The 144,179-nt window shown below is 43.7% G+C and overlaps 1 protein-coding gene and 1 long non-coding RNA gene across 2 annotated transcripts; one reads left to right on the top strand and one right to left on the bottom strand.

Moving 5' to 3' along the window:
- Positions 1-28,109: 28,109 nt before the first annotated feature.
- LOC110491170 (neurotensin receptor type 1-like) lies at positions 28,110-66,540 on the top strand. The gene is made up of 4 exons (XM_036947667.2): positions 28,110-28,966; positions 50,413-50,614; positions 60,624-60,705; positions 66,092-66,540. The coding sequence occupies exons 1-4, from the start codon at positions 28,274-28,276 to the stop codon at positions 66,339-66,341; spliced, it is 1,227 nt and encodes a 408-aa protein (XP_036803562.1). The 5' UTR covers positions 28,110-28,273; the 3' UTR covers positions 66,342-66,540.
- A 29,544-nt stretch (positions 66,541-96,084) lies between these two features.
- LOC149976979 (uncharacterized) lies at positions 96,085-101,276 on the bottom strand. Its single transcript, XR_016487525.1, has 2 exons — positions 100,456-101,276; positions 96,085-97,184 (listed from the first exon to the last, which is right to left on the bottom strand). It is a non-coding gene; the product is annotated as an uncharacterized LOC149976979 (long non-coding RNA).
- Positions 101,277-144,179: the final 42,903 nt, after the last annotated feature.

The following is a 144,179-nucleotide window of genomic DNA, read 5'->3' as shown; positions in this document are numbered from 1 at the left end:
AGGTATGGTGACTAATGTAATGAGGTGTGTACTGGTAGGTATGGTGACTATGTAATGAGGTGTGTACTGGTAGGTATGGTGACTATGTAATGAGGTGTGTTCTGGTAGGTATGGTGACTATGTAATGAGGTGTGTTCTGGTAGGTATGGTGACTATGTAATGAGGTGTGTACTGGTAGGTATGGTGACTATGTAATGAGGCGCGTACTGGTAGGTATGGTGACTATGTAATGAGGTGTGTTCTGGTAGGTATGGTGACTATGTAATGAGGTGTGTTCTGGTAGGTATGGTGACTATGTAGTGAGGTGTATTCTGGTGGCAGAGAAGTCAGGCGCAGGAGAGTGAAAACTGGTTTACAACGGTGTCGTTTAATATCCATAAACCACCGTCAACAGAACAATACATGACATGGGTCAAACAAAACCCGGGAATCACCAGCATAAGCACTTACAAGAAACAATTATGGACAAGGACATGGGGGGGAATAGAGGGTTAAATACACAACATGAAATTGATGGAATTGGAACCAGGTGTGATGGAAGACAAGACAAAACCAAAGGAAAATGAAAAGTGGATCGGCGATGGCTAGAAGGTCGGCGATGGCTAGAAGGTCGACGATGTCGACCGCCGAACGTCACCCGAACAAGGAGAGGGACCAACTTCCGAACGTCACCCGAACAAGGAGAGGGACCAACTTCCGAACGTCACCCGAACAAGGAGAGGGACCAACTTCCGAACGTCGCCCGAACAAGGAGAGGGACCAACTTCCGAACGCCGCCCGAACAAGGAGAGGGACCAACTTCCGAACGTCACCCGAACAAGGAGAGGGACCAACCGCCAAACGCCGCCCGAACAAGGAGAGGGACCAACTTCCGAACACCGCCCGAACAAGGAGAGGGACCAACTTCCGAACGTCACCCGAACAAGGAGAGGGACCAACTTCCGAACGCCGCCCGAACAAGGAGAGGGACCAACTTCCGAACGTCACCCGAACAAGGAGAGGGACCAACTTCCGAACGCCGCCCGAACAAGGAGAGGGACCAACTTCCGAACGCCGCCCGAACAAGGAGAGGGACCAACCGCCAAACGCCGCCCGAACAAGGAGAGGGACCAACTTCCGAACGCCGCCCGAACAAGGAGAGGGACCAACTTCCGAACGTCACCCGAACAAGGAGAGGGACCAACTTCCGAACGCCGCCCGAACAAGGAGAGGGACCAACTTCCGAACGCCGCCCGAACAAGGAGAGGGACCAACTTCCGAACGCCGCCCGAACAAGGAGAGGGACCAACTTCCGAACGTCACCCGAACAAGGAGAGGGACCAACTTCCGAACGTCACCCGAACAAGGAGAGGGACCAACTTCCGAACGCCGCCCGAACAAGGAGAGGGACCAACTTCCGAACGCCGCCCGAACAAGGAGAGGGACCAACCGCCAAACGCCGCCCGAACAAGGAGAGGGACCAACTTCCCAACGCCGCCCGAACAAGGAGAGGGACCAACTTCCGAACGCCGCCCGAACAAGGAGAGGGACCAACTTCCGAACGCCGCCCGAACAAGGAGAGGGACCAACTTCCGAACGCCGCCCGAACAAGGAGAGGGACCAACTTCCGAACGTCGCCCGAACAAGGAGAGGGACCAACTTCCGAACGCCGCCCGAACAAGGAGAGGGACCAACTTCCGAACGCCGCCCGAACAAGGAGAGGGACCAACTTCCGAACGCCGCCCGAACAAGGAGAGGGACCAACTTCCGAACGCCGCCCGAACAAGGAGAGGGACCAACTTCCGAACGTCGCCCGAACAAGGAGAGGGACCAACTTCCGAACGCCGCCCGAACAAGGAGAGGGACCAACTTCCGAACGCCGCCCGAACAAGTAGAGGGACCAACTTCCGAACGTCGCCCGAACAAGGAGAGGGACCAACTTCCGAACGTCACCCGAACAAGGAGAGGGACCAACTTCCGAACGCCGCCCGAACAAGGAGAGGGACCAACTTCCGAACGCCGCCCGAACAAGGAGAGGGACCAACTTCCGAACGCCGCCCGAACAAGGAGAGGGACCAACTTCGAAGGGAGTCGTGACAGACTAGTAGAAAAAAATACTATCTTCAACCTGAAAGGGTTCTTCAGCTTTAAACCCTTTGAAGAACCCTTTTTTGGTTGCAGGCAGAACCATTTTGGGTTTAATGTAGAACGCTTTCTACAGAGGGTTCTACATGGAACCCAAAAGGGTTCTACCTAGAACCAAAAATGGTTCTACCTGGAACCGAATAGGTTTATCCTGTGGGAACAGCCGAATAACCCTTTTGGGACCCTTTTTTCCATTATGCTGATGATGACTGAAAGATAATATTATAGCCTATAGTCTTAGTAGTAATGCCATGACTTTGCAGGGCAAATTAGCGACAATTTATGTGATTCTATGGCTTCTATGCAGGCTGACTACTAAAGTTTTTGTCACTTGCTAGCTCACTAGCTAGTGACCACAGCAGAGTCATATCAGACTGGAATGAAAGCAAACTGTCTACCTCGTTATACAATGACTGCTACATAACTGTCCTGGCTAGGCAGCTAAAATAGCAGGGTTAAATTGGCTGCAATTTGTGTCACCCTTTGTTTCTACTCTTGGGCTGATCATGGATTCATGCATTAGTTGGCTCACATGTCTGCTGCCTATGTGTTGAACATACAGTATGTATTCAAACAAACTAGTCTCCAGTTGTTTTTTCCCATGGTGTAAGCTCAGAGTCCAGCTACCTAGTCGCACGTGACCTTACTTGCTACAAAGTTTAAAAAGAATAATACAAAGAAACACCAACTGCGCAAACCGAAATTGGGTAAACAATCTTGTGGACAATTAGATCCAAAGATGAAGGCAGAGACTATTTAATTTAATTGTATAACGCCGAACGCCGCCCGAACAAGGAGAGGGACCAACAAAAAAGAATAACAATAAAAACGGAGACTAAAATGCATTAATAAATGTTATTTTTATTATTAACTTTTTTCTTTGTTCTTTTTTTCATGGGGGGGGTGACACTGGGAGGTGTCTCGGATGGTTGAGGGGCAGCTATGGGGAACTGTGGGGGGGATCTTGGAGGGTTCGCATTCCAGTTTTATTTATTATTATTTTTATTTTGTTGGGGGGCCTTGTCGGAGATCATTCGACGTGTCCTTGAGCAGGGCATTGACCCTGGATGCTTCTGTGTGTCGCTCTGAATGGGAATCTGTTGGATGACCGGTGTGGTGTAGTTGTTGAGCGGCTTCACTGCAAGTATATTGTCTGTTTTGGATATTCAATAAAAAATGTTTTATAAAGTACGGAAAAGCAAAGATGGCCCCAGTTTCAGTCCCCCTCGGGTTCTCTGGCAGTCTATTCCAGAGGCAGGGGATATAGTAACTAAAAGCTGCCTCTCCATGCCGCTTGGTCCTAGGCTTTGGGATAGTTAAAAGGCCAGTACCAGAGGACCTGAGGGACCTACTGGGTACAGAACTTAAAAGCATGTCTGTGCAGTGACTTTAAAACTGGTGTAATGTGTGCTCTCCATCTGGTCTTGGTCAGTACCCATGCTGCAGCATTCTGTATTTTTTGCAGTTGACCAATGGCTTTCTTGGGTTGACCAGACAGGAGAGCATTACAGTAGTCAAGCCTGCTTTTAATAAAAGTATGAATGAGTCTCTTGGTATCAGCCTGAGATAGAAACGGTCACACATTGACACTGTTCCGCAGTTGTTAAAAAGCTATTTTGGTCACATTCCTAACGTGTGATTCGAAGTTGAGTTCAGAATCTTAAATGACGCCTTGGTTTCTTACCTGGTGTTTTATCTGTATTGTCTGTGAATTAAAATGTGCTGCCAGATTCTCTCTCTGTACTTTGGCTCCGATAAGCTGGAGGAAGTTGTGAGCCATCCAAGTTTTTTAATTACTTATACAGTCTAATCATTTCTCTGTGGAGCTAAAATCCTCTGATGACACAGAAATGTAAAGTTCCATATTTTCTGCATACAGTAGCAGTGAAAATCAATGTTTTGCTTTCTGATAACGCTGCCAAGAGGTAACATATATAAACTGATATATATAAAAGAGTCGAATCAGTTTCCCTGTCAGGCCAAGAGTCAGTCTCCCTGTCAGGCCAAGAGTCAGTCTCCCTGTCAGGCCAAGAGTCAGTCTCCCTGTCAGGCCAAGAGTCAGTCTCCCTGTCAGGCCAAGAGTCAGTCTCCCTGTCAGGCCAAGAGTCAGTCTCCCTGTCAGGCCAAGAGTCAGTTTCCCTGTCTGGCCAAGAGTCAGTCTCCCTGTCAGGCCAAGAGTCAGTTTCCCTGTCTGGCCAAGAGTCAGTCTCCCTGTCAGGCCAAGAGTCAGTTTCCCTGTCTGGCCAAGAGTCAGTCTCCCTGTCAGGCCAAGAGTCAGTCTCCCTGTCAGGCCAAGAGTCAGTTTCCCTGTCTGGCCAAGAGTCAGTCTCCCTGTCAGGCCAAGAGTCAGTTTCCCTGTCTGGCCAAGAGTCAGTCTCCCTGTCAGGCCAAGAGTCAGTCTCCCTGTCAGGCCAAGAGTCAGTTTCCCTGTCAGGCCAAGAGTCAGTTTCCCTGTCAGGGAAATGTAATGTCCTTGTAACAGTCCATTGATTGATGTGTCATTAGTACTAGGCCGAAACAGGAACCTAAACATAGAAACACAAAACATAGACTGCCCACCCCAACTCACGCCCTGACCATACTAAATAAAGACAAAAAACGAAGGAAAATAAAGGTCAGAACGTGACATGTGTCTCTAAATAATAAATTACGGTGTTACCAGACGACTCCCTGTCATCTGACAGCCCTCCAAAGATATCTGGCGGTCTCTGCTCAGACCTCTCAATCATCCAATCAACTGGACCTCTTAGCCATCCCAGTGTGTTTATTCAGTTGACCTGTAGACAATCAGCCCAATGGAAGGGGATCATACTGTACAATCACAGACTACTATTTCACACATTCTCTATCACACAGACTACTGTCTCACACATTCTCCATCACACAGACTACTGTCTCACACGTCCTCCATCACACAGACTACTCTCTCACACGTCCTCCATCACACAGATCACTGTCTCACACATTCTCCATCACACAGACTTCTGTCTCACACATCCTCCATCTTGCTTCTTTCAAGATGGTGCAGACAGATGATGGTCGCCTTGCTTCAAGTCCTTAGGAAACTATGCAGTATTTAGTTTTTTAGCTGGGAAGAACTATTGGATATAAGAGCGATGTCCACTTACCAACATTACGACCGAAACGGATCCTCTGTTTGGACCACCACCCAGGACAATGGACCTAATCCCAGAAGCCGACCCAGTCGCAGAAGGCAAAGACGGAGCGGCCTCCTGGTCAGGCTCCGTAGACGTGCACATCGCCCACCACTCCCAAGTATACTACTCGCCAATGTCAAGTCTCTTGACAACAAAGTAGATGAAATTCGAACAAGGGTTGCCTTCCGGCGAGACATCAGAGATTGTAACATTCTCTGTTTCACGGAAACATGGCTCTCTTGGGATATGTTGTCGGAATAGGTCCAGCCACCAGGCTTCTCCATGCAACGCGCAGACAGAAAAACTCCTCTCTGGGAAGAGGAAGGGCGGGGGTGTATGCTTCATGATTAATGACTCATGGTAATCATAAGAACATAGAGAAACTCAAGTCCTTCTGCTCACCCGACCTAAAATTCCTTACAATCAAATGCCGGCCATTTTATCTCCCAAGAGAATTCTTGTCAGTTATCGTCACAGCTGTGTACATTGTAGATATTCCCTTCGCGAGGCAAACAAACAAGTGAAATGCCGGTACAGGGACAAAGTGGAGTCGCAATTAAATGTCTCAGACACAAGATGTATGTGGCAGGGTCTACAGGAAATCACGGGCTACAAAAAGAAAACCAGCCATGTCACAGACACCGAAGTCACGCTTCCAGACAAACTAAACACCTTTTTGCCTGCTTTGAAGATAATACAGTGCCACCGTCACAGCCCACTAACAAGGACTGCGCCCCCACCCTCTCCTTCTCTGTGGATGACGTGAGTAAAACATTTAAACGTGTTAACACTCGCAAGGCTGCTGGCCCAGACGGCTTCCCTAGCCGCGTCCTCAGAGCATGCACAGACCAGCTGGCTAGTGTGTTTACGGACAAATTCAATCGCTCCCTGTCCCAATATGCTGTCCACACATGCTTCAAGATGGCCACTATTGTTCCTCTACCCAAGAAGGCAAAGATAACTGAACTAAATGACTACCACCCCGCAGCACTCACTTCTGTCATCATGAAGTGATTTGAGAGTCAAAGATCATATCACCTCCACCTTGCAGGCCACCCTAGACCCACTTCAGTTTGCTTACCGCCGCAACAGGTCCACAGACGATGCAATCGCCATCACACTGCAAACTGCCCTGTCGCATCTGGACAAAAATAATACATATGTAAGAATGCTGTTCATTGACTACAGCTCAGCATTCAACACCATAGTACCCTCCAAGCTCATCATCAAGCTGGAGGCCCTGGGTCTCAACACCGCCCTGTGTAATTAGGTCCTGGACTTACTGACGGGCCGCCCCCAGGTGGTGAAGGTAGCAAACAACATCTTAACTTCGCTGACCCTCAACACTGTGGCACCACAAGGGTGAGTGCTCAGCCCCCTCCTGTACTCCCTGTTCACCCACTACTGCATGGCCATGCACGCCTCTAACTCAATCATCAAGTTTGCAGACGACACAACAGTAGTGAGCTTGATTACCAACAACGACGACGAGAAATCCTACAGGGAGGAGGTGATGGCACTCTGAGTGTGGTGTCAGGAAAACAACCTCTCACTCAACATCAACAAAACAAAGGAGATGATCGTGGACTTCAGGAAACAGCAGAGGGTGCACCCTCCTATCCACATTGAAGGGACAGCAGTGGAGAAGGTGGAAAGTTTTTAAATTCCTCGGCGTACACATCACGGACAATCTGAAATGGTCCACACACACAGACGGTGCGGTGAAGGCGGTGCAAAAGCAGCTCTTCAACTTCAGGAGGCACAAACTTTTAAAGATGCACAACTGCCTGGTACGACATTCTCACCAATGATAAGATGACATAAACTCTACAGTGGAAAGTCTACACATCAGCGTTATCGTATTCACATGGAATTGTTGTTCAATTTAAATGTTTGAATATGAAATTATTTGTGATGGGATGAAATGTGATTTTAGCTTCTAAAATGTGAGATGTGGGTTTTCATAAGATATTGCTACTCACTCAGTGGCCCGCCCACGTGAAGAGACAGAGGTTGTAAACTATGAAACACACCCCTTTTCTCCCTTCCTATATAAAGCCTTGATGACAACATAACTTCCTGTTCTGATGATGTGAGGATGACGGTCCAATATCAGAATGGTTCAGATTATAGAACGAAGCCAACATCAGCGTGAGCTTTGGTTGTGAATGGTATGAACTTTGAACTCGTATTTACTTCAGAAGTGATACCTCCTAGCCATTGAGTTAGCAACCGCAGCTGCAAACGCAGGTTAGGAAGGAACAGACAGAGTATCCCGTCTATCACACAACGATGGTACTACAACTTATCCAATTGACAACCAGAGACATTCTTCAAAGGACTCGGTTTGGCAACACGGTCTTCCATCTACCACCAACCTACTGAAGCGCAGCTCAGAGTAAATATTTATTGCGTTTTCCTTTTCCAAATGGGCGGTAATTTAGAATGCATAAGATACTGTATTTCCGATAGCACAGCTTCGCCCCTTTTCCTCAGTCTTCCCGCTCTTTCACTCAACCCAGCCCCTTTTCCTTTGTGTAACAAGCTGTCATATCTGTTCCGCCCGCTAGGGACGTTTTCCTTTATGACATAATTTGTAATCAAGTTATGATTAATTGTGTGTATGTGTGATTAGTTAGGTATTTAGTAAATAAATAATTAAAACCAATTTTGTATTGCTGATTCAACTTGTTTGCCAGGGTTCGTGCAGATAAAATAATTTACAACTTTCAGATGAGACTGAATTGCTATGGATGTAAAATATTACTAGGTCTTTAAAAGTTTATTTGGAAGATAACATCTCTATAAATATTATTTTGTGGTGCCCGACTCTCTAGTTAATTACATTTACATGATTAGCTCAATCAGGTGATATTAATTACGGAGAAATTATTTGATAGAATAGCAGGTCATATCATTTAATCCGGCATAGCCAAAGACACGACAACACCTACAGCACCCGATGTCACAGGAAGGCCAAAAAGATCATCAAGGACAACAACCACCCGAGCCACTGCCTGTTCACCCCGCTATCATCCAAAAGGCGAAGTCAGTACAGGTGCGTCAAAGCTGGGACCGAGAGACTGAAAAACAGCTTCTATCTCAAGGCCATCAGACTGTAATCACTAACTCAGAGAGGCTGCTACACTGAGACAAAATCACTGGCCACTTTAATAAATGGTTCACCAGTAACTTTAAACAATGCCACTTTAATAATGTCTACATATCTTACATTACTCATATCACATGTATATACTGTTTTTTATACCATCTACTGCATCTTGCCTATGCCACTCGACCACCGCGCATCCATGTATTTATGTGTACATATTCTCATTCACCCCTTTAGATTTGTGTGTATTATTAGGTAGTTGTTGGGAAATTGTTAGATAACTTGTTAGATATTACTGCACTGTCAGAACTAGAAGCACAAGCATGTCACTACACTCGCATTAACATCGGCTAACCATGTGTACGTGACCAAGAAAAATGTATTTTACTACTGTTTCACACATCCTCTATCACACAGACACTATGTGCTGTTATCAGCCGTAGGGATAGAAGACAGCAGGCTAGAGCTTCTACCTGTTCTCACTCAGCTCAGTGAAAGTGGGGATGAGTGGCGGTCTCCAAATTCCTCAGACCCACGAGCACCTCTCTCTGTTCTGATGCCTTTATGGAATTAACACATCAAGCCTTGAACACTCTTTGGTCTGTAGGGATGTCTTTAGGAATCAAGTCAGCTAGCAACTCCTCAGAGGGTAACTTCTGCTTATGTCTGGGTCGATTGATTAAGACTTGGCACTTCTACGTAAACACATAAAACTTGACTCCATGATTACAGCCCAAACCTTCTCATTTCAGGAGATGAAAAACTGGTTCAATTTCTCTCTTTCTTGTCTCTCGTGTCTCTGCCTCCACCTCTTCCTCCTTCAGCAGCGTTGAGGGCACGCTCTTCCCATAGGCACCTGATGATAGATAAGCTGTGTTAATGAGTATGCAGCAGACGGGTGACAATTTGTCGAGTGTTACAGCGGAGCTCCCATCCACCACCTGCACACGACCCACAAGTCACATGGTGACAAAGGCACGGCATTAACCAATCCCAACGCAGTGCAAAAGAAATGAAGCATAAATGTTATTAACACGCTGTCAGGAAACGAGAGAGAGAGAGAGAGAGGGAGACAGAGAGAGAGAGAGAGAGAGAGAGAGGGAGACAGAGAGAGAGAGAGAGAGAGAGAGAGAGGGAGACAGAGACACAGAGAGAGAGAGAGAGAGAGAGAGAGAGAGAGAGAGAGATAGACACACAGGTAAATCATGTGGTGCTACACGGTAACATGTCCACAGGTGGTAGAGGACAGGGATATCATTCACCAGAAACGTTAGAGGAACCAGGGATCCCCCCCCTACATTAACGAAACATTAAATCAGGTCTAATGTAGCTTCTGCTGGGAACACAGGAGCTGGGGTTATTTTATATCATTCGCTGTGATGCCGTTATATTATAATTTCATGCCTATATAAAATAACAACAGCGTCACAGCTCACGCTGCATTAATAGAGACGCTGATGTATGTTTCTATCTTATTTTTTATTGTTGTTGTTGCATTGTTGAGAAAGAACCTGCCAGTAAGCATTCGTTGGGCGCTGTATAGCAGGTGTATCCCATACATACGACTAATAAAACGTGAAACTTGTATGTCAGAGCATGACCAGGGCGAGATTCACCAGTAACGTTTGCGGAAGGAGTGGGAGGGTGAAGGGGTTGTTTTCCTACACTGCCGAACATTAACTCAGTCTGATGTGGCATAGCTTCTTCTGGGGTGGATCTTATGCTTCTATAGAATGATAATGGAGTCACGTCTCAAGCTCTATTAATAACATGAGGAATATATTCATATTTAAACGTCTGAGCTTGACAAGAGAGAGACGCATGAGTGTCAATCTGTAGAGAAAAGTAAAGGGTTCAATACCAGATGAATTATGATGTCAGATATCAGACACTGACCATCTACTAACCATCTACTAACCATCTACTAACCATCTACTGACCATTTATTAACCACTTACTGAAGATCGACTGACCATCGACTGACCACCTACTGAAAATCTACTGACCATCTACTACAAGATCTACTGACCGCCTACTGAAGATCTACTGACCATCTACTGAAGATCTACTGACCACCTACTGACCATCTACTGACCATCTACTGCAAGATCTACTGACCATCTAATGAAGATCTACTGACCATCTACTGAAGATCTACTGACCATCTACTACAAGATCTACTGACCAACTACTGAGGATCTACTGACCATCTAATGAAGATCTACTGACCATCTAATGAAGATCTACTGACCTTCTACTGAAGATCTACTGACCATCTACTACAATATCTACTGACCATCTACTACAAGATCTACTGACCATCTACTACAAGATCTACTGACCATCTACTGACCATCTACTGAAGATCTACTGAAGATCTACTGACCATCTACTGACCACCTACTGAAGATCTACTGACCATCTACTACATCTACCATCTACTGATCTACTGACCATCTACTGAAGATCTACTGACCATCTACTGACCATCTACTAAAAGATCTACTGACCATCTACTACAATATCTACTGACCATCTACTGACCATCTACGGAAGATCTACTGACCATCTACTGAAGATCTACTGACCATCTACTGACCATCTACTACAAGATCTACTGACCATCTACTGAAGGGCCTTGGTCAGGGAGGTGACCAAGAGCCATATGGTCACTCTGACAGAGCTCCAGAGTTCCGCTGTGGAGATGGGAGAACCTTCCAGAAGGACAACCATATCTGCAGCACTCCACCAATCAGGCCTTTATGGTAGAGGTGGCAAGACTGATGCCACTCCTCAGTAAGAGGCACATGACAGCCTGCTTGGAATTTGCCAAAAGGCACCTAAAAGATTCTCAGACCATGAGAAACAAGATTTTCTGTTCAGATTAAACCAAGATTCAACGCTTTGGCCTGAATGCCAAGAGTTATGTCAAGAGGAAGCCTGGCACCATCCCTATGTTGAAGCATGGTGGTGGCACCATCCCTACGTTAAAGCATGGTGGTGGCAGAATCATGCTGTGGGGATGTTTTTCAGCAGCAGGGACTGGGAGACTAGTCAGGGTCAAGGGAAAGATGAACGGAGCAAAGTACAGAGAGATCCTTGATAAAACCCTGCTCCAGAGCGCTCAGGACCTCAGACTGGGGCGAAGGTTCACATTCCAACAGGAAAGCAACCCTAAGCACACAGCCAAGACAACGGAGGAGTGGCTTTGGGACTCTAAATGTCCTTGAGTGGCCCAGCCAGAGCCTGCACTTGAACCCGATCGAACATCTCTGGAGAGACCAGAAAATAGCTGTGCAGCAACGCTCCCCATCCATCCTGACAGAGCTTGAGAGGATCTGTAGTGAAGAATGGGAGAAACTTCCCAAATATAGGTGTGCCAAGCTTGTAGCGTCATACCCAAGAAGACTCGAGGCTGTAATCTCTGCCAAAGGTGCTTCATCAAAGTACTGAGTAAAAGGTCTGAATACTTATGTAAATGTAATTTTTTCAGTTTTTTATTTGTAATACATTTGCAAACATTTCGAAAAACCTGTTTTTGCTTTGTCATTATGGGCTATTGTGTATAGATTCATGAGGGGAAAAAACAATTTCATACGTTTTAGAATAAGACTAACGTAACAAAATGTGGAAAAAGTCAAGGTGTCTGAATACTTTCCGAATGCACCGTACAGTCATTGAAAAACATTGAAAAACTCCAAACCTTCATTGACCTTGATGCTGAGCACTGAGGTCCTGTCAAGAGTCTTCTCCAGCATGTACACCGACCTCTGACCCTGACAGACGAGCTCTGTGCATCCTTAAACTAGTTTCTCACATAAGAGGCCTTACTGGATCAATAACTCTTACATACAGTACCTTAGAGAATCCACAATACCGCCTATTTGAAATATGAAAGACCTCATTCCAACTCACCCCACGGCTAAGGAAAATCAATAAGAAAATGGAAGGATAGGGTTTGTGTAGACAACGTTCCTTTGAAATATCATTTGTGGGAACTGGGAAGGCTTTCTCCAAAGAATCAGTTGGTTTCCTTCTGCACTAGATACTTATTGAGACTCCAGGATGGTCGAACTGGCCCGGCTCCAGGATAACATACCCGAGGGGGAATTTTAAATCCATCCGCAAGGTTGCTGAGGGGAGGACGACTCATAATAATGTCTGGAATGGAGCAAATTGGAATGGCCATTCCACTAATACCGCTCCAGACGTTACCATCATCCCATCCTCCCTAATTAAGGTGCTACCAGCCTCCTGTGCACGTTCTTGAGAGCAGAGAAGGGATTTTTGGCACATTGCTGTAGATTGGTCCTTCTACTGATGGTTTGAACTTTGATACGCCATCCCATCTGGTTTGGGCTTAGTCCCATTATCATTTGTTTTTCAACGGGACACAACTCCAGGCTGTTTAAGGGCTATTTGAAAGAGAAAGAGAGTGAACTGCATCAGATGACCTGGCCTCCACAATCACCCGACCTCAACCCAATTGAGATGGTTTGGGACGAATTGGACTGCAGGTGAAGCTGTTTGAGATAATGCCAAAAGTGTACAAAGCTGTCATCAAGGAAAAGGGTGGCTACTTTGAATAATATAAACTATATTTTGATTTGTTAAAAACACTTTTTTGGTTACTACATTATTCCATCTGTTATTTCATAGTTTTGATGTTTTCACTATTATTCTACAATGTAGAAAATAGTACAAATAAAGAAAAGCCCTTGAAGGAATAGCTGTGTTCAAACGTTTTACTGGTACTAAACATGGACCCTACTGGTCCGATCACAGACTCACACAGAGACAGACACAGTGTTGAAATGGACCCTACTGGTCCGATCACAGACTCACACAGAGACAGACCCAGTGTTGAAATGGACCCTACTGGTCCGATCACAGACTCACACAGAGACAGACCCAGTGTTAAAATGGACCCTACTGGTCCGATCACAGACTCACACAGAGACAGACACAGTGTTGAAATGGACCCTACTGGTCCGATCACAGACTCACACAGAGACAGACCCAGTGTTGAAATGGACCCTACTGGTCCGATCACAGACTCACACAGAGACAGACCCAGTGTTGAAATGGACCCTACTGGTCCGATCACAGACTCACACAGAGACAGACCCACTGTTGAAATGGACCCTACTAGTCCGATCACAGACTCACACAGAGACAGACACAGTGTTAAAATGGACCCTACTGGTCCGATCACAGACTCACACAGAGACAGACCCAGTGTTGAAATGGACCCTACTGGTCCGATCACAGACTCACACAGAGACAGACCCAGTGTTAAAATGGACCCTACTGGTCCGATCACAGACTCACACAGAGACAGACCCAGTGTTAAAATGGACCTTACTGGTCCGATCACAGACTCACACAGAGACAGACCCAGTGTTAAAATGGACCTTACTGGTCCGATCACAGACTCACACAGAGACAGACCCAGTGTTAAAATGGACCCTACTGGTCCGATCACAGACTCACACAGAGACAGACACAGTGTTGAAATGGACCCTACTAGTCCGATCACAGACTCACACAGAGACAGACACAGTGTTAAAAAGGACCCTACTGGTCCGATCACAGACTCACACAGAGACAGACCCAGTGTTGAAATGGACCCTACTGGTCCGATCACAGACTCACAAAGAGACAGACCCAGTGTTAAAATGGACCCTACTGGTCCGATCACAGACTCACACAGAGACAGACCCAGTGTTAAAATGGACCTTACTGGTCCGATCACAGACTCACACAGAGACAGACCCAGTGTTAAAATGGACCCGACTGGTCCGATCACAGACTCACACAGAGACAGACCCAGTGTTGAAATGGACCCTACTGGTCCGATCACAGACTCACACAGAGACAGACCCAGTGTTAAAATGGACCCTACTGGTCCGATCACAGACTCACACAGAGACAGACGCAGTGTTGAAATGGACCCTACTGGTCCGATCACAGACTCACACAGAGACAGACAGTGTTGAAATGGACCCTACTGGTCCGATCACAGACTCACACAGAGACAGACCCAGTGTTAAAATGGACCCTACTGGTCCGATCACAGACTCACACAGAGACAGACCCAGTGTTAAAATGGACCCGACAGGTCCGATCACAGACTCACACAGAGACAGACCCAGTGTTGAAATGGACCCTACTGGTCCGATCACAGACTCACACAGAGACAGACCCAGTGTTGAAATGGACCCTACTGGTCCGATCACAGACTCACACAGAGACAGACCCAGTGTTGAAATGGACCCGACTGGTCCGATCACAGACTCACACAGAGACAGACCCAGTGTTGAAATGGACCCTACTGGTCCGATCACAGACTCACACAGAGACAGACAGTGTTGAAATGGACCCTACTGGTCCGATCACAGACTCACACAGAGACAGACGCAGTGTTGAAATGGACCCTACTGGTCCGATCACAGACTCACACAGAGACAGACCCAGTGTTGAAATGGACCCTACTGGTCCGATCACAGACTCACACAGAGACAGACCCAGTGTTAAAATGGACCCTACTGGTCCGATCACAGACTCACACAGAGACAGACACAGTGTTGAAATGGACCCTACTGGTCCGATCACAGACTCACACAGAGACAGACACAGTGTTGAAATGGACCCGACTGGTCCGATCACAGACTCACAGAGACAGACACAGTGTTGAAATGGACCCGACTGGTCCGATCACAGACTCACACAGAGACAGACCCAGTGTTGAAATGGACCCTACTGGTCCGATCACAGACTCACACAGAGACAGACACAGTGTTGAAATGGACCCTACTGGTCCGATCACAGACTCACACAGAGACAGACACAGTGTTGAAATGGACCCGACTGGTCCGATCACAGACTCACACAGAGACAGACCCAGTGTTGAAATGGACCCTACTGGTCCGATCACAGACTCACACAGAGACAGACACAGTGTTGAAATGGACCCGACTGGTCCGATCACAGACTCACACAGAGACAGACACAGTGTTGAAATGGACCCGACTGGTCCGATCACAGACTCACACAGAGACAGACCCAGTGTTGAAATGGACCCTACTGGTCCGATCACAGACTCACACAGAGACAGACACAGTGTTGAAATGGACCCTACTGGTCCGATCACAGACTCACACAGAGACAGACCCAGTGTTGAAATGGACCCTACTGGTCCGATCACAGACTCACACAGAGACAGACCCAGTGTTGAAATGGACCCTACTGGTCCAATCACAGACTCACACAGAGACAGACCCAGTGTTAAAATGGACCCTACTGGTCCGATCACAGACTCACACAGAGACAGACACAGTGTTGAAATGGACCCTACTGGTCCGATCACAGACTCACACAGAGACAGACACAGTGTTGAAATGGACCCGACTGGTCCGATCACAGACTCACACAGAGACAGACACAGTGTTGAAATGGACCCGACTGGTCCGATCACAGACTCACACAGAGACAGACCCAGTGTTGAAATGGACCCTACTGGTCCGATCACAGACTCACACAGAGACAGACACAGTGTTGAAATGGACCCTACTGGTCCGATCACAGACTCACACAGAGACAGACCCAGTGTTGAAATGGACCCTACTGGTCCAATCACAGACTCACACAGAGACAGACCCACTGTTGATCACAGACTCACACAGAGACAGACGTAATGAGGGGAATTTACAATCTGCCCTAATTTGACTTCCACCTTTTTCCCAGTTTTTTTCTTCTCAAATTGCGGCTCCAAGTAGAAAACTCTTCTCGTTCTTGGACAATTGTGACGTAGATGAGTCTCTATTTAATGGAGAGAAGTGAGAGGTTGGACATGGTTCATGGTGCTTGTCTGTAGTTACCAGTGGTGTTGATGAGGATGATGATGATGACAATGATGGTTCATGGTGCTTGTCTGTCGTTACCAGTGGTGATGATGATGATGATGATGATGATGGTTCATGGTGCTTGTCTGTCGTTACCAGTGGTGATGATGATGATGATGATGATGGTTCATGGTGCTTGTCTGTCGTTACCAGTGGTGATGATGATGATGATGATGGTTCATGGTGCTTGTCTGTCGTTACCAGTGGTGTTGATGATGATGATGATGGTTCATGGTGCTTGTCTGTCGTTACCAGTGGTGATGATGATGATGATGATGGTTCATGGTGCTTGTCTGTCGTTACCAGTGGTGATGATGATGATGATGATGATGATGGTTCATGGTGCTTGTCTGTCGTTACCAGTGGTGATGATGATGATGATGATGATGGTTCATGGTGCTTGTCTGTCGTTACCAGTGGTGTTGATGATGATGATGATGATGGTTCATGGTGCTTGTCTGTCGTTACCAGTGGTGATGATGATGATGATGATGATGATGGTTCATGGTGCTTGTCTGTCGTTACCAGTGGTGATGATGATGATGATGATGATGATGGTTCATGGTGCTTGTCTGTCATTACCAGTGGTGATGATGATGATGATGATGGTTCATGGTGCTTGTCTGTCGTTACCAGTGGTGTTGATGATGATGATGATGATGATGGTTCATGTTGCTTGTCTGTCGTTACCAGTGGTGATGATGATGATGATGATGATGGTTCATGTTGCTTGTCTGTCGGTACCAGTGGTGATGATGATGATGATGGTTCATGGTGCTTGTCTGTCGTTACCAGTGATGATGATGATGATGATGATGGTTCATGGTGCTTGTCTGTCGTTACCAGTGGTGTTGATGATGATGATGATGATGATTCATGGTGCTTGTCTGTCGTTACCAGTGGTGATGATGATGATGATGGTTCATGGTGCTTGTCTGTCGTTACCAGTGGTGATGATGATGATGATGATTCATGGTGCTTGTCTGTCGTTACCAGTGGTGATGATGATGATGATGATGGTTCATGGTGCTTGTCTGTCGTTTCCAGTGGTGATGATGATGATGATGATGGTGCTTGTCTGTCGTTTCCAGTGGTGATGATGATGATGATGATGGTTCATGGTGCTTGTCTGTCGTTACCAGTGGTGGTGATGATGATGATGGTTCATGGTGCTTGTCTGTCGTTACCAGTGATGATGATGATGATGATGATGATGGTTCATGGTGCTTGTCTGTCGTTACCAGTGGTGATGATGATGATGGTTCATGGTGCTTGTCTGTCGTTACCAGTGGTGATGATGATGATGGTTCTTGTCTGTCGTTACCAGTGGTGATGATGATGATGATGGTTCCTCTTTAAATGAGAGGATTCAGCTATATCAGCCACACCTGTTGCTGACAGATACAGTTGATGTCCGAAATTTACATGCACTTAGGTTGGAGTCATTAAAACGTGTTTTTCAACCACTCCACAAATTTCTTGTTAACAAACTATAGTTTTGGCAAGTCAGTTAGGACATCTACTTTGTGCATGACACAAGTCATTTTTCCAACAATTGTTTACCGACAGATTATTTCACTTATAACTCGCTGTATCACAATTCCAATGGGTCAGAAGTTTACATACACTAAGTTGACTGTGCCGTTAAACAGCCTGGAAAATTTCAGAAAATTATGTCATGGCTTTAGAAGCTTCTGATAGGCTAAGACATCATTTGAGTCAATTGGAGGCGTACCTGTCAATGTATTTCAAGGCCTACCGTCGAACTCAGTGCCTCTTTGCTTGACATCATGGGAAAATCTAAAGAAATCAGCCAAGACCTCAGATTTTTTTTTTTACCTCCACAAGTCTGGTTCATTCTTGGGAGCAATTTCCAAATGCCTGAAGGTACCACGTTTATCTGTACAAACAATAGTACACAAGTATAAACACCATGGGACCACGTAGCCATCATACCACTCAGGAAGGAGACGCGTTCTGTTTCCTAGAGATGAACATACTTTTATGCGAAAAGTGCAAATCAATCCCAGAACAGCAAAGGACCTTGTGAAGATGCTGGAGGGAACAGTTACAAAAGTATCTATATCCACAGTAAAACGAGTGCTGTATCGACATATCCTGAAAGGGCGCTCAGCAAGGAAGAAGCCACTGCTCCAAAACCGCCATAAAAAAGCCGGACTACGGTTTGCAACTGCACATGGGGACAAAGATCAGCACAAGAGCTGTTCGTCGGGAGCTTCATGGAATGGGTTTCCATGGCCAAGCAGCAGCACACAAGCATAAGATCACCATTCGCAATGCGAAGCGTCGGCTGGAGTGGTATAAAGTTTGCCGCCATTGGACTCTGGAGCAGTGGAAACGCGTTCTCTGGAGTGATGAACCACGACAGAACATAGGACAATCACCCACAAAACCCAACACCAAACAGGCTACCTAAATATGGTTCCCAATCAGAGACAATGACGAACACCTGCCTCTGATTGAGAACCATATCAGGCCAAACATAGAACTAGACAAACTAGACATGTAACATAGAATGCCCACCCAGCTCACACCCTGACCAACCAAAACATAGAAACATACAAAGCAAACTATGGTCAGGGTGTGACAGTACCCCCCCCCCCCCCCCAAGGTGCGGACTCAGGCCGCAAAACCTGAACCTATAGGGGAGGGTCTGGGTGGGCATCTGTCCGCGGTGGCGGCTCTGGTGCTGGACGTGGCCCCCACTTCACAGTAGTCTTAATCCCCCACCTTGTCCGCTTCCGTGGCCTCCTCACCATGGCAACTCTTCTCACTGGACAGAGGGGCGGCAGCTCGGGACAGAGGGGCGGCAGCTCGGGACAGAGGGGCGGCTGCTCGGGACAGAGGGGCGGCTGCTCGGGACAGAGGGGCGGCTGCTCGGGACAGAGGGGCGGCTGCTCGGGACAGAGGGGCGGCTGCTCGGGACAGAGGGGCGGCTGCTCGGGACAGAGGGGCGGCTGCTCGGGACAGAGGGGCGGCTGCTCCTGGCTGACTGGCGGCACTGGCGGACCCTGGCTTACTGGCAGCCCCTGGCTGACTGGCGGCCCCTGGCTGACTGGCGGCACTGGCGGCCCCTGGCTGACTGGCGGCTCCTGGCAGACTGGCGGCACTGGCGGCGCTGGGCAGACGGGCGGCACTGGCGGCGCCGGGCAGACGGGCGGCTCAGGCGGCGCCGGGCAGACGGGCGGCTCAGGCGGGCCGGGCGGGAGACAGGCGGGAGGCTCCAGCATCAGCGCAGGACAGGCGGGAGACTCCAACAGCGCTGGAGAGGAGGGAGCCCCTGTAAGGATGGGCCGGAGAGACAGCCTGGTACGGGGGGCTGCCACCGGAGGGCTGGTGCGTGGAGGTGGTGACGGATAGACCGGGCCGTGCAGGCGCACTGGAGCTCTTGAGCACCGAGCCTGCCCAACCTTACCCGGTTGAATGGTCCTGGTCGCCCTGCCAGTGCGGCGAGGTGGAATAGCCCGCACTGGGCTATGCAGGCGAACCGGGGACACCGTGCGCAAGGTTGGTGCCATGTAAGCCGGCCCAAGGAGACGCACTGGAGACCAGATGCGTAGAGCCGGCTTCATGGCACTTGGCTCGATGCCCACTCTAGCGCGGCCGATACGCGGAGCTGGAATGTGCCGCACCGGGCTAAGCACCCACACTGGAGACACCGTGCGCTTCACAGCATAACACGGTGCCTGCCCGGTCTCTCTCGCCCCCCGGTAACCACAGGAAGTTGGCTCAGGTCTCCTACCTGGCGTAGCCATACTCCCTGTGAGCCCCCCCCCCAATAAATTTTTGGGGCTGACTCTCAGGCTTCCATCCACGACGCCGCGCTGCCTCCTCATACCAGCGCCTCTCCGCTTTCGCCGCCTCCAGTTCTTCTTTGGGGCGGCGATATTCTCCTGGCTGAGCCCAGGGTCCTTTACCATCCAATTCGTCCTCCCATGTCCATTTTTCCAAGTAGTGCAGCCTCTCCCACTGCTGCTGCTGCTGCTCCTGTTGCTGCTGCCTCTGTTGCTTCTCCTGCTGCTGCTTTTGCCGTTGCCCGTTACCATGCCGCTTGGTCCTGTTGTGGTGGGTGATTCTGTCACAGTTTTCTGTAAGTGAAAGAGAGTCAGACCAAAATGCAGCGTGTAAACACGATCAAATACAAAAACAATAAACCTAACTTGTAAACCGAAACAGCCTAATACTGGTGCAACGTAACACAGCGACAGAACAAGGACAATCACCCACAAAACCCAACACCAAACAGGCTACCTAAATATGGTTCCCAATCAGAGACAATGACGAACACCTGCCTCTGATTGAGAACCATATCAGGCCAAACATAGAACTAGACAAACTAGACATGTAACATAGAATGCCCACCCAGCTCACACCCTGACCAACCAAAACATAGAAACATACAAAGCAAACTATGGTCAGGGTGTGACAGCTACAGCATACATTGTAGACGATTCAGTGCTTCCTACTTTGTTTGGGGAAGGCCCTTTCCTGTTTCAGCATGATAACGCCCCGGTCCACACAGCAATGGTTTATCGTGGAAGAACTTGACTGGCCTGCACAAAGCCTATCAAAGCCCACAAATCCATCGAACACCTTTGGGATGAATTGGAACGCCGACTGCGAGCCAGGCCTAATCGCCCTACATCAGTGCCCGACCTCACTAACGCTCTTGTGGCTGAATGGAAGCAATTCCCTGCAGCAATGTTCCAGCATCTAGTGGAAAGCCTTCCCAGAAGAGTGGAGGCTGATATCGCAGCAAAGGGGGGGGGGGGGGGGGGATCAACTCCATATTAATGTGGAGCTTTCTGCTAAGCAAAAGTACAGATCAGCACCATCAAGAATCATTAGTGAGAGACTTGAGAATACACAAAACAAATGTGTACCCTGAGAAACAGAAATGCACCATCACTGCACCCCTTTTTTTGAGAGTGTTGAGATGATTGTACTTTTTTTTAAATATAAGAAAAATGTTGGGTACAAACTTTTACCGTTATACTGGATTATACGCACATGTACCCTAAACGGTGACATCATATGTACCTCTGAAGTGTAGTTGCATATTTACGTAAACCAGGTAACAATACTGTGGATGGAATAGCTGCAGGTGCTGTGGATATGCAGAGTTGAATTGGAAAGGCATTGCACTAAGGAGAGGCCACAAGGGAATGCTGATAACCTATAGACACAAGATTATATAAATACAGAAACTCACATCAGCAATGACCGACGACATCAGCAATGACCGAAATGATCTCTGAAATATCTTTTTTTTTTTTACATGTACCATTCATGTTAAAATTGTAGCTGTTGTTGTCTGATAATCATTGCCTGTACTGTAAGCTGAACGCACCATTATCATAACAAAAGCAAACTGTCTTATTAAAATGTCCTGTCTCACGGAAATGGTCTCCAGAAAATGTTATTCTCGATCACAGAGAACAACAACAAAAAAGACAGCGGGCAGGGTTGAATTTAAAAGTCATTGAGAAGTCAATCAGAACAGACTTCCATATTCATTCGGAGTTATATTTTAAATGTCACATTTTGCAAAACAGGTACAACAGGAAATAGGAATGTTTATCTTTAGTCACCATAAACAAAATCTTCTGCAACCATTGTTCCTATAAAACTGTTTTTTTCCCCTCCTCTCTTTCCATCCTATTGAAAATCAGTGAAGAATAATAAAAACACAAAGACAATAGACTAAGTGTTAGGGGCTATTAGTGTAAAGATCCTTGACCTTCCAGAGCCGACTAAACAAGACTGGTCAAGACTGGTCAAGCTCTGTTTATATTCTGACTTTTCAATACTGAGCCTCTACTTCGTATCATTAAAGATATTCTCACTGACATGTCCACACTGGGAAACAGACTCTACTTCGTATCATTAAAGATATTCTCACTGACATGTCCACACTGGGAAACAGCCTCTACTTCGTATCATTAAAGATATTCTCACTGACATGTCCACACTGGGAAACAGCCTCTACTTCGTATCATTAAAGATATTCTCACTGACATGTCCACACTGGGAAACAGCCTCTACTTCGTATCATTAAAGATATTCTCACTGACATGTCCACACTGGGAAACAGCCTCTACTTCGTATCATTAAAGATATTCTCACTGACATGTACACACTGGGAAACAGCCTCTACTTCGTATCATTAAAGATATCCTCACTGACATGTCCACACTGGGAAACAGACTCTACTTCGTATCATTAAAGGTATCCTCACTGACATGTCCACACTGGGAAACAGCCTCTACTTCGTATCATTAAAGATATTCTCACTGACATGTCCACACTGGGAAACAGCCTCTACTTCGTATCATTAAAGATATTCTCACTGACATGTCCACACTGGGAAACAGCCTCTACTTCGTATCATTAAAGATATTCTCACTGACATGTACACACTGGGAAACAGCCTCTACTTCGTATCATTAAAGGTATCCTCACTGACATGTCCACACTGGGAAACAGCCTCTACTTCGTATCATTAAAGGTATCCTCACTGACATGTCCACACTGGGAAACAGCCTCTACTTCGTATCATTAAAGATATTCTAACTGACATGTCCACACTGGGAAACAGACTCTACTTCGTATCATTAAAGATATCCTCACTGACATGTCCACACTGGGAAACAGCCTCTACTTCGTATCATTAAAGATATCCTCACTGACATGTCCACACTGGGAAACAGCCTCTACTTCGTATCATTAAAGGTATCCTCACTGACATGTACACACTGGGAAACAGCCTCTACTTCGTATCATTAAAGATATCCTCACTGACATGTCCACACTGGGAAACAGCCTCTACTTCGTATCATTAAAGGTATCCTCACTGACATGTACACACTGGGAAACAGCCTCTACTTCGTATCATTAAAGGTATCCTCACTGACATGTACACACTGGGAAACAGCCTCTATTTATTATCATTAAAGATATTCTCACTGACATGTCCACACTGGGAAACAGCCTCTACTTCGTATCATTAAAGATATTCTCACTGACATGTCCACACTGGGAAACAGCCTCTACTTCGTATCATTAAAGGTATCCTCACTGACATGTCCACACTGGGAAACAGCCTCTACTTCGTATCATTAAAGGTATCCTCACTGACATGTCCACACTGGGAAACAGACTCTACTTCGTATCATTAAAGGTATCCTCACTGACATGTCCACACTGGGAAACAGCCTCTACTTGGTATCATTAAAGATATTCTCACTGACATGTCCACACTGGGAAACAGCCTCTACTTGGTATCATTAAAGATATTCTCACTGACATGTCCACACTGGGAAACAGCCTCTACTTGGTATCATTAAAGATATTCTCACTGACATGTCCACACTGGGAAACAGACTCTACTTCGTATCATTAAAGGTATCCTCACTGACATGTCCACACTGGGAAACAGCCTCTACTTGGTATCATTAAAGATATTCTCACTGACATGTCCACACTGGGAAACAGCCTCTACTTGGTATCATTAAAGATATTCTCACTGACATGTCCACACTGGGAAACAGCCTCTACTTCGTATCATTAAAGATATTCTCACTGACATGTCCACACTGGGAAACAGCCTCTACTTGGTATCATTAAAGATATTCTCACTGACATGTCCACACTGGGAAACAGCCTGTTTTACACAGCGATAGCAGTCCCTACTGAACGATCTTTGGTAACACATAATCATACTTCAACATTTATTGGCCAAGTTCCCTGAGGAAGTCTTCGCCACTCCAAGCAATGTGATTCTGCGATCCATTATCTTTCAGGAGCTGGAAGAAAGGTTATTTAATATATCGCTTTGTAAAAAAATAAAAATATAAATACACATAAATTAAAACACAGTCCATGTTATTTTGAGGTATCATGTAATACTTGTTAGCTTATCATGCCTTTTTTTTAAACTACAGAGAACAAAGTATTTTTAATGATATGATTATAAACGGATTATAAACTGATTATAAACTGATTATAAACTGATTATAAACTATGAAACATTACAGTTGGAGGAATCGTGCGTCTGGTTTCTCTCAACGTGTCTTCTTGCACATTTCCATTTGTGATACTGTTCTGCTGGAGTCCACACCTCCTCATGCAGGTTACAAAAGGTGTTCCCACGCCTTATCATCCACACTTCACCCTCTTTTTTTTCCCCCCCAGACAAACCCTCCCCCACTCCTGAGTCTAAGATTCTAAGATATAGAGTGAATTTCTGTGGCTAGGCAGGTGGTGTTAACGTCCCAGCCGGAGTCCATAGCCGTTGGCACTCCTCCACACATCTCCCGGTCTTCTCATCAGTGGGGAGTAAACATTCATCCACCTTGCCTCAGTCCACCGTTAATTATCCTACGTGTCTAAAACATACTTGCAGCTTATAATAATAATTAACATAATAATAACATAATTGCAGCTTATGAAAACCTTTCTAGTGGATGGTAGTACAAGCTGAGGTTCAATCTTGTTGTTTTCCAGTGACATTTATTTTTACCCTTATTTAACTAGGCAAGTCAGTTAAGAACAAAATCTTCTTTTCAATGACGGCCTAGGAACAGTGGGTTAACGACAGATTTGTACCTTGTCAGGTCGGGGGTTTGAACTTGCAACCTTCCAGTTACTAGTCCAACGCTCTAACCACTAGGCTACCCTGCCGCTCCGGCATAAAAAATACAAACCATCAACATTACATCGACATGAACAGAGAGAAATAACAAAATGTGTCTCTATCAACCCAAGTTAAGGTTCACTGTATGTTTCACTGTTCCTCTCTACGTATTGGTCTTGAGAGGGCCCTTACGTGTACTCATTATTGTTCATATGTTGGCATACCACATCAAATTGTGAAGGTAAAATGTGTTGCAGTGTTTTATGAGTTGTGTTCTGACGCATCACACGTATGTATACTTACACTACCACACAATGACGTGTACCACAATCTGACGTCTCTTTCTCAAACACAAAAGCGTTAAGCCAGGAGGAGCTGCTAGGTAGAGCTCTGAGAGGCTCTTATAGGTGTGTTGTGTGACGACTGGGACAGGCCTGCAGACAGAGTGGAGCAGCCCTCCAGCATGGCCAGGCCATTTGATTAGCCTGGTCTGAGGACGGACGGACAGACAGACAGACAGACAGTTCTGAGGTGATTAACTGTGTGTAACGTCCTGAGGTGATTAACTGTGTGTAACGAACGTCCTGAGGTGATTAACTGTGTGTAACGTCCTGAGGTGATTAACTGTGTGTAACGTCCTGAGGTGATTAACTGTGTGTGTAACGTCCTGAGGTGATTAACTGTGTGTAACGTCCTGAGGTGATTAACTGTGTGTGTAACGTCCTGAGGTGATTAACTGTGTGTGTAACGTCCTGAGGTGATTAACTGTGTGTAACGTCCTGAGGTGATTAACTGTGTGTGTAACGTCCTGAGGTGATTAACTGTGTGTAACGAACGTCCTGAGGTGATTAACTGTGTGTAACGTCCTGAGGTGATTAACTGTGTGTGTAACGTCCTGAGGTGATTAACTGTGTGTGTAACGTCCTGAGGTGATTACTTTGTGTAACGAACGTCCTGAGGTGATTAACTGTGTGTGTAACGTCCTGAGGTGATTAACTGTGTGTAACGTCCTGAGGTGATTAACTTTGTGTAACGTCCTGAGGTGATTAACTGTGTGTAACGAACGTCCTGAGGTGATTAACTGTGTGTAACGTCCTGAGGTGATTAACTGTGTGTAACGAACGTCCTGAGGTGATTAACTGTGTGTAACGTCCTGAGGTGATTAACTGTGTGTAACGTCCTGAGGTGATTAACTGTGTGTAACGAACATCCTGAGGTGATTACCTGTGTGTAATGTCCTGAGGTGATTAACTGTGTGTGTAACGTCCTGAGGTGATTAACTGTGTGTGTAACGTCCTGAGGTGATTACTTTGTGTAACGAACGTCCTGAGGTGATTAACTGTGTGTGTAACGTCCTGAGGTGATTAACTGTGTGTAACGTCCTGAGGTGATTAACTTTGTGTAACGTCCTGAGGTGATTAACTGTGTGTAACGAACGTCCTGAGGTGATTAACTGTGTGTAACGTCCTGAGGTGATTAACTGTGTGTAACGAACGTCCTGAGGTGATTAACTGTGTGTAACGTCCTGAGGTGATTAACTGTGTGTAACGTCCTGAGGTGATTAACTGTGTGTAACGAACATCCTGAGGTGATTACCTGTGTGTAATGTCCTGAGGTGATTAACTGTGTGTAACGTCCTGAGGTGATTAACTGTGTGTAACGTCCTGAGGTGATTAACTGTGTGTAACGTCCTGAGGTGATTAACTGTGTGTGTAACGTCCTGAGGTGATTAACAGTGTGTAACGAACGTCCTGAGGTGATTAACTGTGTGCAACCTCAGACTTGGCAGCCTCAGTGGGCTCAGCAGCAGCAGCAGGAACAGATAGAACATTAAAGTCCCATTACCTTTCAGAGGCTGTCCTGCGGCGACATTCTTTTCTGTCCATTGAGTTTTGGTCATTAGCACCTGGCATCTCACTCTGTGCAATGTTTAATTCAATCTGTCGTTTACGGTTTACAGCTTTGGAAGAGTTTTTACTTTTAACCTCGATACACACTATGGGGAAAGGGTGTGTGTGTGTGTGTGTGTGTGTGTGTGTGTGTGTGTGTGTGTGTGTGTGTGGCTCCCAGGGGCACCTTTGTGGTGTATAAGAATGGGGATTTGAGCCACCCCAGGGTGAGAGAGAGGAGCTGGCACATGCAGTGTGTTATGCTCTAGTCTACGCAGTCAGTTTCCCACCACAGATCACCAGAAATGGTCCAAAAGACTAGAACCAGCTAACCAGCGTTTACACTATGATTTGACTAGTAGATGTTCAATGTTGCGTTTTCATTTCTATTTTTTTTTAAAAGGAATAGTTTCACTATGTTAAAACAAGTGTTTAGTTCACAGAACAGGAGTGACCTAAAAAAGGAGGGACGGACATAAATTAATCACTAATCACATGATACATGATACAAATAATAATGTTCAGAAACGACTTTGTCAAAGCAACAAAATAACTAGGACTTTACAACAATGGTGACCATTTTAGACGTTTTTAGGCAAAGGGAATTCCTAGAAGTGACACATAGTTTCTGAGTGGCACAGTGGTCTAAGACAGTAAATCTCAGTGCAAGAGGTGTCACTACAGTACAGTACCATAGGGCAGCGCACAATTGGCTCAGTGTTGTCTGGGTTTGGCTGTGGTAGGCAGTCGTTGTAAATAAGAATTTGTTTTTAATTAATTAACTGACTTGACAAGTTAAATAAATATTTATTTTTTTAAATGTTTGACGGAAGGGGCACATCAAAATGCTGAATTTTGGAGCATTAGCAAGCCTTTATTCATATAAAGAACATTTATTTATTGAATTCTCCATGTGGTCTATATTAAATGGAACTTCATTTAATATAACAGGCTTTAAAAATGCAACAATGATGCACAATGTCTACTTATCAAAGAGACGCAAAAGGCACTCATTTCGTGGAACGACCATTCTAATTTTCATTCAGTCATTCAAATATATCCATCCAGCGAGATATTTCAGTCATCATTTATAGACATACATGTATACCTTTTATTACGTGGAATGGTAAGACACTGTTTATGAAGATTGAGTCTATTTTAGGTATTCAAAGTTAAATATCAATGGATTATAACAAAGAGAAAACACCAATCACTGAATGGCACTCCGTCATCGCTCAAGGTTGCGAGTCCAGCACGCCTCCTCCTGTGCCAGATATAAAACCATCACAACTTTCCTCTTGGCCTCAAACCCGTACTCTCCCCTTCCCGCTTTTACGCGAAAACACTACACGTGTTTTCTCAACGGGATTTTAATATAGTGCGGTGTTTCTGCAGATGCAGAAAAAAACAGGTTATTGACATTACACAATATGGAGCTGAATTTTACACAGAGAGGGCGCGACATTCTAGAGTTACGCGCGCTGGCGCAGAAACTTCTGACTCGGGGGAACAACTACTCTCTGCGTCTGGAGAACTACTCTCTGTTTGACAACGGATCGGAGCTCGATCAGGAGGACTCATTGGACGTCAACACTAACATCTACTCTAAGGTCCTGGTCACTGTGATCTATATCGCGCTCTTTGCCGTCGGCTGCTTAGGGAACTCTGTTACGCTATACACCCTGGTGACCAAGAAGTCCCTCCAGAATATCCAAAGCACTGTCCACTACCACCTGTCCAGTCTCGCCGTCTCCGACCTGCTAATACTAGTCCTCAGCATGCCCGTCGAGCTATATAATTTCATCTGGGTCCATCATCCTTGGGCGTTCGGAGGAGTTGTTTGTAAAGGCTACTATTTCATTCGGGATGCCTGCTCGTATGCCACGGCGTTCAACATCGCCAGCCTCAGCGTCGAGCGTTATATGGCGATATGCCACCCTTTCAAGGCGAAGAGCATCATGTCCTGCAGCCGCACCAAAAAGCTGATCAGCGGGATGTGGGTGGCTTCGTTTCTCCTGGCCTCTCCGATGCTCTTCACCATGGGACAGAAGTATCATGGACCCCAACGGGAGAAGATATGCACCACCATCGTGCCTCCTGTCGTATTGAAGATAGTGATTCAGGTGGGTTTGAAAGTCCTCCTGACTTCGGCATCAATCAGTAATGGTGGTATTTTTACAAACCAATATTTGAAGAGCGGCTTGGGCAGTACATTCACCTCTAAATAACAGCCTTCTGAAATATTTACTTGTCTTTCTTTTATGGGAAGGTGCCAGCACTTCCTGTTGACAATTAGCTTCCTCTGTGAATAAATACAACTAATGCAAATCAGAAAGAAAAAAAATTATTACATTTATTATTCGTTTAAATTAAGTAATAATTTTTCATTTCAGCATTTTTAACTGTGAATGTAGTAATTCAAGAAATGGGCATGTTGTATGTAATACTGCACACACACACACACACACACACACACACACACACACACACACACACACACACACACACACACACACACACATACACACACACAGACACACACACACATACACACACACAGACACACACAGACATACACACACACACATACACACACACAGACACACACACACACACACATACACACACACACACACACGCACACATATATACACACGCACGCACACACACACACACACACACACAGAGCGAGAGAGGGGGGGAGAGAAAGATATTATTTTTTATTTGATTAGGATCTCTCTTAGTCCTCATTAGGACTAATCTTCCAAGAGTCCTTAAACATTCAAATATAATTTATAATACGAACACATTTTCACATATTACACACTGTTACAAACAACGGACATATTGACCAGATAAATCATTCTGACAGTCTTATGAGATAGAGTGGTTCCTCCATCTGCCATAGTCCTGCAAAACCTTTGCATTTAGTATATTTAAATGGTTCTAAAGTTCTGTTTGATGTATATATTGAAATGTTTCTGGGTTTCTCAGATACATTATTCCATTTCTTTATTGCTCTGGATCAAAATGTTATTTTGCCTGTTTCTCTTTTCTGTCTGGATAACACACAGATGGTGGCCAATCTATTCCTGGTGTTGACTGAATGTCTGTCTCTTACCACCTGAATACTGTTGTGAATGGAGTTTGGCCGTTTTAAATGGTGTACATTGTGAAATAAATTGAGAATGGTTTTTTTTCAATTATCTTGTTGATCAATGAGCACCCAAGAGCATTGTGCATGACTACAACAGAATAATTATATCTCCACCTTCAAACAGCAGTTGCTACTTTGTTCTGTTCAATCTGTAGCCTCCTAGTTTAATTTAACTTGCTGTTGCATTTCCCTAGACCACAGAACAATAGATGACCTGACTCACAATTAATGCTTGGGTTGTTTGCTAAATAATCTTTCCCAGTAAATATTTACCTATCCTTCTGAGCATGCTTTTTTTATATACTTTTATGAGTTATTTGAGATGACCATGATAAGCAGTTGTCTAGCTGCACCCCTAGTAGTCTGGTATCTGCAACTGCATACATTTTTACTCCCCCCATACTCAATTGCATCCCATGTTGTGTTGGTCTTTTCCTGGTGGAACAGACCAACATAAACCTTGGTTTTCTTGCTGTTCAAAACAAATTTGTTCCACTCACTGATCTACTTGTAAAGCTTGGGGAACTGATTGTCTTGCTGTATAAATTGTAGTATCATCTGCGAATGTAGTAGCTTGAGATTCAGAAAAGGCGTAAGGAAGATCGTTGGTATATATTAAGTTAAGAAGTGACCCAAGGCAGCTGCCCTGCGGTATTCCACAGTTTAAAACATGAAGGGAAGAAAACGACCCATGACATAGGTGGACTGTTTCCTGTCAGTTAGATATGACTGTACCCAATACAATGCTGCCTCCATGAACCCATAATGCAGTAATTCTGTCAAAATTATTTCATGATCCACCTAATCAAATGCTGCACTAAAATCAAAAAAATATTACACCTACAAACCTGCCATTATCCATAGCATTGAGCCACTGGTCAGTCATATCAAACAGTGGAATGTTTTTTGTGATAAGCGTGCTGATTGGCTGTGATCAGATCATTCTTTTCCATATACTACCATATTTGTCTAGTCACAATACCTTCCAATACATTACTGGGTGAAGGGAGTAGACTACTTGGTCGACTATTGGCTGGAGTAATGGGTTATTTTCTGTCTTTCGGGATTGGACACATGCTTCCATACATTTGGAATTTTCCCCTTTTCCAGTGACCAATTAAATATGTATTTCAGTGTAGCTGCAATCTGGGGAAGCAGCATAGCAAAGTACATTTGTTTTCCCATGAGCTCATAACCTGTAGATTTACCATCGGATAATGACTTCAATAGGTTTAACACCTCCTGTACTGACACCAATGATAGACTAAAAGAGAAGTGAGAAGTTTTGTTTTTCTCTCTCTCATTACATGACTATCAATCCATTGGACAATAGCTTGTTTGGAAGAATGGGTGTTTCCATTATCTCTCAATCAATTCAATTTCATTGTAAAAAAAAAAATCAGCACAATGATTGGCAATATCAGCTGGTTTTGTAATTGTTCTTCCGTTAACCTCCACACTAGATGGGCATTGTGACATAGATTAACCAAGTAAGCCCTTCATTGTATTCCATACATTTTTACAATCATTTTTACAATCAATAAAATCTTTGTTTTTACAAAAGCTGTTTTTTCTTCTTGCGATTTATTTTAACGGCATACTTACGTCGTGTGCTATAATTCTGTTCATCAATTTCTTGTTCAAATTTGTCTGCTAAGACTATTGCCACTGTATTCTTTTACACTGGGGCATGATGGTCCATTACCTCAGTGAGCAAATCAATAAAAACCTTTTGTGTCGTGATTTAAATCATCCTCTCGATAAATCAGCTCTCAGGGTACAGCAGACAAATCATTTTGAAATTGCTCATGACTAAATGTTTTATATAATTTATCTTGACCACAATCCTTCTGGATTTCTTGGGAAGCTTAGTGTTCATGGTTATGGCCACAATATTATACGGTCTGTCCAGCCCACTTTCATTGATATATCCTTTAAGCATTGCAATGGTATATTACAGAAGATCAGATCAATGCATGTGTCTGAACGGTGACCCAACTAGGTTGATGATCTAGTAATGTCATTAATCATTTGTTTCAAACCACAGCTCTCGGCATATCTCATTAATTTAGTTATATTTGAATTGTTATGATCTTTCCAATTTGTATTAAAATCACTCAAGATAAATGCATCTCTATTAATATCGGTGGCCTGGTCAAACCCAGTACATAAGTCATCCAGATAGGACACCTTAGAGCTAGTAGGTCTATACACACAGCCAACCAATATGGCTGCCTGGTGAGGTGGATGTACTGGTTGAGGCAGATGCACTTGAGCCCATAGTGCCTCTATTTGACGTACATTTAAGGTCCATCCCTCCTCTTAAAAGGTATGTGATTCTGAATGTACAATGCTACACCCCCACCATTCCTATTCCTGTCCCTTCTCAGTAGACAATATCTATGATTCCTGTCCCTTCTCAGACTATATCTATGATTCCTGTCCCTTCTCAGTAGACTATATCTATGATTCCTGTCCCTTCTCAGTAGACTATATCTATGATTCCTGTCCCTTCTCAGTAGACTATATCTATGATTCCTGTCCCTTCTCAGTAGACTATATCTATGATTCCTGTCCCTTCTCAGTAGACTATATCTATGATTCCTGTCCCTTCTCAGTAGACTATATCTATGATTCCTGTCCCTTCTCAGTAGACTATATCTATGATTCCTGTCCCTTCTCAGTAGACTATATCTATGATTCCTGTCCCTTCTCAGTAGACTATATCTATGATTCCTGTCCCTTCTCAGTAGACTATATCTATGATTCCTGTCCCTTCTCAGTAGACTATATCTATGATTCCTGTCCCTTCTCAGTAGACTATATCTATGATTCCTGTCCCTTCTCAGTAGACTATATCTATGATTCCTGTCCCTTCTCAGTAGACTATATCTATGATTCCTGTCCCTTCTCAGTAGACTATATCCATGAATGTTCATGTGTCCATCATTTACGGATGCATCCAAATGCGTTTCGGTTAAAGCTAACATATCAATATTATATTTATTGACCAAGTTAAAAACCTCATGTATTTTGTTAGGAAGGCTACATCCATTAACCTGAGCTATATGCAACCCTTTCCTTATCAAGAGGAGATCAATAGAGCATGTATTCATTATAGTGGAGATTAATAGAGCATGTATTCATTATAGTGGAGATCAATAGAGCATGTATTCATTATAGTGGAGATCAGTAGAGCATGTATTCATTATAGTGGAGATCAGTAGAGCATGTATTCATTATAGTGGACATCAATAGAGCATGTATTCATTATAGTGGAGAACAGTAGAGCATGTATTCATTATAGTGGAGATCAATAGAGCATATATTCATTATAGTGGAGATCAATAGAGCATGTATTCATAATAGTTTAAGTTGTCATGATACACTACAACACAAACTCAGATTTGAACATTAAATTAAAATAGCCAGGGAGTTTCTCTAGAGTCCTGATACAGTTGATTTCAAATAGCCAGGGAGTTACTCTAGAGTCCTGATACAGTTGATTTCAAATAGCCAGGGAGTTACTCTAGAGTCCTGGTACAGTTGCCAGTTGATGTAAAGTTTATTCTTCACCAAAGAGCCTTGTTGGTTCAGGCAACGCTTCTCTTTCATGATGAGATACAGTTTTTTTTGTCTCCTTCCATTGATCTCCGTGGGGAAGTAGGGTCTCAGAGTTCTCAGTCCCTGCTCTTCGCCATTTCCTTTTGCTTAAAACGTTCAAAACATGCAATAACAGCCCTGTGTCCTATTCCCAGAGGCCTTACCCATTCTATAGACTCTGGAGAAAGTGACATTACTCACGACATCTGTGGACAGTTTCCGCTGAGTTGACCTAAAGTCTCGGACAGTGTCCTCACAGCCTCTATTGTTGTCATCCTCCGGTATCCCTGAACATATTAGATTGCACAGTGTCCTCACAGCCTCTGCTGTTGTTATCCTCCGGTATCCCTGAACATATTAGATTGGACAGTGTCCTCACAGCCTCTGCTGTTGTTATCCTCCGGTATCCCTGAACATATTAGATTGCACAGTGTCCTCACAGCCTCTGCTGTTGTTATCCTCCGGTATCCCTGAACATATTGGATTGGACAGTGTCCTCACAGCCTCTATTGTTGTCATCCTCCGGTATCCCTGAACATATTAGATTGCACAGTGTCCTCACAGCCTCTGCTGTTGTTATCCTCCGGTATCCCTGAACATATTAGATTGGACAGTGTCCTCACAGCCTCTGCTGTTGTTATCCTCCGGTATCTCTGAACATATTAGATTGGACAGTGTCCTCACAGCTTCTGCTGTTGTTATCCTCCGGTATCCCTGAACATATTAGATTGCACAGTGTCCTCACAGCCTCTGCTGTTGTTATCCTCCGGTATCCCTGAACATATTGGATTGGACAGTGTCCTCACAGCCTCTGTTGTTGTTATCCTCCAGTATCCCTGAACATATTAGATTGCACAGTGTCCTCACAGCCTCTGCTGTTGTTATCCTCCGGTATCCCTGAACATATTGGATTGGACAGTGTCCTCACAGCCTCTGTTGTTGTTATCCTCCAGTATCCCTGGACATATTAGATTGCACAGTGTCCTCACAGCCTCTGCTGTTGTTATCCTCCGGTATCCCTGAACATATTGGATTGGACAGTGTCCTCACAGCCTCTGTTGTTGTTATCCTCCAGTATCCCTGAACATATTAGATTGGACAGTGTCCTCACAGCCTCTGCTGTTGTTATCCTCCGGTATCCCTGAACATATTAGATTGGACAGTGTCCTCACAGCCTCTGCTGTTGTTATCCTCCGGTATCCCTGAACATATTAGATTGGACAGTGTCCTCACAGCCTCTACTGTTGTTATCCTCCGGTATCTCTGAAAAGATGAGATTGGACAGTGTCCTCACAGCCTCTGCTGTTGTCATCCTCCGGTATCCCTGAACTTATTAGATTGGACAGTGTCCTCACAGCCTCTACTGATGTTATCCTCCGGTATCTCTGAACATATTAGATTGGACAGTGTCCTCACAGCCTCTACTGTTGTCATTCTCCGGTATCTCTGAAATGATGAGATTGGACAGTGTCCTCACAGCCTCTGCTGTTGTCATCCTCCGGTATCTCTGAAAAGATGAGATTGGACAGTGTCCTCACAGCCTCTACTGTTGTTATCCTCCGGTATCTCTGAAAAGATGAGATTGGACAGTGTCCTCACAGCCTCTACTGTTGTTATCCTCCGGTATCTCTGAAAAGATGAGATTGGACAGTGTCCTCACAGCCTCTACTGTTGTCATTCTCCGGTATCCCTGAACATATTAGATTGGACAGTGTCCTCACAGCCTCTACTGTTGTTATCCTCCGGTATCTCTGAAAAGATGAGATTGGACAGTGTCCTCACAGCCTCTACTGTTGTCATCCTCCGGTATCCCTGAAAAGATGAGATTGTCCCGCATTGATCAACACTGCACATCCAAGCAACGTTTCTTTAAGTTGTTTGTTCTCCCTTTGAACCACTTTGCCAGCAAATAGAGTCTACAGCACCTTTCAGCTCCGTGTTTCTCTTTCCTCAGATCATCAATCTGATATTGGCTGAATTGTAGACTGGCACGTAATGCATTGACGTCCTCTCGTAGTATATCCAAGATATCAAGTTTGGCAAGCCTTTCATTGATGGATTTCAACAAGTCCACATCTATATCCGTGAACCTCTCCCCACTTTTCACGTGTGCCCTCTTGGGGCTTGGTGATGGTTTTTGGTGCCATCGTTGACACCGATTGGCCGACTTGGCTTTGGGTTTGTTTTGTTGATTGTGTTTGTTGTCCTAAACAGTGCTTGAATCCTCTGAAACCTGTGCCATGTTTCTTTGAGCTCGTATCTCTCTACGTGAATGAATCAATTCAAGCTCTTCATTGGATTCTGAATCATCCAGCGTGTTTGCAGGCAGAGTAAAACTAAAATAACAAAAACAACGGATATATCTTTCTGGACGTACATACATACTGTATACAGGCAGTGAGTAGATACACCCAATACAATTATACCATTAAACAATTGAACCATTGAACCATTAAACCATTAAACCATTAAACCATTGAGCCATTAAACCATTAAACCATTAAACCATTGAACCATCAAACCATTAAACCATTAAACCATTGAACCATCAAACCATTAAACCATTAAACCATTGAACCATTAAACCATTAAACCATTAAGCCATTAAACCATTGAACCATTAAACCATTAAACCATTAAACCATTAAACCATTAAACCATTGAACCATTAAACCATTAAACCATTAAGCCATTAAACCATTAAACCATTGAACCATTAAACCATTAAACCATTAAACCATTAAACCATTGAACCATTAAACCATTGAGCCATTAAACCATTAAACCATTAAACCATTAAGCCATTGAACCATCAAACCATTAAACCATTAAACCATTGAACCATTAAACCATTAAACCATTAAACCATTGAACCATTAAACCATTAAACCATTAAACCATTAAACCATTGAACCATTAAACCATTAAACCATTAAACCATTAAACCATTAAACCATTGAACCATTAAACCATTGAGCCATTAAACCATTAAACCATTAAGCCATTGAACCATCAAACCATTAAACCATTAAACCATTGAACCATTAAACCATTAAACCATTAAACCATTGAACCATTAAACCATTAAACCATTAAACCATTAAACCATTGAACCATTAAACCATTGAGCCATTAAACCATTAAACCATTAAACCATTGAACCATCAAACCATTAAACCATTGAACCATCAAACCATTAAACCATTAAACCATTGAACCATTAAACCATTAAACCATTAAGCCATTGAACCATCAAACCATTAAACCATTAAACCATTGAACCATTAAACCATTAAACCATTAAACCATTAAACCATTGAACCATTAAACCATTGAACCATCAAACCATTAAACCATTAAACCATTAAACCATTAAACCATTAAACCATTGAACCATTAAACCATTGAGCCATTAAACCATTAAACCATTAAACCATTGAACCATCAAACCATTAAACCATTGAACCATCAAACCATTAAACCATTAAACCATTGAACCATTAAACCATTAAACCATTAAACCATTAAGCCATTGAACCATCAAACCATTGAACCATCAAACCATTAAACCATTAAACCATTGAACCATCAAACCATTAAACCATTGAACCATCAAACCATTAAACCATTGAACCATTAAACCATTGAGCCATTAAACCATTAAACCATTAAACCATTGAACCATCAAACCATTAAACCATTAAACCATTGAACCATCAAACCATTAAACCATTAAACCATTGAACCATTAAACCATTAAACCATTAAGCCATTGAACCATCAAACCATTAAACCATTAAACCATTGAACCATTAAACCATTAAACCATTGAACCATTGAACCATTGAACCATTAAACCATTAAACCATTAAACAATTATGTGCTCATTCCTGCTTGTTATACTGAACTGTTTGCCGCAAAGAATTAAACAATTCTCGGAAGATTTCCGCTCTGCTAGAGAGAGAGGGGGAGAGAGAGCGGGGAAGAGAGAGAAGCAGAGAGTGGGAGAGAGAGGAGAGTAGAGAGGGGGAGAGAGAGAGGAGGGTAGAGAGGGGGAGAGAGAGAAGCTGAGAGGGGTATGGAGAGGGGGAGAGAGGGGGAGAGATAGGGGAGAGAGAGAAGCAGATAGGGGGAAGAGAGAGAAGCAGAGAGTGGGAGAGAGGGGGAAGAGAGAAGCAGAGAGGGGGAGAGAGGGGGGAAGAGAGAGAAGCAGAGAGGGGGAGAGAGAGAAGCAGAGAGGGGGAGAGAGAGAAGCAGAGAGGGGGAGAGAGAGAAGGAGAGAGAGAGAAGCAGAGAGTGGGAGCGAGAGAAGGAGAGAGAGAGAGAGGGGGACGAGAGAGGAGGACGAGAGAGAAGCAGAGAGGAGGACGAGAGAGATACAGACTAAGACTGAGAGATGAATACCCAATAATGAGAACATTTTTGTTTGAGTTCCCCACTCAACTGTTGCAGTTGTATGTGGAAACATATTGTGGTAGCAGGCCAGCAACCAGGATTTTTGACGGTTCGAATCCCAGCCCAGACGAGAAAATCTGGTGTGGAAAGTTGCTGGCATTATCCCCAATGCCTGCCATTGTGGCAATTAACAACGTATAATTGCTCCAGGTGCTCGGCACTGCAGCTGACCTGTTGCTTCCCGCCGCTCTCTCTCTCTCTCTGTGTGTCAGGGGGTTGGGTTGTGTATAAAGACACATTTCTGTTCTGTCTAAGTTCATGGACAATAAAGCAAATCTGATCTTGTCCCTCCTTACAATCCCCACCCCATCCACTTCTATCCTCACGCATCGCTGTCACACACGAAGGCTGAGATCAAACTGGTACAGACAACAATCATGTCTCCTAGGGGTGCTGTTGCTGTTGTAGCTCTTAGTCCCATATTTCCACAGAGTGAACGGTGTAGCGAGGTGGAGCTCAGAGCTTGTTGGTGTTGCCACGTAATCTAGATGGATGTGCTTCCACAGATCTTACCATCATTCTGAGAATTGCACACAGCCGTGTGTGTGTGTGTGTGTGTGTGTGTGTGTGTGTGTGTGTGTGTGCAGTATTACATAGTATTTGGCATAGAGCACCACAGTACAACATGCCCATTTCTTACATCATTTAATTCCAAGGCTGAAGATGTTCCCCCTCCTCTCCACTACCTCCTCCTCCTCCACCCCTCCCCTCCTCCTCTCCTCTCCACCTACTCCTCTCCACCACCTCCTCCTCCTCCACCCCTCCCCTCCTCCTCTCCACCTCCTCCTCTCAACCACCTCCTCCTCCTCCTCTCCTACTCCCCCTCCTCTCCTCCTATCCACCACCTCCTCCTCCTCCTCCTCCTCCTCCTCCTCCTCCTCCTCCTCCTCCTCTCCTATCCACCACCTCCTCCTCCTCTACTCCTCTTCCTCCTCCTCCTCCTCTCCTCATCCCCACCACCTCCTCTTCCTCTCCTACTCTCCTTCTCCTCCACCACCTACTCCTCCTCCCCCTTCTCCTCCTCCTTCTCCTCCTCCTCCTCCTTCTCCTCCTCCTCCCCCTCCTCCTCCTCTCCTTCTCCTCCTCCTCCTCCTTCACCTCCCCCTCCCCCTCCCCCTCCTCCTCCTCTCCTTCTCCTCCTTCTCCTCCCCCTCCTCTTACATGGAAGGCAGCCACATACTGTATGTCTTTGCTAATTTTATTTTGAGGGGTCACCACAACTACACTAGCTGTGTGTGTGCAGTATTACATAGTATTTGGCATAGAGCACCACAGTACAACGTGCCCATTTCTTACATCATTTCATTCCAAGGCTGAAGATGTTCCCCCTCCTCTCCACTACCTCCTTCTCCTCCTCCTCCTCCTCCTTTTTCTCCTCCTCCTCATTCTCCCCTTCCTCCTCCTCCTATCCCCCTGTTAATGTATGTTGATGTGTGTAGTGTGTGTAGTGTGTGTAGTGTGTGTAGTGTGTTAATGTATGTTGGTGTATTAGTGTGTGTAGTGTGTGTAGTGTGTGTATTGTGTTAATGTATGTTGGTGTATTAGTGTGTGTAGTGTGTGTATTGTGTGTATTGTGTTAATGTATGTTGGTGTATTAGTGTGTGTGTGCTTGTGCCAGAGATTTATAAGTAGACTCCCATTTCAGAAGCAGCTGGACTGTTAAAACCTGTTTACCTTTCAGTTTGACTTCCTGCTGTTCCGTAGCACACTGTCTCATAACACTTCATCCCACCAGTTTGACCACTACAGAGAGAGAGATAGAGAGAGAGAGAGAGAGAGAGAGAGAGAGAGATTCTCTACTAGAGTCCACAGATGTTGTTGAGTGTGTAGGAAACATGGGAATTTAGCCCTCTACATTGTATGCCGTCCCCTGTCGATAGGTGTAGAGTGTATGTGTGTATCTGTGTTGGCGCGTGGATGCGTGCATATGTGTGTGTGTGTGCCTGCATGCGTGTGTGTGTGGGCGTGCGTGCGTGTGGGATGTGCTCAGTATTACATAGTACTTGGCATAGAGCACAACAGAATAACAGGGAACTCTGGGACTAAGCTGAGTGGTGTCCGCAGAGCAGGGAACACTCTGGTTGTATTTCTGGAGACTCCATGCTGTGTGAAATAGTTCCCGACCACCTCAACTTCCTGTGAAGCCACCAGGAAACAACACTCATGATTGACGACAGGACGGTGGCACAGCATGCATCTACCAGTTACCGCTCACACACTCAGCCAAGGCTTGACTTGAACCCTGAAAGTATCTCGCTGTGTTTACAAGTGGCAGCCCAATTCTGATATTTTGCCCAATTATGGGCAAAAGAGCTGATCTGATTGGTCATAAGACAAAATGAGTGAGAAAAAAAAGGTGAGAATTGGCTAAACACAGTCTATAGTGTTACTGTTGCTGTGAGTTGGCCAAACATCCTGTGCTATCACCTAATATTAGATTGACTTGGCCAAACATCCTGCTTCATCACCAGAGATTAGATCGACTTGGCCAAACATCCTGTTTTATCACCAGAGATTAGATTTACATGGCCAAACATCCTGTTTTATCACCAGAGATTAGATTGACATGGCCAAACATCCTGTTTTATCACCAGAGATTAGATTGACTTGGCCAAACATCCTGTTTTATCACCAGAGATTAGATTGACATGGCCAAACATCCTGTTTTATCACCAGAGATTAGATAGATAGATTTTAATAAATCATGATTGAGGTAAGGTTCTAGTTTTCAATTCATCATGTTGAAATCCATCTGTCTCTTCACCAACATATGAGATACACAAACATATCATGTCACTCCCACGACCATGTCAATCCCACAACCATGTCAATCCCACAACCATGTCAATCCCACAACCATAATAATCCCACGACCATAATAATCCCACGACCATGTCAATCCCACAACCATGTCAATCCCACAACCATGTCAATCCCACAACCATGTCAATCCCACAACCATGTCAATCCCACAACCATAATAATCCCACAACCATGTTAATCCCAAAAACATGTCAATCCCACAACCATGTCAATCCCACAACCATGTCAATCCCACAACCATGTCAATTCCACTACCATGTCAATCCCACTACCATGTCAATCCCGCAACCATAATAATCCCACAACCATGTCAATCCCAATACTTTGCCAATCCCACTACCATACCACACCAATCCCACTTCCATGCCAATTCCTCTACCATGACAATCCCACTTCCATTCAGAACCTAGCATTAGGGTTGGCTAATCTCGGGTTAATCCAGAATTTAAATCTGCCTTAATTTTGTTTGACTCTTGATTACAATTTATGTTTATGTAAAAATCCACGAGAGATTAAGTGTTTGCCAATGCCTAGATCCCCTTTACATATGTCACAGAGGAGAGAGGTTGCAGCTGGGAGATTCTGTCAACCCTGCATGTCAGGGGACAGCCCCTGTTAAGAAATAGCACAGAAACAGGGAGGATGGAGACAGATGCCTCTTTGGCTCTCTGGCCTGTTGATATGCGCTCCTGGCTCCACTCCCCCGGAGAGAGAGCCTGTGCTGAGGTCTGGACACTGGCTCCTAGCCCACCAGGCTGGCTAGCTGGTGGTTAGATGACTCCTCCATCCACCCCTCCCCCTCCCCTTTCACCCAATACTCAGGCTCAGGAAGATGAAAAAAGAAGAAAGAGAATTTCTCATGTTTTGAGAATTTGAATCCAAAATATGGCGCCAGGAATTTGTAAAGGCTACTGTGTTCCCAATGCAACCTAATCACCTTTTATGCTTGCCTTTTTTTTCAGTCTAAAAGTAAATTCTCTCCCAGGTGTGTCTGTAAATGTATCCTCCTGAACTAATTTAGGCTTGGCATAACAAGGTTGTTGATACTTGTTGAATCAAGACATTTCAGCTTTTCATTTGTAATTAAAAACATAATTCCACTTTGACATGATGGGGTATTGTGATGTCATTATGGGGTATTGTGATGTCATTATGGGGTATTGTGATGTCATTATGGAGTATTGTGTGTAGGCCAGTGACCAAAACAAATCTAAATGTAATCCATTTTAAATTCAGGCTGTAACACAACAACATGTGGAAAAAGTCAAGAGGTATAAATACTTCCTGAAAGCACTGACCTAGACCGTCTATAGGGCAAACGGGAAGAGGTATGAATTCCTTCTAAAAGCACTGACCTAGACCGTCTATAGGGCAAACGGGAAGAGGTATGAATTCCTTCTAAAAGCACTGACCTAGACCGTCTATAGGGCAAACGGGAAGAGGTATGAATTCCTTCTAAAAGCACTGACCTAGACCGTCTATAGGGCAAACGGGAAGAGGTATGAATTCCTTCTAAAAGCACTGACCTAGACCGTCTATAGGGCAAACGGGAAGAGGTATGAATTCCTTCTAAAAGCACTGACCTAGACCGTCTATAGGGCAAACGGGAAGAGGTATGAATTCCTTCTAAAAGCACTGACCTAGACCGTCTATAGGGCAAACGGGAAGAGGTATGAATTCCTTCTAAAAGCACTGACCTAGACCGTCTATAGGGCAAACGGGAAGAGGTATGAATTACTTCTGAAAGCACTGACCTAGACCGTCTATAGGGCAAACGGGAAGAGGTATGAATTACTTCTAAAAGCACTGACCTAGACCGTCTATAGGGCAAACGGGAAGAGGTATTTTTGTTGTTGTTGGTGTGTGTGAAATGTTCTATCCCACAGTGGAGAAATATAACATATATCCTGGTACAATGCTAGTGAGTTGTTTTAGATTAAAATAAGAAAACCTCGAGGCTCATCAATATATTATGGCTCAGAGCGCTGTCCTGTTGATTCCCTTTGCTCTGTCCATTCACCAGGAAGAGATAGAAAGAGAGAGATCCTGAGAGATGAAAGAGGACCATCAACATCTAGATCAAGATCTTGTCACGCCCTGACCTAAGAGAGCCATTTTATTTCTCTATTTTGTTAGGTCAGGGTGTGATCTGGGGTGGGCATTCTATGTTTTGTATTTCTTTGTGTTTGGCCGAGTGTGGTTCCCAATCAGAGGCAGCTGTCTATCGTTGTCTCTGTTTGGGAATCATACTTAGGTAGCCTTTTTTCCCCACCTATGTTGTGGGATCTTGTCCTTGAATTGTTGCTGTTGAGCCCTATGAGGCTGGTTCTCTCTTTCTTGTTTTTCTGGTTATCATTAAAGAATATGATTAACCTACCCCACGCTGCATCTTGGTCCACTTCTTCAGACGAACGTCACTGATCTAGGGAAACAAAGTGCTTCAGAGAGACAAGTCTTAGGCTTCAGACCTGAAACTTATTTTGCCACTGAAAAATAAGGAGGCAGAAGATGGAAAAGGTGAAGGATAGTTTTGTGTTTGAAGATATTTTGTCATTATCTGAGAAAGGGAAGAGGGAAAAATCTTTACGGTGGGAGTGGAGGGAGAATGATGATGGAACTTTCACTTTTAATTTAATCCTATTTTCTATCATTCCAATGAAATTGGTTCCAGATTGGTACTGTTCCTCAAAAGTACACTACCAGGTTGTCAGTATTACTTGCAGAGGGATATGAAGTGCACTGAAAGAAAGAGATGGAGGCAGAGATAGAAGGAGAGGAAACGGAGAGACCAAAAATCACGTAACCATGGTGATTGCTCACATAAGAACTATTTTTCATGTCACAATGGAAGGACGGCAAAAAAATATCTTGACTTCTACTTCACCAGCTCTGTGTTCTTCTTCCATTAGTAGTACTGTTGTCTGCCATAGAACATCTACTGTTATTAACCATGAGCCTGTTGTGTAATGTAGCTGAAATAGAGATTAGACTAGCAACTAAAAGGTAATTCAGTTGTTTATGAAATGATTTAAGGAGAACACTTTAAACCTGCCATGTTAAGCGGTAGTCTCATGAGGCACTGGTGTACACCCATCCTTCTGTTTGAAACCGTGGTCCCCTCATGAAAGATACAAAGCAGTGTGCCTATTCATATTCAACGTCTAGTCACCGATCCAATTCAGAGAATGCTTTGCAAGCATTGCCTCACATAATTGAATCCAAATGGAGATTTGTCATCCAGAATGCTGTCCTTCAGTAGTTCTTTCATGCAGGTTTTTTATACCGATAGTTATTTAATACAGGTAGTTCTTTTGTACCGATACTGCGGCTGGTTTAAGATGGATGAATCACATCTGCAACAGCCTCTTGACCGTTCACGTCAACCTGTGGTCCCAGTGAGTCACAGCCTACTGACCGTTCACGTCAACCTGTGGTCACAGTGAGTCACAGCCTACTGACAGGTCACGTCAACCTGTGGTCACAGTGAGTCACAGCCTACTGACAGGTCACGTCAACCTGTGGTCACAGTGAGTCACAGCCTACTGACAGGTCACGTCAACCTGTGGTCACAGTGAGTCACAGCCTACTGACAGGTCACGTCAACCTGTGGTCACAGTGAGTCACAGCCTACTGACAGGTCACGTCAACCTGTGGTCACAGTGAGTCACAGCCTACTGACCGTTCACGTCAACCTGTGGTCACAGTGAGTCACAGCCTACTGACCGTTCACGTCAACCTGTGGTCACAGTGAGTCACAGCCTACTGACAGGTCACGTCAACCTGTGGTCACAGTGAGTCACAGCCTACTGACAGGTCACGTCAACCTGTGGTCACAGTGAGTCACAGCCTACTGACCGTTCACGTCAACCTGTGGTCCCAGTGAGTCACAGCCTACTGACAGGTCACATCAACCTGTGGTCACAGTGAGTCACAGCCTACTGACCGTTCACGTCAACCTGTGGTCACAGTGAGTCACAGCCTACTGACAGGTCACGTCAACCTGTGGTCCCAGTGAGTCACAGCCTACTGACCGTTCACGTCAACCTGTGGTCACAGTGAGTCACAGCCTACTGACAGGTCACGTCAACCTGTGGTCACAGTGAGTCACAGCCTACTGACAGGTCACGTCAACCTGTGGTCACAGTGAGTCACAGCCTACTGACAGGTCACGTCAACCTGTGGTCACAGTGAGTCACAGCCTACTGACAGGTCACGTCAACCTGTGGTCACAGTGAGTCACAGCCTACTGACCGTTCACGTCAACCTGTGGTCACAGTGAGTCACAGCCTACTGACCGTTCACGTCAACCTGTGGTCACAGTGAGTCACAGCCTACTGACAGGTCACGTCAACCTGTGGTCACAGTGAGTCACAGCCTACTGACAGGTCACGTCAACCTGTGGTCACAGTGAGTCACAGCCTACTGCAACCTGTGGTCCCAGTGAGTCACAGCCTACTGACAGGTCACATCAACCTGTGGTCACAGTGAGTCACAGCCTACTGACCGTTCACGTCAACCTGTGGTCACAGTGAGTCACAGCCTACTGACAGGTCACGTCAACCTGTGGTCCCAGTGAGTCACAGCCTACTGACCGTTCACGTCAACCTGTGGTCCCAGTGAGTCACAGCCTACTGACAGGTCACGTCAACCTGTGGTCCCAGTGAGTCACAGCCTCTTGACCGTTCACGTCAACCTGTGGTCACAGTGAGTCACAGCCTACTGACAGGTCACGTCAACCTGTGGTCACAGTGAGTCACAGCCTACTGACAGGTCACGTCAACCTGTGGTCACAGTGAGTCACAGCCTACTGACCGTTCACGTCAACCTGTGGTCCCAGTGAGTCACAGCCTACTGACAGGTCACATCAACCTGTGGTCCCAGTGAGTCACAGTGTGTACTGTAAACCCAGAATGGCCCATAAGGCAGGCAGGAGGATCTCCTGTTTCTGTAGCGCCAGGCATCTCGATGTACAAGTACAGACCGCTAGCTAGTTTGTTGTAGGGCTTTACCCCTAATTCATCTCCCTTTAATGCTGAGTTCCAAGCAAAGAGGCATCGGTTAGTCTTTGGATGACTCTACCGGAGAACAAACTCCGATCACCTTGCTTTCCACAGAATAATCTGATTTGGAAGTCTTTGTCACAGCGGACTGTTCTGGTAAGGGTGGGTCAGGCACATTTAAATGACCATTTCCTCTCATACTGTGAGTCTAATGCGATGTCCCTTAGCCATTCCAAAACATGGAAACACACTTGGTTATGTAATAATGCTCTACTGTAGCTACATGATTTAGTGGGTTTCACATCATACATTACATCATTTCACTCAGATTGCTAAGAAATAAAGAGTGGGAATTTCAAGGGGAATTCATTACTAGTGTTTTCATATCCTGATGTCTGGATGGGGTCTGTGGGCAGAAAAAAACTCAAATTGGCTTAGGTGGGTGGTCGAAGCGGACAACTTTAATTACTCAGCCCAACTGAGGGAGGCTCACACAGTGGCCACAGTGAGGGAATTGGTAGAGAACAAGAGGGTTAAGGACTGTGAAATGTTATGGCTGCAGAAATTATGAAAAGAGACATACCAACAAAAAACCTGTTAATTAAAGAGAAACATGTTCAACGGTGTCTGTGTTTGGTTCACGCGCAGGAGCGCTGACACATAGGGGAAGAAAACGACTGCCAGGACCAGTCATCATCAGAGCCACAGCCAATACTGCTGTTGGAAATCATGCTATTTCCCCACATTGTACTTTTGAACAGAACAAAATGGTGTTTGATATGTCCTGCGGCGTCCCTGTACGCGTAAAGACACAGAGCCTTTTGCCGTTCATTAAAAATAAATCATTTGTCATTGAACTTCATGGGAATAGAGAGGAAACAGAGATGTGGATAGAGAAACGTTGCTTCTTGAAGGTTCAATAACTTGAAAACATGACTGCTGACATGTAAAACATTCTGCGACTGTATCAACAGTAAAAATACAACAAAGTATGTATTTTTGTTGTTGTTGTGGATTTTCACTTTTAAAGGTTTGCCAACACTACGGACCACAGAGGACTAATAACATGGTATTCTCAATACATGCAACAGATCATCCCAGCAACATTTTAAAAGCCTTATATATTTATCTCTCTCTCTTACATCAAGAAATGGTGCAAGTTCAGAGCAAAAAAAATCATTAAAAAGCTCTAATCAATGAAAGCTGAGGTTGAAAGTGGCTCTGGCTGGCTGGCTGGCTGGCTGGCTGACTGGCTGGCTGGCTGGCTGACTGGCTGACTGCAGCTCGTTAAGGGCTTGTCTGCTCTAATTGCCTGTTCCAGCTTAGCCTCGTTAGGGCCATGCAATCAGACGACTCACGTTTTCCCAACGCATTTTCCTGCCCCGGTCAGATTTTCAAAAGGGGGGGAAGCTGTTCCAAAAATGTTCCTGACAGACAGATCAACCACCTAATCTCCAGTCATCTGTCTAAGAGAAAGAGAGCAGAACAGGGCAAAGAGAAACCCCAAGCTCCTAGGGACCAGTGCCAAGGAATCAGATATCCTTTTCTACCCCTCCACTCCAATCTACTGGCTGATCCTACTTCCATTCATGTTAAATAAACATCATATAAGATCCAGAGGAGGCTGGTGGGAGGAGCTGTAGGAGGACAGGCTCAGTGCAATGGCTGGAATGGAATAAATGGAACGGTATTAAACATATATAAAACAATACAATGAGCCCATGCTCCAATAGCTCCTCCCACCAGCCTCCACTGATAAAGTAATTTAGGATTCGAAATTTAACAAGTGTTTACAAAAACCCATACTGCTTTTTGCCTCCTGTGTTTTCCAATAAACATCCCTCTTGTTCACACCAATCAGTTTTGTTCGATGGAATTACAGGAATAGATGCCAAAGTATGCTAATTCAAAATTAGATCCACTAATGTATTTCTCAATATGGATACAGAATGAGTACGGACCCAGGGTATGTGACCAAAGATTAAGGTTAGTTGGATTCATGCAGGAACTCAAACGTATTGCTTCTGCATCATGTTTTAAAAATATCTTGACATATACTGTAAATCTCTTGACATTTACTGTAAATCTCTTGACATATACTGTAAATCTCTTGACATATAATGTAAATCTCTTGACATGTACTGTAAATCTCTTGACATTTACTGTAAATCTCTTGACATATACCGTAAATCTCTTGACATATACTGTAAATCTCTTGACATATACTGTAAATGCTGTAATTTTGAAGGATGTCTCTTATGAGGATAAGGGTAAGGAGTGGTGGGTGGAGACTGGACGTCTATCCAAGGCTCATTTAGTTTAAACAAACGCGAGTATCTTTCCCTAGCATGTACTGAGTTCCTTCACTCCCTCCCCGTAGGACTGGTTTCGGTTGGCCTGCTGTAGCCTGAAAGTACCTGCCAGGCGAATGATAATGATGGTCATGGTAAAGACCAGGCTCCTCTGAGTCGAGTTTGATATTCAGGAAACCATCAGGAACACTTCGCTCGTCTGGCCTCACAGGGCAGCCGCATCCTCTTCCTTTGTAGCCCCCCCCCCAAAAAAAAGCCATAGCTGCCAATCAACTGACTGACCCAATTGACAGAAGTATGTATCCATGTAACACCTGGTGTGGTTTATAGACACTCTAATTACACTGTATGGTGATCAATCTGGAGTTATAATAATAACAGATTGTTCATGTTCCATTGCTGATTTGACATGACTGCAGCTAATTGGAGAGGGGAAAGAGATTGACACTTCTGGTCTGTCTGGTGTAGTATCCTGATTTCAGACAAAATACAGTATATCACTAATTACAACCAGACAGGTACAGGGCCAATTTCCTACATTGTCCTCTCCTCTGCTGTTTTTCTCTCTCGCTTCCCCTCTTTCACTCTCTCTCTCTCTCTCGCTCTCTCTCTCTCGCTCTCTCGCTCTCTCTCTCACTCTCACTCTCACTCTCACTCTCTCTCTCTCTCTCTCACTCTCTCTCTCGCAAGTGCCACAAAATCTTCCTCTGTCTTTCCAAACTTTAGAGGTGGTACTATACATAGTATCTTTACAGGTGGTACTGTACAGAGGATCTTTACAGGTGGTACTGTACAGAGTATCTTTACATGTGGTACTGTACAGAGTATCTTTACAGGTGGTACTTTACAGAGTATCTTTACAGGTGGTACTGTTCAGAGTATCTTTACAGGTGGTACTGTACAGAGTATCTTTACATGTGGTACTTTACAGAGTATCTGTACAGGTGGTACTGTACAGAGTATCTTTACAGGTGGTACTTTACAGAGTGTTTTTACAGGTGGTACTGTACAGAGTATCTTTACAGGTGGTACTGTACATAGTATCTTTACAGGTGGTACTTTACATAGTATCTTTACAGGTGGTACTGTACAGAGTATCTTTACAGGTGGTACTGTACATAGTATCTTTACAGGTGGTACTTTACAGAGTGTCTTTACAGGTGGTACTGTACAGAGTATCTTTACAGGTGGTACTGTACATAGTATCTTTACATGTGGTACTGTACAGAGTATCTTTACAGGTGGTACTTTACAGAGTATCTGTACAGGTGGTACTGTACAGAGTATCTTTACATGTGGTACTTTACAGAGTGTCTTTACAGGTGGTACTTTACAGAGTATCTTTACAGGTGCTACCTTACAAAGTGTCTTTACAGGTGGGACTGTACAGAGTATATTTACAGGTGGTACTTTACAGAGTATCTTTACAGGTGGCACTTCACAGAGTGTCTTTACAGGTGGTACTGTACAGAGTATCTTTACAGGTGGTACTTCACAGAGTGTCTTTAAATGTGGTACTTTACAGATTATCTTTACAGGTGGTACTTTACAGAGTATCTTTAAATGTGGTACTTTACAGAGTATCTTTATAGGTGGTACTTCACAGAGTATCTTTACAGGTGGTACTGTACAGAGTATCTTTAAATGTGGTACTTTACAGAGTATCTTTACAGGTGGTACTTCACAGAGTGTCTTTACAGGTGGTACTGTACAGAGTATATTTACAGGTGGTACTTTACAGTGTATAATGAGATTGTGAAACTCCTCTGGTTAGTCTAGACTGTGTCAATATGTACTCATTAACTGTCAATATGCAAGCAACTGTGTTCCCACCAGAATGGCAAACCAACTTTTGAACAGACTTCAAAGAAATCAATATCTCTGTTGCATTATTTTTGTCCCAGACCAGAAACAATTCATCGTTAATTGTTATGATTGCATCGCCAGTACTGTTTGAGGCCAAAACTACAGTGGTTGTTCATTTAAGAGTTGCGGCGTACTGCAGCACAGCTTGCGGGGTGCCGCAGAATTCTATGGCACGTTATTTAAGTGTCAGCCATTGTTGCCAGAATGACGCAATTTACCACAATCTGCCACCATCTACCACAAACGATTGCAGCATAAGCTCCAAACTTTTAAAGGAAGAACCACTGAGTCATTGGCAGAAAGTACAGTCTTACTAACTTTATCTCTCCATGCCCCTCCGTTTCTCTGGACAGGTGAATGTGTTCCTGTCCTTTGTGGTTCCCATGGTAGCCATATCTGTTCTGAACGGGGTCATCGCCAGTCAGCTGCTGCATATGTTCAGAGAGAAGCAGCAGGACAACCGCATCTGCATCGTCGAGGGTAACCCTACCATGCTGAGCGTTGCTGTGGAGCCAAACCGCACACAGTCGCTGCGTCATGGAGTCATGGTTCTACGTGAGTATTCAGTGGTTGCTCCACTAAAGGTTTTGCGATTATGCTGCGGTACTTAGAGGTAATTTGTGGTTTAGTACAGTACCCTGTGTCACCACTTCATTGCTCCAGACCAGCGCAAGAGGGCGTTAGACAACTGATTATGCTTTTGGGTCCTACTGTGTCTCTAACTGACAATGAATGGGCGACATAAACCTAAATAGAAATTGTGCATGACTTCAGTATTACTTACTAATACTGTTTTTTATTTTTTATTTGTTAGGATTATTTTGCTCTTAATGTAGTACTGTAGACTACTCCCGACCGGTGATGTTGTACAGCACCTGAGTGGTACAATAGTCTAAGACACTGCATAGCAGTGCAAGCTGTGTCGCTACAGATGCTGGTTCAATAACTGTGCTGTCCTTGACTGGGAGACTCATGAGATGACTGTAGGTTTTTGGTTTCTCTCCCTCTAAAAACATAAATAAATAATTCTAAGTAACAAACTGGCTTTATTTACAAATTAGTGACAATGCTCACCCCATGTTCAGGATTGGCCTTTTTCTCGCTCATTTTACGTTATTTGAAAACAAAATCATCTCCAAAATATTGTTATTTTTAAACAAGCAATTATTATTATTAATGTAGAATTATATACAAGCCTGTTGGATATTCTCACAGATATATTATTAACCCTGCGATTTTTATTTTCACTGAATCTCCGTTTGGGCATTGGTTAGACTAGAATTAGAAAAGTAGAAATGTTATGCTCTTAGTGTAACCTTTATTTAACTAGACAAGTCAGTTAAGAACAAATTCATATTTCCAAGGACAGCCTACTCCTTCCCCCCTGTCGGGAATTGAACCCCAGTCTCTGGCGTGCCTGTACAACATGGGGATTCTTTAGCTAAATAGCCCAGTGCTGTACTCCTGACCGTGATGTTGTACAGTGCCATATTTCCCGTTCCATCCTAACGGAAAGCCAGAGGGTTTTTCATTTTTCTTGGAATAGAAACACCATTATATTAATCAAATTAAATAAGCAAGTACCAGTGAAATGTTTTGACACAGCTACTCATTCAAGGATCTTTCTATATTTTTTATTCTACATTGTAGAATAATAATGAAGACATCACAACTATGAAATAGCACACATGGATTAAGTTAAGGAAAAATTCTTATTTAGGACTACGCCTTCCTCCCTGTCGGTGGAATTGAACCCTGGTCTCCGGTGTGCCTGCATTCTTTCGTACTGCAGCTATTGAAGGCTATTAAATGCCCTCTGGTGGTCAACTAGCACTAACTAGCATTAATGGCACCAGTGGTTCACACCTAAATAATGTGCAATGGAATTCTGCGGTACCATGCAAGCTGCGCCGCAGTACGCTGCAACTTTTAAAGGACGAACCACTGTACAATGCCCACTTCTACGCACGCACACGCACATACACACACAACACAATTCCTTCAAGTGGTAAAAATACATACGTCTGTTTGTATGCTTGTATGAACTACAAAATGGAGAAGAGAAGTCCACTCTCTTGACTGTGTGCCATTAAACATTAGAAGTTGGGGTCTCAACTACTTTGAGATGGCACCCATTTAGCCCGAGCCAGCCTCACTCTCCCTATCGCCAAACCCATTCCATTAGCACTCCATTATAGGACACACTATCAAAGAGAGAAAACCCACCGCCAGCTTTTTATACACCTTATTACGGCTGAATAAATCATTTTCATCGATGCACCAAAAAAAAAATGGATAATATTATCTCACAGCTTTCTCCATCTGCTGTGCGTGGCTAGTTTGCTACACACGTGACCAAAGCTTCAAAGGACAAGTTAACCTCCTTCAACTCCTGATTTCCATAACAACAGTCTGGAGTTGTTTCTTTGTGACATGCGTCAGGCTGCATGCATTATTAGCACAATGCCTCTTCCTCCTGGAGTGGAGCCACTCAGTGATTACATGCACTTGAAACAGTAGTGGGCAACAATCTTTTTAGTGAATTCACTGCCCGCTGATAAATTAATAAAAAATATAATATTTCTAGAAAAATTGCAATATACACTCCCATATGTATTTATTTGGACAGTGGAAGCTATAACTTTTAATTTGTCTCTAGACTCTAGCATTTTGGATTTTAGATCAAATGTTTTATATGAGGCGAAAATATACAGCATTTGTGACATTTTATTTGAGGGTATTTTCATACATACATCTGTTTTATATAAGATATAAGATGGCACCGATGGAAAAGGTCAACATCTTACAAGTTCCAACCCCACTTTAATATTTAGTTACTGAAGTTTCTAAAACTGTTTGAATGATGTCTGTGAGTATAACAGAACTCATATGGCAGGCGAAAACCTGAGAAAAATCCAACCAGGAAGTGGGACATCTGAGGTTTGTAGTTTTTCAAAGCTTGGCCTACCGAGTACACATTGAGATATGGATGAGGTTGCACTTCCTAGGGCTTCCACTAGATGTCAACCGTCTTTTGAAACTTGAATGAGGATTCTACTATAAAGGAGGGGCTCATTATTGATGTTTTATGTTAAAAACATCCTAACGATTGATTCCATACATTGTTTGACATGTTTCTAAAGGACTGTAATGGAACTTTTTGAGTTTTTGTCTGGATGAAATGCTTGCTCCTCATGAAGATGGATTACTGGGCTGAACACGCTAACAACAAGTGGCTATTTGGACATAAATTATGGAACTTTATGGAACAAATCAGTCATTTATTGTCGAACTGGGATTCCTGGGAGGGCCTTTTGATAAAGATCATCAAAGGTAAGTGAATATTTATGGTGTTGTTTCTAACTTTGTTGATTCCAAAATGGTGGCTATTCCTCTGGCTGTTTGGGCTAGCGGAACCCCTGCGCTAGAAAGGTTAAAACCATTCTACCACACTTCTACCAACACATCTCATGTGCCTCTAGGGGCCCTAAAACTCTAGACATCTTTTATTATACAGAAATGTAAACAAGGCCCTCCCTCGCCCTCCCTTCGGCAAATCAGACCGTGACTCTATCTTCCTGCTTTCTGTTTACAAACAAAAGCTCGAACAGATTTTGTTGTGAAGATACAGAGTCATTAGATCATTTGTTTTGGTACTGTCCACATGTAGCGTGTTTTTGGTTGAAAGGTCCAGGTCCAGGTCCAGGTTCAGGAATGGTTGACAAATTACAACATTTACCTGGAGCTAACTCTGCAAATAGCACTGCTGGGTGCTTTAAAAAAAGTCATAGTTAATTGATTTATAATATAGCAATACTCTAAGAAAAAAAAAAATCTTAAACTAGCCTCTCAAAGCACTTCATGATAACAGAAGTGAGTGCTACGGGGTGATAGTAATTTAGTTCAGTTACCTTTGCTTTCTTGGGAACACGAACAATGGTGGCTACATGAAACATGTGAGGGCAGCAGACTGGGATAGGGAGAGATTGAGCCAGCTGGTCTGTGCATGCTCTAAAGATGCGGCTATTTTTAACCCCCCCCCCCCCCCCCCGCATTTAAAAATGAATTTAGTAAATGTCAATCTAGAATACCAGGCAACTAAAAGCAGCTTTCCAAGCAATGTTATAGTTCATTTCTAGCTTGTTAGCTAGCTAGCTAATGTTAAGATAGCTGGCTAACCAGTTCAAATAAGGAACATTTAATCATCCCAACTCATAACGTTACTACAGCACTTTGTGACATCCGCTGATGTAAGAAGGGCTTTGTAAATCAATTTGATTGGTACTACAAACCAGGTTCAATGTTAGCTAACATTAGGCTATAACTAGCAATGCCAATGGCTGTGAGATACAAATAATATTGCTACACAGATCATACACGTAACGTTAGCTAGAGAGCCAGCCAGCCAGCTAACGTTAGCTAGCTAGCTAACAGTACGCTTTAACTTGATATGAAAACAAATTTCTGACAAAATTTGAAACGTATAATATCTGAAAATGTAGCTAGCTAGACTATCTTACCCATATACATGGATGGATGTTTCTCCCTATATGTTGTGGATGCCATGGTTGCCCTTAGTTTGAAGATGGAATCCGGAGACAGGTGTTTTATACCACAGCCTTCTATGTGTTCTCTTTTTGACTCCCTCTGCATATTTGCAATCAAATGCCAGAATTTTCTCCATCTCCTTAACTATCATAGTCTAATTCCATCGGGCATTCCACTGATTTCAAAACTCGGTCCTCGAGAAAGTGGAGAGCAACACTTTTGTAGTTATACTACGTGATATCTTTCAAAAAAGCCACATTAGGAATGATTACCTCCACATGCTGACCAGCTCATGTTATAGACAGAAGCGCGCTACATGGCAGACCAATTCAAACTCATCTCTCGGCATGTCCAGCCCAGTCATTATCTCAGCCAATCACTGCTAGCGGAAAGGTTCCTGTCATTTTCTGTGGCTAAACCAACTAGGCTTGTAATTTAACAATTTGATTTGTATTTACATATGTTATTAAGGCACATGAAAGTTCACATGTTCCCGAAGGCATTTCTGCCAAAAAAACGCATTGTGATAAATATAAAAAGTTTACATTGAAATACCTCTCTGGTGAAGTCGTGAAGCGCAACATGCGCCTAGTTTCTTGAAACAAGTCACATATTTGTACTGTGTACTTGAGCTTGTGTCCTCAAAAGTGACTACACCTCAAGTTTTAAAAAGTTTACCAGAAAGGTGAGATTTTAACCTTTAACCGAGTATGCAGCATTACTACTTATTGTCTTATGGCCCTCTCATGATAACTAATTACTTTTGGGATTACATTTTAGATTGCATTTAGTTACATTTCATTGGTTTTAAACTTCACTGTCCAAATAAATACATAGGCGAGTGTAGTAGTACAACAAGGCCATTACTGTTGACGCTTAACCTTGGTAGCAGACATTGCACACTCTAGCTTTGGCCTGTCACTCTTGGCTCTAGTTGCAGTCACATTGCATGACAGGAGAAGGGGGAAGGCCCCGTGCTTAATGGCAATCACAGAGATGAACTCAGTGTACTTAATGTGAGTTAATGTGTGTGTAGTGGCGATTCTAAAAGCCACTTCTATGGACACCAACAGTTTGAGATAATGCGTGTGTAAGAGTGTGTGTGTGTGTTCATAATGTTGTTGCATTTTTTTCTCTCCCCTCTGCACCAAAAGGACAGGGCAAAGGTCAAAGTGGGCCTTAGCTATTTCTCTGGCCGACTTAGGTCAATCATACACTCGGGTCCATAGCTAAACGTTTAGGGGGCTGTAAATGTTACTTTCCTACGTATTACAGCATGGATAGAGTTGGAAGTTAACTAAACACTGGAATATAATCAGAGGGATTAATCACTGTAAGAGTATATCCAGTCTGAGTCTTTCTAAGACGAGACAATGAGAAGTTAAACAAACAGTTTTACTCTTTCATGTTTGCTCTGTGTTAGTGTGTTGGGTGTGTATATCTGTATACATTTGCTGCTTCTTGCTAACGGGCTGGATGGTGGGGTTAAATAGGCTTTGATCAGATCCACTGGGCACACACTGGTTGAATCAACATTGTTTCCATGTAATTTCAAGTCAATGACATTGAATAAACCAGCTAGGTCACCCTTGATACAAGTCAGTATTCGACGTCCATCCTTGTCTGAGGATGTTGGAAGATGACATAGAAACTGGCCACTAGGGGGCAACCGTGAGCGCTGTTAGATTCATGTACGTTTCGGTTTTGCTATGTCGTTGTGGACAGGGATGACAGATGCCTCTCGATTCCAAAGGATGTAAGTTCAAACCCAGTAATAAAAAGTTGTTTTTAAAAATGGTTTTTTAAAGCCTGTCCCAAACCTTAACCATTTGGAGTTAATGACTAACCTTAAGATTTCAGAGTTAATGACTAAACTTAAGATTTCAGAGTTAATGACTAAACTTAAACACAGAAATGTGACATTTACAACTATTCTGACATGAGATTGTGAGAGCTAGTTGGAGAGCTAGTTGGAGAGCTAGTTAGAGAGCTAGTTGGACAGCTAGTTGGAGAGCTAGTTGGACAGCTAGTTGGAGAGCTAGTTGGACAGCTAGTTGGAGAGCTAGTTGGACAGCTAGTTGGAGAGCTAGTTGGACAGCTAGTTGAAGAGCTAGTTGGATAGCTAGTTGGACAGCTAGTTGGAGAGCTAGTTGGAGAGCTAGTTGGACAGCTAGTTGGAGAGCTAGTTGGAGAGCTAGTTGGAGAGCTAGTTGGACAGCTAGTTGGAGAGCTAGTTGGACAGCTAGTTGGAGAGCTAGTTGGAATAAAGGTGGACTAGACGTTGACTTGATGTATGTTGTATGTTACCATACAAATGGCCTGTATGTTACCATACAAATGGCCTGTATGTTACCAGTGGGGAGCCACCGTGGAGCTCCACATGCTATCACTGTTCAGACAGACAGACAGACAGACAGACAGACAGACAGACAGACAGACAGACAGACAGACAGACAGACACTGATACAAAACCCCAACGAGAGCCCCTTTCTTCCATCTCTTCCATGTGCTATAGAGCCAATATGACAAAGACACAAGCCATTTGTAAAGGCAAGACAATGAAACCTGCATCTTTCAAAGACTAAAACCACTCTTCCCTATACACTATATTGTAGAATTTCCACGGAAATGCATCTTGCTAGCTAGGAATTCTGACCTAATGACCAATGGATACAATTCCCTTGTTATTGGGTGTTATGGTGCATTGTAGCCTAGTGGTTAGAGCGTTGGGCAAGTAACCCAAAGGTTGCTGGCTCGAATCCCCGACCTGACAAGCTACAAATCTGTTGTTCTGCCCCTGAACAAGGCAGTTAACCCACTGTTCACTGGTAGTCTGTCGTTGTAAATAAGAATTTGTTCTTAACTGACTTGCCTAGTTAAATAAAGGTTCAATTACCATACTAGACCAGCATCGTTCCTATAAGAGCTAATTTCCCATAGTGAATGCAAAGGTTGCCGTTCATTCAGATATGGAAGTTTGCTCATTGGACAGTTCTGTAACCTTAATTATAAGATAAAGGTGTTACATATACATAAACACAGACTGGGAACATATGCTGTTCTGTTTCAAGATGAACTTGATTTGATTTTGATTTGATTCACTATTTGACATCACTTCTAGCTGATAATCATATAACAGCTATCAGAATTATATTCATAGGTCGAGATTCATTTTTGTCATTGTTCCTTCTATCAGATTATCAAGGACCAAATATAAGACATATATCAGAGTGGATTGGAAAGCAGCCGTGTTAATTGTGGACACAATAAGATTGACAATAGTACGTCTCCAGGCAGCATCTCTAATGGTCCTTGATGGTCCATGACTAAAGCCAGGGCTCAGATTGAACCACTAAGACACAGCTTGCAGGGCCAATGATACATAGCCTAATGGATACCCATATCTATGGTAATATTTCAACCTTCGCAATTATCCAATGAAAATGGTTTCATTATTTTGCTATTTAGACCCCTAGATCAGTGCCTACCAAAACTAATGTTGGCACCCAGAACCAAATTTCAGAGACTCGCCAAAACATCAAAGTTGGTTTGAAAATGTAAAGTCATTTCGTAAAGGGGACAAACTTTTCTGCTCTGTTTCACAATGAGTAGAATTCAGATAGCGAACTTTAGAGAACGTCAGGGTGGCCAGTGTGTGGATGACCGGGTTGAGGGAAACCGATTGGTTTGGTCTGAGAGAGGAAGTGAAACCGTCAGCCTGGAATGTATTTATCATGACAAATGAGCTTCCCTCTGACGCTGACAGCTGATTGGCTGCCAGCGAAGAGCAATCCAGTCACACAGAGCTTTTTTTCTGTCACCGCAAGGTGTGTGTGTTCCACACAGATTGAGAAAGCAGCCTGACGAGCTAATCATTGACATTTTAGAAAATACGGTATAACCTTTGGTGTTAGGATAGAAGAAGAAGTAAAACATATTTACAATTATAACTTTGTTATAATTTACCAATCTACTTATATTGCATACAAGTGATATCAAATCGAATCAAATTGTATTTGTCACATGGGCCGAATACAACAGGTGTTGACCTTACAGTGAAATGCTTACTTCCAAGCCCTTAACCAACAAAAAAAAAAAGTGTTAAAGTATTTACTAAAATAAATTGAAGTAAAAAATAAAATAAAAAATAAAAGGATAATAGAAAAATAAGAAAATAATTAAAGAGCAACTATAAAATAATAGTCCTAGTGATTGTGGCTGCCGCTGCATTGATAATGGTTTGCTATGCAGTATTTGCTCTCTGGGTACTTAATCTCTAGGGTCAAGAGGATTTGAGAGTGGTGTTTGACTCGATGCCCCGTGCCGTGTGATAAATAGTAAAGTAGTGATAGGCTGCCTGAAAAGGTCATATCCCCATTAATCACAGGGGAATGTCAGGTATGAGGTAGAAGGAGTCTTCCTCATTTAGATTAGGACAGGAGAGGCTGAGATCATGTCTGTGACACATCATAGACATTTCCTGGTCCCATAGATCATTGAGTTCCTTTAGAACCCTCAGGAGAGCTTTCTTTTTCAGTTTAAACTCCACACAGAGAATTAAAAGATTGCCCTTTAATTAATCTCTGACCTTTCAGCTGTCGTAACCTCTCACCACCTCAGTCAGTCTTGTTTAATACCTTTGGACAGCAGACTGTCCAGCCTGAACTAGAGCTTTGTGGGTGTGGTCTAATGCTTAGGCGTCGTTCAGTGATCCTTTGGAGTGGAGAGGTGAGGTAATAGGATAATGTCAGTCCGGACGTCATAATCAATAGAGCACAAATGGAATCGATGGCAAGGATCAGGAGCAACAACAACAGAAGAGGATAACCCCTGAGCCCAGATCACCTTGGGAGTGGAACACGAAGAGAAGATGAAAGAGAACTGAACAGTACCGACGCCCACATGAATCATAGATGTAAGCCAATCCCAGTGCATGTTTAGTTTACCATGAATGAGCATGAGATAGTCTTCATAGTTTATTTGTTTTATTATTTTGTGTGTATTTTTTTTTGCTGGTTTCAATTACTGTGATTTTTACTTTGGGCTTTATTGTGTTTTATCCTCAAAATGTTTATGTATGTGATGCTGTCTCTGGCTGGAGCAACCTTTAGATTTTAATGATCAAATAAATTCAATCAATCAAACTAATTTGTTTTTCGCTTTGGTTAATTTAGCAGAATGTTAATTACCTACAGTATACTGCAGTGGTGTTATAATACTGTACTGCTATTCTAACTGTGAAAGCAATGCTAGTCTCAGACCTGCTGCACCTAATTCAACTGTGCAGGCTTTGATCTTGTTGCATCCCAAATGGCATTCTATCACTGCAAGTGCACTAATTTTGACGGGGACCCAGAGGGCTTTGGTCAAGATGAGGACCCAGAGGGCTCTGGTCAAGATGAGGACCCAGAGGGCTTTGGTCAAGATGAGGACCCAGAGGGCTCTGGTCAAGATGAGGACCCAGAGGGCTATGGTCAAGATGAGGACCCAGAGGGCAATGGTCAAGATGAGGACCCAGAGGGCAATGGTCAAGATGAGGACCCAGAGGGCTATGGTCATGATGAGGACCCAGAGGGCTCTGGTCAAGATGAGGACCCAGAGGGCTATGGTCAAGATGAGGACCCAGAGGGCTTTGGTCAAGATGAGGAACCAGAGGGCTCTGGTCAAAATTAGTGTACTATGGGGATAGGGTACCATTTCAGACAGTCTGAATATTGCAACATGTCCTTACCTTAATCTCTGTCTGTCTGTCTGTCTGTCTGTCTGTCTGTCTGTCTGTCTGTCTGTCTGTCTGTCTGTCTGTCTGTCTGTCTGTCTGTCTGTCTGTCTGTCTGTCTGTATGTATGTCTGTCTGTCTGTCTGTCTGTCTGTCTGTCTGTATGTCTGTCTGTCTGTCTGTCTGTCTGTCTGTCTGTCTGTCTCTCTCTCTCTCTCTCTCTCTCTCTCTCACTCTCTCTCTCTCTGTCTCTCTCTCTCTCTGTCTCTCTCTCTGTCTCTCTCTCTCTCTCTCTCTCAGGGGCTGTGGTTGTTGCCTTTGTGGTTTGCTATCTACCCTACTACATCCGGCGCCTCATGTACTGCTACGCAGAGTTTACAGAGTGAGTAACACACAGTCCATGTATCCACCAGACATCACGTACTTTACCAGAGAATAGGTGTACATCCACTAACAAGAGGCATGGTCAGAGGGTCATCCATCAGAGCAGGGTGACATAGAGGGAAGCTCAGCCGTCCAGTCAGAGGGGAGCTCAGCCGTCCAGTCAGAGGGGAGCTCAGCCGTCCAGTCAGAGGGGAGCTCAGCCGTCCAGTCAGAGGGGAGATCAGCCGTCCAGTCAGAGGGGAGATCAGCCGTCCAGTCAGAGGGGAGATCAGCCATCCAGTCAGAGGGGAGATCAGCCACCCAGAATACATAGATCTCCCTGTTTAAATTAGCATTACCCATTCCGAATACATAGATCTTCCTGATCAAATTAGCATAATTTGTCAGAGTAATCAGAGCGAGAGTTTTAACTATGTCCCCCCCCCCCCCTCTCTCTCTCTCTCTCTCTCTCTCTCTCTCTCTCTCTCTCTCTCTCTCTCTCTCTCTCTCTCTCTCTCTCTCTCTCTCTTTCTCCCTCTTTCTCTTTCTCTCTCTCTCTCTCTCTCTCTCTCTCTCTCTCTCTCTCTCTCTCTCTCTCTCTCAATTGTCTGACGACACTCACAATATATAGTTTCCTTAATTGAACCAAACGCACACCATTGATTAAATGATTCCAAAGCTAAGGAAGCACATCCGAGATACAATTAAAACAAAACTTTATAATTGGATTGTGAAGTTATGCTGTCAGTAATAAAGGACATTGTCATCATTTTTACAATTTCAGAGTATTATTTCAACATCATAGTTTGAAAATACAAATTTTTCAAAAAACAGGAAAATCGAGTTTTCGACTGCACTGCCATTTTAAGTGGTGAACACTCACCCTACTGAGAGAGACTTCTACCTACCTCTCCAGCTTCGTCTACGTCAGAGCCTGGAGAGGTAAGCGCAGCAATTTCACTGCTGCATACGAGCGTAGAGTACAGTATAACATCTCTGTGGAGAGTTGTGGCCTACATTCAGTAGATGTCAGTATGATAAGTGAGACGAGACTAGCTGAACCACCCTGCTCAGCTCATGGAAGTGTCTGTTTTAACTTTAGGTTTGATTTGGATCTCTTTTAGTCCTCATTAGGACTAATCTTCCAAGAGTCCTTAAACATTCAAATAGAATTTATAATACGAACACATTTTCACATATGTCTCCCTCCCTACTCTGTACACTGTTACAAAACTTAAATAATATACTAACCAATAAATAATGACCCAATAATGACCCAATAAATACTCAATCTAAAAAATATTGATTCTTCATCTACTATAGTCCCACAACATATCTATGTATTATATTTAAATCGTTTTAAAATAATGTTTAAATGTACATATTGAAAGGTTTGCTCAGTTAATTTATTCAATTTCTTTATTGCTCTAAATCGAAATGTTATTTAGCCTATTTCTCTTTTCTGTCTGGATAACGCATAGATGGTGGACAATCTATTCCTAGTATTTACGGAATGTCTGTCTCTGACCACCTGAATATCGTTGTGGGCTAGGGTTAGGGTTCAGGTTAGGGTTAGGGTTCAGGTTAGGGTTCAGGTTAGGGTTCAGGTTAGGGTTAGGGTTCAGGTTAGGGTTCAGGTTAGGGTTCAGGTTAGGGTTCAGGTTAGGGTTCAGGTTAGGGTTCAGGTTAGGGTTAGGGTTCAGGTTAGGGTTCAGGTTAGGGTTCAGGTTAGGGTTAGGGTTCAGGTTAGGGTTCAGGTTAGGGTTCAGGTTAGGGTTAGGGTTCAGGTTAGGGTTCAGGTTAGGGTTCAGGTTAGGGTTCAGGTTAGGGTTCAGGTTAGGGTTAGGGTTCAGGTTAGGGTTCAGGTTAGGGTTCAGGTTAGGGTTAGGGTTCAGGTTAGGGTTCAGGTTAGGGTTAGGGTTCAGGTTAGGGTTAGGGTTAGGGTTCAGGTTAGGGTTCAGGTTAGGGTTAGGGTTCAGGTTAGGGTTCAGGTTAGGGTTAGGGTTCAGGTTAGGGTTCAGGTTAGGGTTAGGGTTAGGGTTCAGGTTAGGGTTCAGGTTAGGGTTAGGGTTCAGGTTAGGGTTCAGGTTAGGGTTAGGGTTCAGGTTAGGGTTCAGGTTAGGGTTAGGGTTAGGGTTCAGGTTATGGTTAGGGTTCAGGTTAGGGTTCAGGTTAGGGTTCAGGTTAGGGTTCAGGTTATGGCTAGGGTTAGGGTTAGGGTTCAGGTTAGGGTTCAGGTTAGGGTTAGGGTTCAGGTTAGGGTTCAGGTTAGGGTTCAGGTTAGGGTTCAGGTTAGGGTTCAGGTTAGGGTTCAGGTTATGGTTCAGGTTATGGTTAGGGTTCAGGTTAGGGTTCAGGTTAGGGTTCAGGTTAGGGTTCAGGTTATGGTTAGGGTTCAGGTTAGGGTTAGGGTTAGGGTTCAGGTTATGGTTAGGGTTCAGGTTAGGGTTCAGGTTAGGGTTCAGGTTAGGGTTCAGGTTATGGTTAGGGTTCAGGTTAGGGTTCAGGTTAGGGTTCAGGTTAGGGTTCAGGTTAGGGTTCAGGTTATGGTTCAGGTTATGGTTAGGGTTCAGGTTAGGGTTCAGGTTAGGGTTCAGGTTAGGGTTCAGGTTATGGTTAGGGTTCAGGTTAGGGTTCAGGTTAGGGTTCAGGTTAGGGTTCAGGTTATGGTTAGGGTTCAGGTTAGGGTTCAGGTTAGGGTTCAGGTTAGGGTTCAGGTTATGGTTAGGGTTCAGGTTAGGGTTCAGGTTAGGGTTCAGGTTATGGTTCAGGTTATGGTTAGGGTTCAGGTTAGGGTTCAGGTTAGGGTTCAGGTTAGGGTTCAGGTTATGGTTAGGGTTCAGGTTAGGGTTCAGGTTAGGGTTCAGGTTAGGGTTCAGGTTATGGTTAGGGTTCAGGTTAGGGTTCAGGTTAGGGTTCAGGTTAGGGTTCAGGTTATGGTTAGGGTTCAGGTTAGGGTTCAGGTTAGGGTTCAGGTTAGGGTTCAGGTTAGGGTTAGGGTTCAGGTTAGGGTTCAGGTTAGGGTTCAGGTTAGGGTTCAGGTTAGGGTTCAGGTTAGGGTTAGGGTTCAGGTTAGGGTTCAGGTTAGGGTTCAGGTTAGGGTTCAGGTTAGGGTTCAGGTTAGGATTAGGGTTCAGGTTAGGGTTCAGGTTAGGGTTCAGGTTAGGGTTAGGGTTCAGGTTAGGGTTCAGGTTAGGGTTAGGGTTCAGGTTAGGGTTAGGGTTCAGGTTAGGGTTAGGGTTCAGGTTAGGGTTAGGGTTCAGGTTAGGGTTAGGGTTCAGGTTAGGGTTAGGGTTCAGGTTAGGGTTAGGGTTCAGGTTAGGGTTAGGGTTCAGGTTAGGGTTAGGGTTCAGGTTAGGGTTCAGGTTATGGTTAGGGTTCAGGTTAGGGTTAGGGTTCAGGTTAGGGTTAGGGTTCAGGTTAGGGTTAGGGTTCAGGTTAGGGTTCAGGTTATGGTTAGGGTTCAGGTTAGGGTTAGGGTTCAGGTTAGGGTTAGGGTTCAGGTTAGGGTTAGGGTTCAGGTTAGGGTTCAGGTTATGGTTAGGGTTCAGGTTAGGGTTAGGGTTCAGGTTAGGGTTAGGGTTCAGGTTAGGGTTAGGGTTCAGGTTAGGGTTAGGGTTCAGGTTATGGTTAGGGTTCAGGTTAGGGTTAGGGTTCAGGTTATGGTTAGGGTTCAGGTTAGGGTTCAAGTTAAGGTTCGGGTTAGGGTTCAGGTTAGGGTTTGGGTTCAGGTTCAGGTTCAGGTTAGGGTTCAGGTTCAGGTTCAGGTTAGGGTTAGGGTTCAGGTTAGGGTTAGGGTTCAGGTTAGAGTTAGGGTTCAGGTTCAGGTTCAGGTTAGGGTTCAGGTTCAGGTTAGGGTTAGGGTTCAGGTTAGGGTTAGGGTTAGGGTTCAGGTTAGGGTTAGGGTTTGGGTTAGGGTTTGGGTTCAGGTTAGGGTTCAGGTTAGGGTTCAGGTTAGGGTTAGGGTTAGGGTTCAGGTTAGGGTTAGGGTTCAGGTTAGGGTTAGGGTTCAGGTTAGGGTTCAGGTTCAGGTTCAGGTTAGGGTTCAGGTTCAGGTTAGGGTTAGGGTTCAGGTTAGGGTTCAGGTTCAGATTCAGGTTCAGGTTAGGGTTAGGGTTCAGGTTCCTAACCTGATATGCTTCACAGGTGTACTTCACTCCTTTATCATCTGAGACCTAGTGGTCAATTTAAACACATCTGTCTTGGAAAGGACGGTAGGAAAACATTTGGTCAACAATAATGTGGTTTATAATGTGGAAAACTATGAGCAAACATTTCCCTTCATTTACAATGACAAATTAGTTGACATGTTTAGCATTGTATGTGTCAATAAAACACATTGATTCTTTATCCCTGTGCTCCCCTCCTCCCTCCCCCCCACCTTCCTGTGCTCCCCACCTCCCTGTGCTCCCCTCCTCCCACCTCCCTGTGCTCCCCTCCTCCCACCTCCCTGTGCTCCCCTCCTCCCACCTCCCCCAACCTCCCTGTGCTCCCCTCTTCCCACCTCCTCATACTACCCTCCTCCCACCTCCCCCCCACCTACTCCCACCTCCCTGTGTGCCATTCCTCCCACCTACTCCCACCTCCCCCTACTCCCACCTCCCCATACTGACTCCCACCTCCCTATGCTACCCTCCACCCACCTCCCCCCCACCTACTCCCACCTCCCTGTGCTACCCTCCACCCACCTACTCCCACCTCCCCCTACTCCCACCTCCCCCTTCTGACTCCCACCTCCCTGTGCTACCCTCCACCCACCTGCTCCTACCTCCCCCTACTCCCACCTCCCCCTACCTCCTCCCACCTCCCTGTGCTACCCTCCACCCACCTACTCCTACTCCTACCTCCCCCTACTCCCACCTCCCCCTACCTCCTCCCACCTCCCTGTGCTACCCTCCACCCACCTGCTCCTACCTCCCCCTACTACCACCTCCCCCTACCTCCTCCCACCTTCCTGTGCTACCCTCCACCCACCTACTCCTACTCCTACCTCCCCCTACTCCCACCTCCCCCTACCTCCTCCCACCTCCCTGTGCTACCCTCCACCCACCTGCTCCTACCTCCCCCTACTCCCACCTCCCCCTACCTCCTCCCACCTCCCTGTGCTACCCTCCACCCACCTGCTCCTACCTCCCCCTACTCCCACCTCCCCCTACCTCCTCCCACCTCCCTGTGCTACCCTCCACCCACCTGCTCCTACCTCCCCCTACTCCCACCTCCCCCTACTGACTCCCACCTCCCTGTGCTACCCTCCACCCACCTACTCCCACCTCCCCCTACCGACTCCCACCTCCCCCTACTGACTCCTACCTCCCCCTACTCCCACCTCCCCATACCTCCTCCCACCTCCCTGTACTACCCTCCTCCCAACCACCTCCTCCCCCCTCCCCCCACCTCCCCGACAGGGAAGGATATGATTACTACCACTACTTCTTCATGGTGACCAACGTCCTCTTCTACGTGAGCTCAGCTGTCAACCCAGTCCTCTACAACCTGGTCTCAGCCAACTACCGGGAGATCTTCTTCAACACGCTCCGCTGCTTCTGCGTGCCGTGTCGTCGCAAGAAACAGAGCCGTGTTCTGATCAGACACTCCACCAGCATCTCCAGTAACCACACCTTCTCCTCCAACATCATCAAGGAGACCGTCTACTGACCACCCCCCCCAAAAAAAACACTCCCCTGATAACATTCCATTTTAGAACTGCAGTGTATGGAATCTATTACCCAGTTGGACTCCATGTATGTTTGATGGGGAGCCTGGTACTGTGAATCACTGACACATTGTGCCACATAAACACACAAACAAATATCCACAATTTGATATATTGGTGCAATCATCTGAAAGAAAGAAAGAATAAGGGCGTAGATCACTCAAATTACAAAATGACATTGGTTTCCTGTAAGCAGTCAATGGACGAGGTATGACAGCAATCCATGCTTTGGCTTAGTTTTCACATGCTAACAATTTAGCATTTGTTAGCACATTCAATTCATGGGACCGATATTAGCATTTGTTGTGCATCGTGTTCAAATCGTATGTCTGACTTTGTTGAGATATACAATCAATTTTGGGCACTTTTGAACATGATGTGCAAAAAAAATGCTAATATCGGTCTGATGACTGTGGAAACAGAGCCAGGGCAACAGCATGACTTTATGTAATATCTTATATTATGCTGCTTACAGGGTAATCAAAACAACATGTTATTTTGGCATTTGGGCAAACCATTCCTTGAAGTGTTGGACATAGTAGTCTTTAGCATTGTAAATATTGTAAACATGTATGTACATTCAGATTTTTTATAGAACTGTCAATGCATACTTTGTTTTATTCACATACATTACTTTACAAAATGAGATGGTGACGGTGAGAACAATCTGCACTCATCAACATATATGTCTGGATCTTTGAAATACGAGGCAAAAAAATATATTCTGTGAAATTGACCAGGAAGTGACTGCCCCTCAGCCTGGTCATTTCTGGACTTTGTAGGCTTTATGAATTACCTTCATTGGGCAAAAATGTTGCACAATGGTCTTCAAGCGCAAAAACTTAGTACATTTATCCAAAAACACTCATATATTTTTTTATCTTAAATGCATTTTCACAAAATGTTATGACATAATCGTGAAGCCCATTCAAAAGGTAGGACACATGATACTAAAGTAAAGTGGAAAGGGCACAGGGTATTATCATTTCGCTCAGACTCGCAGTAAATGGGTCTATTTTTAAAAGAGACAGAGAACGATTGTCAAAAAATGATCTGCTGCGGATGTAACGCCAGGAGAGAGTATTGAACAATGCAAAAAGCTCTGGCCTTGCAACAACGACAAAAGACTTGGCCTTGCTATTGTCTGCTCGGACTGTGAATGTTAACTAAAATACAGAGAGAAGATGTACTATTTCATGAAGAGGAAAAACAGATGGCATTCACAGCTAATGGGATATCGGCTGTGGTGTTGAGCCCTGTAGCTTGTTCTAGAATGCCAACTTCTGACCCTTTACAGCTTTTGAGACACTGATGTTGGAATATTTAAGATGTACCACACCACTGCACAATAGGTCAAGGAACAAACATTTTTCCTACTGAGGCTTGTAATCCCACTGTGATTCAACATATATTTAATAACAGTGTTTTATTTGAGATGAGGCTTGTAATAATATTAACTCTACATTGTCTTCTGTACTTAGGCCATGAACTTTGAACCCATAACAAATTATTTTTTTAAAGATCTCTGCTGTAACAGAGCCAGCAGAGGATGAGAGTGGATGATATGAGCAACATCCAAGATGGTGTTACAAGACAGAGCACTCAATGGGACACGATATGGACTCTGGTCTTTGAAGCCTGGAGAGGAGAGAGCTCTGTAGCTGACCTGAATGTAGTCCACAGCACCCTGTCATGACCACTGAGTGTCGGTACAATACATTGTGTCACATGGACAATGACAAACGGGTGAGAGATAGAATAATGGATACAGTGTTTCAGACTCTGAACACACGCTTACAATGAATAAAACACGCTGAAAGAACCAAGGTTGATTAGCGTGGGATGCAGGAAATGGATACGATTTGTGGGGACGAAAGAGTTTCACCTGGAGGGAGGGAGGGAGGGGAGGGAAGTGCCACTCTGAAGAGACCATACGTCAGCATCCACTTCAAGGATGAGAGAGAAACCGAATACAACGAACCAACGCTCTTGGAATTCAATGAGTTATTGTAGGCTACGTAAGAGGGATAGGAATCCATTCACGAGTAAGGGTACCTGTCCTGGATCTGAGAGGGAAGAGCATTTTTATGGTGCTCCTCATGCTGAGAGGAGAAGAGAGGAAGGGAGGGGAGAGGAGAGGAGAGGAGAGGAGGGGAGGGGAGGGGAGGGGAGAGGAGAGGAGAGGAGAGGAGAGGAGAGGAGAGGAGAGGAGAGGAGAGGAGAGGAGAGGAGAGGAGAGGAGAGGAGAGGAGAGGAGAGGAGAGGAGGGAGAGGAGAGGAGAGGAGCAGGCTATGGTGTGTCACATCTGCCGGCTCTGATGGAGACAAGAAAAGCACTGAGAAAGGCAGGCCAAAGGAAGGTCTGTTATGACAGCGTCACACGTGCTTTCATAATGTGTAAATGTTTCCATTTCCTTCGCTTTGATGAAAAATATACATTGGCAATATTGCAGCTGCATTTGCCTACTATAATTGTATTTAATTTTTTCTCTTGACTACAAAGGGTTTTATGAACAATACAATGCAATGTACTCATAAGGAACACCAATACACTTTTGTATATAGCCATGGATGTAGATTGTAGAGGCCCACAAATATAGTCAAAGACATGACATATATGTAGTGCTTTGATGACAGTGTTGTGCAAGGTTATGCTCAGGACATCTAGCTCAAACTGCTCCTGACAGATGCTGATGTTGTACGTATTCATGACGTTTATCAGAGCAGTTGCTCATGATGTACACCCCCTGCTGCATACACCCCCTGCTGCATACACCCCTTGCTGCATACACCCCCTGCTGCATACACCCCCTGTTGCATACACCCCCTGCTGCATACACCCCCTGCTGCATACACCCCCTGCTGCATACACCCCCTGTTGCATACACCCCCTGCTGCATACACCCCCTGTTGCATACACCCCCTGCTGCATACACCCCCTGCTGCTTACACCCCTGCTGCATAAAATCAAAAAAAATCAAAATCAAATTTATTTATATAGCCCTTCGTACATCAGCTGATATCTCAAAGTGCTGTACAGAAACCCAGCCTAAAACCCCAAACAGCAAGCAATGCAGGTGTAGAAGCACGGTGGCTAGGAAAAACTCCCTAGAAAGGCCAAAACCTAGGAAGAAACCTAGAGAGGAACCAGGCTATGTGGGGTGGCCAGTCCTCTTCTGGCTGTGCCGGGTGGAGATTATAACAAAACATGGTCAAGATGTTCAAATGTTCATAAATGACCAACATGGTCGAATAATAATAAGGCAGAATAGTTGAAACTGGAGCAGCAGCACAGTCAGATGGACTGGGGACAGCAAGGAGTCATCATGTCAGGTATTCCTGGGGCATGGTCCTAGGGCTCAGGTCCTCCGAGAGAGAGAAAGAAAGAGAGAATTAGAGAGAGCATTTGTGGGATGGCCAGTCCTCTTCTGGCTGTGCCGGGTGGAGATTATAACAGAACATGGCCAAGATGTTCAAATGTTCATAAATGACCAGCATGGTCGAATAATAATAAGGCAGAACAGTTGAAACTGGAGCAGCAGCACAGCCAGGTGGACTGGGGACAGCAAGGAGTCATCATGTCAGGTAGTCCTGGGGCATGGTCCTAGGACTCAGGTCCTCCGAGAGAGAGAAAGAGAGAAGGAGAGAATTAGAGAACGCACACTTAGATTCACACAGGACACCAAATAGGACAGGAGAAGTACTCCAGATATAACAAACTGACCCCCTGCTGCTTACACCCCCTGTTGCATACACCCCCTGCTGCTTACACCCCCTGTTGCATACACCCCCTGCTGCTTACACCCCCTGCTGCATACACCCACTGCTGCTTACTGTAAGTCATGTGCTCTATGCTGACAGTGATGACTTTGTTATTGTTTGTAACTTGTGATATTTTTGTTAGGGACGATGGAGGCATATTTATGGTATATGTCAGTCCTATACTGTATAGATGGTTCTGCTCTATGTCAGATATATACTGTATAGATGGTTCTGCTCTATGTCAGTCCTATACTGTATAGATGGTTCTGCTATCAGTTCTATACTGTATAGATGGTTCTGTTATATGTCAGTTCTATACTGTATAGATGGTTCTGCAATATGTCATTTATATTCTGTATAGATGGTTCTACTATCAGTTCTATACTGTATAGATGGTTTTGCAATATGTTCTATACTGTATAGATGTTTCTGATATCAGTTATATACTGTATAGATAGTTCTGCAATACGTTCTATACTGTATAGATGTTTCTGCTCTATGTCAGTTCTCTACTGTATAGATGTTTCTGCTATCAGTTCTCTACTGTATAGATGGTTCTGCTATCAGTTCTCTACTGTATAGATGGTTCTGCAATATGTTCTATACTGTATAGATGGTTTTGCAATATGTTCTATACTGTATAGATGTTTCTGATATCAGTTATATACTGTATAGATGGTTCTGCAATACGTTCTCTACTGTATAGATGGTTCTGCTCTATGTCAGTTCTCTACTGTATAGATGGTTCTGCTCTATGTCAGTTCTCTACTGTATAGATGGTTCTGCTCTATGTCAGTTATCTACTGTATAGATGGTTCTGCTATCAGTTCTCTACTGTATAGATGGTTCTGCTATATGTGAATAAAAGAGTGAATGTCGTGATTACATTTGGCTCGATCTGTGGTCCATGATCTTCCAGACACAAACATACATACAAACACACAAAGACAAACGTACACACACACGCACACACATATACAGACACATAAATACACACACACACAAAGACAAACATACACACACACACACGCACACACATACAGACACTTAATTACACACACACACAAAGACAAACACACACACACGCACACAAATACAGACACATAAATACACACACACACAAAGACAAACATACACACACGCACACGCACACACATACAGACACTTAAATACACAGACACACAAAGACAAACGTACACACACACACACACACACACATACAGACACTTAAATACACACACACACAAAGACAAACATACACGCACACGACACACACATAGAGACACATAAATACACACACACACATACAGACACATAAATACACACACACACACATACAGACACATAAATACACACACACACACACTTACAGACACATAAATACACACACACACACACAAAGACACACCAAGCACACACTCCATTTAGCACAGATGTGTCTGACCTTTCTAAGGTGTACCCTTGGGGATTATTACCTCTGCCTTATAAAGGAGCTGTCAATCACTGGGGTCATGGGACAAGCTGAGATAATAGTGTGTCTTTCATCCACCTAGCCCAGTGTGTCCTTCATCCACCTAGCCCAGTCTGTCCTTCATTCACCTAACCCAGTGTGTCCTTCATCCACCTAGATCAGTCTGTCCTTCATTCACCTAGCCCAGTGTGTCCTTCATCCACCTAGCCCAGTCTGTCCTTCATCCACCTAGCCCAGTCTGTCCTTCATCCACCTAGCCCAGTGTGTCCTTCATCCACCTAGCCCAGTCTGTCCTTCATCCACCTAGCCCAGTGTGTCCTTCATCCACCTAGCCTAGTCTGACCTTCATCCACCTAGCGCAGTCTGTCCTTCATCCACCTAGCCCAGTCTGTCCTTCATCCACCTAGCCCAGTGTGTCCTTCATCCACCTAGCCCAGTGTGACCTTCATCCACCTAGCCCAGTGTGTCCATCATCCACCTAGCCCAGTGTGTCCTTCATCCACCTAGCCCAGTGTGTCCTTCATCCACCTAGCCCAGTCTGTCCTTCATCCACCTAGCCCAGTGTGTCCTTCATCCACCTAGCCCAGTGTGTCCTTCATCCACCTAGCCCAGTCTGACCTTCATCCACCCAGCCCAGTGTGTCCTTCATCCACCTAGCCCAGTCTGTCCTTCATCCACCTAGCCCAGTGTGTCCTTCCTCCACCTAGCCCAGTCTGTCCTTCATCCACCTATCCCAGTCTGTCCTTCATCTACCTAGCCCAGTCTGTCCTTCATCCACCTAGCCCATTGTACAGTATGGTGTGTGTTGTCGAAAGTCCTCAACTTTGTCATAACTGTCGGCTTATGATTGAGATCATGAAGATTCGCACATACACAAAAAGTTGCCTTTTAAAAAAGCATTGTACATGCAGTCAGCTTGAGCTTAAATTCGAATTTTCTCTCAAGCGTTGAAAAAGGTGCTTTCCTTGTTTCGCTAGTCTATACTATACCATTCTGTCTGAGTCACTATACTGTCAGTCACGGTACGCTACATGACAAAAAGCACGTGAACACCTGCTCGTCGAACATCTCATTCAAAAATCACGGGCATTAATATGGAGTTGGTGCTATAACAGCCTCCACTGTGTGCAGGCCAGTCAAGTTCTTCCACACCGATCTCGACAAACCATTTCTGTAGGACCTCGCTTTGTTCACAGGGGCACTGTCATGCTGAAACAGGAAAGAGCCTTCCCCAAACTGTTGCCACAAATTTGGAAGCATAGAATTGTCTAGAATGTATGCTGTAGTGTAAAGATTTCCCTACACTGGAACCAAGGGGTCTAGCCCGAACCACGAAAAACAGCCACAGACCATTATTCCTTGGCGTTATGCATTCAGGCAGGTAGCGTTCTCCTGGCATCCGACAAACCCAGATTCGTCCGTCAGACTGCCAGATTGTGAAGCGTGATTCATCACTCCAGAGAACGTGTTTCCACTGCTCCAGATTCCAATGGCGGCAAGCTTTACACCACTCCAGATTGTGATCTTAGGCTTGTGTGCTGCTGCTCGGCCATGGAAACCCATTTCATGAGGCGCCCGACAAACCGCTCTTGTGCTGGCGTTGCTTCCACAGGCAGTTCGGAACTCGGTGGTGAGTGTTGCAACCGAGGACAGACGATTTTTACGCCCCTCCAGCCCCCGGCGGTCCCGTTCTGTGAATTTGAGGAACTGACTTGTTGGAAAGGTGGCATCCTATGACGGTGACACGTTGAAAGTCACTCAGCTCTTCAGTAAGGCCATTCTACTGCCAGTGTTTGTCTATGGAGATTGCATGGCAGTGTGCTCGATTTTATACACCCGTCAGCGACTGGTGTGGCTAAAATAGCCGAATCTACAAATTTTGAAGGGGTGTCCACATACTTCTGTACCTATAGGGCAACTGCCACTATAAATGTAACATACTGTATAGAGAGTGAAAAAACATCTACATGTCTAAGACATTCCCACTGCAGAAGCCAAGGGACAGCTTGTATGGCCTTTTTACAACGGCAACTGCAATTTGCACAGAATCCCAACTTAAGATAGCTTTCTGAGGGTCCAATCATGATGCAGCTTAATGACCATACCATTTCTCTCTCTCTCTCTCTCTCTCTCTCTCTCTCTCTCTCTCTCTCTCTCTCTCCCTCTCTCACTCTCTCTCTCTCTCTCTCTCTCTGCCTGTCCTCTCTCTCTCTCTCTCTCTCTCTCTCTCTCTCTCTCTCTCTCTCTGCCTGTCCTCTCTCTCTCTCTCTCTCTCTCTCTCTCTCTCTCTCTCTCTCTCTCTCAATTCAATTCAATTCAATTCAATTCAAGGGGCTTTATTGGCATGGGAAACGTGTTTACATTGCCAAAGCAAGTGAGGTAGATAATATACAAAAGTGAAATAAACAATAAAAATGAACAGTAAACATTACACATACAGACATTTCAAAACAATAAAGACATTACAAATGTCATATTATACATATATATATATACAGTGTTGTAACAATGTACAAATGGTTAAGGAACACAAGGGAAAATAAATAAGCATAAATATGGGTTGTATTTACAATGGTGTTTGTTCTTCACTGGTTGCCCTTTTCTTGTGGCAACAGGTCACAAATCTTGCTGCTGTGATGGCACACTGTGGAATTTCCCCCAGTAGATATGGGAGTTTATCAAAATTGGATTTGTTTTCAAATTCTTTGTGGATCTGTGTAATCTGAGGGAAACATGTATCTCTTATATGGTCATACGTTGGACAGGAGGTTAGGAAGTGCAGCTCAGTTTCCACCTCATTTTGTGGGCATTGTGCACATAGCCTGTCTTCTCTTGAGAGCCAGGTCTGTCTACGGCGGCCTTTCTCAATAGCAAGGCTATGCTCACTAAGTCTGTACATAGTCAAAACTTTCCTTAAGTTTGGGTCAGTCACAGTGGACAGGTATTCTGCCACTGTGTACTCTCTGTTTAGGGCCAAATAGCATTCTAGTTTGCTCTGTTTTTTTGTTAATTCTTTCCAATGTGTCCCCCTCTCTCTCTCTCTCTCTCTCTCTCTCTCTCTCTGCCTGTCCTCTCTCTCTGCCTGTCCTCGCTCACTCTCTCTCTCTCTCTCTCTCTCTGTCCTCTCTCTCTCTCTCTGTCCTCTCTCTCTCTCTCTCTCTCTCTCTCTCTCTCTCTCTCTCTCTCTCTCTCTCTCTCTCTCTCTCTCTCTCTCTCTCTCTCTCTCTCTCTCTCTCTCTCTCTCTCTCTCTCTCTCTCTCTACCTGTCCTCTCTCTGCCTGTCCTCTCTCTGCTCCCTCCCACAGGACCTTGTTAGGGCTCAAGTAACCAGTTAATGCTCTGCCATTCTCTCTTTACCCAGAGGGTTCTGATGTATTCTGTTTGCTGTGCATCTGCACTACAGAGGAATCTGCAAACACCGCAGTCACACCACAGTCACACCACGGTCACACCACAGCCACACCACAGTCACACCACAGCCGTACCACAGTCACACCACAGCCACACCACAGCCACACCACAGTCACACCACAGCCACACCACAGTCACACCACAGCTGCACCACAGTTACACCACAGTCACACCACAGCCACACCACAGTCACACCACAGCCACACCACAGTCACACCACAGTCGTACCACAGTCACACCACAGTCACACCACAGCCGCACCACAGTCACACCACAGTCACACCACAGCCACACCACAGTCACACCACAGCCACACCACAGCCACACCACAGCCACACCACAGTCACACCACAGCCACACCACAAACACACCACAACCTCCAGCCTCTAATCATGATTCTGCTGAAAGGCAGGATTTTACTTACAGTATGTGTTGGGGTGATTGCACAAGTAGAAACATGTGGATTAAAACAGCATGGCCACCCGGGTGGGTACCCATTGGGCAAAAACTTGTTATTTTCACATCATAAAAAATAAAATAAAATTGTGACAACATTTAATCAACGTGGAAAACTCATTAGGATTTGCAGAAGGGAATTTTGTATTATTTTATTTTGTAACTTTTAACCTAGATCCAATGATATGGTGACATTTGTTTGGTTGATTTCATATTGAATTCACATTAGTTGACAACTCAAACCAAATCTTAAATCTTAAATCAAATCTAGATGTTGAAAACTATATCTGTGCCCAGTGGGTAGAGGTCACCTCCATGAACAGCCTTCTCTTCACATGAAATCATGCAACAGGAATCATAATCTCCTCTCATTTCTGCTCTGTCACCCGCTTGGCTACTCCCGTTGAGGGAGGGAGAGCAGCTTACAGGATTCCTGCCTGGCGGGCCAAGTCCAGAAGAAATAACCTGTAGTCTACAAGGCAGACATAATGATTCACTATAGCCAGGTTACGGTAATGTTTCTCTAAAGCTGAAATCCAACGGAATGTCTATTCCTGTAAGGCCAACATCTCCCTGACGATCTCTAGCGATGACTGATGCAGTGAATATCTATCAGATGACCGCAAGAGTTAAGGAATGAATATAACATATAAATATAGAAAAGTATCTAAGACTTGCTTCATCTCTGTAAGACACGTGTGTAGAAGATCATAGATATCACCCATAGAAAAGTAGGTGAAAGGTAGGTGCTATGTTTAGTGTTGATGGTAATGTACACTTGTCACAGTAGGAAGCACAATGTACTGATGGGTATTGCAATTCTCTTTTCACCGGGCGGAAAGCATATAAAGGAATTCATGTGTAAAACTAAAAGGATATAGCATGTGGATGCTAACCAATCAGATTGAAAGGCAAGCTCATCTTGTTATATCACAGTTAAGTATGTCTTTCATCTTGTCCCACAGTCCAGAGATAAAAGGTCACAGCCAGGTCATGTTTGTTTCCCCAATGACAGTGCTAAAAGCAATACTGTTTTCCATTTACTTACTCTACAAAATGGCACCATTGGTTTTGTTCTATGCTTTTCTCTCCCCATTGCTCTCTCTGTCGTCAATGGGGTTTTTTTTGTGTGTGTTTTTTTTTAAAGTGGACTGGATTCATGGTTGCTGAGTGAGCCTCCTCTTCCTCTGGACCAGACTTTCTCTGGTGCCGAGAATCCGGAGCAGCCAGGCAGAAAACGCTCTCAACACACAGAAGGAAAAGAGAAATAAAGTACTGAGTGATATGAAGCGTATAAACCCCATGTTATTATCCAATCACTCGGGGCTGTCAAACTAACACAGGGGCAACTAGTTTCAGCTCTAGGGAATTTGCTCTGCAAAATTGTTTTTAAAAGAAACATTGGAGCTCAAACCAGCTTTCCCACAGATTTTTGTACGGAGCTCCTGTCATCCTCATTATTCCAGACTTTGGCAAAACAACAGAGGCATGCCCAGGCAGTGGACTGGAAGAGTCAAGTTGGCAAGCCAAGGAGGGCATTCCTTACTTTCTTCTCTTTTCTTCCACTGGGGGGGTTTTAATGGCGGGGGCTTAGTGAAAAGCCACATACAGGGAGCTCAGATATCCCTGGAGACGTCTGAAGATAGGTGAGACAAGCAGCACATCTATCCGGACCAACCGATGTCTCTGCTTACTTATTTGTCGCAGCATCTTAGATACCGCTTTTATTAATACAGTCGAATAATTAGTCGCGTAATCAAGCAGGTAAAAATCTCCACACGACACACACACCGAAACATCACGCTTCATTAAACAATAGAACCCGTCTCTTACACTATACCGATTAATTATTGGATATTGTTGATCTGATAATCAGCCAGTCTCTAAACATTGTTCCCTGTCCCCTTGTTTGTTTAAAGGGTTTCTCCTTTCATCTCACACTGTTATCCTGACTAACATTTACATTATGCAAATACGTTCATTCTAATTCAAAATCCCTCGATGCCAATTGAGATTATTTGTAGTTATAGGGCAGCTCCCAGTGCTTGACAGGTGCCTCGTGTGATGATGAAGACACAGTGCTAAACCTGTGAAAACTCCCATGGTAATCAGAAAGAGACAGTACAGGAAGAGCCTCATAAGCTTTCCAACACAGCCCGTCTCAACCAAGCAAGTTATCATCCAATACAGAGCAGGCATTTTAAAAGAGGTTGTGTTGTTGGTTACACAAGCTGGGTTCCCAAAACATTTTAGATGAATATTTTCACAGTGTGACTGAAAGTGTGACATTTGCTGGTTTCATGCACTGAATAGTCTCTGAAACACTGATCTCCAGCACTCAGCTGGGAGAGCCTCCTTTTGGTCAAAATAACAACCTGACCCTGTTGACAGAGACCAAGCGGAATATGATAACACTTAGTTTTAATGGCTCTGTACGTGATAGACAGCTAACGTTCAGATCGGTGCTGAGCCCGTGCTGAGCCAGTGCTGAGCAAGTGCTGAGCCCGTGCTGAGCCAGTGCTGAGCCAGTGCTGAGCCAATGCTGAGCCAGTGCTGAGCCAGTGCTGAGCCAATGCTGAGCCAATGCTGAGCCAAAGCTGAGCCATAGCTGAGCCAAAGCTGAGCCATAGCTGAGCCCGTGCTGAGCCAGTGCTGAGCCAATGCTGAGACATAGCTGAGCCATAGCTGAGCCAGTGCTGAGCCAATGCTGAGCCAATGCTGAGCCAAAGCTGAGCTATAGCTGAGCCCGTGCTGAGCCAGTGCTGAGCCAGTGCTGAGCCAAAGCTGAGCCAGTGCTGAGCCAATGCTGAGACATAGCTGAGCCCGTGCTGAGCCAGTGCTGAGCCAGTGCTGAGCCAAAGCTGAGCCAGTGCTGAGCCAATGCTGAGACATAGCTGAGCCCGTGCTGAGCCAGTGCTGAGCCAGTGCTGAGCCAGTGCTGAGCCAGTGCTGAGCCAGTGCTGAGCCAAAGCTGAGCCAGTGCTGAGCCCGTGCTGAGCCAGTGCACCCTGCTGTCCATAAGTGTTTCATAGGTTGTATCAATTGACTTTGACGTATTGTTCCGTTCTGTTATGGAAATGCTTTTTGAACAATGTTCATTTCAACAAGGAGTATTTCTTACTGTTGGCTCCTTGTCACTGTGTCAATAGCAGCCAACCTGTGTGTGTGTGTGTGTGTGTGTGTGTGTGTGTGTGTGTGTCCGGAATATATAAACGTGATGTGATTACGTTTATCTAAATGAATGAGGGGAACGTCAAAAAATGAGAAAGAATCAAAGTGAGGAAAGTCGTGATGAGAGGAACATGAGAGCAATACAAACAAAGTGATGAGAGGAACATGAGAGCAATACAAAGGAAGTGATGAGAGGAAGCAGTTGAGAATGAATCTTCTCCATGATTGAGCTTCAGCTTCGTTTATCTCTTTCATTGGATTTCCCACCGCGGTGTCACACAAAACACATGGCACAAAGTCGACATACTCAAGACAGTTAAAACAAATGGAACAAATGTGGTTTTCAGTAGGAAGGCTGTTTTCAGTAGGAAGGCTGTTTTCAGTAGGAAGGCTGTTTTCAGTAGGAAGGCTGTTTTCAATAAGAAGGCTGTTTTCAGTAGGAAGGCTGTTTTCAGTAGGAAGGCTGTTTTCAATAGGAAGGCTGTTTTCAGTAGGAAGGCTGTTTTCAGTAGGAAGGCTGTTTTCAATAAGAAGGCTGTTTTCAATAGGAAGGCTGTTTTCAGTAGGAAGGCTGTTTTCAATAGGAAGGCTGTTTTCAGTAGGAAGGCTGTTTTCAATAAGAAGGCTGTTTTCAGTAGGAAGGCTGTTTTCAATAGGAAGGCTGTTTTCAGTAGGAAGGCTGTTTTCAATAGGAAGGCTGTTTTCAATAAGAAGGCTGTTTTCAGTAGGAAGGCTGTTTTCAATAGGAAGGCTGTTTTCAGTAGGAAGGCTGTTTTCAATAGGAAGGCTGTTTTCAGTAGGAAGGCTGTTTTCAGTAGGAAGGCTGTTTTCAGTAGGAAGGCTGTTTTCAATAGGAAGGCTGTTTTCAGTAGGAAGGCTGTTTTCAATAGGACGGCTCTTTGCGACTGTGAAGAAAAAGCTATTGTAATACACTTAACATTTATAAAAACACGATTGCGATATTGCTCTGTCCTTTTTCTCACTGAATATTTCTGAATGTGATAATCAATCAAAAAAATATCCCGTCCTTGGATAAACCTTCAGCCTATAGAGGAAGATGATTATTAAGCTACCGGTCTTGATGTTGCGTGTGTTGTGACAGGAAACCTATTGTGACAGACTTACGTAGCCAAATTGTATCTATGATCGTACTCTATCCATTTAGGTTTTTTGTATGCTATTTTAATATATGAGAATTAACCAATGATATCAGGCCACACCTGGCCATGATTACAGACACCTGTGTGTCTTTTGACACTATATAAACAAGTCACCCCACAGTGTTTGTCATTATACCCTGATGAAGACAGCTTGCCTGTCGAAACGTTGGACATTACATCTTTGCATCTGAGCTCCTAGAGTGTGCGGCTCTCCTACATTTTTTTAAGGGACCGTATGAGGACCTGTTGATCTGATCAAATGCGTGGATAAATCCATTCCAATCCATTATTTTTGAATGTACACAGACTCTATGTAGGCCTATGTACTCTAGTCCAAGGCTGTTCAACTCTTATCCTGAAGGGCCGAAACACTTCAGGTTTTCAATCCTCTCCTTCTAATCAGGGACCAATTCAGACCTGGGACACCAGATGAAGGTAATTAGCTAACATGTAGAAACAAAAAAAACTCCCTGCCCTCCGGGAAGGGAATAGAATGGTCCTGCTCTAGTCTCTCTCTCAGGTGGTATCAGTCTTCTACGTGCCACTTGTTCTTTATTCTGCCTAAGATAATGCTGGTGACGCCAGCATTCATGCAAGATTTGTTTCGGGGTTACCAAGATTATATGTACTCAAATTTAACTGCCTGTTAAAACCTGTTGGTACTAGGGGGCAGTATTTTCATTTTTATAAAAATAACGTTCCCAAATTAAACGGGATATTTTGTCAGGACAAGATGCTAGAATATGCATATAATTGACAGCTTAGGGTAGAAACACTCTAAAGTTTCCAAAACTGTAAAAAGCCCTGCATTCCGATGCGTCCCTATTGAGCTGTGAATGCCCTATTAACCAGATTACGCTTTCTACGTATTCCCCAAGATGTCTACAGCATTGTGAAGTAGTTTTATGCATTTATGTTGAAGAATACCCGTAGGCGGCTTCATTGCGCAAGTGGTCACCTGATGCTCCCAGAGAAATTTGCGCGTAAAATACAGAGGTAGCCATTATTCCAATCGCTTCTACTGAGAAACCAATTGTCCCAGTTGATATATTATCGAATAGATATTTGAAAAACACCTTGAGGATTGATTATAAACAACGTTTGCCATGTTTCTGTCGATATTATGGAGCTAATTTGGAATATTTTTCGGCGTTGTCGTGACCGCAATTTCCGGTTGATTTCTCAGCCAAACCTGAAGAACAAACGGAGCTATTTCGCCTACAAAAATAATATTTGGGTAAAAAATGAACTTTGGCTATCTACCTGGGAGTCTCGTGAGTGAAAACATCCGAAGTTCATCAAAGGTAAACTATTTAATTTGATTGCTTTTCTGATTTTCGTGACAAGGTTGCCTGCTGCTAGCAAGGCATAATGCTATGCTAGGCTATCGATAAACTTACACAAATGCTTGTCTAGCTTTGGCTGTAAAGCATATTTTGAAAATCTGAGATGACAGGGTGATTAACAAAAGGCTAAGCTGTGTTCCAATAGATTTCACTTGTGATTTTCATGAATAGGAATATTTTCTAGGAAGATTTATGTCCGTTGCGTTATGCTAATTAGTGTCAGATGATGACAACGGTCCCGTTCACGGGATGGGGTGTCACTAGAGGTTAATCAATGTACTTAGGGACAAATCCTGTTTGTGTTTAACTCCGATTTTCACATAAATCAGGCATTATAGTCAATGGGATATTCGCACAAAATGTCGTGCGAATACGGAGATTAGTTAGTTTGTGTTGTGCTCTCCAGAGGATTTACATAGTATGGTAGAGGAGAGGTCATACTAAGAAGCTCTTGTTTCCCTCTCTATCTCACATTTAAATATTGGCTGATATATGATCTAAATTCACAGGTGAGTTCTGGAAGCGCTGCCCAGAGGAGGGGGGTATAGGAAACCTCAGACTATTGAGCCAGAGATCATTAATCACGTTTCCTCTGAAGGAGGAGGAATCGTCACTGTAGATGAAGGTAGACATACTTCTCTCTTTCCTGTTCCCTATTTCTCTGTTACTCATCCCTTCTCTCTCTCTCTCTCTCTGTCTCTCTGTCTCCTGTCTCTCTCTGTCTCTCTCTGTCTCTCTGTCTCTCTCTCTGTCTCTCTGTCTCTCTGTCTCTGTCTCTGTCTCTCTCTCTCTCTCTCTCTCTCTGTCTCTCTGTCTCTCTGTCTCTCTCTGTCTCTCTCTGTCTCTCTCTCTCTCTCTGTCTCCTGTCTCACTCTGTCTCTCTCTGTCTCTCTCTCTCTCCTGTCTCTCTCTGTCTCTCTCTGTCTCTCTCTGTCTCTCTCTCTCTCTCGCTCAGTTCATTCCCCACAGCAGAGAAGAATGTAGTGTGCATTAGGAAGCTCAGGCAGAGGGTAGTTGTCAGATCATTGTCACCTCGATGATCCTCTTCTCTGAGGCAGGGCAGAGCGGTGCGAAGCAGTGGGAGAATAACTTATGACACTGATAGCTGACACAACACACTTCGTTATCTCCCTTGTCTCTGTCATCATCACTCCCCACACGCTCCCTCCCACTCACCCTGAAATTAAATAGAACTCTGAAACTTCTCTGAGAGAAAGAGCGAGAGAAATACAGTTGATATGGAGTCAGAATCAGATAAATAAAGTTGATATGGAGTCAGAATAAGAGAAATACAGTTGATATGGAGTCAGAATCAGAGAAATACAGTTGATATGGAGTCAGAATCAGAGAAATACAGTTGAAATGGAGTCAGAATCAGAGAAATAAAGTTGAGATGGAGTCAGGATCAGAGAAATACTGTTGATATGGAGTCAGGATCAGAGAAATACTGTTGATATGGAGTCAGAATCAGATAAATAAAGTTGATATGGAGTCAGAATAAGAGAAATACAGTTGATATGGAGTCAGAATCAGAGAAATACAGTTGAAATGGAGTCAGAATCAGAGAAATAAAGTTGAGATGGAGTCAGGATCAGAGAAATAGTGTTGATATGGAGTCAGGATCAGAGAAATACTGTTGATATGGAGTCAGGATCAGAGAAATACTGTTGATATGGAGTCAGGATCAGAGAAATACTGTTGATATGGAGTCAGAATCAGAGAAATACTGTTGATATGGAGTCAGGATCAGAGAAATACTGTTGATATGGAGTCAGGATCAGAGAAGTACTGTTGATATGGAGTCAGGATCAGAGAAGTACTGTTGATATGGAGTCAGGATCAGAGAAGTACTGTTGATATGGAGTCAGGATCAGAGAAGTACTGTTGATATGGAGTCAGGATCAGAGAAGTACTGTTGATATGGAGTCAGGATCAGAGAAGTACTGTTGATATGGAGTCAGAATCAGAAGCTGCAACAGAGTGGGTATGGAAGGAAGGCAATCACATTCTATGAAATATACAATTAATAAATACTGTACATATTAATAAATACTGTACATATTAATACATACTGTACATATGCTCATTATGTGACACTAATGCAGGTGTTTATTGGAACACATAAGAACACGCAACAAACCAGCGACAACCAAGGACCCATCAACCAGTCACAGAGCCAAATGCATTACCCAGCTTGCCCAACCCTCCCGCCATCAAATATATTGACTTTAAGCGTGGCGATCTGTTACAGATTCATAAGACATGAAAGAGACAATAATTGAACGGCGAAAGAGCACGTTTAAATGGAATGACTGGAATAGATCAAAGTCCTGTCTGTTAACAAAAACTATTTACATAACAAATCACTGCAGAGGAGTTCATTCTGATGACGAGTAACACGTAAATCAATTACTCCATGTGTAATTACTCCATATTTAATTACTCCATATTTAATTACTCCATATTTAATTACTCCATATTTAATTACTCCATGTGTAATTACTCCATGTGTAATTACTCCATATTTAATTACTCCATATTTAATTACTCCATATTTAATTACTCCATGTGTAATTACTCCATATTTAATTACTCCATGTGTAATTACTCCATATTTAATTACTCCATATTTAATTACTCCATGTGTAATTACTCCATATTTAATTACTCCATATTTAATTACTCCATATTTAATTACTCCATATTTAATTACTCCATGTGTAATTACTCCATATTTAATTACTCCATGTGTAATTACTCCATATTTAATTACTCCATATTTAATTACTCCATGTGTAATTACTCCATATTTAATTACTCCATATTTTAATTACTCCATATTTAATTACTCCATATTTAATTACTCCATGTGTAATTACTCCATATTTAATTACTCCATATTTAATTACTCCATGTGTAATTACTCCATATTTAATTACTCCATGTGTAATTACTCCATATTTAATTACTCCATATTTAATTACTCCATATTTAATTAATCCATATTTAATTACTCCATATTTAATTACTCCATATTTAATTACTCCATGTGTAATTACTCCATATTTAATTACTCCATATTTAATTACTCCATATTTAATTACTCCATATTTAATTACTCCACGTTTAATTACTCCATATTTAATTACTCTATATTTAATTAATCCATATTTAATTACTCCATGTGTAATTACTCCATATTTAATTACTCCATATTTAATTACTCCATATTTAATTAATCCATATTTAATTACTCCATGTGTAATTACTCCATATTTAATTACTCCATGTGTAATTACTCCATATTTAATTAATCCACATTTAATTACTCCATATTTAATTACTCCATATTTAATTACTCCATATTTAATGTTTAAAAAAATAAAACAGAAATCTGAAGAGATATAATTCTAATTTGAGACCGAGAATGTTTCCATCTTCAACAGAGAGGAAATACCATTTCAATACATGATTAGAGCAAATGCACATTAAATAGATGAAGAAATCAATTATATTGGAAGAACTTTCAATAAAGGAGTTTTGGAGATCCCCTTTCATCATGATTCCTGTATCAAAGGAGTAATCACTTCACCTAAGGAGGCCGTTGTTCATTTTCAATGTACGTTCTCACACAGCTTTTATTAACGTTCTCACACACAGCTTCTCTCTGGGAAGCATTCCTTGGCAAATTAACGCTAGGGTTATTAATTAAAACACGTTTTTTTTGCACGCTCTGTCTATGTGAATAATAGTAGGTACACAGTTGTTGGAATGAGCCTAGTGACATGTCTCTTTTTTTCTATGACATCTGCATGGGTGTAAAGTATTGGTTCCAGGAACGTTGTAGAACTCCAACTCCAGACAGAGACGGGCCTGTCAGAGTGAATAGGAGACCTGTAGGTGAGGCTTATCCTGATTAAATCATGGCCAGCAGATTAAATGGAAAACTCAGCTGGGAACCTGTAAACAACTCGCCTCTCTCTCAGGTAAGTTCTCCACGCCTTGCAAATTCACATAGGACAGCAGCACACTCTCATAAACAGCACTTTCAGTACTCACATAGGACAGCAGCACACTCTCATAAACAGCACTTTCAGTACTCACATAGGACAGCAGCACACTCTCATAAACAGCACTTTCAGTACTCACATAGGACAGCAGCACACTCTCATAAACAGCACTTTCAGTACTCACATAGGACAGCAGCACACTCTCATAAACAGCACTTTCAGTACTCACAAAGGACAGCAGCACACTCTCATAAACAGCACACTCTCATAAACAGCACTTTCAGTCCTCACATAGGACAGCAACACACTCTCATAAACAGCACTTTCAGTACTCACAAAGGACAGCAGCGCACTCTCATAAACAGCACTTTCAATAAGCTGCTGGAAACATAACAATGCATGGAGTTGGACTGAATTAATGACTCATAACTCTCATACAGCCTAATGCCCCTCTTCATACAGATAGTACAAAACATATAGACTTCGATGGAGCTGTGATCATGCTATGAGTTTGTGAAAATCTCGCTGGGTCCATGCGACAAGGAGAGCGAAGGAGAGTAGGAGAACGAGGGGGAGCAAGGAGGGCGAGGGGGCGCAGGAGGGCGAGGGGGCGCAGGACTACATCTTCACTTCTCTGAGTACCGTCTGACTCACCATCCCTCTCTGAAAAGAGCTTCATACACTAATCAAAGGAAACCTTGACAAACACTGCTGAGACGGACATGCATTTGGTCTGTCTGAGTAAAGAGACATCCCCTCCAGAATCGAACGCTCCAACCATGTCATAGAATTAACCAGGTCTCTCTTGAATTTTTTTTTTTTTTATCTCAATGAGTACCTGGATGAATAAAGATTTTTTTTTTAAATATAAAAATAAGAACTTGAAAGGCAGTATTTATTCCCTTTGTGAGGGGATGGGATGAAGAGGGGTCGAGGGCTTGTTTATTAATTCTGTCGTTGGCTGTGATGGATCTCTTTATACATCCCCCCACCTACAACTACCCATTCTTCAACCAACCACACAAGAAGGAATGATTACTCTGAGTGGAAAATGATGTACTATAGCACAAATGTATTACTTTAAGTCATTAAAACTCGTTTTTCAACCATTTCACACATTTTTTGTTTTAACAAACTATAGTTTGTATAGTCAACTATAGTCGGTTAGGATATACAGTGTATACTTTGTGCATGACACAAGTCATTTTTCCAACAATTGTTTGCAGACAGATTATTTCACTTATAATTCACTGTATCACAATTCCAGTGGGTCAGAAGATTACATACACAAAGTTGACTGTGCCTTTAAACAGATTGGAAGATTCCAGAAAATGATGTCATGGCTTTAGACGCTTCTGACTGGCTAATTGACATAATTAGAGTCAATTGGAGGTGTACCTGTGGATGTATTTCAAGGCCTAACTTCAAACGCAGTGCCTCTTCGCTTGACATCATGGGAAAATAAAAAGAAATCAGCCAAGACCTCAGAAAGGTCTTTAGAATGGTAGACCTCCACAAGTCTGGTTCATCCTTGGGAGCAATTTCCAAACGCCTGAAGGTACCGCATTCATCTGTACAAACAATAGAACGCAAGTATAAACACCATGGGACCACACAGCCGTCATACCGCTCAGGAAGGAGACGCATTCTGTCTCCTAGAGATGAACGTACTTTGGTGCAAAAAGTGCAAACAGAACAACAGCAAATGACCTTGTGAAGATGCTGGAGGAAACAGGAACAAAAGTATCTATTTCCACAGTTAAACGAGTCCTATATCGACAAAACCTGAAAGGCCGATCAGCAAGGAAGAAGCCACTGCTCCAAAAACACCATAAAAAAGCCAGACTACGGTTTGCAACTGCACATGGGGACAAAGATCGTACTTTTTGGAGAAATATCCTTTGGTCTGATGAAACAAAAGTAGAACTGTTTAGCAATAATGACCATCGTTATATTAGGAGGACAACGGGGGAGGCTTGCAAGCCGAGGAACACCATCCCAACCGTGATGCACGGGGGTGGCAGCATCATGTTGTTGGGGTGCTTTGCTGCAGGAGGGACTGGTGAAATTCACAAAATAGATGGCTTCATGAGGAGAGAAAAGTATGTGGCTACATTGAAGCAACATCTCAAGACATCAGTGAAAGCTTGGTCGCAAATGGGTCTTCCAAAATGGACAATGACCCTAAGCATACTTCCAAAGTTGTGGCAAAATGGCTTAAGGACAACAAAGTCAAGGTATTGAAGTGGCCATCACAAAGCCCTGACTTCAATCCCATAGAAAATGTGTGGGAAGAACTGAAAGAGCATGTGCAAGCAAGGAGGCCTACAAACCTGACTCAGTTACACCAGCTCTGTCAAGAGGAATGGGCCAAAATTCACCCAAATTATTGTGGGAAGCTTGTGGAAGGCTACTTGAAACGGTTGACCGAAGTTAAACAATTTAAAGGCAATGCTACCAAATACTAATTGGGTGTATGTAAACTTCTGACCCACTGGGAATGTGATGAAAGAAATAAAAGCTGAAATAAATCATTCTCTCTACTATTATTCAGACATTTCACATTCTTAAAATAAAGTTGTGATCCTAACTCATCCTAAACATCATTTTTACCAGAATTAAAATGTCAGGAATTGTGACAAACTGAGTTTAAATGTATCTGGCAAGGTGTATGTAAACTTCTGACTTCAACTGTATACCTGCGTTTTCTGTTGGTCTGCTGCCAGTTCGTCTTGTCTTGTCAAGTCTTAACAGAGTGTTTTCCCGTTTTCCAATCATTTCTGTTTTCTCATCCTCCTGGTTCTGACCATTCTGCCTGCCGTGAGTCTGCCGTTCTGTCCCCGATTGACGCTGCATTGAATTACTGACCTCGGCCTGCCCTTGACCTGCCATTTGCCTGCCCCTTGTTTTGTACAAACATCTGAAATTCAAACTGTCTGCCTCCTGTGTCTGCATCTGGGTCTTATCCTGAGTCGTGTTAGTACAAACTGGCCATTACTGACCCAGCTGACTCGGACCAGCTCCGTAACGCCCGGCTCCTCCCAAAGAGCCACCATTGAAAGACGCGATGAGTTACTTCAAAATCTTATGGAAGGATTCCAGACATTGGAGGAACGCCATGACCTCACTTTCAATACATTGCCGGAGCAATTCCTTGGATTGTCTATTAGGCAGCCACAACGGTAACCAGCCAGCCTCTTAGTAACCCCGCTATCAGCAGCGCATCTCCCCAGCCAAACCCGGCTTCCCGAGACCCCTGCTTACCTCCTCCGTAGCACTACGCTGGAGATTCAGGAACTTGTCGGGCATTTCTCTCCCAGTGCTCCCTCATCTTTGAGCTTCAGCCCTCTTCTTTTCCCTCGGACCTCTCGAAGTTAGCATACCTTATAGCGCTAATATCCGGGACGGCTCTCGTCTGGGCTACGGTGGTGTGGGAGCAACAATCCACTGTGTGCTTCAGTCTGGAGGAGTTCATGGCAGAGGTAAATAAGGTGATAGATTATCTGTTGTCCAGGAGAGAGGCTGCTCAGAAGCTACTCCTGCTACGTCAAGACCATAGTGTGGCAGACTTTGTTGAAAGTCACACGCTGAACCACACGCTGATCGCCGAGAGTGCCTGGAACCCTGAATCCCTGTTCGACATGTTCCTTCATGGATTATCAGAGGAGGTTAAAGATGAGCTCGCCCATGGATCTCGACTCTCTCATAGCCTTGACCATATGGATCGATTGGCAGCTACGGGAACATAGGAGGGAGAGGAGATCTTTTCCCAGTCACACTCTCTCGTCCAAAGATCCCCAGCATCTACATTACTGAGAGAATCTGAGGTTACCCGAGTCCCCTGCCAAATGTTTACGCAGACTGAACACCAAGTTCTGTCTGTATTGTAGAACTACAGGTCATTATATTTCTACGTGTCCATTGGGGCGGCAGGGTAGCCTAGTGGATAGAGCGTTGGACTAGTAACCAGAAGGTTGCAAGTTCAAACCGCGAGCTAACAAGGTACAAATCTGTCGTTCTGCCCCTGAACAGGCTGAACAGGAACCCACTGTTCCTAGGCCGTCATTGAAAATAAGAATTTGTTCTTAACTGACTTCCCTAGTTAAATAAAGGAAAAAAATAAATAATAATAAAAAAGACCAGGCTCATCAATAGGTACGCTGGTGGGCCATACAGAGAATTTCCAATCTACCATTACTCGTACCCCTCTCCATGCCGTCCTTTCTGTGGGGGGACTGGTCAAAACCTCTCCGGGTACTCATTGACTCTGGGGCCGGACGAGAGTTTTATGGACACTGGTGTTGGAGTTGGGAATCCCCAACTCCCCTTTTTTTATGGACCCTGGTGTTGGAGTTGGGAATCCCCAACTTCCCTTTTTTTATGGACCCTGGTGTTGGAGTTGGGAATCCCCAACTCCCCTTTTTTTATGGACCCTGGTTTTGGAGTTGGGAATCCCCAACTCCCCTTTTTTTATGGACCCTGGTGTTGGAGTTGGGAATCCCCAACTCCCCTTTTTTTATGGACCCTGGTGTTGGAGTTGGGAATCCCCTTTCAATCCCTCCCCATTCCCGTGGACATCAGAGCGCTGGATGGGTGCTCTATTGGCAGAGTCACCCACAGAACAATAAGAATAAGGTTCCTATCAACCTGCGAGTGTCAGGTAACCACAGGTCAGTCCATGCAATTTCTGCTCATTGAATCTCCTAAAGTACCCGTAGCTTGGGGGGTTTTCATGGCTCCAGAGGCACAATCCCCTTATTGACTGGACTGTTGGTTCTACCGTTTTGCCACGCTCATTGCCTGAAGTCGGAGTAGCATGCCCTTGGGAAAAGCCTCGGACCTCCTTGCCGTTCCCACTGACTACCATGACCTCCAGGTGGTTTTCAACAAGGCCCGTTCCACATCACTTCCTCTGCATCGGCCCTACGACTGCGTTAACGACCTTCTCCCGGGCACTACACCACATCGGGGGCAGCTTTATTCCCTGTCGGGTCCGGAGACCAAGGCGATGGAAAGGTACATTGACGACTCTCTGGCTGCAGGGTGTATCCATCCTCCTGCCTCCCCCGCTGGCGCAGGGTGTATCCATCCTCCTGCCTCCCCCTCTGGCGCAGGGTGTATCCATCCTCCTGCGTCCCCCGCTGGCACAGGGTGTATCCATCCTCCTGCCTCCCCCGCTGGCGCAGGGTGTATCCATCCTCCTGCCACCCCCGCTGGCGCAGGGTGTATCCATCCTCCTGCCTCCCCCGCTGGCGCAGGGTGTATCCATCGTCCTGCCTCCCCCGCTGGCGCAGGGTGTATCCATCCTCCTGCCTCCCCCGCTGGCGCAGGGTGTATCCATCCTCCTGCCTCCCCCGCTGGCGCAGGGTGTATCCATCCTCCTGCCTCCCCCGCTGGCGCAGGGTGTATCCATCCTCCTGCCTCCCCCGCTGGCGCAGGGTGTATCCATCCTCCTGCCTCCCCTGCTGGCGCAGGGTTCTTCTTTGTGGAGAAGAAGGACACAACACTGCACCCGTGTATCGATTACCGGGGCCTGAACACCTGCTCAGTAAATGGATGTAATAATCCTGATTCCTTTTTGAGATTCAGAGAGAGCCAACAGAAATGAGCGAGGGAGAGCAAGCGAGAGAAACAGAGAGAACAGAGAACAGAGAGAACAGACAGAACAGAGAGAACCAAAGAGAGGGATGGAGATAATGATAGTGGATGAGGTGATGAAGGTTACCTAGTTGTGATGGAGAGGCACATGTGTTGAGGCAGATGTTACCTTTTCAACCAACAGACAGTAACAACTTTCCTCACCCATCTAAAGTCTGTAATCTGTGAGAGTACAAACCTTTTCAACCAACAGACAGTAACAACTTTCCTCACCCATCTAAAATCTAATCTGTGAGAGAACAAACAAAAGGTTTCTGATCCTCCAGTTCTGAGCATTATGTTTGAATTGGAGTCTTTATGGCTCACACAAATGTAAGTGGTATTCTCCATTCATTTCTGACATGGAGAGCGCTGCAAAGTCTTCCCTTTTGTGCATTCCACATTTCCTGTGGAAGGGAAATGGTGTGGGAGATGAAAGTCTGGCAAAGAAATAAGTATTGATGAAGGGATAAACATTCCACTTCTAAATGGTTTAGCGACAAGGGAGCAGAAAGGTGTTAAATTCCAAATGATAAGATCTGAATGGCAACGGTTTAGTAATCTAAAGATAAAATAAAGTATTCTGAAGATAAATTCACCTTTTTTTACATTTCACATTTCCTGTGGAAGGGAACGAGTGGTGGGGGAGATGAAAGGGACCAACGTCTGTATTGATGAAGGGGAAAACTCTGGGGCGGACTGGGACAAGGATTCGGCCCTGGCATTTTATCCACATCAGCCCACAACCTGTACTGTCTGTCTGTCTGTCTCAGCATCTTCTCTGCTGTCACTCTGTGCCAGTGTTCATTGTGTCAACATAAATAGTGACTACAATATTCGTCAAACACCTATTTTTCAGTGGCAATTGACAAGACTATAACTGACTAAATAGATCCAGAAAAAAAACTATAACTAAATGGAAATTATTTTTCATTTCAGGTGACTAAAACGAGACGAAATTATCTCTATGATTAAAATCTGAGTACTAAATGGACTGGACACAAGTTTTTTGGAGAGATTGAGAGCTTTTCAGTGGAAAGCTGAATTAATATTAGCAGCACTTATGCACAGCGCAGTTCTGTTCAGCAGTGGGAAGGACACGCAACACCTGAAACACACAGCCTGGCTTACATCAGCTTGTGAGCTGCACAGAAACAAGCGCTGAGCGTTGGCAGACAGGCTCAGCTCGGGATCAGACTCCGATTATACACATCACGCAGGTAACTCTCTTGCTTTCCCATCTCCACCTGCCTTCTAGTTAGATACCCTTTGGCTGGTTAAGAAACACAAGATCCATTATGAAATTAAAAACAATAGCAGTATTAAGTTTAATAGTAAAACAACAGTCTAGCTATGCTTTTCTATCCATTGATTAAATACACGTTTTAGAATTTGTAGTTTCGCTCAACCCTCGCATTTTCCCCATCTGCATTTCATAGCCAGGTTCTGTAGCCAAGGGACTATCCAAGTCTACCTCTTGATTGTAGCCATTATCATTCAAAAGATATGACCCATAATACCGGCGCTACGTTTTGTTCTTTCTATCGTGCGTTGGCGGGCCGCATTTTACATTCATAAAGATTACAGCGGAACGTTCTAAAACTAGGCTACTTGAGGACCGGACTGTTAATCATTTGTTTAGGCTACAACTTGTTCAGTTATGTTACCTCATTAGCTAGCTAAAGATACCAACCTGGGGGTGCATTCAGCAGGACGCAACGTTTTGGAACGTTCAGATAGAAATATGCTATGTAGAACAAACATGCCTCTCTGACATGTAGAATAAGGATTAACGTCGGCTCTATTGACATAATTTCTATCTGCGAATGAACGTGGCCCTGGTAACATTCCCAGTAGCATATATGTAAACATTTGGTGCCACAGAAAGAAAGGAAAATGTGTAGAAAACAATTGATTCACAAAAATCCCTCTTGCCACTACACTAACACTGAGTGTACAAAACATTAGGAACACCTGCTCTTTCCTTGACATAGACTGACCAGGTGAATCCAGCCGAAAGCTATAATCCCATGTTTATGTCACCTGTTAAATCCACTTCGAATCAGTGTAGATCACATATGTCAGAGTCAAGGCCCGCGGGCCACATCCGGCCCGCAAGAAGGTTTTTTACGGCCCCTGGGATGATCTTGATTTATTATTAGAACCGGCCCGCAGCAAGCCGGCAGCCCGCAGATCTTTTACACGCACCAATACTACATTTCCCACAATGCAAAGGTGACGCACCGAGCAGTAGGCTGCTTCATTTCAATATTTATTGGCACAGCAGTCGTCAGCATCACAGTAAAATTAACTTTCAGATACCCATCAAAAATGGCAAAACGGAAGGTGGATACTGAGAACCGGGGGTTTCAAACAAGGTGGGAGTCGGAGTATATGTTCACGAAGGTAGCTGGAAAACCTGTGTGTCTTCTGTGTGGAGAAAGTGTGGCGGTACTGAAAGAGTATAATCTGAGACGACATTATGAAACGAAACACGCGGACAAAAACAAGAATATGGACATGGAACAAAGGCTACAAAAGGCCAGTTTTATTTTGGCAGAAGAGATCGCTAAATCAGCCCGGCCATTTACGGAGGGGGATTTCATCAAAAACTGCATGATTAAAGTTTGTGACGAAGTTTGCCCAGAAAAAAGGCAACTCTTTTTAAATGTGAGTCTGAGCAGAAACACCATTGCCGAGAGAGTAGACCAGTTGTCCATCAATCTAAAAGAGCAGCTTGTGAAAAAGGGAAAAGATTTTATTGCATATTCCTTGGCTGTGGATGAGAGCACCGACATTTCTGACATTGCCCAGTTGTCAATTTTCATCCGCGGAGTGGACTCCAACCTAAGCGTGACAGAGGAGTTTTTGGCTTTACGTCCTATGCATGGCACAACTACGGGGCATGATTTGTATGAAGAGGTGTCAAGATGTGTAAATGAGATGGAGCTGCCTTGGGAAAAACTCGTGGGTTTGACAACCGACGGAGCACCTGCGATGTGTGGACACAGGAGCGGACTGGTGGCGAAGATACGGGAAAAGATGCAAGAGGAAAACGCGACAGGTGAGCTGACAGCTTATCATTGTATCATACACCAGGAAGCGTTGTGCGGTAAAGCCTTGAAAATGGAGCATGTAATGAGCATGAACTTTATCAGAGCCAAAGGTTTGAATCACCGCCAGTTCAAGGCATTTCTGACGGAGTTAGAAACGGAGCATGGTGATTTGCCTTATCACACAGAGGTGCGATGGCTAAGCCAGGGAAAGGTGCTTCAAAGATGTTTCGAGCTTCGTGAGGAGATTTGTCTGTTCTTGGACAGCAAAGGGAAAGACACAACACAACTCCGAGACAAAATGTTTCTGTGTGAAATGGCTTTTCTGTGTGACATTACGAGTCATCTGAATGCAATAAACTTGCAGCTGCAGGGTCGGGATCGTGTCATCTCTGATATGTACAGTACAGTGAAGGCATTTAAAACCAAACTGACTCTGTGGGAGACGCAGATGCGGAAAGAAAATTTGAGCCACTTTCCCAGCTGCCAGACCATGAAAGAGAAGCTCTCTACCAGTGCGTTCCCGAGCACACAGTTGGCTGATAAAATAGGTATGCTTGCCGCTGACTTTCGACGCCGATTTGCTGACTTTGAAGCACAAAAAAGCAGGTTGGAACTGCTCGGTAACCCATTTGCTGTTGACGTGGAAAGCTCACCACCAAACCTCCAAATGGAGTTGATTGACCTCCAATGCAATGATGCACTGAGGGCAAAATATGCGGCAGTGGGTGCTGCGGAGTTCGCCCGTTTCCTCCCCGGCACAATGCCCCAGCTGCGCATCCAGGCTGCTCAAACGTTGTCTATGTTTGGCAGCACATACCTGTGTGAACAACTGTTTTCTTTGATGAACCTGAACAAAACATCACACAGAAGTCGACTTACTGCTGAACACCTCCATTCAATTCTGAGGATTTCTTCAGCTCAGAGCCTTACCCCGAACATTGATGAACTTGTGGAAAAGATGGGACACCACCAAGTATCACCCTCAACCTCAAACAAGTGAACATTACTGTGCAATCACATATTTAGAGTTTTTACTCAGTTCAAGTTTAAAAGTTAAAATTTAATATTTGTTTTCACTGCATGTTACTTCTCCTTAAACAAAGTGTTGTTTTTGATTAATAGATTTTTGCACTTTATTTTTTTGTATTTCAATCCAATTATATTTTAAAAATATTTCAGTTGAGTGGATGATAGAAAATTGCTATTATTGTTTTTTCTTTGAAGTAAATTTAGCCCACTTTTGCTAAAATAGAAAATATAGTCTACTGATGGTGCCTTGAATACCGGTTTCTTTCATTTAATGTTCATGTTATGGGGATATTTATATAAAGGAAATTTGTCTTTTGTGTCTGTTGAAAATTAAAGATTACTGACAGAGCCATAAGAAAATATTGCTTTATTTATCTGATCATATTGTAATATATTTGTTAGGTTTTCAGTAGGTTCAATTAGGTTCACTAGACTATATGCGTCATTTAAAAATTTTTCAATGAACATTCGAACAGTCCGGCCCTCGTCTTGTAGCTGATTTTTTTATTTGGCCCTCCGTCCATTTGACTTTGACACCCCTGGTGTAGATGAAGGGGAGGAGACCAGTTAAAGAAGCATGTTTAAGCCTTGAGACAATTGAGACATGTATTGTGTATGTGTGTTCCATTCAGAGGGTGAATGGAACAAGACGAAAGATTGAAGTGCCTTTGAACAGGTAGTAGGTGTCAAGAACTGCAACGCTGCTGGTTTTTTCACGCTCAACAGTTTCCCGTGTGTATCAAGAATGATCCACCACTGAAAGGACATCCAGCCAACTTGACACAACTGTGGGAAGCATTGGAGTCAACATGGGCCTTCATCCCTGTGGAACACTTTCGAACCCTTGTAGCGTCCATGCCTCGACGAATTGAGGCTGTTCTGAGGGCAAAAAGGGAGATGAACTCAATATTTAACTCTGAGTACTAAGTGGACTGGACAACAGTTGTTGGAGAGATTGAGAGCTTTTCAGTGATAAGCTTAATTAAATATTACGAAGCTATTCCTAATGTTTTGTACGAAATTAGCACTGCTCTGTGCTTCTTCTTGATCTCTGTCTGCCTGCATGCCTGTCTGCCTGTATCTCTGTCTGTCTGTCTGCCCGACTGCCTGTACGCCTGTGTTAGTGTTCAAATACTGGAGAGTTGAGACCAAATCACGGACGCTGGACAGAGTGGATTTCAGTTGTAACAAAAGACAGTTTTAATGAGTCAGAGATATCTTGTCCCGCAGTTTTACGTGCACGGACCTAGTTCACATAACTCGGCAAGGAGCCAGGTGAAAAAGAGGCCTATACAATGGTTACATACATTTTTATACATAGAATAAAGTAGGTGGAGTCTTGTCGTTTCGGTCTTCTTGACTGGTCGGAGGGTTGGAGGCGGGCCTTGCTCTAGCCAGAGCGGGCCCCATTGGTGCACAGCAAAAGTTCTTTGCTCTTGGGACCGGCCAATTAGAGGGAGATGAGATGTGTGTTTATATAAGGAAGAGGGGGTCAGTCTTATGGCTGGGTGTATGTGTTCTTACGACGGAATGTCTTTGTTTATATGAGCTATGTGTATGAATATTTATATAACAAATCCCCCTCTTCACATCTATTAGACGTGAAAACTATAGCAGAAAGGTGGCGGTTGCAATCGTGGGTATATATAAGGTGGTGCTCCTAACCTTGTCTGGTTTGCATGGTGGGTCTGTAGGTGTAGTGCTACGTTTGGGACGGGAGTGATTGGAGGGAGTGATATCAGGAAAGGAGTTAGGGACATGTGTAGGGGTTGGTGTATGTGATGTGGCAGGGTGAAAAAGTTGTTCAATTAACCATGTGAAAGTCCTAGGGTTACTCCAAATATCAGTAGGAATATCACAAATAAGGGACCAGATATCCCCAGCCTCACCCAGAGAGGGAGAAATTTCCCTCTAACTGGGCGAGGTTCCCTTCTCAGGGGAGGCGGAGTTTGATGCCGCATCACCTGAGGAAGGAGTGTCTTCATTTGGAATCGAATTTAGGCCGCTCAAATCAGCTCTGACTTCAGTCAGTGTTCTAGAAGGAATTGGGGCTGGGGTGCAATGTGTAAGGCGGTGCCAAGGTGTGCCTGATTTACCTTTGACCTGGACTGAGTGTGAAGTAACCTCCTTCACTTCGTACGGTCCAGTCCACCTGGGTTCCAGCCACTTTCTCTTGTGGACTGTAACCCACACCCCGTCACCAACCTTTACCTTCAGTAGTGGCGTGTCCCCCGGCAGCTCCCCCTCCTGGACCTTGTGAACCTGGGTAGAGAGTGCTGCAGAGAGAACCGTCAGTTTTTTCACATAATTAGACATTACAATTTGTTGTACATCAAGGGCGGGCATATGACCTCCCTCCCTTGGTGGACCATGCATGACTCTACCAGTCATTATCCCATGAGGCACATACTTTAGCTATCTTAGCTTTTGGTTTGACGTTCCACCAGATTTTGGGATTGGGGCCTGTACACAGATCCAAATCTGTGGGTTATGCCAAATCTTTCTTCCACCTGTCTCAGGTGTTTGTTAAATGTAAGCCATTTGTCAAATTTGATTTGTCTTGGGATGCCATACCTGGGTATTAGTTTGGTTTGTAGCCACTCAAAGACTGACCTAGCATCCTCCCCTTTTGTTATTATTGCCTCTACCCATTTGGAGAACCTATCTACTATGACTAGGAGATAGAGTTTGCCTTTAGATAATTTTTCGGGGCCCATGTCGGTGTAGTCTATACTAATATCCTGAAAACATGCATTAGGTATTACGTATGAGCCCATTGGTGTTTGATATGGTTTCTTTGGGTTGTGTCTGTCACAACCATTGCATTCGTCACAAAATAAATCGTCATCAAATAAGTCAGTCATATTTTTTATGTGAGGGTGCCACCAGATGTGCGAGGCCTTTTTGGAGGGTCTTTAGTTTGCCTTCGTGTGTGGGGCCATGTGTTTCTCATAAAAGTTCTGGGTCCATCAGTGTGGACTGCTTCATGGACATGGGCTGAGTCTGTATAGATATTCAGTCTTTCCTTTTCCTCTGATGAGGACCTGCGTCAATCCGATGATTTCAGCTAATTTGGCCGATGCTGGTTGAGGGATGATGGCTGATTGAAGGGTGACATCACGAGGTGAGCTGTTTTTTCAATAGCTTTTGCTACTGCAGCAACGTATCTGGAGCATGTTGACTGTCCTACCTCAATGTGGTCAAGTTTGAAGAGTAGTACATCAAGACCCTTCTCTCCCCCTCTTGTTTCTGGAATAGGACGGATGAGGTGAATCCTTCCCTTCCAGAAACATCCAAATGGAACTTGTTCTTGTAGTCAGGTGCAGTCAGAGCTGCTGCCGCTGATAGATCTGTTTTCAGGAGTGCTATGGCTGTTGATGCTTCAGCCGTCCAGGCCAGGGGTGCATGGAGGTTCCTTGATCGTAGGATGACCGGTGCTGCCACCCCCTCTGGGCCACACCCAATGGTACAACACCTGATAGGTGGGGTCAGGTGCATCATGTCTTCGTCCCAGTCTGCAGTGTAGAGGCAGTCATCAGTTTCTGTTGCATTGAGTGTGCAATGGATCTCAGCTTGGGGAGTCTTATATGGGTGCAGCGTGTAGATTTGAGCTTTCAGTTGGTTGAACTTAAACTGGATGTGAGGGGTGGCAGGCCCTGTGGGTAGGCATTTTAGCCAGTACACTTCTTGGGCTTCAGACAGTGTGGTCATCGGCAGGAGTGGCATCCTCATCATTCTTACTGGGTGATCAGGTGTTGAAGTGGGAGGGTTGGTTGTAATCTTGCTGCTCCTGCTGCATGTGTCTAGGAGAGGGTCCTCTTCCTCTTCCTGGTACCCCTCCACGTCCTCTTCCTCTTTCTCTCCATTGCTGTTGCTGCGGGGAGAGTGGTTTTGTGCAATATCTGGCATAGTGACCGGGAATTCCGCAGTTATACCACTGGTAGTTTCCCCCTCTGTATGGTCCAGTGTAGGGGCCTCGTTGAGCCCGTTGCCGTTGCAGGATATACCGCTGTGGGGGAGGGTAATGGGGTGGTGGGGCTGCCTGCTGTTGGATCATCTGAGAGACAGTCTGTGCCACGATCTGAGTGTTATCTGGCTGCTTCCCTTGGTCTTGAGTTTCTACTGCAATCATTTGTTTGGGCGTGATGGCTGCAGACATTTTATCTAAGTCGTCTGATAATGTGTATAATGCGTTATTTAGGTATATTCAATCCTTACTATGTGGTGTTTATTTCTATCGTTGTATGCTTAGATATACTGCTGTACTGGCAATGGCTTATCTCTTCTACCCCCACCCTCGCATACCAAGGGGGTTATCAGTATGTGACGCCCGCCACGTGTCTATTTCTCCGGTATTTTATTTGAATTTGTTCAGCGATTCGTTTAGGTATTTTCTAAAAATGATTCGGCGATTTCCTTTTGGAACAATATATCAGTGAATATATGCGGTTCTATAACAATTTTCAGAGTAATTCTAGCTCTTTAGGAAATATAGATAGAATTTCTAGACACCTAAGAGTTGTTCAGTGAATTATTTAAATATTTTCTGTAAACAATTCAGTAAATTCCTTTATGAACTTATATCAGTAAATTCAAGCGATTCTATAGCAATTGTCAGAATAATTCTATATCTTTAGGAAATATGGATAGAATAGAAAAACCCCAAAATCAGTGTGTAGCTTTTAGCGTCTGTCAAACAAAGTCTGTACTAAGCTCGGCGGCTTATTTAAATACTTTCTAGAAACAATTCAGTAAGTTCCTTTATGAACTTATATCAGTAAATTCCAGCGATTCTATAGCAATTGTCAGAATAATTTTAAACTTTAGGCAATATCAACAGGAATGAAAAAAAACGAAAATCAGTATTCCAGCCCGGCTGCTGTCAATCAAAATTGCACGGCCATTCGATACTAAGGTGGCTTTGTGTGCCTAATAGCCCAGTTACGTATCCCAACCTACTCCGCGACAAACGTTTCTGTCAATTTAATTTCCCCCATCTCCAAATCATGGAATGTCAACTCTGGTTCATATTATGTTTATTGTTTGATGTGCAATAGCCACATCATTCCCGATCTCTGTCTTGTGGAAGGCCAAACTTACATATCCTATATCTATTCGACTACACCTCTAACATAACCAATTAAACAGTTTACAACTTATTCAATAGGATCTTTTACATGCAGATTCAGTCTATCTATTAATTAACTAAATCTCTAAACACAACCAATTAAACAGTTTAGAACTTATTCAATAAGAACTTTTACGTGCATACTACACTTCTAAGCCACAACCAATTAAACAGTAAGCACTAATTTAATAGGATCTTTTACATGCATACTACACTTCTAATAATAGGCCAATTGATAAAAAATAAAAATACAAATAAAAAAATAAAAACGAGCAAAACAAGATCTCACCGATCAATGTCTTAGGTTCTTATGTAAAAATTTGGGCACCGATTCATACTCACGCCCAGTACTTTCTGATCAAAATTTGGTTTAGGCTATAATACAATATGCAGATTTCGATATAACGGGCTCTGCTCACCTTTATATAGAGCGCTCCGATCAGATTTCCTGAGGCAAGATGAATGGCTGGGGAAGTCACTCTTCCGTCTGATTTTTTAGCCGTGATCAGTCTCGTCCTCTCACACTAACTTATAATAGATCGAATTCAAGAACAACCATCCTCTGCTACCAATTCTGTTAGTGTTCAAATACTGGAGAGTTGAGACCAAATCACGGACGCTGGACAGAGTGGATTTCAGTTGTAACAAAAGACAGTTTTAATGAGTCAGAGATATCTTGTCCCGCAGTTTTACGTGCACGGACCTAGTTCACATAACTCGGCAAGGAGCCAGGTGAAAAAGAGGCCTATACAATGGTTACATACATTTTTATACATAGAATAAAGTAGGTGGAGTCTTGTCGTTTCGGTCTTCTTGACTGGTCGGAGGGTTGGAGGCGGGCCTTGCTCTAGCCAGAGCGGGCCCCATTGGTGCACAGCAAAAGTTCTTTGCTCTTGGGACCGGCCAATTAGAGGGAGATGAGATGTGTGTTTATATAAGGAAGAGGGGGTCAGTCTTATGGCTGGGTGTATGTGTTCTTACGACGGAATGTCTTTGTTTATATGAGCTATGTGTATGAATATTTATATAACAAATGTCTGTTGATCTGCCTGTCTGATTAAGTCTTATACGTTATAGAGCTTGCCAGCTTGTAGTCCTAAAATCCTCTGGTTCGTTCAGCCATTCCTATCAGGGAAATGAATGGGGAAGAATGGGGTTTTGGGATAAATGCTGAATATAAGGTCTGAAATTAACACAAGTTTAGGAGATCTCATAGGTTTTGTTCTATGAGATAATACGGTCACACTTCATTTAGATAGTCCGGATTTTCCGATTGGTAGATGCTCTACAGATGGTCATACTATCAACAGTTTGTTGATCCGTTTATCTGTTGATAAACAACTGCTTGCTAAGGTTAGGGTTAGGTTTAGAATAAAGGTTAAGGGTTAGGTTTAGAATAAAGGTTAAGGGTTAGGGTTAAGTTTAGAATAAAGGTTAAGGGTTAGGGTTAGGTTTAGAATAAAGGTTAAGGGTTATGGTTAGGTTTAGAATAAAGGTTAAGGGTTAGGTTTAGAATAAAGGTTAAGGGTTATGGTTAGGTTTAGAATAAAGGTTAAGGGTTAGGGTTAGGTTTAGAATAAAGGTTAAGGGTTAGGGTTAGGTTTAGAATAAAGGTTAAGGGTTAGGGTTAGGTTTAGAATAAAGGTTAAGGGTTAGGGTTAGGTTTAGAATAAAGGTTAAGGGTTAGGTTTAGAATAAAGGTTAAGGGTTATGGTTAGAGCTAGCGTTAGGGTTAGTCGATAGTTAGTTTAAATGTTACTGATAGTCTGGCCTTTATGAATTATGAAGCCTTTATGTGCTTGTTTAAATGCATCAAAATTCACACACAAAAAATGACATTAGCCGATGAAGATTATCTCATAGAACAGAACGTATAAGATATCCTAAGCCTGTTTTACCACAGACAGTATTTTCGGCGTTTATCCCAAAACCTTGCAAAAAACAGTGGTGGAAAAAGTACCCACTTGTCATACTGTAGTAAAAGTAAAGATACCTTAATAGAAAATGACTCAAGTAAAAGTGAAATTCACCCAGTAAAATACTACTTGAGTAAAAGTCTAAAAGTATTTGGTTTTAAATCTACTTAAGTAAAAGTATGAATAATTTAAAATTCCTTATATTAAACAAACCAGACAGCACCATTTTCTTGTTAATCAAATGTTCAGATAGCCAGGGGGCACCCTCACACATTATTTACAAGCAAAGCTTTCATTTGTGTTGAGGCAGTCTGCCAGATCAGAGGCAGTAGGGATGACCAGGCATGCTCTCTTGATAAGCACGTGAAATTAACTATTTTTATGTTCTGCCTAGCATTCAAAATGTAACAAGTACTTTTGGGTGTCAGGTAAAATGTATGGAGCAATGAATGGAGGAATGTAGTTAAGTAAAAGTAAATGTTGTCCAAAATATAAATAGTAAAGTAAAAAAAAACACTTAAGTAGTACTTTAAAGTATTTTTACTTAATTAAGTACTTTACATCAGTGCAAAAAAAGCATTAATTTCCATATAGGCTTTAGCCAACAAGCCACGGTGGAGTTAGTGACTATAAAAAGATGCCATTTCTATTGCTCTCTATAAAAGCCAAGCTAATGACTTAGGCTATATTGCAAATTAGTACGTGTCGCACATCTTCCCCGGTATCATCACCTACCCTAAGTGTTCATTACTATTACAGGGCCCCAGACTAACATGTTCCCCTGAATCATCACCTACCCTAAGTGTTCATTACTATTCCAGGGCTCTAGACTAACATGTTCCCCTGAATCATCACCTACCCTAAGTGTTCATTACTATTACAGGGCTCCAGACTAACATGTTATGTTTTTATGGTGTTTTTGGAGCAGTAGCTTCTTCCTTGCTGACCGGCCTTTCAGGTTATGTCGATATAGGACTCGTTTTACTGTGGATATAGATACTTTTGTACCTGTTTCCTCCAGCATCTTCACAAGGTCCTTTGCTGTTGTTCTGGGATTAATTTGCACTTTTTGCACCAAAGTACATTCATCTCTAGGAGACAGAACGCGTCTCCTTCCTGAGTGGTATGACGGCTGCGTGGTCCCATGGTGTTTATACTTGAGTACTATTGTTTGTACGGATGAACGTGGCACCTTGTGACTGGACTGGAACGAATTGCAAAAATCGCTGAAGTTGGAGACTTTTATCTCCCTCACCAACTTCAAACATCAGCTATCTGAGCAGCTAACCGATCGCTGCAGCTGTACATAGTCTATTGGTATATAGCCCACCCATTTTCACCTACCTCATCCCCATACTGTTTTTATTTATTTACTTTTCTGCTCTTTTGCACACCAATATCTCTACCTGTACATGACCATCTGATCATTTATCACTCCAGTGTTAATCTGCAAAATTGTAATTATTCGCCTACCTCCTCATGCCTTTTGCACACAATGTATATAGACTCCCCCTTTGTGTTCTACTGTGTTATTGACTTGTTAATTGTTTACTCCATGTGTAACTCTGTGTTGTCTGCTCATACTGCTATGCTTTATCTTGGCCAGGTCGCAGTTGCAAATGAGAACTTGTTCTCAACTAGCCTACCTGGTTAAATAAAGGTGTTCTCAACTGGCCTACCTGGTTAAATAAAGGTGAAATAAAAAAATAAAAAAAATAAAAACCTTCGGGCGTTTGGAAATTGCTCCCAAGGATAAACCAGACTTGTGGAGGTCTACAATTTTGTTTCTGCGGTCTTGGCTGATTTATTTTCATTTTCCCATGATGTCAAGCAAAGAGGCCCTGAGTTGGAAGGTAGTCCTTGAAATACATCCACAGGTACACCTCCAATTGACTAAAATTATGTCAATTAGCCTTTCAGAAGCTTCTAAAGCCATGACATCATTTTCTGGAATTTTCCAAGCTGTTTAAAGGCACAGTCAACTTAGTGTATGTAAACTTCAGACCCACTGGAATTGTGATTCAGGGAATTATAAGTGAAATCATCTCTGTAAACAATTGTTGGAAAAATGACTTGTGTCATGCACAAAGTAGATGTGCTAACCGACGTGCCAAAACTATAGTTTGTTAACAAGAAATTTATGAAGTGGTTGAAAAACGAGTTTTAATGACTCCAACCTAAGTGTATGTAAACGTCCGACTTCAACTGTTAGTACAGAGGGGATAATGTGTCCTGTGTTCCCCATTATCCTTGTCGGTTATTGTTCCCATGTCCACTGGTCTTGTGAGTACCTGTACGTTGTTGTTTCGGCTTTCGTGCTCCGTGTAATTGTGCACTTGTTCTTTCGGGTCTCGTCCCGTGTAATATTTAGAGGTTTAAACCTCGCTCTTCAGTAGGAGTCAAAAGTCATACTGTAGTAAAAGTATGGATAGATACTTTTTTTTAGACAATTACTCAAGTAAAAGTGAAAAGTCACCCAGTAAAATACTCTAGAAGTATTTGGTTTTACTTATACTTAGGAATATAAAGTAAATGGAATTGCTAAAATGTACTAAAGTATCAAAAGTAGAAGTGTTAATAATTCAAATTCCTTATATTATGCATACCAGACAACATAATTTATTGCTTATTTATTCATTTACAGATAGCCAGGGGCACACTACCACACTCGGACATTAATTTGCAAATGAGAGCATTTGTGTTTGGTGAGTCCGCCAAATCAGAAGCAGTAGGGATGACCAGGGATGTTCTGTTGATAAGTGTATCTGACTTAGAGCATTTTCCTGTCACAATGTAGAAGTACTTTTGGGTGTCAGGGAAAATGTATGGAGTAAAAAGTACATTATTTTCTTTACGAATGTAGTGGAGTAAAAGTTGTACAAAGGAAGCTTTGAGTGAGGTGTCAATATACAACTTCTACATTTATAGTCACCCTTTCTGTTTTTTACGATCCATGATGTTGGCTGTCTTACTGATGACAGAGCAGGTCCCTTTCTGTTTTTTACGATCCATGATGTTGGCTGTCTTACTGATGACAGAGCAGGTCCCTTTCTGTTTTTTACGATCCATGATGTTGGCTGTCTTACTGATGACAGAGCAGGTCCCTTTCTGTTTTTTTACGATCCATGATGTTGGCTGTCTTTCTGATGACAGAGCAGGTCCCTTTCTGTTTTTTACGATCCATGATGTTGGCTGTCTTTCTGATGACAGAGCAGGTCCCTTTCTGTTTTTTACGATCCATGATGTTGGCTGTCTTACAGATGACAGAGCAGGTCCCTTTCTGTTTTTTACGATCCATGATGTTGGCTGTCTTACTGATGACAGAGCAGGTCTTTTTGATTCCGTGTTTGACTTTGAATGTGAGTTTGTGTGAACACCGGGCCGGCCCATGTTAGTAACGGCTTTCTTCCTGGGAAGGAGAGGAGGACTAAAATGCAGCGGGGTTAAAGTTCATGGTTCTTTTAATAGGAGAAACTAAACATGAACAGAATACAAAACAATAAACGTGGCACAACCGAAACAGTCCTAACTGGTACAGAAAACACACTGTACCTAACTGGTACAGTCCTAACTGGTACAGTCCTAACTGGTACCGTCCTAACTGGTGCAGAAAACACACTGTACCTAACTGGTACAGTCCTAACTGGTACAGTCCTAACTGGTACCGTCCTAACTGGTGCAGTCCTAACTGGTGCAGTCCTAACTGGTGCAGTCCTAACTGGTGCAGTCCTAACTGGTACCGTCCTAACTGGTGCAGTCCTAACTGGTGCAGTCCTAACTGGTGCAGTCCTAACTGGTGCAGTCCTAACTGGTACCGTCCTAACTGGTGCAGTCCTAACTGGTACCGTCCTAACTGGTACCGTCCTAACTGGTACCGTCCTAACTGGTACCGTCCTAACTGGTGCAGAAAACACAAAGACAGGAAACAACCACCCACAAAACCCAACACAAAACAGGCTACCTAAATATGGTTCCCAATCAGAGACAACGACTAACACCTGCCTCTGATTGAGAACCATATCAGGCCAGACATAAAAACAGACAAACTAGACACACAACATAGAATGCCCACCCAGCTCACGTCCTGACCAACACTAAAACAAGGAAAACACACAAGAACTAAGGTCAGAACGTGACAGTAAGGGGGACTGGACGTTGCCCACTGAACAGCCAAAGGTTCATTATAGATTAGTATGACAGAGAAATTGCACACAAAAAAAAAATCGTAAAACAAAAATACATCTTAACAGGCCCATGGGCTGCTAGACATGTCAACTTTTCATTGTTTTATATTTAGTGCTTTCAGAAAGGATTCATACCCCTTCACTTATAGTACATGTTGTTGTGTTGCAGCCTGAATTCAAGATGGAGTAGCTTTCTCACCCGTCTACAAACAAACCCTTAATGACAAAGTAAAAACATGTTTTTAGAAATGTTTCCAAATGTATTGAAAATTAAATACAGAAAAATCTTCACATACAGTAAGTATTCCCACCCCTGAGTCAATACTTTTTAGAAATACCTTTTGGCAGTGATTACAGCTGTGAGTCTTTCTGGCTAAGTCTCTTAGAGCTATCCACACCTGGATAAGTATTCAACCCCTTTCTTATGGCAAGCCCAAATAAGTACAGGAGTAAAAATGTGCTTCATAAGTCCCATACTAAGGTTGCATGGTGTAACACAGACGCTGGGAGTCGGGAAGCAAGTACAGGGGGGTGAATTTAATCATGCAAAAAATACATGGCCCAAAACAACAGTAGCATCTGGACATGAGACACACAACTTAATACTGCCAGGGGTCTGAACCAAAGGGAGAGACAGATATATGGGAGGTAATCATAGAAGTGATGGAGTCCAGGTGAGTCTCGTGAAGCGCAGGTGGGCGTAACGATGGTGACAGGTGTGCGTCATAATAAGTAACCTGGCGACGAGGAGCGGGAGTAGACATGACACATGAACTCGCTTTTTTGTTAATGATTACCTCATCTCTGTTCATTAAAATTAAATTAAAAGTACATTACAATAAAACACATTTGAATTTGTTTACGTGTAACTCTGTGTTGCTGTCTGTTCACACTGCTGTGCTTTATCTTGGCCAGGTCGCAGTTGTAAATGAGAACTTGTTCTCAACTAGGCTACCTGGGTAAATAAAGGTGTTCTCAACTAGCCTACCTGGTTAAATAAAGGTGTTCTCAACTGGCCTACCTGGTTAAATAAAGGTGTTCTCAACTAGGCTACCTGGTTAAATAAAGGTGAAATAAAAATAAATATACAGTAAGGCTTTCCCAAAAGATATGTTACTACTCTGGCCAGTCTAAATCAGGCCACGTGAGGCCTATCCATTGAGTGCTTGTTGGAGTTTCAGGCTGGGTATCTGTTAAACACTTTGTGAAAACTGCTAACAAAGGGCTTTATAAAAAAAATAAAAAATCTATGTATGTGATTAATTGATTGATTGATTGATAAACCACTCTGTTTCTTCGTGTTGCTCTGGACCTCACTTTTGGGAAAACAACATCTTCAGAGCGATGATAATTATACAGTAACCTCACTATGGATCACCTCTATAACTAAATTAATATTATCTGTCAAATCATTAGCTCTCTCTCACACTACTACATATGTAGTAATCAGTACTTGTATATGTTCTCCCTCCGGTGTAACTGGACAATATTAGCTGTTGGAGACCATGGTGGAATGTATGTAAAAGCCAAGGACACACAGTGGCACAGCGCCACGCACTCAGGAGGGATGGTGTACCACCCAGCCCAGTATTAAGAAACAAAGCCTGGTGTGATTGAAGGTGCTGACACAGGATTAGGCCTGTAGCCTGTGTTTGCTTTATGTTCTGAACTGCTGGCCTTATGTGTGTCCTTCTGGCTGAGACACAACTCTCTGAGAGAAGCTGGAGTCAGGTACACTAAGCTCACGGAGTCCTTGAGGAGCAACAGTGTACTCCTCTGGTACTGTAGGGCGAAGCAGGAAGTGCCACGGAGAGACAGGCAGTGTGTTGCACAGATAAGAGATGACAGGATTGAACCAGGGCCCAGCTAGCTGTACATTTCAGTCCCCAACAAACAACGTAAGGCCTTGAAGAGACAGAGGAAGAGACGGTGTCCCCACACAGCGTAAGGCATGTCACTCTGGTTACCTTGTTGTGACAACTGCGGTTAACACCTAAGCAAACAAACACTGTGTCTTCAGACCATGAGGTTCTGGACTGACTCACTGCACGCTATATCCTCATCGGAAACATCTGGGAAGGAGGTTTAGGATATGTTTTTTAGATATTCTTTGACTTAGCAGTTCATATACTATTACGTGAAAGTGTGTTGTGCAATTCCGGCATTTGCTCTGACGTTTTATCATAGCTGGTTTAGATGTCTAAGGGAGTGGAATAATGTTTTGACGCATGTGACATTACAACCCGGGTGTAACGGTTTTCTTGCAGTGAAGGAGAGGCGGACCAAAATGCAGCGTGGTTTCTATTCATGGTACTTTAATAAAGACTCTACACATGAACAAACTAACAAAACAATGAACGTAACGAGAAACCCTAACAGCCTATACTGGTGCACAAACAAACACAGAGACAGGAACAATCACCCACGAAACACTCAAAGAATATGGCTGCCTAAATATGGTTCCCAATCAGAGACAACGATAAACACCTGCCTCTGATTGAGAACCACTCCAGACAGCCATAGACTATGCTAGATACCCCCACTAAGCCACAAACCCAATACCTAACAAACCCCCAAGACAAAACACACCACATAAAAAACCCATGTCACACCCTGGCCTGACCAAAATAATAAAGAAAACACAAAATACTAAGACCAGGGCGTGACCATAAAATACTGTTATTTTACCTCATTACAACCCGGGACCATAAAATACTGTTATTTTACCTCATTACAACCCGGGACCATAAAATACTGTTCTTTTACCTCATTACAACCCAGGACCATAAAATACTGTTCTATTACCTCATTATAACCCGGGACCATAAAATACTGTTATTTTACCTCATTACAACCCGGGACCATAAAATACTGTTATTTTACCTCATTACAACCAGGGACCATAAAATACTGTTCTATTACCTCATTACAACCCGGGACCATAAAATACTGTTATTTTACCTCATTACAACCCGGGACCATAAAATACTGTTCTTTTACCTCATTACAACCCAGGACCATAAAATACTGTTCTTTTACCTCATTACAACCCGGGACCATAAAATACTGTTCTATTACCTCATTACAACCCGGGACCATAAAATACTGTTCTATTACCTCATTACAACCCGGGACCATAAAATACTGTTCTATTACCTCATTACAACCCGGGACCATAAAATACTGTTCTATTACCTCATTACAACCCAGGACCATAAAATACTGTTCTTTTACCTCATTACAACCCGGGACCATAAAATACTGTTCTATTACCTCATTACAACCCGGGACCATAAAATACTGTTCTTTTACCTCATTACAACCCGGGACCATAAAATACTGTTCTTTTACCTCATTACAACCCGGGACCATAAAATACTGTTCTATTACCTCATTACAACCCGGGACCATAAAATACTGTTCTTTTACCTCATTACAACCCGGGACCATAAAATACTGTTCTATTACCTCATTACAACCCGGGACCATAAAATACTGTTATTTTACCTCATTACAACCCGGGACCATAAAATACTGTTCTATTACCTCATTACAACCCGGGACCATAAAATACTGTTCTTTTACCTCATTACAACCCGGGACCATAAAATACTGTTCTTTTACCTCATTACAACCCGGGACCATAAAATACTGTTCTTTTACCTCATTACAACCCAGGACCATAAAATACTGTTCTTTTACCTCATTACAACCCAGGACCATAAAATACTGTTCTTTTACCTCATTACAACCCAGGACCATAAAATACTGTTCTTTTACCTCATTACAACCCAGGACCATAAAAGGTTGTTCTATTACCTCATTACAACCCAGGACCATAAAAGGTTGTTCTATTACCTCATTACAACCCGGGACCATAAAAGGCTGTTCTTTTACCTCATTACAACCCGGGACCATAAAATACTGTTATTTTACCTCATTACAACCCAGGACCATAAAAGGTTGTTCTATTACCTCATTACAACCCGGGACCATAAAAGGCTGTTCTTTTACCTCATTACAACCCGGGACCATAAAATACTGTTCTTTTACCTCATTACAACCCAGGACCATAAAATACTGTTCTTTTACCTCATTACAACCCAGGACCATAAAATACTGTTATTTTACCTCATTACAACCCAGGACCATAAAAGGTTGTTATATTACCTCATTACAACCCAGGACCATAAAAGGTTGTTCTATTACCTCATTACAACCCGGGACCATAAAAGGCTGTTATTTTACCTCATTACAACCCGGGACCATAAAATACTGTTATTTTACCTCATTACAACCCAGGACCATAAAAGGTTGTTCTATTACCTCATTACAACCCAGGACCATAAAAGGTTGTTCTATTACCTCATTACAACCCGGGACCATAAAAGGCTGTTATTTTACCTCATTACAACCCGGGACCATAAAATACTGTTATTTTACCTCATTACAACCCAGGACCATAAAAGGTTGTTCTATTACCTCATTACAACCCAGGACCATAAAAGGCTGTTATTTTACCTCATTACAACCCGGGACCATAAAAGGCTGTTATTTTACCTCATTACAACCCGGGACCATAAAATACTGTTCTTTTACCTCATTACAACCCGGGACCATAAAATACTGTTCTATTACCTCATTACAACCCGGGACCATAAAATACTGTTCTTTTACCTCATTACAACCCGGGACCATAAAATACTGTTCTATTACCTCATTACAACCCGGGACCATAAAATACTGTTATTTTACCTCATTACAACCCGGGACCATAAAATACTGTTCTATTACCTCATTACAACCCGGGACCATAAAATACTGTTCTTTTACCTCATTACAACCCGGGACCATAAAATACTGTTCTTTTACCTCATTACAACCCGGGACCATAAAATACTGTTCTTTTACCTCATTACAACCCAGGACCATAAAATACTGTTCTTTTACCTCATTACAACCCAGGACCATAAAATACTGTTCTTTTACCTCATTACAACCCAGGACCATAAAATACTGTTCTTTTACCTCATTACAACCCAGGACCATAAAAGGTTGTTCTATTACCTCATTACAACCCAGGACCATAAAAGGTTGTTCTATTACCTCATTACAACCCGGGACCATAAAAGGCTGTTCTTTTACCTCATTACAACCCGGGACCATAAAATACTGTTATTTTACCTCATTACAACCCAGGACCATAAAAGGTTGTTCTATTACCTCATTACAACCCGGGACCATAAAAGGCTGTTCTTTTACCTCATTACAACCCGGGACCATAAAATACTGTTCTTTTACCTCATTACAACCCAGGACCATAAAATACTGTTCTTTTACCTCATTACAACCCAGGACCATAAAATACTGTTCTTTTACCTCATTACAACCCAGGACCATAAAAGGTTGTTATATTACCTCATTACAACCCAGGACCATAAAAGGTTGTTCTATTACCTCATTACAACCCGGGACCATAAAAGGCTGTTATTTTACCTCATTACAACCCGGGACCATAAAATACTGTTATTTTACCTCATTACAACCCAGGACCATAAAAGGTTGTTCTATTACCTCATTACAACCCAGGACCATAAAAGGTTGTTCTATTACCTCATTACAACCCGGGACCATAAAAGGCTGTTATTTTACCTCATTACAACCCGGGACCATAAAATACTGTTATTTTACCTCATTACAACCCAGGACCATAAAAGGTTGTTCTATTACCTCATTACAACCCAGGACCATAAAAGGCTGTTATTTTACCTCATTACAACCCGGGACCATAAAAGGCTGTTATTTTACCTCATTACAACCCGGGACCATAAAATACTGTTATTTTACCTCATTACAACCCAGGACCATAAAAGGTTGTTCTATTACCTCATTACAACCCGGGACCATAAAAGGCTGTTCTTTTACCTCAACTACTACATCCCAAAGTGATTGGTAGCCCTGTCATGCTCCACCGTGTTGTCTGTGATTGATTTGTTTCTATATCAAGACAGAGTGCTGCTGTACCTCGCAGACTATTCTGACCTTTTCCAACTCAAGGAAAATATTAGAAGTGTTCATTTCTATTGTTTATTTCACTTTTCTATATTATCTACTTCACTTGCTTTGGCAATGTTAACATGATTCCCAATAAAGCCCTTGAATTGAATTGAGAGAAATAGAGAGACACCCTTCTGGTCACAATAGCTCCACCAGAACTAGTCTTTCTCATGTATCAACATCTAATATACTGTCCTCTGTTTGTTTGAAAAGTAATGTTACTGTAGACAGTCACTTTAAACAGAAGGTACACTGAAGAATGGTGTTGGCTGGAGTCAGAGACGCGCGAAGAAACAACCAAAGGTGTGAGGGTGGCACCAGGTTCAGAGACGAAAGAGGAAGATCACAAGCTTTCTCTGAGTCACTATCAAATCAACCATGTAACGGGCAACGTGTTTTTTTTTTACAGTGATGTTTTCATTATTTTCACTTGTTTTAAAGTTTCTAGCTTTTTTAAAAGCCGGGTTTTCATTTGTACCGTTCTCCTTTTTGACTGATTGTTCCTGGTCTTCTTTATCTCTGTGGGAAAGCTGTTAAATCAATGATAAAGATGTCAACACTTTTTCTTCAACCTGTCATCCCATTACACAAACAGAGTAGGCCCCACAAAACACACCGAGGGATCGACAAATAGGTTCACGTCCTGGTTACAGACACAATAAAACAGCAATAACAAAAGTCTCTATATCAAACACGTGTGTGTGTGTGTGTGTATACACGCGTGCAATCACACATACAAAACACACAGGTCTATACAGTCACAGACAGACACCGACACAAACAGACACCGACACAAACACAGACATAGACACAAACAGACACTGACACAGACACAAACAGAGACACAAACACAGATACCGACACAAACAGAGACATAGACACAAACAGACACAAACACAGACATCGACACAAACAGACACCGACACAAACACAGACATAAACACAAACAGACACTGACACAAACACAGACATAGACACAAACAGACACTGACACAGACACAAACAGACACTGACACAGACACAAACACAGATACCGACACAAACAGACACCGACACAAACAGAGACATAGACACAAACAGACACAAACACAGACATCGACACAAACAGACAGACATAGACATAGACACAGACACAGCCACTGACACTGACACAGACAGACACAGACACAGACACAGACACAGACACAGACACAGACACAGACATAGACACAGACCTAGACATAGACACAGACCTAGACATAGACACAGACCTAGACATAGACATACATAGACATCGACCTAGACACAGACACAGACCTAGACACAGACACAGACCTAGACATACATAGACATCGACCTAGACACAGACACAGACACATACACAGACACATACACAGACACAGACATAGACAGCCATAGACACAGACACAGACACATACACAGACATAGACACATACACAGACATAGACAGACACAGACACATCCATAGACAGCCACAGACACAGACACATACACATCCATAGACAGCCATAGACACAGACACAGACACATACACAGACACAGACACAGCCACAGACACATCCATAGACAGCCACAGACACAGACACAAACACAGATACCGACACAAACAGACATCGACACAAACAGACAGACATAGACATAGACACAGACACAGACACAGCCACAGCCACTGACACTGACATAGACAGCCACAGACACAGACACAGACACATATAGCTTCAAAATGGAAGAAAGAGCTATAACAAAGCTTCTGAGAGGAAGCCAAATCTGTCAGTAGCAGACAGACGTGAGGTTCTCTGAAGATCAACAGCCCCCAAGACACCTGAGACGAATGAACTTACACTGGGCTTAAACATTTGACATTTAAAGAAAGAGGAGAAGAGTTGGGGTCAGGAAGGAGAGAGAGATTATCACTCCTCTGGGATGTTGGACATGTAACCATCACTGAGTTCTGCGTCGCAACCCCTTCCCAACAGCAATGTCTCTTGCCATTCTTCAAATCAAAATCAAATGCAATTTTATTTGTCCCATACACGTGTTTAGCAAATGCTTGTGTTTCTAGGTCCAACAGTGCAGTAATATCTAACAATTCACAACAATTCACAACAATACACACAACCTAATATATTATTAATGGAATTAAGCAATATATATGCAATGTCGAAGTGGCATAGACTAAATAGAGTAGAATAAGATACAGTATATACATATGAGATGAGTAAAGCAAAACTATGTAAACATTAAAGTGACTCGTGTTGCATTATTAAAATGGCCTATGTTTATGGGGCAGCCTAGTGATGGCTATTTAACAGTCTGATGGCCTTGAGATAAAAGCAGTTTTTTCAGTCTCTCGCTCCCAGCTTTGATGCACCTGTACTGACCTCGCCCTCTGGATGATAGCGGGGTGAACAGGTAGTGGCTCGGGTGGTTGCTGTCCTTGATGATCTTTATGGCCTTCCTGTGACATCGGGTCCTGTAGGTGTCCTGGAGGGCAGGTAGTTTGCCCCCGGTGCTGCGTTGTGCAGACCGCACCACCCTCTGGAGAGACTTGTGGTTGCGGATGGTGCAGTTGCCGTACCAGGCGGTGATACAGCCCGACAGGATGCTCTCAATTGTGCATCTGTAGAAGTTTCTGAGGGGTTTATTTAATTAGGAAAGTCAGTTAAGAGCAAATTCTTATTTACAATGACGGCCTACCCCAGCCAAACCCGAACGATGTGGGGCCAATTGTGTGCCGCCCTATGGGACTCGCAATCACGGCCAGATGTGATGCAGCCTGGATTCAAACCAGGGACTGCAGTGACGCCTCTTGCACTGAGATACAGTGCCTTGGAATTCTGCACCACTCGGGAACCCAATTTGGGTGACAAGCCAAATTTCTTCAGCCTCCTGAGGTTGAAGAGGCGCTGTTGCACCTTCTTCACCACACCGTCTGTGTGGGTGGACCATTTCAGATCGTCGGTGATGTGTACGCTGAGGAATTCGAAGCGTTCCACCTTCTCCACTGCGGTCCGGTTTGAAGCTTTCCTGAAGTCCATGACCAGCTCCTTTGTTTTGTCAACATTGAGTGAGAGGTTATTTTCCTGGCACCACACTCCCGGGGCCCTCACCTCCTCCCTGTAGGCTGTCTCGTCATTGTTGGTAATCAGGCCTACTACTGTCGTGTCGTCTGCGAACTTGATGTTTGAGTTGGAGGCGTGCGTGGCCACGCAGTCATGGGTGAACAGGGAGTACAGGAGGGGGCTGAGCACACACCCTTGTGGGGCCCCTGTGTCGAGGATCAACAAAGTGGAGGTGTTGTTTCCTACCTTCACCACCTGGGGGCGGCCCGTCAGGAAGTCCAGGACCAGTTGCACAGGGCGGGGTTCAGACCCAGGGGCTCAAGCTTAATGATGAGCTTGGAGGGTACTGTGGTGTTGAATGCTGAGCTATAGTCAATAAACAGCATTCTTACTTAGGTATTCCTCTTGTCCAGATGGGATAGGGCAGTGTGCAGTGTGATAGCGATTGCATCGTATGTGGATCTATTGGGGCACTATGCAACTTGAAATGGATCTAGGGTGACAGGTAATGTAGAGGTGATATTATCCTTGACTAGTCTCTCTAAGCACTTCATGATGACAGAAGTGGGTTCTACGGGACGATAGTCATTTACTTCAGTTACCTTTGCTTTCTTCAGTACAGGAACAATGGTGGACATCTTGAAGCAAGTGGGGACAGCAGACTGGGATAGGGAAAGATTGAATATGTCCGTAAACACTCCAGCCAGCTGATCTCCTAAGTTCCTACCTAACCCTTCATTAGTCTCCGTCTGTCACATGACTTCACTGACCCTAACCCTAAACATGCACATTTTACCACAACATTTATATATCGGAGAAACCAGTCACACAGTCTTGACACGCGTCAAACAGCACCTCTACACAATTGATCAAATTTATATTACAAACACACCTGATAAAACACTTTCAAAACCACCCTTACAACCTCCCTCCACATCACCAGTCTGGAGATGAAAGCCAGAGAAGAGCAGCTGAATCCAGTTGGATAGCAAAACTTAACCTTGGCTCCACTTGTTATGAGTAGTATAGAGCCTTAAGAGTGGGAAGTTAGTGAGGGCCTAATTAAGAGAGCCGGAGGGGCAACCAACACGAGTAGGAAGTTGTTTTAATTTGCTCAATCTGGTTTTGTGTTTTTTTAAATTGTAATTATATTAAGCACTTTAACATAGCCCTTTTTTTGTAGCACTTAATCCCTTCATTTCCATTTATGTACTTATTTCCAGTTTTCGTGTTTTATTATGATTTAATTATATAAAATGTGTTTTAAAATTAAACTTGTTTACCCCCAAGACTTGTTTACCCCCAACAATTGTCTTCCTGTTGTTGTTGTCACGCCCTGGTCTTAGTTATCTGTGTTTTCTTTATTATTTTGGTTAGGCCAGGGTGTGACATGGGTGATTTATTGTGTTTCGGCTTGTCTAGGGGTTTATTAGATGTATGGGGTTGTGTTCAGTGTAGGTGTCTAGGTAAGTCTATGGTTGCCTAGAGTGGTTCTCAATCAGAGGCAGCTGTCTATCGTTGTCTCTGATTGGGAACCATATTTAGGCAGCCATATTCTTTGGGTATTTTGTGGGTGGTTGTCTCCTGTGGTAGTGTTTGTGCCACACGGGACTGTTTTCGGGTTTTCACATTTCTTGTTTTGTATTCTGTTCATGTATAGTTTCTCTTATTAAAGTACCATGAACTTTAACCACGCTGCATATTGGTCCTCCTCTCCTTCCCAGGAAGAAATCCCTTACAGAATCGCCCACCAACCAAGGACCAAGCAGCGTGGTAACGGGCAGCAGCAACAGCGGCAGAAGAATCAAGACTCCTGGACGTGGGAGGAGATCCTAGACGGGAAAGGACTCTGGGCACAGCCAGGGGAATATCGCCGCCCAAAGGCAGAGCTGGAGCCAGCCAAAGCGGAGAGGCGGTGGTTTGAGGAGGCAGCACGGCGGCGCAGATGGAAGCCCGAGAGTCAGCCCCAAAAATGTATTGGGAGGGGGCACAGGGAGAGTGTGGCAGAGTCAGGAGTCAGACCTGAGCCAACTCCCTCTGTTTATCGTAAGGAGCCAAGGAGGAAACCAGAACCAGAGCCGGTGTTGGAGGTGAGCGAAGTAGAGACCGTGAAGGAGTTAATGGGGAAATTGGAGGAGAGAGTTATGAGGGAGTTGCTGTGTTTGTGCATGAGGCACGGCATTCGCCCGACGGAGCGTGTCGGGGATTTGATGGCACCTGGGTCAGCTCTCCATACTTGTCCTGAGTTGCGTGCTAGTCGTCTGGTGCAGATTGTACCAGCCTCACGCACCAGGCCTCCTGTGCACCTCCCTAGCCTTGCACGTCCTGTGCCAGCTCAGCGCTACAGTGCTCCTAGCAGTGCTAACCGTGGCGGGCGTGTTACTGGTCAGGCACCGTGTTATGCGGTGGAACGCACGGTGTCCCGTGCTTAGCCCGGTACGCTACATCCCAGCTCCCCACATCTGCCGGGCTAGGGTGAAGTTCCAGCCAGGGCAGTTGGTGCCAGCCCTGCTCTCAAGATCTCCAGTAGGCCTTCACGGTCCGGTTCATCCAGTGCCACCGCCACACACCAGCCCTCCGGTGGCAGCTCCCCGCACCAGGCTTCCTGTGCGTGTCCAGAGCCCAGTACTCCCTGTTCCTCCTCCCCGCACTCACCCTGAGGTGCGTGTCCTCGGCCCAGTACCATCAGTGCCGGCACCACGCACCAGGCCTACAGTGCGCCTCGTCTGTCCAGGGCCGCCAGAGTCTCCCGTCTGTCCAGGGCCGCCAGAGTCTCCCGTCTGTCCAGGGCCGCCAGAGTCTCCCGTCTGTCCAGGGCCGCCAGAGTCTCCCGTCTGTCCAGGGCCGCCAGAGTCTCCCGTCTGTCCAGGGCCGCCAGAGTCTCCCGTCTGTCCAGGGCCGCCAGAGTCTCCCGTCTGTCCAGGGCCGCCAGAGTCTCCCGTCTGTCCAGGGCCGCCAGAGTCTCCCGTCTGTCCAGGGCCGCCAGAGTCTCCCGTCTGTCCAGGGCCGCCAGAGTCTCCCGTCTGGTGGCTCTGGCGGATCCTGGCGGATCCTGGCTGACTGGCGGCTCTGGCGGATCCTGGCTGACTGGCGGCTCTGGAAGATCCTGGCTGACTGGCGGCTCTGGAAGATCCTGGCTGACTTGCGGCTCTGGAAGATCCTGGCTGACACAATAGGAATGCTGTCACAATAGGAATGACATCACAATAGGAATGCTGTCACATTAGGATGTGGAACATGCTTGAGAAATTAACCATAAAAAGTGGGTGAATGGTATGAGAACTGAACCAGCCTTTTAATAATTAGCTGTCTATTTGTCTATATTCATCATTCAGTGATGCCTTTCATCTAAATGTAACTAAAATGCAACACAACCAGTAAAGTGTTGGTCCTATGTTTCATGAGCTGAAATAAAATTCTTTATTTGCACGAAAAGCTTATTTCTCTCAAATGTTTTGCACAAATTTGTTTACATCCCTGTTAGTGAGCATTTCTCCTTTGCCAAGATAATCCATCCACCTGACAGGTGTGGCATATCAAGAAGCTGATTAAACAGCATGATCATTACACAGGTGCACCTTGTGCTGGGCCAATAAAATGACACTCTAAAATGTGCAGTTTTGTCATACAACACAATGTCACAGATGTCTCAAGTGTTGACATGCTGACTGCAGGAATGTCCACCAAAGCTGTTGCCAGAGAATTAAATGTTAATTTCTCTACAATAAGCTGCCTCCATGGGCAGGCATAAGCTATGGACAACGAACACAATTGCAATTTATCAATGGCAATTTTAATGCACAGAGATACCTTGACGAGATCCTGATGCCCATTGTGCCATTAATCTGCAGTCATCACCTCATGTTTCCGATTAATAATGCACGGCCCCATGTTGTACACAATTCTTGGAATCTGAAAATGTCCCAGTTCACCAGACATGTCACCCATTGAACATGTTTGGGATGCTCTGGATATATGTGTACAACAGCGTGTTCCAGTTCCCGCCAATATCCACAAACTTCGCACAGCCATTGAAGAGGATTGGGAGAACGTTCCACAGGCCACAATCAACAGCCTGATCAACTCTATGCGAAGGACATGTGTCGCGCTGCATGAGGCAAATGGTGGTCACACCAGATACTGACTGGTTTTCTGATTTTTTTAAATGATATCTGTGACCAACAGAGGCATATCTTTATTCCCAGTCATGTGAAATCCATAGATTAGTGCGCAATTATCTTTTTTCAATTGACTGATTTTCTTATAAGAACTGTAACTCAGTAAAATCTTAAATGTTGAATTTATATTTTTGTTCAGTGTAAAGCTGTATAACAAAACAGTACTGGAAGCTTTTTAAAGAGTTTAAAGTTCAAAGAGATCAAAGTTTGGAGTTATTTTATATTGTCCTTCTGGAATCATCGCAAGGGGAAGAAGGCGATAGAAAAGGCAGAGGAGGGTGATAGAAAACGTGGGGTAGAGAATTGAGCAATAAGATAAAAACATGAGCAAGAGACATAGAAAGGGGGAGGAACAGAGAGAGCTCATAATTGATCAATACAGACTCACAATGCTTGGGACTCAACAAGAATAAAGAGAAGCCCAGAGTCTCAACGAGAGCCGAGAAAAGCCAAGAGTCTCAACGAGAGCCAAGAAAAGCCCAGAGACTCAACGAGAGGCGAGAAAAGCCCAGAGTCTCAACGAGAGGCGAGAAAAGCCCAGAGTCTCAACGAGAGGCGAGAAAAGCCCAGAGTCTCAACGAGAGGCGAGAAAAGCCCAGAGACTCAACGAGAGGCGAGAAAAGCCCAGAGTCTCAACGAGAGGCGAGAAAAGCCCAGAGTCTCAACGAGAGCCGAGAAAAGCCAAGAGTCTCAACGAGAGCCGAGAAAAGCCCAGAGACTCAACGAGAGGCGAGAAAAGCCCAAAAAGAACTGAGAAGCACAGAGAAGCACAGAGAAGCAGCGATAAGCTCAGAGAAGCAGCGAGAAGCCCAGAGAAGCACAGAGAAGCAGCGAGAATCACAGAGAAGCACGAGAAGCATAGAGAACAACAGAGAAGTCCAGAGACTCAACGAGAGCAGATAAAAGCCCAGAGACTCAACAAGAGCAGAGAAAACTCCAAGAAGGACATAGAAGCAGTGAGAAGCAAACATAAGCACAGGGAAGCAGAGATAAGCCCAGAGAAGCAGCTAGAATCACAGAGAAGAACAGAGAAGCAGAGAGAAAGACAGAGAAGCAGCAAGAAACACAGAAAAGCAGAAGGGGAAGCACAGAGAAGCAGAGAGAAGCACAGAAAAGCACAGAGAAACACAGAGAAGCAGAGAGTGGGATATGACTTCCAACGCCAAGATAATATTTCCCATCGTTCTGCACCTGTCTCCCACAGAGTGGGGGAAATCACTAACACTCTCACACACACCAGAGGACCTGTCAAACCCGTCAGATCACCACAGGCCTAGCAGCATTGTTACTACAAGGTCTTTCCTCCCAAACCATTATAATTGGTCCACACCAAACTCCTGCCGTTTTAACAGGTTGACCCCTACGGTGCTACGGGAAATCCCATGAACATTACAGCAGCATAATTGGAAAAATAAAGATTCTCTTGAAAACAACAATCCCATTTGATATATCATGGCAAATTAAAAAGAGCCCTAGGACAGCAACTTGGACTAGAAATAGGACCCGATAACGAATGTTGTTCCCTCACATTTCCACCATAGTGTATTTCCAAAGGAGAGAAAGGCTCATTTGATTTACCGTTGAAAGTGCACTTAACATACCTCACAATGGTATCAATATCCTCTGTACCTCACAATGGCAGCAATATCCTCTGTACCTCACAATGGTATCAATATCCTCTGTACCTCACAATGGCAGCAATATCCTCTGTACCTCACAATGGCATCAATATCCTCTGTACCTCACAATGGCATCAATATCCTCTCTACCTCACAATGGTATCAATATCCTCTGTACCTCACAATGGCAGCAATATCCTCTGTACCTCACAATGGCATCAATATCCTCTGTACCTCACAATGGCATCAATATCCTCTGTACCTCACAATGGCATCAATATCCTCTCTACCTCACAATGGTATCAATATCCTGTGTACCTCACAATGGTATCAATATCCTCTGTACCTCACAATGGTATCAATATCCTCTGTACCTCACAATGGTATCAATATCCTCTGTACCTCACAATGGCATCAATATCCTCTGTTCCTCACAATGGCATCAATATCCTCTGTACCTCACAATGGCATCAATATCCTCTCTACCTCACAATGGCATCAATATCCTCTCTACCTCACAATGGTATCAATATCCTGTGTACCTCACAATGGCATCAATATCCTCTGTACCTCACAATGGCATCAATATCCTCTCTACCTCACAATGGCATCAATATCCTCTCTACCTCACAATGGTATCAATATCCTGTGTAGCACATCAATGGTATCAATATCCTCTGTAGCACATCAATGGTATCAATATCCTCTCTAGCACATCAATGGTATCAATATCCTGTGTAGCACATCAATGGTATCAATATCCTCTCTAGCACATCAATGGTATCAATATCCTCTCTAGCACATCAATGGTATCAATATCCTCTCTAGCACATCAATGGTATCAATATCCTCTCTAGCACATCAATGGTATCAATATCCTCTCTAGCACATCAATGGTATCAATATCCTCTCTAGCACATCAATGGTATCAATATCATCTGTTGCACGTCATTGGTATCAAATCAAATTGTATTGGTCACATACACATGGTTAGCAAATGTTAATGCGAGCATAGCGAAATGCCTGTGCTTCTATTTCTGACCGTGCAGTAATATCTAACAATTCCAAGTAATCTAACAATTCCACAACAACTACCTTTACACACAAGTGTAAAGGGATGAAGAATATGTACATAAAAATATATGAATGAGTGATGGTACAGAACGGCATAGGCAAGATGCAGTAGATGGTATCGAGTACAGTATATACATATGAGATGAGTAATGTATGGTATGTAAACATTATATAAAGTGGCATTGTTTAAAGTGACTAGTGATACCTTGATTACATACATTTTTCATTATTAAAGTGGCTAGAGATTTCAGTCTGTATGTTGGCAGCAGCCACTCAATGTTAGTGGTGGCCTTGAGATAGAAGCTGTTCTTCAGTCTCTCGGTCCCTGCTTTGATGGATCTGTACTGACCTCGCCTTCTGGATGATGGGAAGGGGTGGGGGGTGGGGGGGTGAACAGGCAGTAGCTCGGGTGGTTGCTGTCCTTGATGATCTTTTTGGACTTCCTGTGACATCGGGTCGTGCCACCGGTGATGCGTTGTGCTGACCTCACTACCCTCTGGACAGTCTTACGGTTGTGGGCGGAGCAGTTGCCGTACCAGGCGGTGATACAGCCCGACAGGATGCTCTCGATTGTGCATCTGTAAAAGTTTGTGAGTATTTTCGGTGACAAGCCAAATTTCTTCAGCCTCCTTTAGCACGCTGCTGCGCCTTCTTCATCATACTGTTTGTGGGTGGCCCATTTCAGTTGTCCGTGATGTGTATGCCGAGGAACTTAGAACTGTCCACCTTCTCCACTGCTGTCCCGTCGATGTGGATAGGGGGGTGCTCCCTCTGCTGTTTCCTGAAGTCCACGATCATCTCCTTTGTTTTGTTGACGTTGAGTGTGAGGTTATTTTCCTGACACCACGCTCCGAGGGCCCTCACCTCCTCCCTGTAGGCCGTCTCGTCATTGTTGGTAATCAAGCCTACCACTGTAGTGTCGTCTGCAAACTTGATGATTGAGTTGGAGGCGTGCATGGCCACGCAGTCATGGGTGAACAGGGAGTACAGGAGAGGGCTGAGAACGCACCCTTGTGGTGCCCCAGTATCAATATCATCTGTAGCACATCATTGTCTCTGATTGTTTTCTTTTTCTCATAATTGTTCATATGAATCTTCGCTAACACCTCATTTTACAGGGGCCTTATTAGAGTATATTTGCATTTGTAATTTACACATATTGTAATAATTAATAGTTACAGTGTAATAACAACATGTAATTTGTGGTAATTGCAGTCTGTAATTACAGAGGTGTAACAGCAAATGCTTGTTACCGTGCTTGCTACAAATGTTAAAGTTTCCGATAGCAACCTTGCAAGGGTTCCACTGTTGAGGAACATTCTCACTTTTGGATGGGATGTGTTGGTGCAATGATTTATTTATGCCACAAGGCATCATGTCAAGATCTGCCCCAATGCGCAACAGAAATAACAGAAATAACGACAACCTCGAACGTGTCCCACGTGTTGAGACTGAGGTAATGTAAAAGTGTGCAAAGAATGGGGTCGAAAAGGTCAGTGTGCAAAATCCAGACATTAAGGATTGCCATGAAAGAAAAGTGTTGTAGGTCAAAAAAACATCAACACAGGAGAGAGAAAGTAAGTTTCGCATTAAATTTGTTTTGCTTTTTTGGATACATTAATTCTGCTGGACGATTTAGAATAGGTAGTTAGCTAGCTAGCTAGCAAAACGTTGGCTGCCGTTTTTGTTGAGCCTACCAACTAGGCTTGCTTGCTAGCTAGTAGCCCAAGACATACTCTTAAGGAGACTACCGTTAGTCCTTAATTGCTAGCTAGTAGCCCAAGACATACTCTTAAGGAGACTACCGTTAGTCCTTAATTGCTAGCTAGTAGCCCAAGACATACTCTTAGGGAGACTACCGTTAGTCCTTAATTGCTAGCTAGTAGCCCAAGACATACTCTTAAGGAGACTACCGTTAGTCCTTAATTGCTAGCTAGTAGCCCAAGACATACTCTTAAGGAGACTACCGTTAGTCCTCAAGGTCCAATGATCTGACAGTGACTTCAGAAAGTATTGACAACCATTGACTTTTTAAAAATGTTGTTGTGTTACAGTCTGAATTTAAATGTAATTATCTTGAAATGTATTGTCACTGACATACACACAACACCCCATAATGTCAAATTGAAATTAGGTTTTTCAAAAAAAAAAATAATAATAATTAAAAATGAAAAGCTGAAATGTCTTGAATCTTTAAGTATTCAACACCTTTGTTATGACAAGTCTAAATAAGTTCAGGAGTAAAACTTTACACAACAAGTCACATAATAAGTTGCATGGACTCATTCTGTGCAATAATAGTGTTTAACATGATTTTGAATGACTACCTCATCTCTGTACCCCACACATACAATTTATCTGTAAGGTCCTTCATCTCTGTACCCCACACATACTGTAAGGTCCCTCATCTCTGTACCCCACACATACTGTAAGGTCCCTCATCTCTGTACCCCACACATACTGTAAGGTCCCTCATCTCTGTACCCCACACATACAATTATCTGTAAGGTCCTTCAGTCGAGCAGTGATTTTCAGACACAGATTCAACCACAAAGACCAGGGATGTTTTCCAATGCCTCACAAAGAAGGGCACCTGTTGGTAGATGGGGTAAAAAAAATACAGACATTGAATATCCCTTTGAGGATGGTGAAGTTAAGTACATTTTGGATGGTGTATCAATATACTGTACCTAGTGACTACAAAGATACAGGAGTCCTTCCTAACTCAGTTGGTGGAGAGGAAGGAAACAGTTAAGGGATTTCCCCATGAGGCCAATGGTGACTTTAAAAACAGTTACAGAGTTTAATGGCTGTGATAGGAGACAACTGAGGATGGATCAACAACATTGTAGTAGTTACTACGCAATACCAGCCAAATGACAGAGTGAAAAGAAGGAAGCCTGTACATATCATTGTTTTTCAAAAACATGTATACTGTTTGCAACAAGGCACTAAATTAATACTGCAAAAAAAACGAGGCAAAGCAATTCACTTTTCGTCCTGAGTACAAAGTGTTATGTTTGGGGCAAATCCAATACAACACATTACAATACTTGTGGCTCAGTTGGTAGAGCATGGCAGAGCATAGCACTTGCAATGGCAGGGTTGTGGGGTCAACTCCCATGAGGGACCAGTATGATAATGTATGAACTAACTACTGTAAGTTGCTCAAGATAAGAGAGTCTGCAAAATAACTAAAATGTAATTACTGAGTACCATTCTCCATATTTTCAAGCATAGTGTTGGCTGCATCATGTTATGGGTAATCGTTAAGAACTGGTGAGTTTTTCAGGATTAAAAAAACAGAATGGAGCTAAGCACAGGCAAAATCCTAGAGGAAAACCTGTTTCAGTCTGCTTTCCACCAGACACTGGGAGTTGAATTAACCTTTCAGCAGGAGAATAGCCTAAAACACAAGGCTAAATCTACACTGGAGATGCTTACCAAGAAGACAGTGAATGTTTATGAATGGCTGAGATACAATCTGGACCTAAATGTACTTGAAAATGTATAGTACAACGTGAAAATGGTTGTCTAGCAATGAGCAACAAACAATTTCACATAGCTTGTTTTTTTAAGAATAATGGGCAAATGTTGCACAATCCAGGTGTGGAAATCTCTTAGAGACTTACCCAGAAAGACTCTCATCTGTAATCACTGCAAGAGGTGCTTCTAAAATGTTTTGACTCAGGGGTTTGAATACTTATGTAAATTAAATATTTCTGTTTTTAATTTTCAATTACATTTAGAAAAGTGTTTAAAAACATGTTTTCACTTTGTCATTAAGGGGTATTGTTAGTAGACGGGTGAGAAAAATTATCTATTTAATACATTTTGAATTCAGACTGTAACACGACCAAATATGGAATAATGGGTATGAATACGTTCTACTTTCTGAAGGCAACGTATATGTTATTTTCAGAGGTTTTCTGGCAGCCAAAAGAGACAAATACTCTATCTAAACCTGAATCGATTCTCAATTGCAATACGGTTCTAGAAACATAAAGCCCTTTACTTTCATATCATATCAAAATAATTAAATAAATGCAAAATATACACTTAACGTTACTCACTGTTTTAATCTGCTTTATCACAGTTGCAGCCTACAGCATTTTTCAGTGACAACACATTTCTGTCGGCTTTCTTCCATTCCACACAGGTGTTCGGAGCATGCTAGATAGCTAATTAGCACAGGTGTTCAGAGCATGCTAGATAGCTAATTAGCACAGGTGTTCAGAGCATGCTAGATAGCTAATTAGCACAGGTGTTCGGAGCATGCTAGATAGCTAATTAGCACAGGTCTTCGGAGCATGCTAGATAGCTAATTAGCACAGGTGTTCGGAGCATGCTAGATAGCTAATTAGCACAGGTGTTCGGAGCATGCTAGATAGCTAATTAGCACAGGTGTTCGGAGCATGCTAGATAGCTAATTAGCACAGGTGTTCGGAGCATGCTAGATAGCTAATTAGCACAGGTGTTCGGAGCATGCTAGATAGCTAATTAGCACAGGTGTTCCCTCTCTGTCTTCCGTCTGTCTTACGTAAACATGTGCTGTAACATGGAGTCACGGCCGTGTGGGAAAACTAACCAGAGATCCTCTTTCCTCACAATGAGGGTACAGGCCAGGCAGCAGGCTGTTAGCCAGCCTGTCAGCTTAGTGGAGTCTACCCCTAGCACAGTCAGTGTAGTCAGCTCAGTTTTCTTCATTGAGTATGTGCCTGTGCCCAGATCTAGGTCGGGCAAAAGTAAACATGGTGGTGTTCGCCTTAGCAATCTCACTGGAATAACGTAAAGGCTAAATGTTTTTTCTTCATAATCCTGGATTATTGGACCACCATCTTATTACGTTAGCAATTGCAACAAATAATTTGCTTTACACTCCAACCAAGGATTATCCAAAGCTGCGCTATAAATTCTTGGACATTCCCCAAGATTCCTAGATGCCTACCCAAGGACATTCAGAGTACAAAAATAAGTTAACCACCTAACCTAGGCTCTAAATTTAAGCTTGCGTAGCACCCTAAGTGCAGTCGCACCGATAAAACTAAAATAAACTAGCTCCCTGGTATACATAAAATATGCGGGCACTGAAGCAAGCTTCCAGAAAATTGGAACGGAAATGGCCCGTCACCTAATTGGAAGTGTTCCGACCAGCTTGGAAAGACAGTACCATACAATATCGACTGCCCTCACTAGCTGCTCGATCAGCCTAGTTTTCCAATCTGCTTGAGTTGAATAAAAACAAAATGTATTTTTGATACTGTCGCATTCCCCAAGTGAGGATGGCCTTCACTTCAGCAGTGATGAATTCATGAATTTAATGGACAAAAAGATCTTAATCATGAGAAAACAAATTACAGACTCCCCTTTGGATAGGCGTATTTCTTCAAAACTAATTTGTCCTGGGTCTGCACAGAACTGCCAGGACCTTGGATCAATAGAGACACTCTAACTTTTTAATCCTGTATCTCTCTGCACATTTACAAAAATAGTCATGGCCTCTAAACCTTCCAGCTGTCTACCGGACCCTATTCCAATGAAACTACTGAAAGAGCAACTTCTTGTGCATGGCCCTCCTACAGTATGTTGAACATAATAAACGGCTCCCTATCCTCCGGATGTGTACCAAACTCTCTAAAAGTGGCAGTAATAAAGCCTCTCCTAAAAAGTCCAAACTTGTCCTGGAAATGTTGTAAAACTCTCAAATCAAATCAAATCAAATGTATTTATACAGCCCTTCGTACATCAGCTGATATCTCAAAGTGCTGTACAGAAACCCAGCCTAAAACCCCAAACAGCAATCTATCGGCCTATATCAAATCTCCCATTCTATAAAAATGTTTCATTAAAAACTCACTGCCTTCCTGAGGACAAATAATGTCTACTAAATTCTTTTAGACCCCGTCATAGAACTGAGACCTCACTCGTGAAGGGGATAAATGACCTTTTAATGGTGTCATACCAAGGCTCTGCACCTGTCCTGGTCCTCGCAGACCTTAGTGTCACTTTCGACACCACATTCTTTCGGAGTAATTGGAAACCCTAATTGGTCTATGCAGACAAGAAAAAAATATCAAATCCTGATCTTTCTTATATCTCTCAGACAGACACTTCAGAACAAACTTCCTTCTGATTTTTTGGGGGGGACAATCTGTTGTTCCATGTAGTGAATGCCTGGTTTAGATCTTATCTGTCTGAAAGTTATCAGTTGGCCTCTGTGGTTTGTCCTCTGACAAATCAATGGTAAGTTCCGGTGTTCCGTTCTAGGACCACTATTGTTTTCACTATATGTGCTGCCTCTTTGTGATGTCATTCAGGAACACAATGTCAAATGTTACTGCCATGCAGACGACACACGGTTCTAACGTTTCTTTTTTTAGCAGTCTTGTCTCATCACTGCAGTTCCCGTACGGACTCACGAGAGGCAAAGGTCAGGAGCCTGGCATCCTCCGAAATACAACCCAACCAAGCCACACTGCTTCTGGACACAATGCCCACTTAATCCAGAAACCAGCCGCACCAACGTGTCAGAGGAAACACCGTACATAAGTGTCAGCGTGCACTATGCCCAGCCCACCACAGGATTTGCTAGTGCACAATGAGACAAGGACATCGCTGCCGGCCAAACCCTCCCCTAAACCAGACGACACTGGTATTGTGCGCCGCCCCATGGGTCTCCCGGTCACGGCCAGCTGCGACAGAGCCTGGACTCAAACCCAGGATCTCTAGTAACACAGCTAGCACTGCGATGCAGTACCTTAGACCACTGCACCACTCGGGAGGCCTACAGTTCTACATTTGAATGAAATATGGTGAAACCACAAAATTGCCTTCACAGGAAGCCTTTGTTTCAGAAAAAAGAAAATGTATTAAGGTCATACCAAGGATCCTTTAGCTATTAGATTTTGAATTTTGAGACCCCTTAAAAAATATTTGATGGCCGTACTGCTATTAGCCCATACAAATTAATTGAATAACAGATTCACTACATGGAACAACAGATTGGAAGGAAGTTTGTTCTGAAGTGTCTGTCCTATATCTGAGAGATATAAGAAAGATCGGGATTTTATATTTTTTTACCCATTATGTTAGACACTAAACAGTCTAAGTCCTGTCTAAGCCGGGGGAAGGAGGGTTCTACTAAGCTATATGGAATTGTTTTAAGAAGGTCCTACCAAGGATCATTTTGCTGTTTGATTTTGAATTTTAAGACCCCTTGAAGTAAAAAGAATCTATAAATGATTTGATTTAAATTATTATTGGGTCCTATATCTGAGAGACATAAGAAAGATTTATTTATTTTTTCCATGTATTTGTCCCTTATTTTTGGGACTTAACAGTCTCCATATGTACCTCCATTCATGTTTTACAACTGGTACCAGGGGATCTTCAGACTAGTTTTGTGAAGCCTGTGGGCGTCCTAGACCATAACAACCAACATGTAATGTTCATGAGAGTCTCACATTTCCATATTAGTGTGTAGAACAACCTGTTTGGACGCAACAGACTGAAGTTGGCTAATGGTCTGTACTGACTTCAGAGGAGTACAAAGATGTTTGTGGGGGTTGTAGAGCAAAACGGAGAACACCATCGTGTTTGTAAGAGTCTCGTCTTACCAGACAGGGGGCATATTTTGTAGGCCAAACCATTTGGACGCTACAGACGATTTTGTGAGAAGACTGATTTTCAGGATGTCTCATGGTTTGACAAACACCGCTCTAGCTCCCGAGTGGCGCAGTGGTCAAAGGCACTGCATCTCAGTGCTAGAGGCATCACTACAGGCCCTGGTTTGATTCCAGGCTGTACCACTACTGGCTGTGATTGGGAGTCCCATAGGGCGGCGCACAATTGGCCCAGCGTTGTCTGGGTTAGGGTTTGGCCGGGGTAAGAATTTGATAAGAATTTGTTCTTAACTGACTTGCCTAGTTAAATAAAATCGCTCTTTCACTGCAGATGCGGAAGTCAGACATAGGTGGATCAAACCAAATTTTATTTGCTACATGCGCCAAATACAACTACCCGTGAAATGCTTACTTACAAGCTCTTAAACAACAGTGCGGTTCAAGAAGAGTTCAGAAAATATGAACCAAATAAACGAAAGCAAAAAAAATATATATAAAAAGTTACAAAATAAAATGACTGAGATATCTCTATCTTAAATTAACAGATTTTTATTGTTGATTTCTTTATTTTGCTAATCTGATTTCTGCTGGGGCGAGGACATCAACCTTACGGGGTTAAACTCAGACCAAAAAGAGATGCTAGTTCTAGGTCCCAAGAAACAAGCTGCTTTCAGATCTGACAATGAATCTCCATGGTTGAACTGTGAAGGACGTCCAGTTACTCTGGACACTGATTTCTCTATTTTGTTATTTTTTCCCCCCTTTCTCTCCCCAATTGCGATCTTGTCTCATTGCGGCAGATTCTCTGCAATAAAAGATTGGACAACATCTTGCCAGTTGTTTTTACAATTAGAATACCTTACACTGACAGTGGTGAAACACGGAGGGACTCAGTCTGGGTCGAACACATCTTCCCACTAGCCACACGCTTGTAGATTTGAAAGAACCAGTTCAAGTGATACAGGACAAGATCCTCCCAGTCTATCAAAAGGCATGGGGGCTAGGGTTTAGAGACAGAGGGTTGATTAGTAATCAGCATTGCAGGCTACCATGCTTCCATAACTTGGAGGCAGTAGTGGCTGGGGGTGGGAGATTAGATTCCTCATGTGATTCTAAAACACACAACAATATACTGTATAAAAAGCATGCCGAGTCAATTTTATGTAAACAAACTGTTAATGTGTTTAAACATACCAGTTATAAATTATTTGAATACGTTTTTTTGTTGTTGGTTTCTCTTGGAGATCTCCTCCACCTCGCTGGCGTCTGTGATTTCGAACATCTTCACATTGCTGTTTTGATTCTGAATGGTTGGGTGAGGGTTCGAACAATTTAACAGTCATTTCTAACAGTTTTTACTTATATTGCGTTTTCAAGTTGAAATATATTTGCTATTTACCTGATTTCAGTTTTATCCTCAGAAGCTGAAATTACTTCCCTTTCAGAGAGGCTGTGGACCAATCGCTTTACTGCTCATATTGATTTGGGGGACACCACACAGTTCGGTTGTTTGATCCAATGCTCTGGAATAACACTACCTTCTCATTGCCCATCCACACTGCTCTGGCCCACATCCTCTGAGATTACAACCTGCGGAAAAATACATTATTAAACAATATAAAACTATTCCAATACATCTGATCTTACTTGGCAAAACTGTGCAAGAGAGCGATCACTATGTATTGCCTACGATAGTGCAGACACACAGCGTGGCTGACAAGGTCCTCTGGATAAAAAACTTTTCTTTTGCATTTGTGGATATTTGAGATACTGATGATGTTGACAACTTTGGGGCCACATGGAAGAAAGATGGAGTTGTCAGTTTGAGTATGGTGAATGACATCACAGACAAGGTTTCCATTGCCTCTTTTTTATTTGACAGATCCATATTTGTCCCGGACGAGGAAGCAACCATCTGGCATGTTATTCTTGATGTATGGTTGGATGTTCTTGGCAATATGTTTCACTTGGCTTGAGTCAGATAGTCGCCTCATCACTTTGTACCAAGGGATTATGTGGGCTTTTTGACGGCACGTTTATGCCACTGCAAACGGTTGTCAAACTCAAAGCAATTGAGGTCATTGCGTGAGCAGTTGTGAAATGCAACCTTCAACTGCCAAGTGAGTGAGACCATGTACATTGTACATTGTAAACTGTAAATGAATCGTCATAGACATTCTTGCTCATCTCAAAGTGCATCAACAGCTGTTCTGCATAATGCCTCCTCCGGCCATCATCTGGATCGATCTAAACTGACTACACTGAGGGACAGCAGTGATAGACCTTCTTGGAAACAAAATCCTTAAATTCTATGGGACCCGTGTAGAGCAAAAAACTGCCTGAACTCAGTGGCCTTCCATCGTCAAGTTCTGCCAGTGACCGAGGTTTTCGGGCAAATTCTTTTTTGGCAATAAGCCTGGAAAAGAGATCAGAGCCTCTGACAACTTGGTTTCCTAGATACTGGTTCTAGATCCTGGTTTAAGGGAAATCAACATCTTCCTCATGACAACCAAGCACACCATATGCATAGAATCTAATGGAAACCCTGAAATGAAATAAACTCTAGCGTCTATCGATGGCTAGCCAGGTAGACCAAGTTATTGAATTCACCATCATTTCTCTCCGGATGTGTGCCCTCAGAGTGCAACACTACCCTTCCGTTCGCAGAGCCTTTAATCTGACCTTTCTCATGCTAAATATCTACTATGGGATTTGATGCACTCTGACATGGCTCTCACTGGTGCATCACAAAGACAAGCTTTGATTGTGACATGGTAATGACCATTTGTCCGATTGACACTTGAAACCAGGAGCACCTTCAACTGAGACAGGACACCACTCAGGTAATCATCCGCAGCAGGCTTAGTCACTCCAATGAATGGATGGAAATCATTAATGCTGCATAAAATAGGCTAAAGTTGACAGCTAGATGATTTGAAGAGAAAAACACCATCAATGTTGATTTTCAAATAAATATGAAACCTCAATGAAATCTGGATGCTCAAGCAGTCTTCACTATACTCTGCTCAACACCAGAAAAAAATCATTGTTACCCTGACATTTCTCAAGTGTGTTGTACTCTCTGGGTGAATGCATAAGTGTGCCAAACAATATTTTAGTATGATCACATCGAGAAGGTGTCACTTAAGTGACCATTTACACTAGTTTCAGTAGAAATGTCAGAAGTTTCATTAATTGCTAAACTCTGACAGATTCTAAAACATCCACGTGGAATTTACTCCACCGTTTATGGTAAGACACCGTTTATGATAAGACACCGTTTATGATAAGACACCGTTTATGATAAGACACAGCTAAATTGCAGTAGTCCCAACAAATCAAACTAAGTCCCATTTGCCGTTACAGGTGACAAAATGATTGTGTTTTACCTCTTCAAAGATCGTCTTCTTGTCCACCTGGCTTGATTAACTTGAAATAGGTAGTACTCTGTGTTCATTTTCTTCTTCTATGGTATTATGGCGGTCTGCAAACATACGTTAGAGGTGCATGCTGCTACCCACTGTATGGGGTAGTATACAATCATATTTTTTTTAACATATTCCGGGAAATTAACAAGAGCATCTTCGAAACAGTATTTTTTGCAATGTTTCAGCCATAAAGTCCTGGAGACCCATACACTTTTCAGTTGGAGATACAATTATGGCCAGTTTCTGGGACTTCTTGCTCGTTTGGGCAGTACAACGAATCACATGCTATAAAATCAACCTTCTTCACAAGCAGCATGTCAGTTTCCCTCAACTGTTGAACGACACTGAATCTCCACAGGCTGCGGGGCATCCACCACCATATCTTCAGCTCCCTTCGGCTCCTTCAACTATTTTGTGTGCCTCTGTGTAGGAGACCTGCTGTACAGCCCTGACCCTTAACCCTTCAAACTCCTTTACCCTAATCGGGCACTCTGGGAAATTAGGAACGAGATAAGCAGCACAATTACAATACAGTATATCCTCAGATTCTTCAATATTATCCCTTCAGCACACACTTGATACATGGCTTGATGCACGGCTTGATGCACGGCTTGATGCACGGCTTGATGCACGGCTTGATGCACGGCTTGGTGCACGGCTTGATGCACGGCTTGATGCACGGCTTGGTGCACGGCTTGGTGCACGGCTTGATGCACGGCTTGATGCACGGCTTGATGCACGGCTTGATGCACGGCTTGATGCACGGCTTGATGCACGGCTTGATGCACGGCTTGATGCACGGCTTGATGCACGGCTTGGTGCACGGCTTGGTGCACGGCTTGATGCACGGCTTGGTGCACGGCTTGATGCACGGCTTGGTGCACGGCTTGATGCACGGCTTGGTGCACGGCTTGATGCACGGCTTGGTGCACGGCTTGATGCACTGCTTGGGCACTCAGCGCATATCTCACATATCTCAGCTTCACATGTGAAGGGAGATACTCTTTGTCAAACATCAATTATATGGACAGGTTTTCTTTTCTACCGTCCACTACACGGTTCGGACGGCGTGCTCCAACTACTCCTGGTATGTTCCTTGTAAACCACAAGGCCTCCACATCCGACTCAACCCCAGAGATGACACCTTTTAACCGTGTTCTGCTCCAAAAATCTTAACTCTCCACTTCGTACGTTGATAGTTCGTAGAGCCTTATTGCCTTTTCCTTCTGCTAAACAAACCCACCTCGGGTCACTCTGACTGACGCCTTTCCTAATACATCCTTTACCTTTCCTCAATGTTTCAAACGGATCTCCAAAAAAAGCAGAATTGTTAGTGAATCGTACTACATTTTCCTTTATCACTGGTCTTCCACAATTTTTCTTTAAAATTCCTGCTCCGTGTGCCATCAGACTCAAGCTCGTCCCTCCCACCTTCCATATCACTCCACTCCGGTAACCGTCACCCTTCTCGCCCTGTCATTGTATCTGGCGTCTCCATTCCGTCCGACCGGCTTCCTCGTGCCGCCGTCATCAGTGTTAATTACCATAACAATAAAGTAATCAGGTCAGTAGGGTGCAGCGGTCACACAACGTCACAGACAGGTTGAGATGACACCTTTCTCACTAGTGTGAGACTTAGCACTATAAATAGAACGCTAAATACATTATATTAATATAATAACTATTTACATTTGGATATTGTCTTATCCATATACAGTATATTATGCATAACATATTTATAAAAAGGCCATATCCAAAGGTGAATCATTATTATTAATATCACGAATTTGGCATCCTTATAAAGCTAATGGTGACTATTTCAAAACATCTAAAGATCAATCATGAATGAACGATATGCCAAGCTGCACATTAAAATGATGTTGTCCTTTGGGGCAAATTAGATGTCACACCCTGACCATAGTTTGCTTTGTATGTTTCTATGTTTTGTGTTAGTCATTGTCTCTGATTGGGAACCATCTTTAGGTAGCCTGTTTGGTGTTGGGGTTTGTGGGTGATTGTTCCTGTCTCTGTGTTTGCACCAGATAGGGCTGTTTTGGTTTTTCACATTTCTTGTTTTGTTAGTTTATTCACGTATAGTTTCTTTATTAAAGAACCATGAATAATAACCACGTTGCGTTTTGGTCCGCCTCTCCTTCCACACAAGAAAAGCGTTACAGTAGCCTACATAAACCCAACATCACTCCAAATTCACTTTCACATAGCTTGTGTAAAACAAGTTAGAGGAGTTACTTTCAACTATTCATCGTTATTAAGGTTCGAGCGTAGCTACGCAGATGAGTATGGAAGCTGATCCGTATTCACATGCTGTCTGTGGACATGATAACTCAGGAGAAATGAACACCGCTTGCTTCCACAGCTAAGCAGGGTAAATAGAGGTAGGCATCTGGATGGTAGACTCGTTCTCAATAGAGTACATTACTCCTCGTATACACGTAGGAGTACTGTTCAGCTAGGACTGTGGCTTCAGATTTTACTTCAATTAAAAGGTAGCTCTTAATTTAGGTTGATAGCATGACCTTTTTCATACCATTTTGCTATGAACATTGAAACAAAGTGAATTAAAAGATGTCTAATCAAATATAAAATTCAACATAATTTAAACCACCCAATATATAGGATGAAAAACTGACGTTGTTTAAGCAGTGAGCATGTGCAAAAATGTCAACATCTAAAATAGAATGATAATGTGACATGAATCGGATGTTGCATGTTCAACCTACACTACCTATCAAAAGTTTTAGAACACCTACTCATTCAAGGGTTTTTATTTGTACTATTTTCGACATTGTAGAATAATAGTGAAGACATCAAAACTATGAAATAACACATATGGAATCATGTAGTAACCAAAACGGCAGGGTAGCCTAGTGGTTAGAGCGTTGGACTAGTAACCGGATGTTCAAACCCCCGAGCTGACAAGGTACAAATCTGTCGTTCTGCCCCTGAACAAGGCAGTTAACCCACTGTTCCTAGGCCGTCATTGAAAATAAGAATTTGTTCTTAACTGACTTGCCTGGTTAAATAAAGGTAAACAAAAAAAAATAGTGTTCAACAGATTCTTCCAATAGCCACCCTTTGCCTTGATGGCAGCTTTGCACAATCTTGGCATTAAAATAATAGTAAAAATAAAGAAAAACCCTTGAATGGTAGGCTAAACTTTTGAACTGTAGTGTATTTACAACACCACATGACATGAACGTGTTTCAATTTCCATGTAGATTCTACATTTAAAAAGAAATGTACCATTCTTTGGTGGAATTTTCATTGCAGTTTCAACATATACGTAGATTGATGATTATGTTGAAATTTAATTGACGTAACAACCTGTTAGTCAGGTTAAGACATTGTATTTAAGTTGAAGGTTGACCCTAATTTCAATGTTTTTCAACGCTGGTTGAAATGATATGGAAACAGTACCTGTTGATGACTTTATGCAAATCCAAATGTCTTTCAAAAGATAGTTTCAACGTCACAATATGTTGACAGATTACGTTGAAACAACGTTGATTCGACCAGTTTGTGCCCAGCCTGGTATGTTATGGTTGATCGGATTGTAGCTCCCAAGTGCCCTAGAAAGATGACAATATTGTCAAGAAAACGTAGATGAAATTCAAAAAGATTAAAGAAAATGTTTAAATGTTTGAGAATAGACAGCATTAATGATAGAAAATAACACAGGATTAATATTATTATTTGTTCAAGGACTTGTTTTGCTCATTCACTGAAGTGAATTCACAGCCTGTATTCTTCTTGTACACACGTCCAAATGCACAACATGTAAAGATGCTGGAGAGTTTAGCTGAAATAACGGTTTTGTAATACAGGAAAGGTCACCTCCAGTCCAAGGGACACGAACACCTGTCTCTCAACAGGTCTTTTCTTGGTAGACGTCATAGCCGTGAATGAATGGAGACACGAGTGTGAGAGTGATCGTATAGTGACATCTACTGGTAGTTGAGTAGTATTACACCTTCAGTTTATAAACCAGGGGGGTTGTTCAGGATCACAACATTTTACAACCGTTTGCAACTAATGAATTAATCGGAATAACTAGTACTCCCTGCTCAAAACGCCATGCTTCTGCAGTACACCCTGCAGAAGAAAATATATATATGTATCTGTGATAACAGGCTTACAAACTCTTCTGAAGTGCAAGAGACACCAGGTTCAAACTTCTGCAGGTCACTTAAAACCTCAGCAAAATACCAGATGCATTTCCTTCGCAATAAGAGTCACATTATTAGGAACCAACCATAGAATGGTTGAAAATTGTCTGGTGAATGTATCCGACTCAATAGCTCACTCCAAACTGGAATTTCAATTATGTTGAAGGATGATTAGCTAAATCCACTAGATGGCATCATTGTCACGAAAAAGAGGAAGAGGGCCTGGTGAAGGCCTGTTAGGTAGGCTTCACACACGGCCGCCGTTATGGGCAGGCCTTAGGGGGCCTGGCCCGCCCTAGCGTACCTCCTTGCCTATCCAAATAAAATATAGAAATATTTATCATTTATTTGACCGAGACGCAGGCCGACAGAAAGTCGCATCAATCTCAGTTAAAGCAGCCGAGCGAGCAAAACACCGCCCCGCTGTCTCAGTATATGTGGACTATGTATATCAGATACATTGGCTACATAGTGGGGCGCTGTTTCGCTATGCTTTCTCCGGTGATCTACCATAGTTTCAACCGAGAGGAAGAGGCGAAGCTAAAAAGGGCTCACTCTCGCCAAAATCTGTCCAGTATAAATCCAATGCGTTTCTATGGGAATAATTTGCAGACCTAAGCTTGTCGCCTGCCTTCTCGACTTTTGGACAAGGAGTCCCATTGTTAGGGCGGAGACATGAGCATCTCGTCATTACCTACAGGTCTCTGGTTTCAGCCTCTTGTGAATTGGAAAGGAAAGTATGCGGGTGCACTGTTAGGATGCTGGATTGCCCTAAAGTAAATGGATGTTTCGCCTAAATTATAGAATTACTCCTATCTAAATAAAATACTTCACCAGGGAGTATGACTTAGCCACGGGTATCATTAGCTTATAGTTAAACAATAGCTGTGGACTGTTTCAAAACACAAGTGTGTTTAGGAAGATCAAATCAAATTGTATTTGTCACATGCGCCAATACACCAGATGTAGACCTCACCGTGAAATGCTTACTTACGAGCCATAACCAACAACGCAGTACAATAAATAGAGTAAATAAAATATTAACTAAATAAACTAAAGTAAATGGCTATTTTGAAGAACCTCAAATATAACACATATTTTGATTTGTTTAACACTTTTTTGGTTACTACATGATTCAATATGAGTTATTTCATAGCTGATGTCTTCACTATTATTATACAATGTAGAAAATAGTAAAAAATAAATAAAGAAAACCCTGGAATGAGTAGGTTTGTCCAAACGTTTGACCGGTACGGTATATGTCCTGGATGTCAGGAAGCTTGGGCCCCCAGCTTGGGCCTTATGCCTTACAGTCAGATGCCGAGCAGTTGCCATACCAGGCGGTGATGCAACCGGTCAGGATGCCCCCGATGGTGCAGCTGTAGAACTTTGAGGATCTGGGGACCCATGCCAAATCTTTTCAGTCTCCTGAGGGGGGATAAGGTGCTGTCGTGGCCTCTTCACAACTGTCTTGGTGTGTTTGGACCGTGATAGTTTGTGCTTCTTCACCTGCATTGCTTGCTGTTTGGGGTTTTAGGCTGGGTTTCTGTACAGCACTTTGAGATATCAGCTGATGTACGAAGGGCTATATAAAATAAATTTGATTTGATTTTGGGTTTGTGATGTGGACTCCACGGAACTTGAAACTCTCGACCTGCTCCACTTCAGTCCCTTCAACGTTAATGGAGGCCTGTTCAGCCCTCATTTTCCTGTAGTCCACGATCAGCTCCTGTGTCTTCCTCACATTGAGAGAGAGGTTGTCCTGGCACCACACTGCCAGGTCTCTGACCTCCTCCCTATAGGCTGTCACCACGGGTGATCCGACCTACCACTGTTGGGTCGTCAGCAAACTTGATGGCGTTGGAGTCGTGCTTGGACACGGAGTCATGGGTGAACAGGGAGTACGGGAGAGGAATAAGCACGCACCCCTGAGGGGCTCCAGTGTTGAGGATCAGCGTGGCAGATGTGTTGTTGCCTACCTTCACCCCCTGAGAGCTTTCCCATCAGGAAGTCCAGTTGCAGAGGGAGGTGTTTAGTCCCAGGGTCCTTAGTTTAGTGATGAACTTTGTGGGCACTATGGTATGTGTGAAGATAATGTGTCTGGAGTATAATTTTAAATGTTGCATAAAGAAAAAGGGGGCGGGGTTTGGCGAAGCTATGGTGCATCTCTAGAATGTTGGCCCAGATATGGTGCATCTCTAGAATGTTTGCCCAGATATGGTGCATCTCTAGAATGTTGGCCCAGATATGGTGCATCTCAGGAATGTTTGCCCAGATATGGTGCATCTCCAGAATGTTGGCCCAGATATGGTGCATCTCAGGAATGTTGGCCCAGATATGGTGCATCTCTAGAATGTTGGCCCAGATATGGTGCATCTCAGGAATGTTTTCCCAGATATGGTGCATCTCCAGAATGTTGGCCCAGATATGGTGCATCTCCAGAATGTTTGCCCAGATATGGTGCATCTCAGGAATGTTTGCCCAGATATGGTGCATCTCCAGAATGTTTGCACAGATATGGTGCATCTCCAGAATGTTTGCCCAGATATGGTGCATCTCCAGAACGTTTTCCCAGATATGGTGCATCTCCAGAATGTTTGCCCAGATATGGTGCATCTCAGGAATGTTTGCCCAGATATGGTGCATCTCCAGAATGTTTGCCCAGATATGGTGCATCTCAGGAATGTTGGCCCAGATATGGTGCATCTCAGGAATGTTTGCCCAGATATGGCGCATCTCCAGAATGTTTGCACAGATATGGTGCATCTCAGGAATGTTTGCCCAGATATGGTGCATCTCAGGAATGTTTGCCCAGATATGGTGCATCTCTAGAATGTTTGCACAGATATGGTGCATCTCCAGAATGTTTGCCCAGATATGGTGCATCTCAGGAATGTTTGCCCAGATATGGTGCATCTCCAGAATGTTTGCACAGATATGGTGCACCTCCAGAATGTTTGCACAGATATGGTGCATCTCCAGAATGTTTGCCCAGATATGGTGCATCTCCAGAATGTTTTCCCAGATATGGTGCATCTCCAGAATGTTTGCCCAGATATGGTGCATCTCAGGAATGTTTGCCCAGATATGGTGCATCTCCAGAATGTTTGCCCAGATATGGTGCATCTCAGGAATGTTGGCCCAGATATGGTGCATCTCAGGAATGTTTGCCCAGATATGGCGCATCTCCAGAATGTTTGCACAGATATGGTGCATCTCAGGAATGTTTGCCCAGATATGGTGCATCTCCAGAATGTTTGCCCGTGATATGGTGCATCTCAGGAATGTTTGCCCAGATATGGTGCATCTCCAGAATGTTTGCACAGATATGGTGCATCTCCAGAATGTTTGCCCAGATATGGTGTATCTCAGGAATGTTTGCCCAGATATGGTGCATCTCAGGAATGTTTGCCCAGATATGGTGCATCTCCAGAATGTTTGCACAGATATGGTGCATCTCCAGAATGTTTGCCCAGATATGGTGCATCTCAGGAATGTTTGCCCAGATATGGTGCATCTCAGGAATGTTGGCCCAGATATGGTGCATCTCCAGAATGTTTGCACAGATATGGTGCATCTCCAGAATGTTTGCCCAGATATGGTGCATCTCAGGAATGTTTGCCCAGATATGGTGCATCTCAGGAATGTTTGCCCAGATATGGTGCATCTCCAGAATGATGGCCCAGATATGGTGCATCTCCAGAATGTTGGCCCAGATATGGTGCATCTCAGGAATGTTGGCCCAGATATGGTGCATCTCCAGAATGTTGGCCCAGATATGGTGCATCTCCAGAATGTTTGCCCAGATATGGTGCATCTCAGGAATGTTGGCCCAGATATGGTGCATCTCAGGAATGTTTGCCCAGATATGGTGCATCTCCAGAATGTTTGCCCAGATATGGTGCATCTCCAGAATGTTGGCCCAGATATGGTGCATCTCAGGAATGTTTGCCCAGATATGGTGCATCTCCAGAATGTTTGCCCAGATATGGTGCATCTCAGGAATGTTGGCCCAGATATGGTGCATCTCCAGGAATGTTTGCCCAGATATGGTGCATCTCCAGGAATGTTTGCCCAGATATGGTGCATCTCAGGAATGTTTGCCCAGATATGGTGCATCTCAGGAATGTTTGCCCAGATATGGTGCATCTCCAGAATGTTTGCCCAGATATGGTGCATCTCAGGAATGTTGGCCCAGATATGGTGCATCTCCAGGAATGTTTGCCCAGATATGGTGCATCTCCAGGAATGTTTGCCCAGATATGGTGCATCTCAGGAATGTTTGCCCAGATATGGTGCATCTCTAGAATGTTGGCCCAGGTATGGTGCATCTCAGGAATGTTTGCCCAGATATGGTGCATCTCTAGAATGTTGGCCCAGATATGGTGCATCTCAGGAATGTTTGCCCAGATATGGTGCATCTCCAGAATGTTTGCCCAACTTTGGTGCATCTCAGGAATGTTTGCCCAGATATGGTGCATCTCAGGAATGTTTGCCCAGATATGGTGCATCTCAGGAATGTTTGCCCAGATATGGTGCATCTCAGGAATGTTTGCCCAGGTATGGTGCATCTCAGGAATGTTTGCCCAGATATGGTGCATCTCAGGAATGTTTGCCCAGATATGGTGCATCTCAGGAATGTTTGCCCAGATATGGTGCATCTCAGGAATGTTTGCCCAGATATGGTGCATCTCAGGAATGTTTGCCCAGATATGGTGCATCTCTAGAATGTTGGCCCAGGTATGGTGCATCTCAGGAATGTTTGCCCAGATATGGTGCATCTCCAGAATGTTTGCCCAGCTTTGGTGCATCTCAGGAATGTTTGCCCAGATATGGTGCATCTCAGGAATGTTGGCCCAGATATGGTGCATCTCCAGGAATGTTTGCCCAGATATGGTGCATCTCAGGAATGTTTGCCCAGATATGGTGCATCTCAGGAATGTTTGCCCAGATATGGTGCATCTCCAGAATGTTTGCCCAGATATGGTGCATCTCAGGAATGTTGGCCCAGATATGGTGCATCTCCAGGAATGTTTGCCCAGATATGGTGCATCTCCAGGAATGTTTGCCCAGATATGGTGCATCTCAGGAATGTTTGCCCAGATATGGTGCATCTCTAGAATGTTGGCCCAGGTATGGTGCATCTCAGGAATGTTTGCCCAGATATGGTGCATCTCTAGAATGTTGGCCCAGATATGGTGCATCTCAGGAATGTTTGCCCAGATATGGTGCATCTCCAGAATGTTTGCCCAACTTTGGTGCATCTCAGGAATGTTTGCCCAGATATGGTGCATCTCAGGAATGTTTGCCCAGATATGGTGCATCTCAGGAATGTTTGCCCAGATATGGTGCATCTCAGGAATGTTTGCCCAGGTATGGTGCATCTCAGGAATGTTTGCCCAGATATGGTGCATCTCAGGAATGTTTGCCCAGATATGGTGCATCTCAGGAATGTTTGCCCAGATATGGTGCATCTCAGGAATGTTTGCCCAGATATGGTGCATCTCAGGAATGTTTGCCCAGATATGGTGCATCTCTAGAATGTTGGCCCAGGTATGGTGCATCTCAGGAATGTTTGCCCAGATATGGTGCATCTCCAGAATGTTTGCCCAGCTTTGGTGCATCTCAGGAATGTTTGCCCAGATATGGTGCATCTCAGGAATGTTGGCCCAGATATGGTGCATCTCAGGAATGTTGGCCCAGATATGGTGCATCTCCGGAATGTTTGCCCAGATATGGTGCATCTCAGGAATGTTGGCCGAGGTATGGTGCATCTCAGGAATGTTGACCCAGGTATGGTGCATCTCAGGAATGTTTGCCCAGATATGGTGCATCTCCAGAATGTTTGCCCAGATATGGTGCATCTCAGGAATGTTTGCCCAGATATGGTGCATCTCAGAAATGTTAGCCCAGGTATGGTTCATCTCAGGAATGTTTGCCCAGATATGGTGCATCTCAGGAATGTTTGCCCAGATATGGTGCATCTCCAGGAATGTTTGCCCAGATATGGTGCATCTCAGGAATGTTTGCCCAGATATGGTGCATCTCAGGAATGTTGGCCCAGATATGGTGCATCTCTAGAATGTTTGCCCAGATATGGTGCATCTCAGGAATGTTTGCCCAGATATGGTGCATCTCAGGAATGTTTGCCCAGATATGGTGCATCTCTAGAATGTTGGCCCAGGTATGGTGCATCTCAGGAATGTTTGCCCAGATATGGTGCATCTCCAGAATGTTTGCCCAGCTTTGGTGCATCTCAGGAATGTTTGCCCAGATATGGTGCATCTCAGGAATGTTGGCCCAGATATGGTGCATCTCAGGAATGTTGGCCCAGATATGGTGCATCTCCGGAATGTTTGCCCAGATATGGTGCATCTCAGGAATGTTGGCCGAGGTATGGTGCATCTCAGGAATGTTGACCCAGGTATGGTGCATCTCAGGAATGTTTGCCCAGATATGGTGCATCTCCAGAATGTTTGCCCAGATATGGTGCATCTCAGGAATGTTTGCCCAGATATGGTGCATCTCAGAAATGTTAGCCCAGGTATGGTTCATCTCAGGAATGTTTGCCCAGATATGGTGCATCTCAGGAATGTTTGCCCAGATATGGTGCATCTCCAGGAATGTTTGCCCAGATATGGTGCATCTCAGGAATGTTTGCCCAGATATGGTGCATCTCAGGAATGTTGGCCCAGATATGGTGCATCTCTAGAATGTTTGCCCAGATATGGTGCATCTCCAGAATGTTTGCCCAGATATGGTGCATCTCCAGAATGTTGGCCCAGATATGGTGCATCTCCAGAATGTTGGCCCAGA

This window comes from Oncorhynchus mykiss, chromosome 16 (genome assembly GCF_057628025.1).
Source record: "Oncorhynchus mykiss isolate SJ-2025 chromosome 16, ASM5762802v1, whole genome shotgun sequence".
NCBI lineage: Eukaryota > Metazoa > Chordata > Actinopteri > Salmoniformes > Salmonidae > Oncorhynchus > Oncorhynchus mykiss.
Note: the sequence above shows the minus strand (reverse complement) of the source record. Positions and strands in the feature narration are given on the sequence as shown.

Excerpts from the sequence above, each read along its gene's own strand:
- LOC110491170 (XM_036947667.2), top strand. The coding sequence starts at position 28,274 with ATGGAGCTGAATTTTACACAGAGAGGGCGCGACATTCTAGAGTTACGC. Across the intron at positions 28,967-50,412 it reads TATTGAAGATAGTGATTCAG|GTGAATGTGTTCCTGTCCTT; the intron begins GTGGGTTTGAAA and ends TTCTCTGGACAG. Across the intron at positions 60,706-66,091 it reads TGCTACGCAGAGTTTACAGA|GGAAGGATATGATTACTACC; the intron begins GTGAGTAACACA and ends CCTCCCCGACAG.